The 144179-nt window shown below is 38.9% G+C and overlaps 7 protein-coding genes across 16 annotated transcripts; 4 read left to right on the forward strand and 3 right to left on the reverse strand.

The window, feature by feature from the left end:
- Window positions 1–11857: 11857 nt before the first annotated feature.
- Window positions 11858–17817, reverse strand: dynlt2b (dynein light chain Tctex-type 2B). Of its 2 annotated transcripts, XR_007039700.1 has the most exons (6): window positions 17656–17817; window positions 15329–15462; window positions 14791–14860; window positions 13216–13285; window positions 12926–12989; window positions 11858–12838 (listed from the first exon to the last, which is right to left on the reverse strand). XR_007039700.1 is itself a non-coding variant. In XM_047375270.1 (5 exons), exons 1-5 carry the CDS (start codon window positions 17703–17705, stop codon window positions 12791–12793), a joined length of 366 nt encoding a protein of 121 aa, XP_047231226.1. In that variant the 5' UTR covers window positions 17706–17811; the 3' UTR covers window positions 11858–12790. The 2 variants fall into 2 exon arrangements, 1 of the variants encoding a protein (XP_047231226.1); XM_047375270.1 differs by lacking the exon at window positions 13216–13285 and having other exon boundaries at window positions 17656–17811.
- Window positions 17818–19340: 1523 nt separating this feature from the next.
- Window positions 19341–20756, forward strand: si:ch211-276k2.1 (uncharacterized protein LOC565147 homolog). Its single transcript, XM_047375508.1, has 2 exons — window positions 19341–19581; window positions 20237–20756. The coding sequence occupies exons 1-2, from the start codon at window positions 19430–19432 to the stop codon at window positions 20565–20567; spliced, it is 483 nt and encodes a 160-aa protein (XP_047231464.1). The 5' UTR covers window positions 19341–19429; the 3' UTR covers window positions 20568–20756.
- Window positions 20757–28167: 7411 nt separating this feature from the next.
- On the forward strand, window positions 28168–59033 carry LOC124873912. Its single transcript, XM_047374963.1, has 35 exons — window positions 28168–28229; window positions 28579–28748; window positions 29705–29868; window positions 29974–30241; window positions 30454–30639; window positions 31541–31710; window positions 34770–34884; window positions 34974–35054; window positions 35148–35202; window positions 35413–35566; window positions 35695–35739; window positions 35858–35964; window positions 36281–36450; window positions 37593–37756; window positions 37874–38084; window positions 38321–38506; window positions 38616–38800; window positions 40019–40082; window positions 41999–42162; window positions 42318–42362; window positions 42573–42679; window positions 44436–44605; window positions 44750–44913; window positions 45627–45837; window positions 47072–47281; window positions 47385–47664; window positions 49379–49407; window positions 51684–51847; window positions 51931–51975; window positions 52059–52168; window positions 54015–54184; window positions 54376–54536; window positions 55094–55304; window positions 55444–55734; window positions 58422–59033. Exons 1-35 carry the CDS (start codon window positions 28168–28170, stop codon window positions 58631–58633), a joined length of 5301 nt encoding a protein of 1766 aa, XP_047230919.1. The 3' UTR covers window positions 58634–59033.
- On the forward strand, window positions 58795–62581 carry LOC124873913 (5-hydroxytryptamine receptor 3A-like). Its single transcript, XM_047374964.1, has 5 exons — window positions 58795–58798; window positions 61155–61315; window positions 61611–61655; window positions 61973–62079; window positions 62285–62581. Exons 1-5 carry the CDS (start codon window positions 58795–58797, stop codon window positions 62472–62474), a joined length of 507 nt encoding a protein of 168 aa, XP_047230920.1. The 3' UTR covers window positions 62475–62581.
- Window positions 62510–66157, forward strand: LOC124873239 (5-hydroxytryptamine receptor 3A-like). The gene is made up of 4 exons (XM_047373736.1): window positions 62510–62790; window positions 63432–63642; window positions 64237–64446; window positions 65510–66157. Exons 1-4 carry the CDS (start codon window positions 62614–62616, stop codon window positions 65839–65841), a joined length of 930 nt encoding a protein of 309 aa, XP_047229692.1. The 5' UTR covers window positions 62510–62613; the 3' UTR covers window positions 65842–66157.
- A 3073-nt stretch (window positions 66158–69230) lies between these two features.
- Window positions 69231–95710, reverse strand: rubcn (rubicon autophagy regulator). 7 transcript variants are annotated; one of them, XM_047374557.1, is made up of 23 exons: window positions 95431–95710; window positions 93398–93551; window positions 92911–92994; window positions 91755–91914; window positions 91524–91630; window positions 91131–91380; window positions 88429–88851; window positions 87747–87794; window positions 85791–85886; window positions 85174–85289; window positions 84833–85040; window positions 84608–84715; window positions 83751–83825; window positions 80116–80160; window positions 79975–80035; window positions 79437–79569; window positions 79159–79304; window positions 78599–78663; window positions 77278–77516; window positions 75755–75816; window positions 75506–75659; window positions 75245–75338; window positions 69231–71341 (listed from the first exon to the last, which is right to left on the reverse strand). In XM_047374557.1, the coding sequence occupies exons 1-23, from the start codon at window positions 95469–95471 to the stop codon at window positions 71205–71207; spliced, it is 3006 nt and encodes a 1001-aa protein (XP_047230513.1). In that variant the 5' UTR covers window positions 95472–95710; the 3' UTR covers window positions 69231–71204. The 7 variants fall into 7 exon arrangements, with proteins under 7 accessions (XP_047230513.1, XP_047230514.1, XP_047230516.1 ...); XM_047374558.1 differs by having other exon boundaries at window positions 84842–85040; window positions 95431–95709; XM_047374560.1 differs by lacking the exon at window positions 87747–87794.
- An 11053-nt stretch (window positions 95711–106763) lies between these two features.
- tsc22d2 (TSC22 domain family 2) lies at window positions 106764–142380 on the reverse strand. Of its 3 annotated transcripts, XM_047375125.1 has the most exons (3): window positions 140123–142369; window positions 109290–109341; window positions 106764–108956 (listed from the first exon to the last, which is right to left on the reverse strand). In XM_047375125.1, the coding sequence occupies exons 1-3, from the start codon at window positions 141574–141576 to the stop codon at window positions 108678–108680; spliced, it is 1785 nt and encodes a 594-aa protein (XP_047231081.1). In that variant the 5' UTR covers window positions 141577–142369; the 3' UTR covers window positions 106764–108677. The 3 variants fall into 3 exon arrangements, with proteins under 3 accessions (XP_047231081.1, XP_047231083.1, XP_047231082.1); XM_047375127.1 differs by lacking the exons at window positions 106764–108956; window positions 109290–109341 and adding an exon at window positions 114434–114711 and having other exon boundaries at window positions 140123–142377; XM_047375126.1 differs by lacking the exons at window positions 106764–108956; window positions 109290–109341 and adding an exon at window positions 125576–125687 and having other exon boundaries at window positions 140123–142380.
- Window positions 142381–144179: the final 1799 nt, after the last annotated feature.

Here is a 144179-nt window from a genome sequence, read left to right on the forward strand (position 1 = left end):
CCCATACCACACCATGTATCATTTTCCTTCCACGTCCCAATTAGTCACTCCTTTGCAATGTTGTTTGACATAAAAAAAAAAACAATAAAATAGAGTTAGGCATGCATTTTCAATGTGGTAAAATGTGGAAAACTTTAAGAGGGGCTGAAAACGTGTAAGGCACTGGAAACATTTAGTGCTGATATCCAGTGATTTCATATTTATACTGTAGATTTAGGCACCAGCAAAATCCTCGAACACATAATAAAACTCCTATTGCAGCGCACTTATTGTTCTTCTCATAAATACAGGGAATTGCACCTGCCAACCCCTAAAAGGTAAAAAAAATAGTGGAACATGGAGGAAGTTTTCATGGAATGAAAACCCAACTTTGTCATCCTCATTCCCAGGGTCAAGTAATTAGATGAATCACATTGGCACTTGACTAAGATTTTCGCTTTTTGTGAGTGCTTAAAAAAACTCAATTTATACCTTTTAGATTAGTGAGACTTCTTTCTCCATTAAAATCTCATACTTTGAATATAAAAACCATGTGTAAAAGAGCAATAAATAAGAAACAGACCACATCCATCTTTGGGATAAAAATAAATGTTCTGTTCATCTATCCACCCTTTTACTTGACAGGACTGATGTCTGTGTTCCTTGTTCCACCTAGCAACTGTTCGAGGGAATTTAATCTTGATGAAGAAACTGAGCACTATACATTGAAAAATTACTTATTTTGTGAGTCAATTATGGCTTGGTAAAGATGTGTAAAAATCTTTAAAATGAGTAAATCTTTTATTGCTGCAGCCAATTTTTGCACTTAAAATTGTGAAAACATTTACTTTGAAAGGAAGTGTATTTATTCATTGGTAAAATTAAATCCTACATATGCAAATAATTGTTTGTAACTTAACCTTTTTCTTTTTTTCATTACACTTTAATTTTTTAAGATGATTAAAGCTTTCAAGAAATGTTTTATTTCCTCCCATGACTTCTTTTTGCTTGGGGTATAAATATCATGTGACACAAAGATCAATTTAAGATCATTAAAATGGGAAAGACAAGAGAACGCAGCTACAAAAATCTAGCTGTTCACCTAAACCTGCCCATTTCTACAGTCAGAGCAATATTTAAACACTTTAAAATAACAGGAGATGTGACAAAAAATAGCTGAGCAATTGCTTAAGTCTATTGATAAGTTATATTTGTGCGTAGAAATTGGCATTTATGAGTTTTCAGACAAAACCACAGCAACAGAGCCCCTTAAGCAGGAATTCAAACTTAGAAAATTGGAGGTCTCAGAACAGCCTCATCTGATATCTAAGAGATCTCAAATCCATATAAAATAAAGTGAAACAGCTTGTGTCTCATAAAATCAGTGCAATAGTACTTAGTATGTGTTCTTGTTCCTTCAATGTTTGAATACATAAATCTGAGCGAAATACATTGCCATGGATCTTCTTCCAGGGTAGTCCTATGCAAGACCATGTGATTCCTTTTTGGTGAAGCTGACTGAAAACACTCACTTGTAATTATTTGTAAAAATGAAAAACATTTTATGAACAACTGTGTTGTCAAAAGAAAAAGGATCAGTTGTGTGCTGCTGAAACTGTTTAATGAGACTGCTTAAATAAATGTGATTAGGCCACATAATCTCTGGCTCTGCATTATCACGTTTGCATTATTACAAACTTCATCCAAAGATTAATTAAAATAAAATCAACAGAAAATAGGGTTTCAATTTACAACGTTGTAAAACAGTGTACGCAAAATGCCAAAATTATTTAAACTTCTTATTACCTGTGTCTGGACAGTTTTTTTTCCCACTCTAATCACTCTGTTGAGACGATCCAAAGGCGTGCATGTTAGGTTAATTAGTGATTCACAACTGATTGCAGACATCAGGGAGATTGCATATGGTTGTTTTTCTCTCTGAGCCAGCCCTGTAATGAACTGACAAGCTGTCCAAGTCAAACTTTCCCCTTCAATCAACAGTGAGATTCATCATATCCCAGTGATGCCGGAAAGGAAAAAGGGTGAATTCGTGCTGGATTGTTCTTTTTTCTTCCCTGGATTTCTTCATCAGTGGACATCTTTTTAGGGTACCTCAGATAAAGTATTTTTTAATCTGTACATGTTAAAGGTATGTGTATTGGCCACCATAAAGTTATTAAAGGAGACTTACAAGATTGGACTTAGCTACATTCATCATATAATGAGAGCACGCCCTTATATTTCTAGGATTTTGAATGCAGGAATGATCTGGTCTTAACTGGGCTTTTAAAGGTTTAAATGTTTACTGAATAACAACACAAAACACAGATTCCACAATGCCACCATTTATTAATTGTGACTATTTATAAAGGGTCAGTCAAAATTGAAAAAACTGTGAAAAACTCAGAAATTCAAGGGGGTGTCCTATCATTTTTTTTTGTGAACGTGTGTCATCGTCGACATTTTATCATTTTATATAGGATTCACAGAGTTACCAGCAGTTAGCACGGTTGCCTTGATAGTTTCCATTATAGCTTATATCTCAGCTTGCCCCTTTCTGCATGGAGTTTGCATGTTTCCCTTGTCTAAGTGTGGGTTTTCTCCAGGTACTCCCACAGTCTAAAAACATGAGGTCATCATAGTTAAACTGATTAATTTAAATTGCATTGAGATGTTAGTTGATGTGAGCGTGTCTATGTTTGTCCCTGTCTTACTTGTGCATTTGGCAAACAGCCTGGGCAGGTTGTATCCAGCTTCTTTCCCATTTGCTAGAAAAGCCTCTGACCCTGAGGAGAGTAAGCAGGATAAAAAACATTAATGGATTTATAAAACTTTCATTTAAATTTAACCAAATGTAGGGCATTATGTGTGCTTAGTTATGATTTGTTAACTATGAAAATATGGCAAAAATATTATTGTTTTGAGCATCAATTAGAGGTGTTAGTGTGAATTTTCCGTAGAGAGGTTGTGTGAGGTAAAGCTCCCTGTAGTAGAAAGATGTCATATTGCTATGAGTTTTTAGAACAGAGAAGAAATTCAATCAGGCTAACAGTTAGTATGGTAAACTCCTGTTTTAGCAGAGTTTAGAAAATGAAAACAACTCAAACCCACAAGTTGAGGTGCTGGCTGTATCAATTCACCTGATCAGCTGACTTTAAACTCCCTGGGATAATATCCGAACAGCTGCAAGACTTGAAAAAGCATAGGAGTGTACCATCTTGCCATCAGAGAAACATTAGCCAGGCACAACAATTCAGATTTTACTCACACTGAGGAGTTAGAGCTGATGAGGTGGATTGATACTCTGCCTTATAGCAAATTTTGAAATCCGAAAAAAGAAAAACAATTTAAGAATAGCTTCTTTTCTCATGTACGCTGGGTGAGAATTAGGGACAATCACATGTAATTGTACAGGGGTTCTAAAATTACATGTGACGACAGATGTATTTGGTTTTGTATTGAGTAAAGCAAAATAAAATCAATGTAAGGTGAGAAGGAGCAAAGCCTCTAACACTAGCTCATCATTTAGAAGACTATAGAAACAACTGTTAAAGCATGAACTTTAGCTACAAGTGATTTCAGCTGCACAATAAACCATCACGTTTTAGATAGTTGTCACAATTACTCTTGAGGATCCCATTCCAGCATTATGTGACCTGACAATTTGTGATAATATGAGTGACCATGTTTCACAAGTGCTAATAATACATGAAATGTGACGCTGAGCATTAATTAATTGTCTTTCTCAGAGGATCCAGGAAGGCTTAGTGTCACATACTGTTATAGCTGATGCAAAGGGCAGCTTTCACCAACAAACAGCTGTCAATATCGGATGATAACAAATGCATAGAACAAAGGGAACACCACATTCAATGAAAATACAGACTGCAACCAATCATTTTCTGTAATTACACTGACAACTATTTTTTAATGGCCAGCTTGGCAATTATGGAATCACTTTAGAGACTGTAAATCATACAGTTCGATAATTGTAGTTAATTTATAAATATAATTACAGATTATATTATAATGACAGCTGAACTGATTACATCACATAAGCAAGAAAGTAACCCCTGTGCAGATATTTATATCTATAATCTTCGTTAAATATGATTTTGACACTGTATGGAAAAAGATTCAAAATGATTGGTTGTGCTGAACAGTATTTGAAGTGCATAGATTTAAAGACACTTGTTCATGACTTTTTATTTGACCCAATCAAGTTGTTTTATTTAATAACTAAAATTGCTCTTGAATTTGTTGTTCATAATAGAATCCAATTTTTATCTACTGTACTTCTGATTCAGTCTCAAAGAATCATTATTATAGAAAGTCACTGACTTTATTTCACACGGTTAGAACATATTTTTACCGTCTCCTCAGTGTCTTTGCTATGAAATCCGAAATTCTAAATTTGAGAAATGTATGTTTAAAAAACAGTCTGAAAAATAAAGTTTTGGCTGCTTTTTCTTAGCAATATAGTTCAAGCTTACACATTATACTGAATATTGGTTCATACAGAGCCTGGCAAAATAATCATTCCCCTTAAACTTTTTCACTTTTTTTCATGATACAACCAGAAACGTATTGATACAAAGTATTGCATAAATATGAAGTAGAGAGAAAATGATAATAGCGATGAATAGTGTGGAACGCATGTATTCAGCCCCCCTATGTCAATCCTTTGTGAAACATACATTTACACCAGCAGGCCTTTGAGGAACGTCTCAACTAGATTTGCACATCTAGAGCGTGAAATTGTTGCCCCTTCTTTATAAGAATACCTCGAGCTGAGTCAGACTGAATGAAATAATCTGTCAACATCCATTTTCAAGTGTTGCCAAGGATTCTCAGTTGGATTTAGATCTGGACTTTGACTGGGCCATTCTACCACATGAATATGATTTTTTCTAAACATATTAGTGTAGCTGTGGATACTGTTTTCCCCCACACAAAGCATTTTGCATGAATGGCAAAAAGTTTATTTTTGGTTTAATTTGACCAGAGCATCTTGTTTGTTCCCTCTGTGGTTTAGGTGAAAATGACACAGAACATCCAGTGGCTTTCTTACAGCAATAGGTTTCTGTGTGCCAGTCCTGCAGAAAGTCAGGATTTAGATTTAAACTAATAGGTTTCCCCATTATTACATTATTATTATTTTTTTATTTCCCTACACATAGGGACAGGTGCCATGTTGGCCCCTGTTTAATGTTTTCCTCTGCAGCCTTGCCTTTATAAATTGTGAAGGATGTTTTTTTCATTGTCCTGAAAAAGAATAAAACCGTTAATGTCCCTAAATGCCTATTAAAGTAATATAATTCTGAAGAAATAGATGCAGCCTAAAAATCTCAACATAATCTTCTGCATTAATACAGCCTTTATAGAAGTAACTGCACAGGCTTTTGAGTCATACACTAAATTGTGATTTTTGTCAAATTCAAACAACATCCATTTTTATCAGAGTTGATCTGGAATACTGATGTGTCTAACCTTGATACAAATGTTGTCTGTGTCAAGTCTATCCTAGATGTTTACATTTCATCTTTGTTTTCTTTTTGTTTTGCTTTTTTTACACTGAAAATATTTAACTTGTATTTTGATGTTTTTTTTACATCAGACTTTTAACTCACAGCTAACAAAAAATCAATAATTGCAATTTGTATTGTAAAAATTACAAAAATTGTTTTAGATTATATTTTATTTTTAATTTAACACACAATAAAAGTACAGGTCTCAAACATTAGGTCTCTAAGTCGATTTGAATAGTATCAAAAGAATAGCTTTAAGATCTTTTTTCTTCTCTGCTGTTATACTGCTCAGCAGTTTATGTTGGCATACTAATAAACGCGTGTAACTCATCTAAACATGGGGAGAATAAGCAGACTTTGAGGAAGTCACATTTTTACAATAAGTTTTGTTGCTTATGTGACCCTGGTAAGAATAGTGTGTGTATATTGGGATCAGTGCACAAACACAATATGAAAAAAAAACCAAATAAGGACGTTTGTGGTTTGCATGGAAACTTGAAAACACTTCTCCTGTTTTTTCTTGTTCCTCTTAACTCCCACCTTCATGCTCTCATTCTCCAAGTCAATGCAGTCTACTGCTACTAAAGATGGAGATCTTTTTGATTTACAAATATAGAAAAATGTATTATTTCTCAAAAAGCATGCAACTGATGTTTTATAAAAATGTTATTCAAGTAGTAATACATAAAGAATCTCCTGAGGATCTCATGCAACTGCGTAATTCACAGCGACTGATTTCATGTTCTAGAATAATATTTACTGCTAATAAAATATGTTCAAAAATGTATGTTAAATTCAAATACAACACAGGAGAGTGCGCCCACAGGGATTGGCTTACTAGAAAAATATGCTAAATTACTTTCCTCATTTGTTGCAGGAACGTATCTCGTAGAAATATAGGATTCCACGGTGGGATTTTGGAGTGGACCGAAGCGCAGACAAGAGCTTGGAAGCAGCATTTCAAAAAGCAGTCTCTCAGCTTTAATCAAAAAAAGTCAAAACGTAACAAAAACACTGCAGGTACTGAACAGGGTCAAGATCCAAACACTTACATTACAGACACTGCAGGAACATGGAGACTCAAGGCAGGGACGAGGATAAAGGGTTGAGTTGTAACGTAAGGAACCCACAAAAACATAATGAAACAAACCAACTAATATGCGGAGAGAAAACAAAGGCAGGTAATCAAAGGAACTAAGGACAGGTGAGGCAAGGAGGCAGGAAGGCAGAGGGAACAGGTGAACCTAATACAAGTAATTAACAAGACACCGAGCAGACCTAAAACAAAACTATAAACAAAGATAAAAATAAAGCATAAGAATCAGGGATAAACATGAACTGAAGGAAACTGAGAAACTGAAGGGAACATAAGAAACACCAAATCTAAGAATGAACAAGGAACCCATAAAGCAAACTAGATTACAGAGTAATGAAACCTAACACCACACAGACTGAACTGACAGGAAGGGAAGCAGAGAACACAAGGACTAGGATGTAAACAAACAAAATGTAAACAATAAGTAAACACAACCTAACCAGAGGGGCTGGAGAAATATGATAATTAGTAAACAAAACAAAACACAAAGTCCAAAATGTCACATCCTGACAAAAGCATTTGACAGATTAAACATTTCTGTCAGGTGCGGTGTAGCGGAGGACCCCGGAATGCAGACAGACAGGCAGCATGATGGTAAGTGAATAAACTGATTTAATAAATGAAACTTACTTCAGAGGGTGGTGGCAAATACAGGCATGGAAAGGGTTGGCATGAACAACAAGAACTGGCAGAAAACAAAGTGACATGATCCACGAGGAATGAACAGAACAGGGGTGTATTAATGGAGCAAGAACAAGGTGAAAAGAGGAGACTGATTTGCTTAGTGCAGGTGAACCGAATAAAGTTAATTAACAGACAGGATAAAACACAACGTGACTGGAGCAAAACAGAAATTCAAGGATACAAACTAAAAGAAGCATAACTAGAAAAACATGAAACTAAAGCATAACCAGATCCAAAAGCCTAACTTGACAAAACATGAACTAGAAGACAAAAACTAAAGCATGACCAGGAAAATAATAAACAGAAGCATGATTCAAAACCTTAACTGTGTGAAACATATGAGGAAAATCCTGCAACCAAAAACCAAACAACCCCAAATCATAACAGTTTCACTTGATTTTCTCTTGTAGACTCGCTCACCTCCCTTTACATTATTTTCTTCATATGGGTCTCCACCATTGACCCTGTATTTATTACCCCTGAGTTCACTGAGCTTTATTGATGGTTGTTGAGGCTTTTTAGATTTGGTAGAAATGATTTTAGGTTCGTTTCCATCGCTTTTTTCCATGATTGCACCACAGAAATGTATGCCTGTGTCATATGTGGACACCCAGGGTGTAATAATGCAATTAGTTCTAAAATTATAAGACAGTCACCAGTAATACAATACTAAAACAATTGTCTGCAAAGGAATGTTTTGTCTAAATGTTTTCCTTATCTAATATTTTTATTAATAGTTTGTAATATTCAACTGAACCCTTAAAAAACCCATTCACAAATCAGCTGTGCTTTTAAAACCAGAAGTAGACCTGCAACTCTCTGTTTGGTTGGTGTGTAGGCCTATAGGTAATCAGCATATAGGTAATTTGCCTAATTGACTCAGGTAGTTTCATCATCTTCATCACTTCTTCTGTCTCGTAACATTTCAGTCTCAAAAGCTGCTAGATTTCCTGCAGAGGGGCCACTTTTCTGAAGTCGGACATGGAAGCTCATGCATAATTACCAAAATAAAAATGTCTGAAAGGTACTTTATATCTAATTCAAGACACGTCTGTTTCCTAAACAAATTTATAAAAGAATGTTGGCAAAATCCTCCACTGCTGGGCTCATTGAGGTCCACTGTGAGTAAAAGTCAATAGTCACAGATAGGCTACTGTAGTTCATATGAAAGCTTTCTGTCTGGACAAAATACAGAACTTTAATATTCCAAAATATCTTAATGAAGATTATAAATACAGAACCAGTCCAAGGTTGTTTGGAGGCCATAAGCTTATTTCAATTGGAGGCCAGTTAAACCCACCAGCCATGATGGCAACATTTAACCTCCCTTTTTACATTGTCCTTGTTTGACATTTTGCTGTGTGCTTTTTGTTTGCTTTCTTGCTTTCCTGTTTGGCCGACTGGCTGATTGGCTGGTTTGACACAGCACGTTTTACAATGAACAGGAGACCCAGCAATTACATCAGTCATTCCACATTATTTATTATAAATATGAACCCCTAAAATCAGTGGCAATTATTCTAAGACTGCAAGGGAAGCTCAGCTTCCCCTAAAATGTCAAAAAATAAGTGATCAAATATGTACTGTTGTCGGTACATGTCATTGACTAAATATGCGCTACAACGCGCTCAACTTTTGTTCAGAATTAGCTTCTTATCACTGGTAACGACGCGGCTTTCCTCTCACTCATTCCCGCAGCTTAATAGTGCTTTAAACAGTGAGTTCAATAGTGAAGCAAAAATGCTGGGCTTTATCCCGCCCATCGGACGCTCAGCGTCTCTGGGGGTTTATGGGGCAGTGGGCTGGCCTCGGCTGGCCCGGACGCTCAGCTTCTGCATGATGATTGGATGATCTGTCTGAGGCTGAATCCTTTTTTGATTGACAGCTAAATGAGCAAATCAGCGAATCAGCGATCTTTAAATTGAGCTTCCCCTCCTTGTAAGACCAGCATCCGCCACTGCCTAAAATGTACATTCAGGTTTTTTTTTTCAATATTTATATTCTATAGTAACTGCAGACATAGCAACTGAACATGCTTTTATATTAAGGGCAGATTCAGGAAGAATGAACCAAAATTATTCAAAATCCTGGCAGATTTAGGTTTAAATTAACTTTTTATTTACCAATAATTTTTTTCTGCAAGAACTGAGAAAGGCATCTTTTAAAATATAATAGAACAAAGTTAAAGGATTGTCAATTTTGAAAGGAATAAACTGTTTTCATTTACTTTTCAATAAAAACTCTACTCTAAACATAGATCTGCCAGGGGTATGAATAAATTTGGGCTTAATAGTATATGTGCACAATACAAGATTTTTATTCTATCTTCGGGCCCCCAGGTCTGCAAGTGACTATAAGCAGTCACCAAGTTTGCAAGTACCTCATGCCTGCTCTGTATGAAACATGTAATCCAGGTGTGGTTTGTGATTTTATACCCTAAACTGACTAAAGAGGCTCCAACCAAATGAAGCAAAATGTGGCACAATAATGCCAGATCCGTAAAGTAATTCATAAACAAATAAACAATCTTGACATAAAAACTAAATGTGGTTCTGATGAAGAACAGCACAGGACATATTAACAAAAACTGAGCCAAAATGCAGATGTAGAGTTTGAAACGTTCTTAAAGGTCTCATAGAACTTATTACTAGGAAATAGTAGGGAATTTTGCTAAATAACTGCATCTCAATGAGTGACCATCAGTAGGTAGGATAACCTCTTTGAAAACTAAAGCCTGGAGGTGTGTGCTAAAGCGATACCAGTGCCATCTGCAATATCTCAGGAAAGCAAGGCATATGCTCCTCAATCTAGGAAGATTTATAAAGTCATCCCGAAACATTTTGAAATCCATCTTTCTGCAATAAGAAGGATTATTCACAAGCAGAAAACCTTTAGGACATACATTTTTAGAGTGAAAGCAGAAGATATAGCTCAACCTAGAGGTCAGACCATATAATGCAGCGAATAAATTGCCAATAACCTCAGAGTGTGCAGGTCTCAGTTCGTGCTTTTAAATGCTGTTCAGGGCAGTACAGTTAAAGGGAAACTGAAAAGGTGTGCTTTGAAAAATTTTCAAAACTAAACAAGGCAAGGCGAAAGGCAAAAACGTACACACATCCATTCTAACTAATGATTATGGTGAGAGTATTTTGTCATTTCCACATAAAGCAGACCTTCAGTGGGTTGTAATCGCAATCTGGGCTGTAGATGTTAGACTTGCACCAGCCACTAAATCCGAGAGCAACTATCTGTAGTGTATCAGGTTAATGTGAGCACATCAAAAGGTAAAAAGTTTCGTGTAATAAGACATTTTTAAGTATCGAGTCATTTCTTATGACCCAAAACCTCTTTATTGTACTCGTACTCGTCGTCTTCCGCTTTATCCGGGACTGGGTCGCGGGGGCAGCAGACTCAGCAGAGACGCTCAGACGTCCCTCTCCCCAGACACCTCCTCCAGCTCCTCCGGGGGGAGCCCAAGGCGTTCCTAGGCCAGCCGAGAGACATAGTCCCTCCAGCTTGTCCTGGGCCGTCCCCTGGGCCTCCTCCCAGTGGGACGTGCCTGGAACACCTCCCGAGGAAGGCGTCCAGGAGGCATCCGGCATAGATGCCAGAGCCACCTCAACTGGCTCCTCTCGATGTGGAGGAGTAGCGGCTCTACTCCGAGCCCCTCCCGGATGGCCGAGCTCCTCACCCTATCTCTAAGGGAGTGCCCGGCCACCCTACGGAGGAAGGTCATTTCAGCCGCTTGTATCCGGGATCTCGTTCTTTCAGTCATGACCCAAAGTTCATGGCCATAGGTGAGGGTAGGAACGTAGACCGACCGGTAAATCGAGAGCTTCACTTTTCGGCTCAGCTCTCTCTTCACCACAATGGACCGTCACAGTGCCCCCATTACTGTGGCAGTCGCACCGATCCGTCTGTCGATCTCCCGCTCCATTCTTCCCTCACTCGTGAACAAGACCCCGAGATACTTAAACTCCTCCACTTGAGGCAGGAACTCCCCTCCAAACTGAAGAGGACAAGCCACCCTTTTCCGGTCAAGAACCATGGCCTCGGACTTGGAGGAGCTGATCCTCATCCCAGCTGTTTCACACTCGGCTGCGAACCGTCCCAGTGCATGCTTTAGGTCTTGGCTAGAGGGGGCCAGCAGGGCCACGTCATCCGCAAAAAGAAGAGACGAAATCCTCTGGTGCCCAAACCAGAACCCCTCCGGCCCTGGCTGTTCCTAGAGATCCTGTCCATAAAAGTTATGAACAGGACCGGTGACAAAGGGCAGCCCTGCTGGAGTCAAATATGCACCGGGAACAGGTCCGACTTAGTGCCGGCAATGCGGACCAAACTCCTGCTCCGCTTGTACAGGGACCGGATGGCCCCTAATAAAGGGCCCCCGATTCCATACTCCTGGAGCAGCGCCCACAGGGCATCACGAGGGACACAGTCGAATGCCTTCTCCAGGTCCACAAAACACATGTGGACCGGTTGGGCAAACTCCCATGAACCCTCATTGTGTCATGCATGACAGCAGCTCCAAAAAAGGTTAAGTTATCACTTTTCATGAATTGTTCAAGAGTTCATGGTGTTTTAATTCTTTATTAAATATTACACAAGTACAATTTTTTTATTCGGTTTTTAACACAAAAACACTATTTACAAGGCACTTATAATTATGGCAATTCAACATTTATAGTATTTATTTTCCAAGTAAAGGGGCTTCTAAAACCATTTTGCAACCATGTTAACAGCTACAGTCAGTCTACAAGAAGAGACAACGCAGTCGTTGTCGAACACAAATACATTTTTACAAAACACTAGCGTATACCTGAGAAGAAGTATTATACTTTGTAGTATGTGGAATAAAGTATTTGGTAATAAACCTAGACATGTTTTGTGTACCTGTTCTATAATTACAGAAGGTGATGTATGTTAACTATTTCTGTCATGATGCTAACAGCATCTAAAACATACTGACCTGTGCTGTAATTCTGCTCCAATTCAACAACTCAGTTGAACGCATATTCTCACTGTAATTCAATGCATTATGTTACTTTAAACTGCTTTTCTACACCTGAAAATAATTTGTAGACAAACACGGCTGCAGAGCACACTCCGTTACACAGCAGCTCCAGAGGATAAACAATAATGTGTTGCTAAAGATATTTCACTTATTGAATTATCTTTTTAAATAAGGTTAATTTGAAAAGGTTCCTTCATCCAGTAAACACAAAGGTCTCACCCTGACACCGACCTTTCAACACCTGTGAGTGTCGACTGGTTCAGAGGCCAGACTGGAACATTTTTAGCTATAAGGTACAACACAGAATTAGTTGTACAAACATTAATATCTAACCTGTCAAGTCAGGAAGTTACAGTGACATCATTCATTATATAATCACTACATCAGCAAAAGTCCTATATTTCCACCCTCCAGAAGCTGAAATGCTGACGGTGTTTATCTAATATCTCTTCATGTAAAAGAATCGGCTGTCGTCCATGCTTCAGGTCTTCAGTAGTAATAGCTTCCGAAAACTGCCACCACACAGAACAAGCTGTCCTATGGAGTGAAAACACAGTGATTAAAAAAAAAAAGAAACATTGTTAAAGAAAACTGCTTCCTGTGTTTTTAAATCTGACCGCTTACATTCATGAAAACATCTTCTGCATAGTTGTCTGTGTCAGCATCCCACAAACACCTGGAAGACATCCTAAAAATGGGTCATGGATGTGAATTTAATACTAAAAAATAACTTTTACATCTTATAACAAACTATTTTCCTGATAGTTATATTTTATATCAATCCATAATGGTATCTGAAAAGAAACATATCAACATGACATAAATATGGAGAGAAAATGTGAGTTTATTCAAACACAGCTGTAATATCTGATGCTAAAACTTTAGAAAGACTTCAGTAAATACTTCTAATGTACCTTGCTTTGACAAAGAAGCCCCTTGAACCTTTACACGCTGAGTGACATTACAGCCTCCATAAAGTAGAGCCTGACATAGAAATGGAAGGCAAGTGATTTGTGATTTTAACGGTCTTTTTAACTAATAAAATCTGAAAAGTGTGGCATGCATTTATATTCAGCCCGCTTGAGTTTTTACTTTGTAGAATCACCTTTTGCTGCAATCACAGCTCTTAGTTTTTTTAACTATCTCTCCCACCAGCTTAGTGCAGCTAGAGTCTGAAATTTTTGCCCATTTCACTTTGCAAAGCAGCTCAAGCTCAGTAAGATTGGATGAGAGGTTATGAAACCAATAATTTCAAACCTGCCACAGATTCTTAATTGGATTTAGGTCTGAGCTTTGGCTAGGCCATAACTCATAAATATATCTTGATCTTAATCATTTTAATGCAGCTCTAACTGTATGTTTATGACAGTTTTTCTCCTGAAAGTTGAACCTATGGACCTGTCCTTGTACTTAACTCGGGCCATTTTCTCATCCCTCTCCCTGCTAAAGAGAAGGATCCCCACAGCACAATATCACCACCGAGTCTTAGAGCGACAATGGTGTGTTCAGGGTGGGTGCGGTTTTAAGAGTCCCACACACATAATGTTTTACATGTAGACCAAAAGGGTTTATTTTTCCTCATCTGACTAGAGAACCTTCTTCTACAAATTTGGTGTCTACCTTACAAGACTAGTACCAAACTGTAAATTTGACTTCCGAATTTCCTTTTAAAATATCTTTCTTCTTGCCACCCTTTCATACAGGCCAGATTTGTGAAGTCCACGTCTAATATTCATCCTGTTGAAAGATTCTTCAACCTGAGCTGTGGATCTCTGCCGCTCTACTAGACTTACCAAGGGCCCTTTGGCTGCTTCTCTGATTAATGGTCTTCTTGCTGCAGTCACTTTAGATGGACAGCCATCCCTTCGTAGGTTTGTCAAATCTTGGGATATTGTTTTTCAGATTATATGCAAATACTAGTACATGTAGTTTTCGCTCACACCAGCAGGTTTCATTGTTTCATTCAGTATTGACAGCTTAAAGTTTCGTTTCTGTATCTCCATCAGATAAATAATCTTAATTCAGATAAACACTGTCTTTGTTATATGCTTTTAGGTTTCGTTTTCCTTGGTGCCACAGCCCTTCAACAACTGTTTATTTGTATAAAAAATGAAAATCATGTGACAATTTCTTTCCACCTCAGTTATTTGCAATGTAGGCAAGTACACTGGATTTTGTGGTTGCAATAAGACCTAATGTGAAAAATCTGTCAGCAAGACTAGCTATTAAAAATATGGAAATAATATGACATTACTATTAATGCAGGTGCAGGAGATTGTGCAAATGTTTCTCTAAACGAATCTTTCTCTGAAATAAAATGACATTTTGGAAAAGAAACCAGAAACAAACACATTCTGTAATATTTGCTCAGCATTGTGCTTCCTTCTTAATCTTCTGATTTTAAGATTCAAGGAGTTTCTAAAGTTACAGCATGATTTCTACCAGACAGCTCAGGCTGTTTTTGCTTATGAATACCAGATATAACTTACTTGACTCCTTGTCCTCGTTGTTCTCCAATGAGCACCTGCACAACAAGCTTGTATCTGTCAAATCCTGCATCTGAACACAAAGCAAAACAAAGTGCCTGTTAGTGGTTTATCTGTTCCTTAAATGTAATCAAAATAAGAGAATAGGACAGCCTGTAATATAGTTGATTCATATGCTGTACAAAGATAACGTCACCATGTTACATGATTTCTTTTATTTTAAATGACATACGTTTTGCTGCTGACTAAAGCCATAGCCACAAAAAGGAAGCCAATCTAAAGCTTTGTCATGTTGACTTTCATTTTATTTAGATTTGTCTTTATGCCGATGGTTTATTTGGTTTACATTTTATTTAGCTAATTTTGTTTGTTGTGTGTTTAGACACTGCAGAGTCTGCAGAAATGTTACATCTTGTTGAAACTCTAAAAATTCCAATGAAACTCATCTTGCTGTTTGTGTGAGAAGACAATAATCACTGGTTAGGACATTTTCACAGCATGTTTAGGGTAAAGCCCAAAGGAGGACACATGCAGCACTAACTCTTCACTTTGTCCTTAACGCTCTCTGCCAGTGAACGGGTCAGCTCTGGGACATTCTCCGGGTCGTACTGCACTCCAGACAGACGCTCCCTCACAATTTCTCGGATGCAATCCTTTACGACAGTTGGTTTGAACCTGAAAGATTTCACAATGAATAGAAATACAAGATAATGAACTTTAGTCTTAGCAGAGGTCACAAATTAGTATACATTTTCATCTGTTATCCACACTGTGACTAATCTATTTGCCCCAAATAACTTACATACTTTCAATGAACTTTTAATCTAATGTTATTGTGTAGACTGAGTTTGACTTATTTTTAGTTGATCACCTTCATGTAACTGCCTTTAAAACAGTAAAACTGAACATGCACACAATGTTTATTTTCATTAATCCCAAAACACATTCAACTAAAATCTGCTGAAAGAGAAGACTCATTGCCTCCGTTTAGAAAAAAAACATAATAATTTATGGGAATAACTGCTACATAACATATAAATACTCTTTTTGTTATATAAAGTGACCCTGACCACGTTTTCAAGGGCAGATGTTGATAAGCCCTTGGCCCCTGAACATCCAGATGTGGCTTTTTTATTTGGGATGTGTTACTGTCAGCACAAACAACATACAGGGGTTGGACAATGAAATTGAAACACCTGGTTTTAGTCCTGCACAGTGGTCAGAGGGATTTTAAGCCATTCTTCTTGCAGGATAGTGGCCAGGTCACTACGTGATACTGGTGGAGGAAAACATTTCCTGACTCGCTCCTCCAAAACACCCTAAAGTGGCTCAATAATATTTAGATCTGGTGACTGTGCAGGCCATGAGAGATGTTCAACTTCACTTTCATGTTCATCAAACCAATCTTTCACCAGTCTTGCTGTGTGTATTGGTGCATTGTCATCCTGATACACGGCACCGCCTTCAGGATACAATGTTTGAACCATTGGATGCACATGGTCCTCAAGAATGGTTCGGTAGTCCTTGGCAGTGACCCGCCCATCTAGCACAAGTATTGGGCCAAGGGAATGCCATGATATGGCAGCCCAAACCATCACTGATCCACCCCCATGCTTCACTCTGGGCATGCAACAGTCTGGGTGGTACGCTTCTTTGGGGCTTCTCCACACCGTAACTCTCCTGGATGTGGGGAAAACAGTAAAGGTGGACTCATCAGAGAACAATACATGTTTCACATTGTCCACAGCCCAAGATTTGCGCTCCTTGCACCATTGAAACCGATGTTTGGCATTGGCATGAGTGACCAAAGGTTTGGATATAGCAGCCCGGCCGTGTATATTGACCCTGTGGAGCTCCCGACGGACAGTTCTGGTGGAAACAGGAGAGTTGAGGTGCACATTTAATTCTGCCGTGATTTGGGCAGCTGTGGTTTTGTTTTTTGGATACAATCTGGGTTAGCACCTGAACATCCTTTCAGACAGCTTCCTCTTGTGTTCACAGTTAATCCTGTTGGATGTGGTTCGTCCTTCTTGGTGGTATGCTGACATTACCCTGGATACCGTGGCTCTTGATACATCACAAAGACTTGCTGTCTTGGTCACAGATGCGCCAGCAAGACGTGCACCAACAATTTGTCCTCTTTTGAACTCTGGTATGTCACCCAAAATGTTGTGTGTGTTTCAATATTTTGAGCAAAACTTTGCTCTTACCCTGCTAATTGAACCTTCACACTCTGCTCTTACTGGTGCAATGTGCAATCAATGAAGACTGGCTACCAGGCTGGTCCAATTTAGCCATGAAACCTCCCACACTAAAATGACAAGTGTTTCAGTTTCATTGTCCAACCCCTGTACAACTCTCAATCACGGTGATCGAAAACAAACTCTATTCTGCATACAGATGACTGAATAACAAGTGAAGACAACAGCCTCAAAACCTTGCGAGATGCTTTTCAGATTCAAAGGAAAATTAGGAAGCAGTATTTCTCCACAATGTTTCTGTTGATACCCCTTCATGACTGTCAGTTATGTTTTGATAAGCTGCTAAATTAAGAGTGTGTAAATATAAATGTACCATAAATAACAGCATCTATATCCCAGTAAATACAGCTAAATAGAATAAAAATGAACCTAACTTAAACACATTACAGGCACTCTTTATTCTTTATTACCAAATGTGCGCACTGTAATTTTAAAACGTAACGACACTTTTTGCGATGCGTTCACGCCAAGACCTTTCTTAAAGTTGAACAAGATTATAGTAAAGTCCATAATGGTTTACTAGTTCCACGAGCTTGCGTTAGCCAAAACCTCGTTAGCAACGCTTACTAATTACAAAAGAAAAATATAACTACTTCAGGAAACTCACTTGTGCTGATGGTTAGGTCGTATAAGATACGCATCGGACCCCTCCACCATGTTTGACTGAAAAATAGGCTCACACGTTTTAAAAAAAACTGGTTAACTTGTTCACAAGCTAACCTACAGGATTGTGTCTGTTACTATAGCGACAATTGACGCGCATTTCCGGTTTCAAAACAAGAGCGAAGTCACACGCTTTTATTTCAACCCCTGCTCGCTTATAGGTCTTATGACTAGGACCCAACGCTTTTGGACTCCACTTATGGGACCAGTATGCATGTATTTTACACCATGCCTTACAAATTAGAAAACACACAGTTTTTGCTCTCTTATCAAACATTAAACTTGAAAATTACGTCTTAATAGACACTATTGGATTAATGAATACAGTTAACAAGTTGCATGGCTCTGTCAGAAAAGTTAAGCATCATTTATCTATTGTTATGGTGGCTATCAAAAGCAATGATGGTCTTTGAAATGTTGTACCTTTCATCACATTACACAACACAGACAGTATTGTATTAATATTATATATGAGATGCCAACATAAAGTAGCATATAACTGTGAAGTGGGAAGAAAAACAATACATCGTTTTCAGAAAAACAAGTTTCAGGAATAAAAATATGGAAATTGTGGCATGCTTATGGATTCAACTGGAGTCAATATTTAAAACATATTTTAATGATATTACAGCTGTGAGTTTGATTTAGTATACCTCCACCAGCTCTGCACATAAATAGACTGAAAATATTGCCACTGCTTTCCTGACTAATGCTCCCCATGCCAGGCTTGTCGGTTTAGGTGGATGGCCATGTTATGTACGTTTGCGGCTGTCCCATACTCGTTCATTGTCATATAGTGGACTGAACAGTGCTCTTTGAGATGTTCAGTGCTCGGGAAATTGTTTCGTAACCTAACCCAGCTTCAAATTTCTCCACAACTTAACCTGACCTGTGTGCTGTGTTCTTTGGTTTTCATTTATGGTTATTGTTTACTAATGTTCTCCAACAAACCTCTGAGGCCTTCATATACACAAGTTGACTCTGTGTGTTTATTAGGCTACTTGTGAAAGCCACTGGTTATATTGGATATTGTTTATGGGTGTGAGGGTAAAGGGTGCAGTATGTAAATGCATGCCAAACCTTTCAGTTTTGTTTGAACAAAAAAAAAAAAAAAAGAAAAAGCTTGTGTACAATTTTGTGTATTTCATTCACTATTAGTTTTGTAACGATAGGATCATAGCATTTATGACTTTGTAAAAAATATTGCATTTAAAAAGGAATAGTATATGTTAAAGTATACATATTTAAATCATTCTGGGTTAGGTTACACACTTTGGATTTGATAATAAAACATTATTTTTTCCAGGCATCCATGTACATAAAATACATTTGAAAGCAAACATTTGTGGAATGACCTATGAATTAATGTTTGGAAAAGTTGTTTAAAATGGAGAATTGTGCACTACTTGCCTACAGTATATTCCAATGCAAATACTTCATGTAGTTATAACTCACACCAGCAGGTTTCAGTGTTTCTCTCAGTAGAATCAGATTTCGGTTTCATTTCTGTATCTCCATTAGATAAATATTCTCATTCTGAATAAACTGTAACTGAAACTTAGGGCAGATTGTTGTACACTTGTAGGTTTCGCTTTCCTGAGTGCCACAGCCCTTCCTCTGGGTGATGATGAGTCACAGTCACAAGCTGTTTGTCAACTGTACAGATCAGCTGTTCCAGCTCTGACTCCTCAACAAACAACCTCATCTGCTTCTAAAAGATGGATCAACAAGAATGGACACGGATCTTTAAGAATGAAATTGCAGTGCTCCAAAGCAAAGGACACACTTGGACTTTGGAGTTTGATGAGACTATTCTGCCCAATAGTCCAGAGCCGGGTTGGAAGATGTACATCAGGAAAACAAGTGCAAGGTCAGTACTGGACTACAGTGAATTTCCATGAACTTGTAGAATTTACATCTCTAAATATCCATCTGCTGGATGCAAGTTGAAAGTGTTTTGCATTAAATCTATGCCAAGGTGGTGACCATTTTATTTGGCCAGATTTGTTTTTTATCAGTATAACAAATTCTTGTCATTAGAAAGTTCCTGCTTGTTGGTAGAAATGTGCTTATATTCCCCATTACCCCCTGTGTCAAAGTCATTCTACTATTTTCACTCAGAAATATAACCTGTGGGTCCAGTAAAAGCAGATATTGGATACTAAGAAGTCAAAAAGAGTTTTACCATAACACAGCCACACTCTTTGAACTGTATATAATTTTGATATACTTCCTGTAAATCAACAAAGCACATTAAGAGTTGTAGCTTTCTGTTAAATGTGACACAGCTGACGGAAATATTCCAAACAATTTTTGCTTTCAAAATCATAACAAATGGCTTTGTTTCAGTAGCAGTTGTGAGCTTAACAAATTAGTTAACTCACCTTTGTGTTCTGATATAGGTAGTAAATAAATTAGTATTTATTCAATATCCATATATACATATACACTTAAATATAGTTTGATTCTGCACTATAATATATAACATATGTAACATTTATATTGAAGTGTCTTATTTTTATTAGATTCCGCTGTACCTCATGTAGAAGAAGTTGGCCTTCAAACCGGGTCATGGTGATCTTCCACATGCACCTAATGGATGGGCAGGGCACTGTCAAGGTGAGGCCCTTACGTCAAGAGTGCAACAGATGTCACAATGCGCCTATGGTGAAGCCACACGTTGAGTCCAACAACATTCAAATCCTCATGGAGAACCTGGTGGAGAAAATAAGAATAAAGTGCTACCATGAAAACCTCGGACAAAAGAAAAGACAATACAACGCCTTCGATGTCAAGAATCCCCATGAGCCTAATCATTGTGAGGGATGCAAGCTAGGAATCTGTACAAAGGAATGAGCTAATCATAATAATAAAGTTATTAAAGTTATCTAAATTGATATAATCTCTCTCTCTCTCTCTCTGTCTGTCTCTCTCTCTATATATATATATATATATATGATTTATATGTGTGTGTAATTACCTGTTAATATGCACTTATGTAAAACTTCATGAAGTTATAAATTAAAATTCTTGTGTTGAACTGGATGTAAAATGTTGGAGTATATTTTTGCTTCTAAATTCAGACAAAACAGAAGTTGTTGTCTTTGGACCGGAGTCTTTAAAAAAGAAACTGCTTAATCAGTCACTTAACCTGGATGGCATTAAATTGACCTCTGATAATAAAGTAAAAAACCTTGGTGTTATTTTTGACCAGGACATGTCATTTAAATCCCATATTAAACAGGTTTCTAGGATTTCCTTCTTTCATCTCCGGAACATTGCCAAAATTAGAAATATCCTATCCAGGAGCAACGCTGAAAAACTAGTCCATGCATTTGTTACTTCAAGGCTGGACTATTGTAATTTGTTACTATCAGGATGTCCACAAAATGCAGTTAAAAGCCTTCAGCTGATTCAAAATGCTGCAGCAAGAGTTCTGATGAAAATTAAAAAGAGAGATCATATTTCTCCTATTTTAGCTTCCCTTCATTGGCTCCCTGTTAAATCCAGAATAGAATTTAAAATTCTCCTCCTCACATATAAAGCCCTTAATGATCTAGCTCCACCATACATCAGAGATCTGATTGTTCCATATGTTCCTAACAGAGCACTTCGTTCTCAGACTGCAGGTTTACTGGTGGTTCCTAGAGTCTCTAGAAGTAGAATGGGAGGCAGATCCTTTAGTTATCAGGCTCCTCTCCTGTGGAACCAGCTCCCAGCTTTAGTCCGTGAAGCAGACACCCTGTCTACTTTTAAGGCTAGGCTTAAAACTTTCCTTTTTGATAAAGCTTATAGTTAGAGTGGCTTAGTTTATCCTGAGCTATCTTCCTTATTTTTTACCTCCGTCTTCTTCCCTCCCTGTTGGTTGGAGTAAGGGGGAGTCAGGTTTAGCCTAAACCGGCTCAGTTATGGTTGAGGTGCAAAAACACCCTCCATTTCTGCTACCTGTATGACCCCTTCTCTTTTCCAATGGTTATAATCAGTCTGACAGAGAGAGGTATCCCAATCATTGTGGTTTTTAGTATAACAATGACCATCAGTGGGACCCTTTGTGAGGTGCCTTGAGACGACATTGTTGTAAATAAGCGCCGTTTAACTAAATAATCTGAACTGAAACTATCTCTGTAGTTATGCTGCTATAGGCTTAGGCTGCTGGAGGACATAACGACCACTTTCACCCTCTTTGCTACATTCTCACACTACTCTCCAATTTTGCATTGTTTGCTGTTATTTCAGCTTCTAACCTTGTTCTCTCTATTCTCTTCCTAGAAGCTACACCTGGCCTGGCTCTGTGTCTGCCTGTGACACCTTTCTGGAGAGGGGAATCGTCCGAGCTTCTGCTGGCAACAACTTAATGCTCACCCTTTACTGATGATCCACATAGCCCTGTCTTTTAGTATTTAACCCTTTCTCTCTCCTAGACATGGCAATTGACTGAGCTTTTGCTGTAACTAATTATATGTGCTCTCTTTCAGACTCTAACCTTGAAAACTGGCTCAGAGTTTATCTGTTCTTTCTTTCTAGGTGAAACGACTAAAGGAGCTACATCCATTAACATTTACTTTTCCTTCCCATAGAAAGTACTTCTGGATCAGTGCTTCTGTCTTCTTTTTGTGTCTCTGCTCTGTTCTCTCAAACCCCCAGTCTGTCGTGGCAGATGGCCGCTCACACTGAGCCTGGTTCTGCTGGAGGTTTCTTCCTGTTAAAAGGGAGTTTTTTTTAATTCAGATAAACACTGTCTTTGTTATATGCTTTTAGGTTTCGTTTTCCTTGGTGCCACAGCCCTTCAACAACTGTTTATTTGTATAAAAAATGAAAATCATGTGACAATTTCTTTCCACCTCAGTTATTTGCAATGTAGGCAAGTACACTGGATTTTGTGGTTGCAATAAGACCTAATGTGAAAAATCTGTCAGCAAGACTAGCTATTAAAAATATGGAAATAATATGACATTACTATTAATGCAGGTGCAGGAGATTGTGCAAATGTTTCTCTAAACGAATCTTTCTCTGAAATAAAATGACATTTTGGAAAAGAAACCAGAAACAAACACATTCTGTCATATTTGCTCAGCATTGTGCTTCCTTCTTAACCTTCTGATTTTAAGATTCAAGGAGTTTCTAAAGTTACAGCATGATTTCTACCAGACAGCTCAGGCTATTGTTGCTTATGAATACCAGATATAACTTACTTGACTCCTTGTCCTCGTTGTTCTCCAATGAGCACCTGCACAACAAGCTTGTATCTGTCAAATCCTGCATCTGAACACAAAGCAAAACAAAGTGCCTGTTAGTGGTTTATCTGTTCCTTAAATGTAATCAAAATAAGAGAATAGGACAGCCTGTAATATAGTTGATTCATATGCTGTACAAAAATAACGTCACCATGTTACATGATTTTTTTTCTTTTAAATGACATACGTTTTGCTGCTGACTAAAGCCATAGCCACAAAAAGGAAGCCAATCTAAAGCTTTGTCATGTTGACTTTCATTTTATTTAGATTTGTCTTTATGCCAATGGTTTATTTGGTTTACATTTTATTTAGCTAATTTTGTTTGTTGTGTGTTTAGACACTGCAGAGTCTGCAGAAATGTTACATCTTGTTGAAACTCTAAAAATTCCAATGAAACTCATCTTGCTGTTTGTGTGAGAAGACAATAATCACTGGTTAGGACATTTTCACAGCATGTTTAGGGTAAAGCCCAAAGGAGGACACATGCAGCACTAACTCTTCACTTTGTCCTTAACGCTCTCTGCCAGTGAACGGGTCAGCTCTGGGACATTCTCCAGACAGACGCTCCCTCACAATTTCTCGGATGCAATCCTTTACGACAGTTGGTTTGAACCTGAAAGATTTCACAATGAATAGAAATACTCTCTGTCCATCATCTTCACCAAGACCCTCATCTACGTTGCTCATTAAACCTATAAAATGTTGGTCTGTAGTTAGTATTTCATGCTTCCATCATGATCCCAAATTTTAAGACTAAAACTGCCTCAAACGCTGTAGATAGATGTGTTTACATGTTTACACAAATTAAATATCTCACCTAAACCCCTCCCCTTCTAGATAGGCCTCCTGAGCAACAGGCCTGGGCTAGTGTTTCCAGTCACAGACATATCCACAACTGTTAAACTTTAACCAAAATAAATGAAGCAAAAACATTTCCCTTAGTTATTCACATTCCATAGTTCTTGTTAAACTTTTTTAAATATAATTTGCTTATAAAGAAGCAAAGGACTCCCCACACTGGACTGGACTGAAACATTTCCTGGTGTACACCCGTCTTTCTTTTTATACGCCTTCATGCTGGCCATTAGCATTCAGTGCAAACATATGACCTTGAGTTCACTTGTTTTCCATGACATCAAAACTTTCTTGAGGGGGGCATCGTCCAAGCTTCTGCTGGCAACAACTTAATGCTCACCCTCTACCAATGATCCACATGGCCTGGCCCTTTCTTTCAGTGTTTAACCCTTTCTCTCTCCTAGACATAGCTACTGACTGAGCTTTTGCTGTAACTAATTATATGTGCTCTCTTTCAGACTCTAACCTTGAAAACTGGCTCAGAGTTTATCTGTTCTTTCTTTCTAAATGAAATGACTAAAGGAGCTTGTGAGGTAGTGTTGTCAAGGAACAGCAAGGTGAAAAAGAAAACAGCATCAGCCACCGGTTTCAGATTCTTCTATTGACTTTTCTTTGTTACTTTTGACTCCGACAACCCCCCTCAAGCTTCCAAGAACTCACTGTTTTTATAGCCAGTTGGCAACACACCTGCACTTGAGTGGACCAAGCCACAATTAAACAGGAAAAAAATAAAATAAAAATCTAAACAGAGAAACAGAAAATAAAATTACTAATCTAATTTACAAACTCATCTACATAATGAAAGGATCTGCAAAATATACCATGTATTAGAAGTTAACTCAAAAGTTACTTTAAAGAAAAACAAACAAAGCAATGCTCTGCAGAAAAATCTCTAATTGGTAGAGCCCAGCAAGGTAATCAGTGATATCATCCAGCCATTCAATCTGGAAACACTATGACAAACAATGGTAAATAAAAAGGAAAACAAATACCATGAATATACTTTTAAACAAATTAAACAAATTCAACCAATAGTCCAGAAGTAATAGCTTTAACCCAAACAAATAAATAGATGGAAACTGCAACATAATGCTAACACAAACAAACCTGGGATAGTAAGTGAAGCACAGTTGCAAACTAATGTTTAAATTTAAGCTTTATGACCAGCTACCGAAAGTAAATAAATTAGAAATAAGAATAAGGGAAAAGTGGTAAACACAAACTGAACAACTTTGTCACAGAGCTACATCCATTAACATTTACTTTTCCTTCCCATAGAAAGTACTCCTGGATCAGTGCTTCTGTGTTCTTTTTGTGTTTCTGCTCTGTTCTCTCAAACCCCAGTCGGTCGTGTCAGATGGCCGCTCATACTGAGCCTGGTGCTGCTGGAGGTTTTGTTGAGGTAAAATAATGCTATCACTGATATTCTTGCGGCCTCAACCTCTCCAAGTCTGGATGTCGTGAGAAAGAACAGATGGAAATTAAGATTAACGCAAGTTTAATTTGGAAGATCATAAGTCCAATTATTTCTAATGCAAAATGAATATACAAAATAACACAAAGAAAGAAAATTACATGAAGAAAGAAAATTTCACAAGGGCCCTTACGGAGAGAGATCGCAGATTTCAGCAAAGCATGGCTGTCTTTACCCAGATGTCTCTGTCATTACAAGTTCCAGTACATCTTTATACTGTTGACTTCAAAGCTTACTGACTGTGCCTTCCCTTTTTCCATCAGGTGTTGTAAATCAGCCAAGCTTCCTTGTGGCATCTATACCATGGCCAAAAGTTGACATTTATTGCTTTATTGTCCCTACAGCCAGCTTTTACGGCTTGCAGCTGTTGAGAACTTCCTAACCTCTATCTTCACCCTTGTGCCACCCTGACCCCTGCTGTGATCTTGCTCTCTCCTCAAGGCTCACTCATGTTAAATCTCAGTTTAATGTTCTCACATGCAAACTAAACTAATAGCATGAAAGTACATGATTTTAATTCTCAACAGTTTCTTTCTGTTAAAAGGGAGTTTTTCCTCTCCACTGTCGCTACATGCATGCTCAGTATGAGGGATTGCTGCAAAGTCAACACCAGTGACTTTCCACTGTCTCTACATGCTCATCCAGGAGGAGTGAATGCTGCAAGTCACTGACTGGATGCCATCTGCTGAGTTTCCTTAGATAGAAAAACTTTTTATCCAATTTAAATAAATAACTAACTGACTGCACTGTTCAATTGTTAGGATTAATTGGAATGTATGTACCTGACTGTTGTGAAGTGCCTTGAGACAACATGTGTTGTGAATTGGCACTATATAAATAAACTGAACTGAATTGAATTAATTGTGCCTAAGCTGCAACTTTCAAATTTTTACTTAAAAATATAAATTTTCAACTTTCAAGTGGGGCTGCACGGTGGTGCAGTTGTTAGCACTGTTGCCTTGCAGCAAGAAGGTCCTGGGTTTGATTCCTGGCCTGGGGTCTTTCTGCATGGAGTTTGCATGTTCTCCCCGTGCATGCGTGGGTTCTCACCAGGTACTCCGGCTTCCTCCCACAGTCCAAAGACATGCCTGTTAGGTTAATTGGTCACTCTAAATTGCCCTTAGGTGTATGAATGAGTGTGTGCTTGGTTGTTTGTGTGTTGCACACCAGCTTCCCTGCGACCCACTATGGAATAAGCGGTAGAAAATGACTGACTGAACTTTCAAGTGGAAGGCCCTTGGTTGGCTGTAAGGTAGAGTAGCAGTTAACTTTTTCCCAGTGGTTATCCATTCTAGTCTTCTGGACCTCATGACCCACATAGAGCCCCTGACACTTGCAATGGAAAACACCACTCCAAAGTATCCTGTTTAGGCTTCTAACTGAAGAACAAAAATAAGGCATTACAGTTAAATGGTGCAGAAAGGCTGCAGGTTTGTCCAGAAACCAAGCACTTCTCACATCCTATCTGCTGTTTATTTGCCTATAACCAGCAGGTGTGTCTGACAGCGCTGTGGTCAGTCTTTACTACATGCGAGTTGAAAACCGAGGTGCATCACATTAACTGTGGTTTATGTCTGTGTTGCATGAAAAAACAACTGTGACAAAATGAGCTGCTCTTCCTTGAGTTTGGTTTTTTCCTACATTATTTATGTAGATGACTATCTCTTATTCCAGTTTTATATGAAGTATCTTTTGTTTTTTTCCTATTCTAAGCTAGGGAAGATATGAAGAAGCTTCATCCACCTGACAGCTGCTAAAATTCAACTCTTCCACTCTGAACATCATGGCATCAAAGGAAACTACACTAAAGGTAAAGCATATTCTCCTGCTGCACAGTCTTCATAACACTGTCAGTCAGCAAATATCTTCTTTTTAACATCAATTTACACTCAAATAATAACTAACCAACTCTTTTTAGTGGGTTTTTCCATCAGCCACTGTGGTATTTCTCATTCTTATGCCAGGTGAGCTTTTAAATGACAAATGTTGTTTTTAATTTGTGAAAACAGTTTAGTTTTAGAGACAATCAACAATCAGAAGACAATGCATATTGCTATTACTATAATTTATTTACTGAATACTACAGTTTTGCAGTGAAGGTTATTTTAGATGTATTCGTATTTTGTAAAATTAGAAGATATATGTATTTAAATGCTCTGTTTTTGTAAATTTTAATGACTTTAACACACAGCCTACAATTAATCCTCACTGTTGCCTATGAATTGTCCTGATCAGCTTTGTGCAGCGCATTTAGGGTGAACTGCTCCAAACCAGATCAACCGAGCCTGCTGGCAGCTCTGGGCCCTGTCTTTAACATGAGGGCCATACGGCCCGTACTGAACCAAAGGACTTGCACTAACATCACCGTGTACTTCACCCTGTATGGGATCTTAGGAGTGGTATGTTCAGTGTCACAGCTTCTGAAACTGAATTATTTCTAATAAAAAATAAAGAACTGAAGGGTTAGTTTTGAATAAACTTTCAACATTTTTTTAAGATTTTGGTTTAAACAGAACAAATTTTATTGAGTAATATTACATATTTACTCAGTTGGTTACTAAATGTAAGAGAGGTCTTTTCTCAGTGTCAATATTTAAAACTGTACATTTCAAAAGCTCAGCTTCGACAATTTAATGTTTTACATTCATTCTCATTGTCTTCCAGGATGAAAAGTCTCAACTTCTCATCACTTACCTTTGGATGCACTATGTAAGCAGAACAATTATCCAGCTCACTATTCATAGTGGTAGATTTTACTTCCTATTTCATTTTACATGTGACAGAGATTGCTTCAAATGGTTGAACCACTCTATATAATATTACTGCCACTCATTTCACCTTGTTTCAGCGGTGGTTGAGTGAGTTTACCAGGTGGGACCCGGTTCAGTGCGGCATGGATAAGATTTCCCTTCCCAAAGAGAAGTTGTGGCTTCCAGATATTGTCATCAATGAGTTGTGAGTTGCATCTTAACAAGTGATGCATCTAAAACCATGAACTAAGATAATCTCGCATATTATTGAAAGACGTTGTTTTGAAAAAGAGTACGACTTTCCAAACTCATTTGTAAGATTGTACTTGTTTTACTCACCCTGTACTAATGAGAACGTACATTAATATATTTAGGCAACACTTGCAAAACCTCCTAGAATGCTTGACTAATCCTTTTCATTAAATCTAAGTTGTTTTCAGTCATATTTACTTGCAGTAGAGCTTAAACCCTTCAGAATTTCTGTATGCTTTTATAAAGATCGCAATTATAACTCAGGTTTCAGTTCCACACCTCTGCATGCTCTGCTCTTTTAGCATGGAGGAAAACAAAGCACCGTCTGTTCCATTCATTTACCTGTACAGCAACGGTACTGTGCATGATGCTCTTCCTCTCAGAGTTGTGAGTTCCTGTAACCTCAACATCTACACCTTCCCCTTCGACATACAGAACTGCTCCATGACTTTCAACTCTTACATCTACTATGGTGAGCTGCTGAAACAAAGTTATATATCTTTATTAAAGATACAAAATGGGATAGACATTATCTTTATCATAACAACATAACATGGCAACAAAAACAGTCTTGGTGGTAGAGGCATTAATATCATTTACAAAACCTTAATGTGTTACATTGTGGTTGTTAGCAATAAAGTAACAACAAGCTATTGCTACATGAGAATAGTTCTAGAGATGGTTTCTCTAGGTATAATGTATCGTTCATATACAATGCCTTGCAAAAGTACTGATCCATCTTAAACTTTTCCAAATTTTGTCACATTACAGTCACAGACTTCAGTCTATTTTATTAAGGAGATAGACCAACAAAATTAATACACAATTATGAAGTGGAATAAAAGGGACAGTTTTTTATTCTGCTACCCTAAATAAAACATGGCCGTCCATGGTCGTTGTGGAAGAGAGTCAAGCAGTAAACATTATTAAAAGAAAGAGGTAAACTTACACTGTACTCTAAACACACCATCACTATGTTGAAACATGGTGATGGCAGCATCATGCTATGGAGATGCTTTTCATCAGCAGGGACAGTGAAGCAGGTCAAAGTTGATGGGAAGATGGTTGGAGCTAAAAGCAGGTCAGTCCTGGAAGAAAACCTGTTAAATAAATGCACAACACACTCATAATATTATGTGTAAAATAATTTAAAAAGCATGTTTTATTTTCCTTCCATTTAGTGTTGGTCTGTCACATAAAATCCTAATCAGTAATATTGAGTTTTGTGGTTGTAGTGTGATAAAAAATTTAAAACAAGGAATTTAACTTAAATAATTGATCTAAGACTTTTTTTTCATTTATACTGTCCTGTTTCATTCTGTCTAATTTAACATGATCAAATTCATTTAATTTTAAACTATCTTGTTTTTCAATATGTTCATTTGTGGGCTTTCACTGAGTTCAGTTGTCTGATATCTCTCTCCCCAGCTATGGAGATAAAGATTATTCTTGGGCGAGACCCAGAAATAATAACTGCATCCTCTAAGATGGTGATGACCACCATGGGTGAATGGGAGCTGCTAGATATCACCGCCCAGAAACTATCTAATAAAGATGAGACAGGTCTTTACACTGACATGCTTGCATTTTATGTAAGTTGACAGTATATTTAATAAAAAAAATGTTTTTGCATTTAAATCTTTAAGTTGTGCGAAAATATCCATCCAATTTGAACCCTGAGTATGTTCTCTCTACAGATCCGAGTGCGGCGCCGCGCCACCATGTACGTGGTGACCCTGCTGCTTCCCAGCTGCTTCCTCATTACGTTGGACCTCTTCAGCTTCCTGCTTCCTCCACAGAGCACAGACAGATCCTCCTTCAAGATGACCCTCATTCTCGGCTACTCGGTGTTCCTGCTCATCATGAACGACCTGCTGCCTATCACCGGAAACACCATACCTCTAATAAGTCAGTATGGGCTTCAGAGAATTGTTGTGCTGTGCATCAGAGATATCCCCAAGGCTGGTGTCCTTTAACTTGTAAACATGCCTCTGCTTCAACAATTCAAATGTAATCTGATCAACTTTATTCATGCAATGGACCAGAGATACATCTGAAAATTGCAGGATACCAATCAATGACACTCCTACATTAACATATAAAGACGATCTGATAAAAACTCAAATTTTAACATTGCCATTTTTAATATCCTGGATGATCTATTCTGTTTTTCCTAGATGTGTTCTTCTCTCTTTGCCTGGTTCTGATGGTGACCAGTCTGTTGGAAACCATCTTCATCACCAATTTACTGAGCAACTCATCTGACTTCTCTCCCATCCCTCAATGGATGCGGATGCTATTTCTGAATTGTCTCGGTTGTCTTGTTTGCATCCCACAAAGGAGTAAGAGGCCAAAGAGTTCAGGTACAGTACATAGGCTGCAATGGCTAAGAGAAGGCAAGATTATTTTTACAGCACCATTCTTAAAAAGTGTTATTCGAACTGCAAAGTGGAAGAACAAAGAAACAGAGATAAAAACATCTGTTACATGAAAAAGACATAAAACCATGAGAAATAATCACATAAAACAAAACATTGTTAACATGGTAAAATATAACCAAATAAAAAGATGCAATCTTTGGCCTTTATGGGTGAACTCCAGTACACAGTAATGTTTTCAGTCCCAGTTTAAAGAGCCAACACTTTCTGCACCACTCAGGTTTTCAGGACAGAGCTGAGGAGCACAGAAGCTAAATGCTGCCTCCCCTTGTTTAGTCATCTTCCCGGGAACAGAGTGAAAAGGTTTCGGGTGGCCTGAGAAATCTACATGGTTCGTACCTAACCAGCAACTCTGAAGTTCATTTAGGCCCAAAACCATTCGTTTGCTTTACAGGGTATCAACAAGATGATTAACTCTATCCTCAGACAAACAGGAAGCCACTGCAGTGATTGAAAAACTGGTGTAATTTGATCCATGTTCCTGGTGTTGGGGAAAACTCTGGCAGCAGTATTTCAGATGAGCTGTGCATGCCTGATTGTGTTTCTTATTATTAACGGAAACATGTATAGATAAATTTTAAATAATCTAACCTTCTGCAGTTTTTTGCTTACTCTGTGGTCATTAGCACCATGGAATCTAGTTTAATCTTGCATGTTAAAGTCCAGAAATAACAATTTCTGTCTTTTCTGGATAGAGTGATTTGAAAGAGGAGAATCTTTATAGCAGTAAAATGAATATCAATAAGCTAGAGAAAACATTAATGTAAAGAAGAAAATAATCTTGACTGATTCAATAAAGCTCAGTTTTGTGTTTTCTTATACACAGAGCCAGAAACAACAAATAAATATGATGTAAAGCCTCCCAAAATGGGAGGTCCAGCAGAGGAGGACAAGGCCCTGCAGGAGCTTAAGAGTCTGAGCAACATCCTGCACACCATCCGCTTTGAGGTGGAGCAGCAGCAGAAAGGGAACCAGAGCTCAGAGGAGTGGATCCAGGTGGGTTTCATCATTGACCGGCTGCTGTTTGGCATCTACATCGTCTTCATATCAGTCAGCTTCATCACCATCATCGTTGTCTGGGTCAACTCCTCCAATCAGTAAACTGCTGCATGTTAGACCGGCACACATTTAATGTTTGTTTAAGAAACCCTTGGAATAAACACATTTATAATAGCAATGACTTGTACAAAATACATATAGTTGTAGTAAAGTAACTATTATTTAAACTTTTGTGTGATGTAATGCACTTTTAACTGCTCACAATGTTCTCCATAGAACAAAGTACTTGGAAAACTTGAACATATGTTTCTCTGTTTTCATGTGATTTGTTTTACTTAATGATATATTGATTTGTAGTAAATTTAGCAATTTAGCAATGGGTGGGTTGAATGTGACATATTCTGAAGTTATAGAAGGAAATGTAAAACTGAACAGCAACAATTATGATTTTAAGAAAAGCTTATAGCTTTTAATTTATTACAAAGAATGTTGGAGATTAGGAAAGATATCTTTTTCTGTTGCAGTCTAACATTAAACCCAGATGTTATCTGAAATATTACGTTCAGTCACAGATGAGATTTAGAAATTAATAGGCCTTTTTTGAAGGATGTGGTAAAACATTCAAACCCTGCACGTTTTTGACTGTTTTGCTAGCTAATATATCACTGAAGGCTGATTTAAGATGTAAAATTTAGTGGGCATGTGTTAACTTTCAGCTTGTTTATGTCTTCCTGAAACCTCCATATATACTGTATCTATTATATAAATATCTATGGAAAAATATTTATCTTGAAGTTAGAACCCAGAACTGAACGATCTAGGCTTTTTTAATTATAACCATAATAGAGCTTGTTAAGCTCTGTCACATAAAGCCCGTGTGGTTGCAACATGACGAATGGTGAAAAAGTACAAGGGGTAGAAATACATTTACAAGGCACTATACAATGGAGTTGAATGTGGCTCTATTAATACATGGTAATGATCTGCAGGTGTTTGAGTCATAGACATTAATCATTTTATTTTACGATGTACCGTGTGTGGGAGTTAAATCAGAGCCAAAATAGTGTAAAATTAAACATTGTTTGACAAGCACACCAGCAGGATTAGTAGGCTTTGGAGTAATACATCATAAGGAAACTTAAACCTATGACTTCCCTGAGTTTTTTATGCCTGAAATTTTTCATCTGCTCTAACCTCTTTGGTTTATTACACAGAAAAACATCTTACTCAGAACTTCCTGTGCACAGCTGGTAAAGACATGCTCCAAAATACTTTTAGCTGTAGTTACTGTCAAAGACGCTCTCACAAAATAAATACTTACAAATGCACATCACACTTTCAGATTTTCATTTGAAACAAATTTATTTCAGTCTCTCCATCATGCACTACTTTGTGTTGGTTTATAACATAAAATCCCGATAACATACGGTAAAGTTTGTGGTTGGAATCTCAAGCCAAGGCACAGTAAAAACTGACCCGCCTCCTCTGAATTTATTGTTCCCATTGTCTCTATCTGTCACATCTCTAAAACAAGAGATCATCAAACATACTTTCATATCAGACAAAGATAACCTGAATAAATACAAAATGCAGTTTTCCAATAATTTTATTTATTAAGGGAAAAAAAATGCCCAAACTAACCTGACCCTGTGTGAAAAAGTAAATGTACCCTTGGTAACAAATTACCTTTGATTAATCACATTTTTCAAAAGTTGAGTTCAATTCCTAATTACAACTAGACCCATAGAATCAAGAAACCACTTAAGAAGAACCTGGGTGACGATATGAAGTAGGCTAAAAGATCTGCAAACGCAACACATCATATCTTGAGCTAAACAAATGAAAGAACTGATAAGAAACAAATTCATTGGCATCTGTTTTTCTAGACAAGGTTACAAAGACTTTGGGACTCAACTGAACTACAGAGAGAGAGTCATTATACACACATGGACCAAACATGGAACTGTAATGAACCTACCCAGGAGGCCAGCCAAGCAAGATTACTCCAAGAGACCATGGGCGAATCATAATAGGTGAAAACCACTGCTGACAAAAAAAAGGACAACAAGAGGTCTGTTTCACATATGCCAAAAAAAAAAAAACTCTTGATTATTGTTGTGACTTTGGGAAAATATTGAATGTAGACTGATGAGACAAAAGTGAAATTCTTTGGGAGGTGAGAGAAACATCTGGCGTAAAACTCACACACCATTTCAGAAAAAAAACCTTAAACCAACAGTCAACATGTCAAATGGTGGGTGTACTGTGATGGTTTAGGCAGCTTTGGTGCATCAGCACCTGGATGGCTTACAACATTTGATCAACCCATAAAGTTTGTGCTTTACCAGAAAAACCCTGAAGGAAGGAGAACGTGCAGCTGTCATTTTTTGACCTAAAGCTTATGTGCACATGGGTTATGCAGCAGAAACATTATCCAAATGCCACCAGCAGGTCCATCACTGAATGCCTCAAAAAGAGAAGTATTAACTTTTTCCAGTGGCCTAGTCAAAGTCCAGGCACAATCTTTCAAGAGGCTGCATGTGCACTCAAACTCTCCACCTTGGCAGAATTAAATAACTCTACACGGAAAGGTCAGCCAAAATTCCTGTGATTTAAAAGGTAGTTTTCACAAATTCTTGATGGCAGTTGTTTCTGCCAGGGGGTCAAAACTAGTTATTAGGTTTGGGGTAGAATTGCTTTTTCACACAGGGCCAGGTTGTTGTTATTTGACCACTGCTTTTGTATTTGATCAGGTTATCTTTGTCACATATTACAGGTTATAAGATGGACCTCCCCTTCACTCTTAAGAACATAAATATTGCATTTTGTATAACATTTAAATACGTTTTCTGGCGGCAAATTCTGGGAGAAACCAGATAGCACCTGTTTCTCGTATGGCGTCCACCATTTATTTGCCTGTAACCATCAGGTGTGACTTTGACAGCGTTGTGGTCAGTCTTCACCACATGCAAGTCACACACTGAGGTACATCCCATCAACTGTGGTTTCTGTGAAAACATCTACAAAGAAAGCAGCTGCCCTGCTTTGTATTTCAGGTGTCCCACATCATTTGCAGAGGGACGTTTCCAAATCACGCTTACGTCACAGTGGTGTTGTGTATATCTGGGCAATCAGAGGCTAAATGTAGCCCTTCGAGAGTTAGTAAACAAGGTGAGTTGCAAGTATACTTTACTGTCTGGTAATAGTTGTTCAGGTTTTAAGTTTTGATACAAAGTTGTTTTTTTTTTCTGTTAGAGCAGAAGGAATGAAAAGTCTGACCACTGCTAAAATTGAACAGATTTACTGCCAGTATCATGACATCCAAAGAAACTGCGCCAAAGGTAAAGTATCATTTTCCGTTACACAATTTGTATGTCATTAAATGTAAGGTCTATACAGAAAAAAATAGATATGTTTACTTTTATTGTTTTTAGTGGCTCCTTCCATCAGTCATGCCCACTGTGGTAATTATCATTACCCTTCTGCCAGGTGAGCTTTTCTACTGACACTGAGTATTTGTAAAGCTCAGCATCAATGACAAATATTTAGTTGAAACTTGAAGACCATACTTTCCATTCAGTTGCATAAAATATGAAATACTAATTCAATCATTGCATGAAATTAAGAAGTACCTCTAATGAAAGTTGTTGAATGAAGGAGCCCCACTATTACGTGAAAATTCTCATCAGTTTTCTGCAGCACAGCTGAGGTGAACTGCTCCCAGCCAGACCAGCCAAGTCTTCTGGCAGCTCTGTCTCCGGCCTTCGACCTAAGGGCCATACGGCCCGTAGAAGATCAACAGACCTACACCAACATCAGCGTGTACTTCACTCTTTATGGGATCTTAGGAGTGGTATGTTGAGCTTCAATCCATTTAAAAATCAAATAGCATTGTTTTGATCAAACAAATACAGAGTCTAAAGCTTAATTTAAACATTTTTAAGAAAGAAAACATTTTTGAAAGTTGTCTTCAAATTCTAGGATGAAAAGTCCCAGCTCCTCGTCACTTACATTTGGCTCTACTATGTAAGTTGTGCAAACATTCATTACCATTTTTTGTCAGCGTTGTTGCTGTTCCTGATTTTTATCTGACTGTGATTACTTTCTATGCAGTCTGAATGCTAACTGAGATTTTTTGTTGCAGTGGTGGAGGAACGAGTTTATCAGCTGGGATCCAGAGCAGTGTGGCATCCACAGTATTTCTCTCCCCAAAGAGAAGTTTTGGGTTCCAGATATTGTAATCAATGAGTTGTGAGTTGTTAGCAATACATTTTAAATGAACTATAAAACTATAAAAATTTGTTAAAGGCAAAGGGAGACAATAAAAGTTAATATTTATATTTTAGTATATTCTTTACTCCAGTGGTTCCTGACCTTTAAGCCACATAAATTAAAGCTGAAGCTGTTATTGCAGTTTACAAGCTTTCATACTTTTCTCAGCTGCAATCTTTGAAAAACCTGTATGCGAACTTCTGTTCTCACTTGGCAGTATTTTCTACCAAATAAGCACAGACGCATTATTATGTATTTTCTTAAAAGTGCAACCCTCTAATTCCTGCTTTTTCAGTATGGAGGAAAACAAAGCACCATCAGTCCCATATGTGTACCTGTTTAATGATGGTACGGTGAAGGATGCGTTCCCCGTCAGAGTCGTGAGCTCCTGTAACCTCAATATCTACACCTTCCCCTTCGACATACAGAACTGCTCCCTGACTTTCAACTCCTACATCTACTATGGTGAGTCACTCCACTAAAGTCTCATTTACTTTCTTTAAAAAGAAATGTAATCTTTCTTGTTCTGTCTGGAGGTTCACATGCAACACTGTCAAAGCATGGGACAAGGCACCACGCCTTGTGTCTGTCTGCCCAGGGCTGCTGCGGCCTTCCCGAGGCATGTCTTCCTGCCTTTTGCTGCTCCTGGCTGCTCAGTGTTGCCAGCAGTCTACTATTATCACCATTTTGGCAACTTTACACCTCCTGGTGACAAATTCATGCACATACATCCACTCAACCAAAGCACGCTTACTACACACACCCATACACCCTTGCACAAAAAATCCAAATGGCTGAAGGTCATGCAAATATGGCGTGTCTACTTTGATGCTAGATGAAGTCTTGATTTATTAAAGTCAGTCATGCATATCCTCTTTGTAACACCAAACTGCCCTGACACATCTAGGCAACCAACTTCTCTGTATGGCATGCCAGAAATGCTAAGACGGGACATGTGAAAAAAAACAACATGAAGTGATCCAAAGAGATCACCAGATGTTTTGTGCTGAAAGAGGACACATAAAAACAAAAACCATTGTAAAATAAGGTGTTTGCTTTGTTGTTGTTTTTTAAACTCTTTTAACTTTTAAACTTTTGCTGACTTGATTGTCTGACTGCAGACTCCCTGCTTCTGCTATCAGTTCCAGCTGTGGCAGGAACTGGGTTACATCCATTAAGCTCACCCTTCTTTTCTGCATCTTTATTTATTTTCCTTTACTTTTACTTTTTTGGCATTTGCTGTTTAAAGCATTAGACAGTGATTCAGTAGCAGAAGCCGCCATCTATACATGGATGTGCATATCCAGTTTTAAGGAAGTGACTCAAAATGATCTTTTCGTGTCAGAGGGGTCCATTTGAAAATTACTTAACCCCTTTCAAAACTGAAAGAAGGGTCAATTTCCCTTTTTTAACTTTTTTAACTTTCAAGATCTTTTTAGGTTTTCCAACACTACAAAATAATTAGATATGGACCATAACTACGAATAAAGAAAATTTGTTAAAAATTTGTTTGGCATTTTTTTCAGCTATTTTCTAATATTTTTTAATTCTGAAAGAGAGGACTATGTCTATGAAGGGATTAGCTGTGTTTTCTTTTCTGTCTCCAGCTTTTGAGATCAGGATTTTCCTCGGGCGAGACACAGAAATAACCACGGAGCTCTCTAAGAAGCTGATGACCACCATGGGTGAATGGGAGCTGCTGGATATCACCGCCAAGAAAAGAGTGAATAATGATGAGTCGGGTCTTTACATTGACATGCTTGCATTTTATGTAAGCTTGTAGTTTTTATTTTTTTTTAAGCTTCATTGGACTCTTACATGTATTTGAATCTTGAGGTTGTTCAGAAATAACAGTCCAGTTTGAATCCTGAGTGTGCTTTCTTTTCAGATCCGAGTGCGGCGCCGCTCCACCATGTACGTGGTAAATCTCCTGCTTCCCAGCTGCTTCCTCATTACGCTGGATCTCTTCAGCTTCCTCCTGCCTCCTAAGAGTACAGACAGATCCGCCTTCAAGATGACCCTCATTCTCGGCTACTCTGTGTTCCTGCTCATGATGAATGACCTGCTCCCTGTCACTGGAAACACCATACCTCTAATAAGTCAGTATGGACTTCGGAGAATGTTGATAGTTGTGCTCAGCTTGTCATTAAAGTGTAGTATTACTGGAGAGTGACAATGATCTGCTTCTTCACAGATTGTAGGGTTTTATTTTTTACTTTTTTTAGAATGATTTATTTTTACATTTACATGTTCTTTAATTTTTTAAAAGAACGAAGTCTCAAATTCTGACACTGCAAATTTGCAATACCTGGATCCTCTGGTCTCTTTCTACCAGATGTGTTCTTCTCTCTCTGCCTGGCTCTGATGGTCGCCAGTCTGCTGGAGACCATCCTCATCACCAACCTGTTCAGCAACTCGTCTGACTTCTCTCCTGTCCCTCGATGGATTCGGGTGCTCATTTTGAATTTCCTCGGCTGTCTCGTTTGCATGCCGCGAAAGACTGAGAAACCAAACGATTCAGGTATGCAGGCCATACATGACACCTTAAAAAGTAAAAATCAAAGAAAGGAATTGAATTAAATAAATGCAATAAATAATAAATACATGTAATCAATGTTTTCTGAAAATAGAACAGAGGAAGAACGCTGTGGTGACAGGATTTGAATCTGATGAGGGTTCTCCAGGAACGGGACAATCAGCTGAGGAGGACAAGGCCCTCCATGAGCTGAGGAGCCTGAGCCACATCCTGCAGGCCATCCGCTCTGAGGTGGAGCAGCAGCAGAAAGGGAACCAGAGCTCAGAGGAGTGGATCCAGGTGGGTTTCATCATTGACCGCCTGCTGTTTGGCCTCTACATCGTCTTCATATCAGTCAGCTTCCTCACCATCATTATTGTCTGGGTTAACTCCTACTATAACTAGACTGCTACATGTTAGACAGGCTTACATTTATTTAATAAGTGTTTGCAGAATATTTACCACAATATTGTAATTTTTTCAGACAGTTTAAAACACTGATTTATTTTAGAAACTATGTTTATACAATACATAAAAAATGTTACGCTATTGTTTAGAAAAAAATAATGTTCACATTGATTTATTGGGCTTTAAACACTTTTATTGAATTAATTACTTTTTTTTAAATTTATTATTTTTAATTACATATTTTTTGTGTAAAGCTGTGCAATTAAATGGAGGAAAGGTTGTCTGCAAAATAAAAAAATACTTGAAAAAAACAGCTTTTCATTGAAATTTATTTTTCAACACTTTATTGTTCCTTTTATTACCAGAAGCTTTTAATTTGAAATGTACAAAAGATTGAATTACACAAAATTTAGCAACACATTTACAGTAATGTTGAATGAAGCTTCATTACTTTATTTGAAGGATACAGTTAGCAATGTTTCTCCAAAGCAAAATCAAACTTAATTTCAACACAATCATGATTTTAATTAAAGAAATTGCAACAAAGTTCAAGAAAAAGTGCAAAAAAATGTTTTGCTGCTATTTCAGGTTAGCCATAAACCTGGGTATTATAGATAAAACTGAGTTGTGGAAAGATATGATTTAGAATCAAAGCAATGAGATAAAAAAAAAACATTAAAAAGAAAACATATGGTGAAAAGTATTTAAACATCCGATGCCATCAAACTTGATTCTTTTATTTTCTACATTTTTAGCCTACAGGAACCCTCCAGGCTTTGAATTAATGGCTCAACCAGACCAAATATTTTATCTTTGCATTCAAATGTGATATTATGTAAGATCAGAAAATTATTTTCTCAACAGCTTTAAGCACCAGTCATATTTTCACTCTTAAAGTGCCTAATTACTGAAATTATATTGGGATAAAACATCTCATAAAACTGGAGAATCAAAGAGATTTCAGAAAAGTACACATAATGTTTCCCTTTTTTAAAAACCTTTTTTAAACTGAACCTCCTAAAACCATGCCCAGATTTTACAGGACAGCCCTCCCTATTTACATATTACTCAGTCTAACAACTACTGCTGACCCAGTCTTAATGTTTTTAGTGCTGCCAACTGAAAGTCAAGCCTTCTAAGCCGCTATTCATCCTCATCTCTCTGCTGACGCTGGGTGAGTATAGGACCCATTTCATATAAATACTTCTGCAACTTTTGACCTTGTTGAGTTTATTCTCTTACAGTTCTGTTTATAAACTGGAAACTTCATTTGTGGTAAAAAAATAAAAATAAGTACACCCAATTTCAGTTTTATCAGGGCATAGTAAAATTGACCTGCTCTTCAATGTGTTCTGAATTATTTCGACCTTGAGTTTGAAAAACCGATTCTACACTGTACACCTATATATTAAATGCTAACACAAAGCCAAAATTTTAACAGTGAGTGGAAAAACTAAGTACACCCTGTAATGCAATGGCTTCTGTTTGCCGTAACAACTTGAAGATGTCATGATGGTTGAGTAAACAATTAAGGAGACAAGATTAATATTTAACAGATTTATTGATGAGTGATGACAAGGAACGTCTGGATGACCTGTTAGGTGGGTATGGAAAAAGAGATTTGATATTTCAAATGTGTGGAGGAATCTTACTGTTGTAGTGGAAGATGGATTTCCAGGAGGAGGTGAGTTTAACCACAGATGCTGAGAGTGACAGGAGAGGTTGTTAGGCTGTAGATGAATCTATCGTTGATTGTTTTCCAGATGGTAGAATGTGGTGTCAGAGGGTGGACAGGCAAGGGAACTTGAGGTAGGTAATTGTGAGGAGCAGTTCGCACTTTCCTTAGGTCTGCAGATTCCAGGAATAGGAAGGTGACTCACCATTGGATTAGCAGAGAGAGGACCTTCAACCAACCACGAATATGGACTCAAAGAATCAGGAGGGAAAAACTCAGACTTGAATCTTCAAGGATTTTCTGGAGGGAGAGAAGCACCATTCAGGTGTGTTTAGATCCAAAACAGAATAATAAAGGTTATTCTGCTGGTCTGATTACCACTCTGGGAGAGCTAAAACTCTGATGCCTCCTTCAAGGTTCCTGCTGTTTTTAAACTCTTCGTTGATTAGCCTTGATGTGCTTCAGCTGCGGAGCTGCACCTTCCCTGTCACAGCTCTGCAGAGACGAGGAGAGAGAACACAACACTAGCCTGCACACAACTCTGTGGCAAAACAGAAAAATGAATTTATCAGTCTCTCGCATAATTTTGGAGGAGTTTGTGGCCCACTCATCCTTCATTCAGTATTATTTGATTGACTGTGTCACCCAATTGGAGCCAAACTTTAACTGCATGGTCCATAGGTTCTATGACTGCAAAACAAGCCCAAACCTTTAACAATCCACCACCATGCATGACAGTTGGTATGCTTTGTGTGGACTTATATGTTTTTAGTTTTTGCCAGTGTGTTGTGCATTATGTTCAAATATCCCCAATTTGTTCTCATCTGGCCATAAGGCATTGTCCCAGAGGTCTGTTGGTTCATTCAGCTGCAACTTTACAAACCTAAGTCATCCTGAAGATATTTTTTCTGGTAATCCCTCATATCCCCTTATATCACAGTCTTGACTCTGTTATGTGCTAATGTACATCTGAGGTTGGATTTAAATAACTGTAAAAACTCTACTATGCCCTGATATATAAAACTCTAGAAGTGCAACGGGGTGTACTTTAGTTTTACCATGACATTTACATTGAGGGATGAAAACATTTTCAGACTGACTATGATTACTGTGCAGCTTGTTATAAAAGCAGGCTTAGTTGACTGAACAATTGTTTACCTGGGGGACCAAATCAGTTATGTCTTTACAGACAGTTAAAGACGGTAAAATTGGATCTAATACCTGCAGGTATTTATTTACCATCACTACAGAGTATTGGACACTGATTCAGATGCTATCTCTCAACAGGACAATTAGGATTTCAGTGATGTTGATCTCGACAGTTAGGAAAGAGCTTCCCTGTACTACTTGCCAGAGCAGGAGATGTGGGTTCATAATAAATTAAGATATTTTGTCTTATTCTCTGTCCTCTGCAGCCCCATTCAGCTCCGCCATTGTGAACTGCTCTCAACCAAGTCCAGCTTCACTGCTGAGATCCCTTAAGCCAGTGTTTGAACTGAACTCTATTCGACCTGTAATAAATATGTCCGTCCCAACCCAAGTTAGAATTTCCTTCACCCTCTTTGGCATTTTAGGAGTGGTATGAAACATATTTTTCTGTATGTATATAACTTTTTTAATCATCTAACAGTTTGCTATTTTTGCAAAAATAATTTTGTCAATTTTGTTGTGTTTTTAAAGTTTTTATTACCACGTTTCTTACAGACCATATGACATGTTGGCTATTCTTTTTAGGATGAGAAGGCCCAAGTCCTGACAACTTTCATATGGGAATCTTTAGTAAGTGATTTCCCTAAAATCCCTGTCATAATATCGTTATGTATCAATATTAAACCTTTATTTATACAGATAACCTCACTGACGCACGAGTGCTTCAAATTTGGGACACTTAGAGAAAGAAATCTTTACAATTTAATCACAATAAATCTATCAAAGTGCAGCATGAATATGAAGCATATGAAGCCTGTCATTATGTAATTATGTTTGCAGGCATGGAAGAATGATTTTACATTGTGGAACCCAGAGGAGTGCGGTGTTGAATGGATGGCAGTTGCACGAGACCTGCTCTGGGTGCCAGATATTGTCATCAACGAGTTGTAAGTTTTTCTTGGGAAGTACATAAGTGATTAGATCAAATTTTCTTGCTCATATCTTGGTCAGAAAATGTTTCTTTGGGCGCTTTTGGGTCCTATTTAGCTTCTCCACATTTTATAGCTATAAACAAAATGACTAAATATGTTTCTAACCGACAAACACCAGCAGATCATTATTAGATATTTGTATTGCTAAATCACAGCCCAATTTGTCTACATTTTACAGTGACTAACAAACGTTGTTATACCCACTGACTTTTTCACATTTTGTCACAGTACAACCACTGACCTTATCACATTTTATTTGCATTTTGTGTGAACAACCAGCCGAAAGTTGTAGATAATTATGAAGTGAAAGAAAACTTATGCTTGGCTTTCACTTTTTTTTTTAGAAATAAAATTCTAAATATTTTCTATGCATTTTTTCAGCTCCGACTCACTACTTCGTAAAACCATCTTTTTATGCAATTTCAGCTGCATGTTTGTTGTTTGAGATATGACTCTGCCAGCTTTGTACAGCTACACTGAATTTTTTGTGTTATTGTAGATCTGGTTCATCTAAACCACTTTATTTTAGTTCTGGTTGTATGCTTAGGGTTGCTGTCCCGCTGGAATTTCAACTTTCCCCAAAATCTTAAGTCTTTTGCAGCTTCTAACAGATTTCCTTCTTATGCTGCATTTACAGTATATTGTCAAATGTATTGGGTCGCCCCACCAGATCAATAACTTCTGGTGTTACAATTGGCTGCAGGTCTATAAAGTTTCGTGTAGAGAAACTGCACTGGCCTGGACAGAGTCCTGTCTTCAACGTCTTGAACATCTTTGGAATTAATTAGAACAGAGGATGCAATTCTGGTTTTTTCATCTAACAATGAACAATCTCCTAAACCTTGGGCAAGATGTTTACAAAATAGTTAAAGTTGCTATTGCTGGCAACTGTGGGCCCATCAACAAACTGGACCTTATAGTTGTAGTATAGGATGTCATCAAAGTGCTTGTATATATACAAGTAGACAGACAAATGCTTTTGGCAATATAGTGTAGCTCCAGCCATCTGTTTGAGTGCATCACTAACAGATATCCTCACAACAGGCTCTCATACTTGAGCTGTCAAACTCTTCAGCTCCTGTAGAGTCACCCTCAGCCTAGGCTGGTTCTCTGATTCTTGCCATATTGCCATATTGTTTCATTTTGTAGTGCTCTGTGAGATGTTCAAAGCTTGGGATATTGTTTTATTACCTGACTCTGCTGTAAACAACTTTCTCTAACCTGTCTGCTGTGTTCCTTGGTCTTCTTGATGCTGTTTGTTCATTAACGTTCTTTAATAAACCTCTGAGGCCTTAACAGCACAACTGGATTTAAACCTTGATTAAATTAAACACAGATGTATCTGCTTACATGGGAATTAGAGACAGATGATTGCAATGGATTTTATTTAGGGTGTCATAGTAAAAGGCCGTGAACACAAATGCACGCCACAATATTCAGATTTGTATGTGTTACAGAAATTGAAAACCATGTGTAATAGTTCTTTCACATCACAGTCATGCCCTTCTCTGGTGTATTGCATAATATCCCAATAAAATACACATAAGTGTGTGGCTTTAAAATGAAAAAATAAGGAAAACTATCATAGGGCATAAATACTTAAAAATGCTCTTCTTGGAGAGTTAAATTAAAAATAAAATTTTACATCCAATTTAACCATGTGAGAATTAAATGTATATTTACAGGATCGTCTGTGTCTAATATTTTGCAGCATGGAGAAGAACACAGCTCCAGACGTCCCATACACCTACCTTCGTTATGATGGTTTTGTATATGATGCAAAGCCAGTCAGAGTCGTGAGCTCCTGTAGTCTCAACATTTACTTGTTTCCATTTGATGTTCAAAACTGCACTTACACCTTCAATTCCTATTTACATAGTAGTAAGTAAAAACTCTAAATTTTTTACTTTAAATGTTTTACTCTAAATATAAACCATAATGTAGAGTTTTTCTTCATTTAAGAAAGTATCTTACATCTGCTTAGCATCTTCATCTGGTCCAAAAATGACTTTATTATCTTTGCAGGCAGTGCTATACAACTTGAACTTCTAGGAACATCAGAGGAAATACTTCAGTTATCCAAAGATGAAATGGCAACAATGGGTGAATGGCAGCTACTTGACATCACATCTAGGAAAGTAGTAATACCAACTATAGAGGGGTCCAGTTACGACGAGCTCCGCTTCTTTGTAAGAAACAAACTAAATCATTTGAAGTTTGATGTTATTTAATTATAAACTGAGTAGGAAATCCAGGCACATCTACAGGATACACATAAACAGTTGTGTAATACAATGGAATTACTACTTTACTGTATGGGCCGTGCAAAAGCTTTTTTTCTAAATAGTAGAATTAATGTTCATTTGAATGGAAAGATTAAAAACATGCAACACTTATTCAGCTATAATATGTGATTCAAAGTGTTACAAATAGATTGCAACAATATCAGGATTTTGTTTTTTTAGGATTTTGGTTTCCAAATGTTCCGTAACTAAACAAAATTTGTGATTGGAAAAGTTTGATTACTAGGATCATGATTAGAAGGCAGGAGGGCTAGTTTACAATCTCTGGTTTTATCAAACAAGCAGCTGGGAGAAAAAAAATTGTCATAACTGTTGCATGTTACAGGGGGGCAGGAATGTTTGGTAACCAAATATATCACAGAAGTGATTATTTTACTTTACTTTAGAGCAAAAACAAGGATTTGTGACCAAGTAAATCAGTTCAAGACAAAAAAAAACCTAATAAAGTAATAATCTTCTTTTGCATTTAAGTTGCAGTTACACTATAAAGAAAAATTAGATAAAACATTTTTCGTCTCACCAACACATTCTGTGTGTGCTTTTTCTATTTACCTGCTAGTCAGATTTACTGCCTGCTTACCGTCGATCTTCTGCTGCAGATTTCTGTCCGACGCCACTCTACCATGTATGTCGTGAACCTCCTGATTCCCAGCTGCTTCCTTATCACTGTGGATCTCTTCAGCTTCATATTGCCCATCCAAAACGTTGACCGGTCCTCGTTCAAAATGACCCTCGTCCTGGGCTACACTGTCTTCCTGCTCAGCACTAATGACTTGCTTCCCATCACTGGAAACACCATACCTCTCATCAGTCAGTTCTTAGAAGCTCTGCTGATATTCCTTATTTCAAGTGATAAATGTATCTAGTAGTTAATGTCAAACCAAGATGGTGTGGAATGAAAATTTGCATCTTAATGATAACGATCATTGTTGAGAATTTCACACTTTTGTTTGACAAAATTGCTTTTAAGATGATCTGACAATATGAACGTTGCTTGGAGAAAGTGTTTTAAAAACCTGCCAGCTGCAGACATTACAGAACACAATAGTAATGCTATCAAATATTTTGCCCAATATGTTTGGAAACTAGAAAAGTCATCTTTAAATTGAGGGAAATCTTCTCTTCTAAAATGGCAATGCTTTCATGATCCAAGCACAGAGTCAACAAATTTGTACTTGAGATTCTATGTCTTATTTTAAGGAGAGATCTGTCAAATCCATCAGGTTTTTTTAGATTCTAAATATTTTTACAGTGTAAAAATAAAAAGCCTTGCAGTCCTAAAACTGCTGAGTAACACCCCGTCAGGAAGATATGCTGCTTAGGTAGATACACACCAGCATTGTCCTTTTACACATTACATACTTCAGGACATACAGTTGGATCACCAGCTAAACAACTTTGAAATGCCATGTAAATTACACATATGTACCACTGTTGCACACTTAAAGCAATTCCTACTCAAATGTTGCAGAAGTTTCCCGATAATATTAAATCCAATGCTAAACCACGCAGATGGTCTTTTTGCCTCAATGAAGATTCAATAACTTCAGCATCATGAATATTTGAAGTGGCTCCAGCAGATGGCAGCCTGACCTAATTTCTTATAAATTCAGCTAATATTAATTTGATTATATTGGGAGCACAGAAAGAGAGTTAATCTTTCATCCCAAGATGACAAAGTTGAACACTTTGAATTTTTCACTTTGATTTAAATACATGTGTACTGTCCAAAACGGGGGAACATGTTCCATGTTTCATGTTGTAAAAAATCTCCTCATGTTTTGAAGTCCAGGTAACATAAATGATCGAATATGCCAACAGAAATGACAAGATAAGAAACAGTGTGACCGCGCTTATGTAAAAATAAGGCAGCGTTTTCCACAGTTTTTATTTTAAATTACTAGACAAAACTGAAGGGAGACTGGATATCTAAAAAGGTTTAATTGCTCATTAGGAATATTTTCACTCTAGTCAAATTTTAATGTGTTTGTTTCTATAAAAACAACTCTGCAAAGTTATAGTTTTTTTCTCATTATTGTTTCAGATTTTTTCCTGTCTCTTTGCCTGACTATGATGGTGACCAGTCTGCTGGAGACATTCTTCATCACCAATCTTCTGCAGGGCTCCGCTCACTATAATCCACCTCCTCGTTGGATCAGGATGTTTGTTCTTCACATCTTGGGTCGACTTGTGTTGCTTCCACCAAAGCCTGAACATCAAGAAGACCTGGTGATCAAGAATCCTGATGTACAAGGTTGGCTTCAGATCCAAAATTTGAAATCCAAAAAATTTAGTCACTAACATGATGTATGTTGCTCATTTCGAAATAAAACCCTCATTCGCTTCCTCTGGGACAGAAATGGTGGATGGCTCTCCACTATCCAAAGAGAATGAAACAACAGAGAGAAAGGGAACTCTAAAGGAGGATGAGACCTTGCAGGTTCTAAAGAACCTGGGCAGGGATCTCCGGGCCATCCACCATCATGTTGTTCTACACCTGAAGACAAGCCCCAGCTCAGAGGAGTGGATCCGGATTGGCCTCATCATCGACCGCCTGCTGTTCATCCTTTACATTCTCTTTATACTAGTCAGCTTCATTTCTATCATTTTTATCTGGGTCACTTCATATTACTCAGTGTAACTTTCAGCTTGTTTCAAACCACTTTTATCAATATTTAAAATATTCTGTTAGATCCCATTGTTTTCTTTAATACATTGGATGTCATTTGCTTTGGAATATAATTACCTTATTTAAAGTAAAATAAAACTCATTGGCTTGCACCACCCATCTGCTTGGTTCAGCTTTTACTTACCCCGTAAATACTTACTATCCCTTTGGTCAAATTTTTTAGCTATGTTATATTTTCAAGGTATGCTTTGTCACTGCAGCAGGTTAGGTGTGTGAAACTGAAATTAATTATATATAAAATGAAAAGGACTAAGCTTCATTTTGTGGTTTACTTTCATGTTCTAAAATGTCATCCATCTATTTTTTATACCCGCCTCTTCCATGCAGGGTAGAGGCGGACCTGGTGCCTATCGCCAGCGGTCTACGGCCGAGAGACGGGGTACACCCTGGACAAGTCGACAGTCCATCATAGGGCATCACAGAGACACACAGCCATACACACACCCTTCAAACCTAAGGGCAATTTAAAAATACCAATTAAGCTAATATTCATGTTTTTGGATTGTGGGAGGAAGCCGGAGTACCTGAAGGTGACCCATGTATGCATGGGGAGAACATAGTAACTCCATGCAGAAAGACCCCTGGCCTGGAGCCAAACTCAGGACCTTCTTGCTGCAAGGCAAGTGTGCCCTGCAGCGAGAAACCCTCTAAAATGTCATCATCCTGAAATTTGTCAATTCTCTCGGACATGATTAAAGGGATGTCTTGTAAACTAAAATCCCCCTTTAAAATTATTAACATCCAACTTGCAACTCAGAGTAAAATGTATAGTGTACAATGTATAATGTATAAAGTAAAGTGTATAAGAAAGTATATGTAAGAGATAAAAGACAAGGCAAGTTTATTTGTAAAGCACAATTCGGCATTGAGATAATTCAGTGTTTTAAAAGATGAAAACATAAGAAAGAAAGCCCATAGTACATTGCAGTGGCATAATAAAGAAAAGTACAGAAAAGTTGGTCTACAGAGAGAAATTAATAATGTTTTAGTTAATTGAATAAATGGAATAACCAAAGGTATATCTAAACAAATGGGATTTTAACCTTCATTCAAAAGAATTCAAGGGTTCAGTATTTTTGCAGTTTTTGCGGTTTTCTTATGCTCCAGATTAGTGGAGCATAAGATCCAATTGCTGCTTCTCCAGAGGGTTGTGGTTCTGAGAATGCTGAGTAGACTTGAATCACCAGACCTTAGCGGTCTGGAAAGTTGCAAATCTTTAATGTATTTTGGTGCTAAACCATTCAGTGACTTATAAACTAACAAAAGTATTTTAAAGTTTATTGTCTGAGGTACAAGGAGCCAGTGTAAGGACTTTAGAAGTGGGGTGATGTGCTCCACTTTCTTAGTTTTAGTAAGGGAGCGTTTTGGATCAGCTGCAGCTGTCTGATTGACTTTTTAGGCAGGTGTGCAAAGAGGAGGATGGCAACAAAAACCCAAAAACACCCACAAATCACACACTGAGGTGGACCATCACCTTCTGGTATGACACCCTGAACATACAGCCAGAGCCACAATGAAATGGTTTGTATTGAAGAATCTTAATGAGTTAGAACGACCCAGTCAGAGTCCAATCCTAAATTCCAATTGAGACTCAGTTCACAGATGCAATCCATCCAGTTTGAAAGTTTGTGCTATTTTTCAAGAAATTTTGCCACTCTGCAGGTTCGACGGTGGTACAGACATAGTCCAATGTAACTGTTCTAGCAGCGAAACATGGATTTACAAAGTACCAACACAAAGGGATTAAAATTAAAAGTTTTTTAAAGAGTTTTATTTGGAAAAAAAGGTCTACCATTTACCTTCCACTTCACAAATATTTATTACTTTGTTGGGGGTCTATTAACTGAAATCAAAGTAAAACATCCAGGAGTTTGTAGTTTTAAGATGAAAAAACATGGAAAGTTAAAGAGTTACAATATGAGCTCCTCTGCAAAACATTGTCTGGAGTATTTTATGCTCATTAAAGACAACTTTTTGTGTTGGTGGATCATCAAACATTTTCTTTAGAACCACCCCATGAAAAGACAGTATGTGGGGCTCCAGATTGAACAAAGGTTTTAGAAGAAGATATGTCAACTGTATTGTTTTCAGATAGAAAGACAACAGCATTATGATGAAAATATTTTAAAAGAGACCTGTCCAGGGTGTACCCCACCTCTTACCGGTAGACTGCTGGAGCACCAGCTAACCCCGTGACCCAGTACGGAAGAAGCGAGTTTAGAAAATGGGTGGATGAATGGATATTTTATAGATCATCAACGTCAATAAAAAAAACTAAAGCCAGTTATTTATTCTGAACATTCAACCCTGAATATCTCATTTTAAGAATCTATTTAAAGAAGGTTTTTGTAATTAGAAATCTAATGTTTGCACATGATAACTACAAAATGCAAACACCATCAAGCAAATTATTTATTGTGTGCTGGCTTATCTATAAATAATCCCACTGGTTTAAATGAGAGAATAATAATATGGTTTAAGGGGCTCCACTCGGCTTAGTGGTGGAGCAGGGGCACCATAGACGTAGGCTACAGTATAATGCTTGACACAGTTGTCCTGGGTTCTGTTCCCACTGCATGTATTTCCCTTTTCTCTCTGTCCTTCTGCCTCATGGAGAGTTAAGAAGCTAAATCTGATGTTCATGTGCATTTACTGAAATTATGCCTTAGTTTTGTCTCATAGTGCATTCTATTGTTATTTGTTAATCCCTGTTAAAGTTGTACAAAATATTACTGTAAAATGGTAAAAGTGTTTCTCTACAAACAAACTCTGCTTCTAAAGGGGGAAGTTACATCCTTCTGAGATCGTATTTGATGTGTAAAACACTAAAGCTTGTTCCTTCTGACTTTCTTCTGACTTTCTGAGTATTTGCTGATCATGACAACAGTCAGTTTTGTAAAAATAAATAGTGACTAACTTGTTTTTAAAGCCTGCATTAAGTCACAGATGAGCACACAATCTATTCAGAGCTGGAACAGGATGTAACACCCTGCAGGTGGAGGTGCTGAAAAATAAAATGGATGAATGCTAATTGGAAGTGTGAAATAACAACTTATTTTACTCCTAATTATGTTTTAGCTGGGGGTTTTTTTCATATTTATTGCTAAGAATTAATAACATTTAGATGCATCAAAAGCCTCTGCCAGTATCTGTGTACAATAAAATTAAAAACATTTTGACAAAAATCTCAAAAAATAAAATAAAATACAAGCACCGGTTATATGTGTATAATACACATAAGAACAGTGAATACAGAGTTTTAGATCTGATTACTTGTACAAGACTTACAAATTAATTTTGGGCGAATAATGTGCCGTGGCTTTGATTTAACGTTCGGCATGTAGATATGGTTGTTATTGTGAGTAAGTCCCACGAGATTTATTGTGATGTTCCTCTAAGTAACAAAAACAGGAGTCTGGATGTGTGTGCACAGCTTTTTCAGAGCACATTATTAAACCTGTGGTTGTGCAGAATATCTCATCCAGCAGATTCTTGCAGCATGATTTGGTTCCAGCAGATGCTCAGCTTCATCTCAAGGTTGCTCTTACTGGCAGGTAATTAAAATCTCTTCCACTCTTTTTTGTCTGCAGTCCAAGTTTTTCTAACAAGTGTTATTGAACTAATCTGAAAACAGACCATGGTGTTTGTCAAATCTTTTTTGTTGTCAGTTCAACATATGCTGTTAAATTTCAAATCTGGACATTTTCTGATGATTCAAGAAAAAATAATGTCTTAAGAACATGTTAAAGTTGTGAACATACATCTGTGTGAATTTCCATTCAGGTCATAGTGTTAATCAGTCTCCTTATTACATATTTTGGGTTGAATGGTACATGTTAAAGCTTGAGTGGTTTTCAAAAACCCTGCCTCATTTTACTGCTTTTCATTTTTGCCCTAAAAATAGCATGCAGTTTTTATAAATGAGATTATAGACACGTTATATTAAGTTTTGTGTCTTTCTGCACAGTGTTCCCATGCCATGGTAAACTGGTTTGTAAAGAAGGCCAAAGTGGTCCGACTTACGAGTCCATGCAGGCCGTGTTTGACCTGCAACCTTTCAGGCCTGCTGTAAACCTCAGCAACCCCACCATTGCCAACATCTCCTTCACCCTGTACGCTGTCCTCGGAGTGGTAAGTTTCTGTTCCTAAATAAATGTAAGGTGCTGAGATTACTCTAACTCATAATTTAATGGGAGCTATCTCGTTATTTTCAGAATGAGAAAGCTCAGATACTTACTACATTTCTGTGGCTCAGACTGGTGAGTTTTATAGTGCACAGATAATTAAGTTTACAACTGATTACGAAGTTAACCAGTGTTTTATTTCTGTTTAATGGCTACAGTTCTGGCACAATGAGTACTTGGTTTGGGAGCCTGAGGAGTGTGATGGTGTCACCAGGATTTCTCTCCCTGTAAAGGAACTGTGGTCTCCAGACATCATTGTTTATGAGTTGTAAGTTGCCTATTTTTTAGTGATTTATGAATTAGAAGCCATTTTTAAATATATATAGATCTTTAATATTCAGATGGTAACTGAATGGGTTAGTGTCTTGCCTGAATAAGCACCCTGGAGCTCCATTCTAATTTATCCATCCATCCGTCTCTGCTTTGGTGGGTATCCCTCCCTCTAGATCTCTCGAGGACTGGCGACCCAGGGGGGAAACACAATGTGTCCTTTCAGGTTCTGACTGCTGCAGTGATCTGGTGCCTGTTCAACGTGTTGGGGGCACTGGAGGGGCTCCCCTGCATTATGCCACGCAGTCTTGCTGCCGGAGGGATTGGTTCCCAGGGATGGCAGCGTGGCTGGGTGGGGGCGCTCTGTGCCTCTTTGGCCTGGGGGCTGTTGCTCCAGTGCTTTACTGACGACCTTCTTCTGTGGCGGGTGTATGGCTGCCCTGGGGTGATGTTTAATGTTTGGCTTCCTGGGACTGCTGCTTCCAGAGCTGGGTCTACCTGCACTTTGCTGCTTTTAGGCTCTCAGGATTGCAGGCTCTCTACCTTTCTCGTCACACTTAGAAATTTACACTTTGCACTCAATACAAACACACTTATTTCTTCCACATGTCACATTCACACACACACATGCAGACACCCATGCACCAACACATGATTACTCAAAATGGTTAAAGGTCATACAAACACAGGTTACTATAACATCAATGTGGCTTGCCTCCATTGATGCTTCATTGAGTCTGGAATTACTAAAGTTAATCAAGCAATTAGAATTCTGTCTTGAGATATCCTTTTTTGAGAGCAAAACTGCCTGGCACATGTAGGAACCCATCTGCTCCATATGGTATGCCTGAAATACTAAGACAGTCCACCTTAAAAAAAAAAGCATGCTGCCTTTAGTGTCTGTCAGTTGATAATAAACTATGCTGTATAAAGCTTGCTTATGACTGTGTAACGTAGAGTTCTGTTGCTGGGTCTGCAGCATCGGCACATGTTGCCTCTTTCTCTACTTTCTCTTTTCATGTTCAGTTTAATTCAGTGCTTATATATCACCAACAGATGTCACATCAAGGCACAAGGCACAAAAAGTCCAGGTCATATCCAATTATATGCAATCCTTTTGTTTCACATTCAGTTCAGATAATTTTAATTTATAATAATACAAGGAATCATATGGTCACATTCAGATTAAACTTCACTTAACAAAAATTCTAATCTAATTATAATATTTTACAATTAAACTCAGTTGGTCATCAAGTGCCAGTTATCTATCCTTGGAAGCCCAGTCGCTTGATTTTGCAGCAATCCCTCATCCTAAAAAAGAAAGTCACAACAGTGGAGAGGAAAGACCCCATTTTAACAGGAAGAACCCTCCAACAGAACCAGCCTCTATATAAAGCATCCATCTGTCCTCACCAACTGGTAGTTGAATATTTAATACTCAAAATCACCTTCAGAGTGTGGATTTAACCGTCTCATTACTGAAATTACTGCAGAATGTGCAAGAAAATGTATTATATTAGCATGTTACAGATGCACCTACATTGTTTTAAGGAACCTGCGTCTCCTGGGATTTGTTTTCTCTGTGGGAACCAGAAGTGAAGCTGATGTTGAGGGCTCTGTATTTGTCTTGCAAGCAGGGTAACTCCCTCTTTTGCTCAGACTCTGAAGGATTGAAGCAGTTCATAGTAAAGAGATCCAAATCAGACAAATAAACCACAGACAAACAGGGAACATGCAATAAACATACATTGTTTTCTGTGAAAATGTGTCTGCTAATCCTACATGTAAATCTACCTAATTTCTGCCTGTTTTTAACTACAATTCTTCCTCCCCTGCCCTCCTAGTGTGGACGATGACGTCTCCCAGGCATGTCCCTACGTCTACGTCAACCACACGGGCCACATCCGCTGGGACAGGATGCTGCGGCTCGTCTCAGCCTGCAACCTGGAGATCTTCAGATTTCCTTTTGATGTGCAGAACTGCACATTTACATTTGGCTCTTACATGCATACAGGTAAGAAAACGTTTCTGCTATTTTAGTTTTCACAAAACAACTAACCTGTCTGCTGGCTCAGATAAGGGAGCTCAGTGTTGACCAGACAATAAAACAACAAGCAGAACATTTATTTAAACAAAGCCTAAAGTTTTTTTTATGTCTAATTATTGCTGTACGTGCCGACTCAGCTTATTATTTCTTGTTCACAGTACGTGATGTGAGAGTCAGTCCAGCCCTGACTTTTAGCGAGATGTCAGAAAACTCAAAGCAATACCTGGAAGCCAGTGGAGAGTGGGAGCTGGTGGATATATTGGGGGAGACGTCCATTCTTCAGTTTGGGGTTGACGAGTGGGACATCATCAAATTTTGGGTTTGAGAAATACATTTTTACTGAGTTCACAAGCCTTAAATATGCAAAGGCAAAGACTGGGCCAACAATTTAGGGTTGAGAATTTAAAGTTTGGATTTATTATATATATAAACCTTGTGAACACTGAAAAATAGGGATAAGTAATACATGGCGCATTTCTCTGAATTTTATCTCCTAAAAATCTAATTTTCCTTCTATCACATGCAGTTTCAGTGAAATCCACTTACGTTTGTGGTTGAAAGATGATAAAATGTAAAGCAATTTAAAGGGGTATTAATTGGTTACTAGTGTAGCTAAACTTTGAGGACAGGAGCAAATACCAAGCTGCACTAAATTGTTTTTCATTTGCAATCTGCTCTAATTAGGGCATTATAGAGAAATATTTCCCCAACAGTAATGTTTAGGAGACTTACTAGCAAGCGTAGGGCAGACCTTTGCAACACAAAAGTCATGAACTTACCTCAGGAGTCAGCAGAAACCAAAAGCAGATCTGAAGGAATGTGATTAAGTACACCCAGAAACATATTTAATCTGAATGTTTTTCTCTTGTTCATTAGGTGGTCATTAGGCGGCGTCCAGTGCTCTACGTGGTCAACCTCCTGATCCCGAGCTCCTTCCTCATGCTCATCGACATCCTGTCCTTCTACCTGCCCCCCCACAGCGTGGACCGAGCCTCCTTCAAAATGACCCTGATCCTGGGTTACACCGTTTTCCTGCTCATCATGAATGACCTGCTGCCCAGCACAGCTAATGGAACTCCTATCATAGGTGAGACATTGCGCTGATAAGGGCATGCTGTCATGAAACGAGGTCTGCGTTGCTAAAAAGGTTTATTATTATACTGTTATAACATTTCCAGTCCAGTAAAATATATCATATTAAAATGTTACATGTTAATCTCCATCAGGTATATATTTCTCCGTGTGTCTGGCTCTCATGGTCATCAGTCTTCTGGAGACGGTCATCATTACCAATGTACTCCATCACAGCTCCATGAAATATCAGGAGGTTCCAAATTGGGTTAGGATTGTTGTCCTTAAACACACCGCCAACCTGATCTGCTACCGCTGGCCCGAAGATGTTCGTCCCACTCATAAAACACAGGAAGATAAACCTGAGAGTCCAAACAGCAACACAGAAGCGTGGGTCATCCAGCCAGTCAACCAAGCAGCCGACGGGCACCCAACCCAAAATGGAGGTAATCTGTCAGAGAATTAAAATGTACATCTGATTTTGTTTTGCAAACTGTAGCTGCTTCTTGGCCTGAACGTAGAGTACATGAATTAATACAAATTGTTATTGGAAATCAAGTAAATATTAACATTAAGTGTTTATCTCAAGACTACTTGCAGATATGTATCTGCTAAGCATAACATATGAATAGTGAAGATTGCAAAGAACAGGCACCAGGCATGCATGCATGGATGGATGGATGGATGGATGGATGGATGGATGGATGGATGGATGGATGGATGGATGGATGGATGGATGCATGGATGGATGGATGCATGGATGGATGGATGGATGGATGGATGGATGGATGGATGGATGGATGGATGGATGGATGGATGGATGGATGGATGGATGGATGGATGGATGGGTGTAATTGTTTAGAATTATTACCTTTCACCAAACAAGAAAATAAAAATGGTTAACTTGTATTAATGAGGGTGTACGTCCAACAGATGTTATTGTCAATCAACAGAAGTTAAATTCAGATCAAGACTTACGCTGTTGAATCTACATTAGCAACTGTGCATGACATAAATATACAGCACATATGTAGAAAACATTCCCAATAAAAAGATGACGGCATTTATGAAGTAGCACGGCGTTCATATGCCACTATGATGTTAACAATTTAGATTAAAGATTTCTTTTTTGAAACTGAACTTATATGTATAACCACAATCTAATCAGCCATCTTGTGTCAGATATTTTAAGGATTACAGTGACAAGTCATCTGTCTCTTCTGTCTGCTAATGCACTGTTTCCATTCCTTATACAGCATCATCAGGACACCTAATAAAAGTCATATATTTCAACATATGGCTCTTTAAGGTCATTTTAACAGTGCAGAGAATTTCAAATAATGTAACAAAAAAATGCGATTTTCTGGCAATGAATAAATTAGGACATCCCCACATTTATTCCCAGCTAAAATCCCTTAAAGGCGCAACACATCAGGTGCACATGATTTGAACGTCACTACTGAGCCCGTTGAGGGAGGTTTGCCCTGTTTAAGCCTCAGACATTTAGTTTGGTGTGCTTATACAGTGCCTTGCGAAAGTATTCGGCCTCCTTGAACTTTTCAACCTCTTGCCACATTTCAGGCTTCAAACATAAAGATATAAAATTCTATTTTTTGTGAAGAATCAACAACAAGTGGGACACAATCGTGAAGTGGAATGAAATTTATTGGATGTGTCAAACTTTTTTAACAAATAAAAAACTGAAAAGTGGGGCGTGCAATATTATTCGGCCTCCTTGCTTTAATACTTTGTAGCGCCACCCTTTGCTGCAATTACAGCTGTAAGTCACTTGGGGTATATCTCTATCAGTTTTGCACATCGAGAGACTGAAATTCTTGCCCGTTCTTCTTTGCAAAACAGCTCGAGCTCAGTGAGCTCCAATTTCCTTCCACTTCATGATTGTGTCCAACTTGTTGTTGATTCTTCACAAAAAATTTGAATTTTATAGCTTTATGTTTGAAGCCTTAAATGTGGCAAGAGGTTGAAAAGTTCAAGGGGGTCAAATATTTTCGCAAGGCACTGTAACTTTTGAAGAGAGAGTGGACACCCTGGTAAGATCCAAAGTGCTCTCTTGGGTCTTCATTAAGAAGATTGTAGCAGCTTAAGATTCCAGTAAGAGATTTACAATATACTGAAGGAGGTCTCCAAAAACTCTTTGGATCTTACAGCAGGCTCTTGCTACTGCCGATATGAGACCTGCCTCCATACAAAAAGGAAATCTTAATCTCTAAGAAAAACATGAGGACTGATGTTTGCCACAGAGAACGTACACAAATATCAGGGGTTCTGGAAAAATTTTCTTTGGTCAGTTGGGTCTAAAACTGAATTTTTTCATCACCAGAACCAGACGACATGTTTGGCATGAACCCAATATCGCCTTCCAGGAAAAAAAAGCATGGCATGAACTGTGAAGCATGGGTTGGAACTGTCATGGTTTAAAGATGCTTTCGTGTAGCAGGACCTGACCATGATTGAATCCACCATGAAAATTGACATGTATCAAATGTTGCTTGAGGAAAATGTGGGACCATCTGTAAAAAAAAATTTAACCTGAGGCAAAACTGGACCCTGTAACATGACAGCGATCCAGAACATACCAGTGAACCCACCAAGAACTGGCTGAGAATAAAGAGATATAAAGTCCTGTGCTGAGTCAAAGCCCAGGACTTGATCTCATTGGGATTATGTGGGGTGATTTGTAACAGGTGGTACAGGCCTGAACCCCTTAAACATCTCACAGCTGAAAGGAAGGAGTGGGGCAAACTGTCCTTACACTGATTGCAGGGACTGGTAGATGGTCAAAGAAGTATGTCACGGAACTATTTCAGTCAAAGGGTGTAAGACTAGCTGTTAAAGGGTAGGGTGTCCTAACTTTTTATTCAATTAGAAAATACACTTTTGTTGGTATATTTTGTTGAATGAGTAAAGAAAAAGTAAATTTTTGGTGTTTACCTTTTTACTATATTTTCATAGATAAACAAATAAATAAAAAGGATTTGGCAATGATAGGACATGAGAATATTTATTTTGTAAGAAGTAAATTTTTCCATGACTGTAACATGCAAAACTGTTGCTCTTCTGTGCAAAAATAATGATATAATGCTACTCTTAATCTCCTCTCTTCCATGTACAGTTTCTCTCCCTGAGCTGCAGCTGATCTGTCAGTACTTGAGGGATCTCCGTGCTCATCTTCTGTCTGTGCAGAAGGAGAACGAGCTGCTGGACCAATGGTGTCACGTGGGATACGTCCTCGACTTCCTGCTCTTCCGCATCTATCTGCTTCTGATCAGCTGTTACGCCATGGTCATCATCACTATGTGGTGCATCTGGATCAGCCAGTCTTAACTGGGCTTAGTTTATATGTGAAAAATAATTGACATCTGGTTTAAGCTCTTTTTCTGTCCACTTTGCTTGCAAAAGAACAGCCAAAATTTTTCTTTATTAAAGGTCTTTTGGTTTCGTAAGAATATATCCAGTACATTAATACCTGGCAATTTAAAGTCATAATGAGTAAGATACAGCAATTACTGAAAATAATTTTTGGAATAACAGAAAATTATTACCATGAAACTGGTTTGGTGCCCCTGTTATCAACTGTTAAGTTTTTTGTCAGAAAATCGTATCTGCAGGAAACCTGTTGCCCCCTTTTTCTCTTTATTTATGAGTACCCATGTTTCTATATATACAGGGGTTGGACAATGAAACTGAAACACCTGGTTTTAGACCACAATAATTTATTAGTATGGTGTAGGGCCTCCTTTTGCAGCCAATACAGCGTCAATTTGTCTTGGGAATGACATATACAAGTCCTGCACAGTGGTCAGAGGGATTTTAAGCCATTCTTCTTGCAGGATAGTGGCCAGGTCACTACGTGATACTGGTGGAGGAAAACGTTTCCTGACTCGCTCCTCCAAAACACCCCAAAGTGGCTCAATAATATTTAGATCTGGTGACTGTGCAGGCCATGGGAGATGTTCAACTTCACTTTCATGTTCAACAAACCAATCTTTCACCAGTCTTGCTGTGTGTATTGGTGCGTTGTCATCCTGATACGCGGCACCGCCTTCAGGATACAATGTTTGAACCATTGGATGCACATGGTCCTCAAGAATGGTTCGGTAGTCCTTGGCAGTGACCCGCCCATCTAGCACAAGTATTGGGTCAAGGGAATGCCATGATATGGCAGCCCAAACCATCACCGATCCACCCCCATGCTTCACTCTGGGCATGCAACAGTCTGGGTGGTGCACTTCTTTGGGGCTTCTCCACACCGTAACTCTCCCGGATGTGGGGAAAACAGTAAAGGTGGACTCATCAGAGAACAATACATGTTTCACATTGTCCACAGCCCAAGATTTGCGCTCCTTGCACCATTGAAACCGACGTTTGGCATTGGCATGAGTGACCAAAGGTTTGGCTATAGCAGCCCGGCCGTGTATATTGACCCTGTGGAGCTCCCGACGGACAGTTCTGGTGGAAACAGGAGAGTTGAGGTGCACATTTAATTCTGCCGTGATTTGGGCAGCCGTGGTTTTATGTTTTTTGGATACAATCTGGGTTAGCACCTGAACATCCTTTCAGACAGCTTCCTCTTGCGTCCACAGTTAATCCTGTTGGATGTGGTTCGTCCTTCTTGGTGGTATGCTGACATTACCCTGGATACCGTGGCTCTTGATATATCACAAAGACTTGCTGTCTTGGTCACAGATGCGCCAGCAAGACGTGCACCAACAATTTGTCCTCTTTTAAACTCTAGTATGTCACCCATAATGTTGTGTGCATTTCAATATTTTGAGCAAAACTGTGCTCTTACCCTGCTAATTGAACCTTCACACTCTGCTCTTATTGGTGCAATGTTCAATCAATGAAGACTGGATACCAGGCTGGTCCAATTTAGCCATGAAACCTCCCACACTAAAATGACAGATGTTTCAGTTTCATTGTCCAACCCCTGTATATCAACATATGGGCATAATGACCACAGTTTGACTACATGTGTCATAAATATGTGTCAACATCCTTGATGTTGATTGACATTATTCAAGTAAAAAGGATAATAAGATCAAATAATCACTCAGAACGTCATGGATCCTGCTTTTTGCATGTGTGCCCTGCAGTTTTTACCTAATGTGATTCTTGAAGTATATATTTTTATTGTGTCTTTGTATTGTTTTGTTTTTTATTGTGTATATATTAAATGGAAGCAGTGTGCAGCTTGAGTTAGCTTGTGGTTGGTTCATATCACGTTAAGGATTTAGGAACCAGTTTTAAATCCAAACACTATCTTTATGTAAACACTACCATAAGATCTCTCCACACAACTACAGAAGCTTTAAAGTCTCATATTGAAAGTCAATATTAGCTGCTGGAGGAGGTAACGGGTACGGATGAAATCAGGTGATAAGAGCAGAGGCACCTCCAGTCGATTAGTTAGGCTTCAGACGTACGTCCATTACAATTTAAGGAACTGGAAGTAAAAACTATGAAGATTTCACATATCAAACCCCTTGCACTAATCCTCTTCTTTTTCAGTCTGTGTCATGGTAAGACAAAATCTTTTTCTAACACATTTTGTGTTATTTTTATATTTTTATTTACGTCTTGTCTTATTAAGTGTATGCTAATAATAATGTAAGTAAAATTTCATTTTATTTTTCATCCAGAAAAAAAACAATAAATGATACTTTAATGAATAAACTCTTCACTAATTTTGTTTTTTTATAGCATTGACAGCTTCAGGCTTTCCTCACACCATTTGTTTGTCTGTTTCCTTAGTCTGTAATCAGAAGATGACCTGATACTGTGCTTGTCTGTGTCTTTGTTTGTTGTTAAACCCTGTTTTGCTTTTTATGTCTCTGTTTCGAAGGCTGTGTAGCAGTTTTGAACTGCACCAGTCCAACCCCTAACTCCCTGTTTACAGAGCTAGAGAAACATTTATTCTCTAAGAACCTGATACCCCCTGTCGCAAACTTTTCCCAAACACTCAACGTAACAATCAGCTTCACTGTGGTTGGGATTTTAGGAGTGGTAAGTCTAAACAGTTCATTCATTAAAAAGATTTTTTGGCAAAATATGTAAATGGGTGAGCATGTGGTGACAGAGGACAGCTAATTAGGTTGAGTTGCTAATGTTCATGCATGTGGGAACATTGACAAAATATGACTTCCTTTAAAAGAAAAACATCTCCAGCAGAACCAGAATATATGATTTATTTTGGAGTCGGTGGTTAAATTACCTTTGTGCATACATTTAATGGTGCTTAACAGCAGCCATATTGTAATTCAGAATTTTCCTAAAGTAATAACAAATATTTTATTTGCAGGATGCAAAAGCCCAAACACTAACAACTTTTTTATGGCAAGTCCTGGTAAGAAAATAATGAAGTAATCAAATTAATGATTAGAATTTATTTTTTGGTGCATGTGTAGCATGATGCAATGATAAAAGCCAATCTATGTTAGATAAGATGCATTAAAGTTGGACCAAATGACAAAATCCTGCATTATTTTTGGAAAGATAATATAGAGACATTTTTAGAATGTCTGCATTGTCTCTCTATAAAAAGGTTTTGTTAACTTGAATAAAAATTAAAAATGTCACCATTTATTTTTATTTGTAAGAATAAGTAAGATCTTTCAATTATTATTCATCTACTGAGCAGGAGGTTTGTTTGTTTGTACCTAGCAGTGGGATATAGCGGGACTCAGCTGGGATGAGGAGCAATGTGGGACTGAAAGAGTCTCTGTGCCTCGGGAAAAGCTTTGGGTTCCAGATATCCACATCTCAGAGTTGTAAGTCTAAACCATTTTTATTCTTTAGAGGGTTTTGTATTGAAAATGTAACTCTTATACATTTAATAACTATCATTTTATAACTTTATTTCACTAATTTTGTATTGTAAAGAAAAATATGAATCAAAATGTTTTTAAAACAAGAAACACCTTGATAGTATCCTTAACAAAACAAGTTATTGTGTCTTTCTGTTCTTTATTTCAGCATGGATGAAGACAAATCTCCTTATATGCCATATGTTTACCTACACAACACAGGTCGTGTTTATGATGATAAACCAGTTAGAGTGGTCAGCTCCTGCAAGTTAGAAATCTATAATTTTCCCTTTGATATCCAAACTTGTTCACTGACATTTGGGTCATATTTACACTTTGGTGAGACAACATTTCTATGAAAAAATCATGTGTTTCTTTATTATACAATATTTAGATCTTAAAACAAGTTTATAATTTTTTACTGATGAAACATTATATGTTTAAATTATATGTGGACTTTGAATAAATGCTGATATGATTGACTAGCAAACTGTGAAAATGATTGTTTCTCAAGCTTCGGAAATACGGATGTTTCCTGGGAAGACAGAAGAACAGATTCTCAATGAGACCAAAGGCGTGCTGGAGACGAACGGGGAGTGGGACCTCTTCAACATAACCGTGGTCCCTTCCAGGCTAGTGTTGGATTCAGGAAACTACTCTGAGATCAAATTTCAAGTCAGTTTGATTTTTCATCTTCATATTTTTGAATATATGTTCATTCTTCTGCGAAAATATGTGCATATTAAAAATGTAGTCCCAGTAGGTTCAGTATCAACATCAATCTTCCTGTAATATGACTGTTTATTTAAAACAAGAACAACTATATCTATATTCCTAAAATTGATTCTGTTGGATTATTTCATTTAGTTTTGGGTTTTTTATTTTTTTCTTTGAGAAAAAAGTATCTTATTTACTATAGTATAGTACTACTATAGTATAGTGTGGTATGGTATGGTGCGGCACAGCGCAGCACAGCACAGTATAGTGCTGTGGCTCAGTAGGAAGAGTAGTTGTCTTGCAATCAGAAGGTTGTGGGTTTGATTCCAGCTTTCTCCTGCCATATGTTGATGTGCCCCTGAGCAATGCACTTAACCTCAAGTTGCCTACTGATCTGTGTATTGGTCTATGAATGTGAGTGTGATTGGGTGAATGTGGCTCTAGTGTAAAGTGCTTTGAGTGGTCTGTATGACTGGAAAGGTGCTATATAAGTTCAGTCCATTTACCATTTATAGTATAGCACGGTTGGGTATGGTACAGTATAGTACACTGTACAAGCTTCACTGAGTTTCAGTTTTCTTACTGTGTGTCATCAACAGCTGATCCTACGCCGCAGACCAACTCTTTATGTGGTGAACCTCCTGGTCCCCAGCTGCTTCCTTGTCACTGTGGATCTTTTCAGTTTCCTGCTGCCTCCTCAGGGTGTAGATAGATCCTCCTTCAAGATGACCCTGATTCTCGGCTACACCGTCTTCCTGCTTATCATGAACGACTTGCTGCCGGTCACAGGAGACACGACACCCCTGATCAGTAAGTCACACCTTAGAGTTGGTGTGTCTTCAATTCTGCATACAGTACAGCTAAATTGTCACTTTAAAAGGTGAATTCCAGCTACAGCTGCAAGGACATCCATAAATATTGGACAACAGCAGACACAAAAGTACAGGCAACATGTAAGCAAGGGTATAAGAAAACCAAACTGAGGAGGTGAAAATGACTGGCTTGTTGTCTCACAATTTATCCATGTTTCTACTGAAGGACATGCCACTTCAACAGCAATGTTAGCACAGGCATCACATGTTCATTAAATTTAAATGCTGGAAGTATCGATCTAAGTAGAACGTAGTCAGTGACTTTGTTTATTTTGGGCTATGCACTGTGTGTGAAAAACACAACCCCAACTGTACACAAGGAGATGAGTAGCAGGTTTATCAGGTTTTAATCTAAACATTGTTTCCTGATCAGGATTCTGACTTAGATGGAAATGAATACCAACATACAAAGAGAAGTATCATGTATCCTCCAGTAAAATCTGATATTTAACCCACAATCTCCTTCTTGAGGATTAACAAAGTCTGATTTAATAACTTAGTCTAGTTTCAATTGCTCTGATGTTTCCTACAGATGTGTTCTTCTCCATCAGCCTGGCTCTGATGGTGGCCAGTCTTCTGGAGACCGTGTTCATAACAAACATCCAGTTCAGCTCCAGCCAGTACAGTGCTGTGCCTCACTGGCTCAGGGTACTGGTGTTACGTTATCTCGCTGTTGTCGTATGTATGCCTCCAAAGGAGAAGAGTGACAGAGTTACTGTCTACCTCAACCCAACAAACAAAGGTAAAGAAGAAATGTGGCAAACCTTATATTGGGTGGTTAGAGGAAGTTTAGAATTTGAACGAATCATTTAAGGATTTTTTATTGTCATACCAGCTCACATTGACATGTTAGAGTACGAAATTCAGACTCAGGTCTCAGTTAAGAAGCCTAACGTTTAAAAGGAAAGCTAAGTATAACATACAAAGCTAAATCTTACAATAAATAAAAATCTGTAAAATATATGCAGCCAAGAGCAAAAAATAAATATACACAGTTAAATAGTGAAGTTGCAAAATTACTTTTGCAAAGTACTAAATATACACACAAGGTAGTCCTTAAGGTTGTCTCTAAAGTGAGTGATAGATTAAATGCAAGTTACATGAAAATGCTCTGAAAAGATTTTTTCAAAATTTTTCAAAACTGATTTCTTGTTGTCCGTCTCTTTCAAGCACGTGAAGATTGAACTTCACAATTAGCCAGAAATGTACCACAAAGTTAAACTACTTAAGCACTTTTTATCTCTGATATTGATTTAATGTTTTCAATATGGATAGGATGTAAAAACAAAAATTCAAGTACCGTTGATGAAATTTCATCATTTTAATTTTCATTTAAACAAGAATATTAGAATACTAGAACAAATACTAGAAAACTAGAACAACAATCTAGTGATATACTAAATCAAATGCAGAGTGTTTTATGTTAAATTGTTTATTTTTTCACTTCTGAAATGAAAAATACTATTTTTGAGATGATTATTTTCAAAGGTGAGGAAAGTCAGTAAGTGGGAAAAAAGAAAATCTTGTTTTTGTTGTCGTTGGTTGGATTGTTTCTGTCACAGCTATGGAAAGTCAGCTGTAAATCAGTTCTTATCGACTGACTGTAGGGCCTTTTGTGGCAGAAATATGTATTACAAAATTCAAAATTGAATTTAGAACGGCATAAAGACTTTAATTCAAAAAGACAAAGAATGTGTTTGTGTTTCAGGGCAAACAATTTACTAATAAAGGAAAAATAATATGACAGGTATCATATTTTAACCACAAAGCTGTCAAAAATCAGAAATCTTCTGATATTTCTCCAGGTATTTCCCCAGATTCAACAATAAATAAGAGCTCCATAAGCATCACAGAAAATCAGGGTATCTCAACGGACCCTCAACCAGTGAAGGCCCCCACCCGCCCTGCTGCCCCTCCAGAACCGGCTCTTGAGGAACTGAGGAAGCTGAGCAGAGATCTCACAGCCATTCGTCTTCAGGTGGACAAACACTTCCAGGGGTCCAAAACTGCTGAGGAATGGCAAATGATTGGAATAGTAATCGACCGTCTGCTGTTCGGCTTGTACATCCTCTTCATTCTTGCGAGCTTTGTCACCATCACTGGTATCTGGATCCTGAATAATATGTATGCTGCATAATTTAGGTTTGAGGGATAAAAACACAAGAATTTTACAGTTTTGTTTTTTTAATTGATTGGGTTCATTTCTATAAAACCAAATCAAAACAGACGGAGGTTAACTTACAACTCCAATTCCAATGAAGTTGGGATTTTGTGCAAAACGTTAAAAAAAATCAGAACACAATGATTTGCAAATTCTGTCCAAATTATATGCCATTGAATACACTACAAAGACGAGATTTGTTTTTTAAAGATATGTTTTTCAGCACTAGTGGCCTTTATTTTGTATTTTTCCTTTGACAGTAGGCAGACAGGAAAGAGGGGTAGAGAGAGGGGGAGACATTTGGCAAATGTTGCCAGGTCTGAGACTTGAACCCGGGACAGCCGCTTCGAGGACTATACCTCTGCACATGGTCGCGCGCTTTCGCCCCGCCAGATATTTAATGTTCATAATGATAAACTATATTGTTTTTTGCAAATATTCACTGATTTTGAATGTAATGCTTGCAACACATTCCAAAAAAGGCTGGGACAGGAGCAACAAAACTAGGGAAAGTTGAGGAATGCTCAAAACAGACCTGTTTGGAGATTCAGCAGGTAAACAGGTTGAATGGAAACAGCTGAGTATCATTACTGGGTATAAAAGGAGCGGCCTTGGAAAGCTCAGTCGTTTACAAGCAAGGATGGATGAGGTTTACAACTTTGTGAACAACTACGTGAGCAAAGATTCCAATAGTTTAAGAACAACGCTCTTCAAAGTACAATTGCAAGGATTTTTAAGGGATTTCATCTTCGACAGTCCATAATATCATCAAAAGATTCAGAGAATCTGGAGAAATCTCTGCACGTCGCAGCGAGGCTAAAAACCAACATTGAATGCCCGTGACCTTTGACCCCTCAGGAGCACTGCATTAAAAACCGACATTAAGTAACGGATATAAGCACGGGGGCTTAGGAACACTTTAAAAAACCATTATAGGGTAACAGTTCGTTCCTACATGTACAAGTTAAAACTCTACCATGTAAAGCAAAAGCCATATATCAACAACACCCAGAAACGCGTCTCTGGGCCCGAGCTCATCTAAGATGGACTGACGCAAATGGAAAGGTGTGCTGCACTTCATTGAGTCAACAGTTCAAGATGCTTTTGGAAACATGGACGTCCTCCGGGCCAAAGAGGAAAAGGACTATCTGGATTGTTATCAGCATAATGTTCAAAAGCCAGAATTTGTGATGGTAGAGAGGTGTGTTAGTGCCCATGGGATGGGTAACTTGCACATCTGTGAGGGCGCTGTTAATGTTGAAAGGTACATATAGGTTATGGAGCAACATATGCTGCCATCCAAGCAACGTCATTTTGAGGGACGTCCCTGCTGATTTCAGCAAAACAACGCCAAGCCACATTCTGCACGTGTTACAACAGCGTGGCTTCATAGTAAAAGAGTGTCGGTACTACCTGGCCTCCCTGCAGTCCAGACCTGTCTCCCACTGAAAATGTGTGATGCATTATGAAGCACAACAGACGACAGCAGAAACCCTGGACTATTAAGCAGCTGAAGTTCTACATCAAGCAGGAATGGGAAAGAACTCCACCTACAAAGCTTCAACAATTAGTCCTCAGTTCCCAAACACTTATTGAGTTTTGGTAAAAGGAAAGGTGATGTAACCCAGTGGTAAACATGCTCCTTTTGGAACGTGTTGCAAGCATCAAATTTTAAATGTTTGAATATTTGCAAAAAGAAACAATTATCAGTTTGAACATGAAATATCAAGTCTTTGTAGTGCATCCAAATGCACATATGTTGAACAGGATTTGCAAATCACTGTATTCTGTTTTATGTACATTTTACACAACATCCCAACTTTATTGGAATTGTGGTTGTAATTTAAATTCAGTTCCTTTTCATAGTTATGAAACAATTTATATAATTTCATGTAAAATAATAAAATGTCTCTTTTATGCTTGTTCTTTTCCTGTTTTTTCTACAAATAAAGGTAGATTTAAATGTCTATTGGTAATTCTGTGCAATAACAAAAATATTCTTAATATTATCATAAAAATATTATTAGAAAAATGTGTTTTTTCTTTTTTCTTTTAATAAAGTAATGAACTGATAAAGTTACTTGTGAGCTCATGAAAACATGAGACCGAAATAGTCTCTCATCTTCTGGGAGGTAGGAATTATAAGGAATTTTACAACTGCTGTAGCAGATATAATTTATTTTGTCTAACTACTGGCTAACGACATAATTAAGGCATACTAAAGAAAAAAAAATTTACATATGTGGACAAGAAAATTCATGGATCCAAATCATGGATCTTCCAAAAGATTGTATGCCTGCAAAAAGCAACATTTGACACTGGTTAATCTCTGGTAGGTTGACATTTTACCAAAAATCTGAGAAGCAGGAGGTGAAAATGCTCTCATTAGACAAGGTAAATGCATGGTAGTAGTGAAGAAAGCAGAGAACCTGCACAGATTTGTAATATGAAAATATTAGAAGAGGCTGCAGTGCTTTAATGTTCAGTTGTGAATCAGCGTTTTAAAGCTGAGAGGGCTAACACATTTGAAGCATTTAAGAAAACAACTGGCTTCAGAGAAGTATTAAAGACTTTCCATGTGAACCTTTTTAAGCTCCTCTGTGCAGTCCGGTTTGTTGATACATCTGTTCAGACTGGCTAGACAAAAAGACCAAACAGTTAATGAAAAGTGAAGCCATAAAATTTCTTGGATGAAGGTTCACTGCAGGACAGGTTAGACTGGGTATACGCCATTGCAAAGCATTTCTTTTCATCATGTAGAGCACCTTGCCTGTCTTGTTGCCGAAATGTGCTTTAAAAATAAACTTGCCTTGCCTACATAGACCACCATTCTAGACAAGACCTCAGTCTCTTTGTCCTTGTGTAATTCTCCTGCCAACCTCTGCTTCTGTTCAGGCTTTGTTGTGAAGGTCCTGGTCCCACCTTGTCACAGTGTTTAGTGATGCAGTCAGTAACTGTCTCCATGCATCCCCTGCTTGTTCTGCCTAGTGGCCACCCTCTTATCTGTCACCTTCATCTCTCTTGCTTATGTTTTTGGTAGTCTTAAATTAATGAATTGTTAAATAGGCTTTTTCTTTATAATTCTGATGGCTTTGCAATGATTCTCTTCTGTTAATACACAAAACAGGCTACCTTAACCTAAAGCTTATTTTAATGTTAAAATGATCGGTTTTATTTCCTCTCACCAAGCCTAGTATTCTGGTATTTTACACAGGTTTTCTATACAAAAAGGTTCAAATAAAAATATCAGTTTAAGCTTCAAAAGCAGGAGGTACCCAACCATTATAAAAAAAACAAAAAACAAACATAATTTAAACAAAAAATAATTGAAAGCCTTTTAAACCTTACACTCAGTGACACCAGCGTTTAACAGTCTTGCCTGTCATTTATTGTGAACATAATTACAGACTCAAAGCAAGGATTTTGAACAACAATAATTAACATTTTTAATAATAAACGTTTTAAATCTGTAGTGCACTTTAAACCTCCTTACTCTTGCATAATAAAGGTAGGTCCAGGACAAATCTGATCAGAGGAGCTGGGCAGTTACTTTGCTCAAAAGCTTTAAACTGAAAGTTTCTTTTACAAAACAGGAGAAAATTCAAGTGCATAAATATTGAATGGGTTCATTTTCCGAGCTTAGCTATAAAGAACAGTAACTATAAGTAAATCAAAGATGCGTGGAATTAAAATGAGACTGAAAAGGTGACTAAATGGAGGTACAAATTACCCAATTTGGACTTTGTTTTTGCCGTTGTTTTGTTTTTATGACAATAGGACTAGATGGATTAGCGATTGTGTTTTAAACCTTCAGAAATGTGTCACAACATAACATTCTGCTGATTTACACTGGTCAACAAGATACATCTGAAAATCTAATACTAAATTTAAGTCCCAAAACACAAGTCTGCAATGCATTTTTTCACCTAATCTCTTATTTCTTTCGACAACACGTGGAGTTACCTGAAAAGCGTTGCATAACCCCCAATCAACATGAATGTGATGACATTTTCAAATCTGCTCTGTAATGCAATAAGCAAATTAGCTGCGACATTTAAACAAACGCTAAAGTATGAACGGTTTGACTTAAATTATAAATTAGGCAGAAACTGCTCAATTGACATCATTAGAGTCAGAAACATTTCAAGCTTATGGTTCAAGTTCTTAAACATTAGAGGCATAACATTCAAACCTGACTGCACCATCTTACCAAAACACACAGGATCAGTGCAATGAACCAAACACACGGTCATCTGAAAAGCTGCAACAATAGAAACCAACAAGCACAGCAGGTAGATACGCAACCCAGCACTCATACAAAGTCCAGTTTAGTCGCCACCCACAATAAGCAGCACGACAACTGATCATTCGCAGTTTTACAGATAATATTTGCAACACTGACTCTGAATCCTGCAAATTCAGCTTTTGCTGTGAGACTCCACTGCATGTTCATTGGTCACAAAAGCGAGTCTTAAACAGCATAAAATATGAAACTTGTGGATCAAAAATAGAAAGCACAAGGTAAATATTTCCTGAATATTCAAATTAAAACAAAACCACACCTGATAGGATGATTTAGACAATTATTGGTCAAGTGCTAAAAATTCTGTATTTTTAAATTTCCAGTGTCCTTCTTAAAAGTGCAATTATCCTAATATTTCAGATGTCACAAAAAAACAACAAAATCACATAAGCTAATAAAATAAGCATCTTATCAGTACGTGAAAAGAGAGAGAAGCCTCAGGCTAAATTAAAAGTCTCTGCAAATATAAATGATTTTGTTGGCAGATTGGTTAGATTTCACAACAAACATCGCAACATACAAGTGCTGAGGTTTAAAGGTGGTCTTTGCTCATGTTGCACATAAAACTGAAAAATTATCAGCATCACGTAACCGTGCAAGGCAGCAGGTCTGAACTCTCATACAGAGCTGGTCTATTTGTACGGGAATGATTCAGCACTGCTGTGGAAAGCTGGTAAACAAATATAAAAAGCTTAAAACTTAAGCTTATGATCAAAAATGATTAAACTCAGTAGTTAGAATGCATTATTAGCTTGTTAGGTTTAAGAAACTAAATGTTCAAATTAACGTGTCAATTAATGTGTTAATACAGAGAAGTCTAGAGTTTCATTCCACACTGTGGAGATTAATTAAGTTTTGCATAATAGTACAACATACTTTTCAAGCATTAATTAAATAAAGTGCATTTCTTGAAGGGGCTTATAGAAAATATTAATCTCAAAACTTGTTGTGGCGATCGGAGAGGAATGAGATAGATGAGAAGAAGGTCCGTGACTACAATCATTGTTGATTTGTGCTCCTCTTCTATCCCGAGGTTCTATGTACCTCCTCCCTCGTCCTCTTGCTCCTCCATGTTTTTGCGTGCCATCCTCTCCCGGCGCTCTGCCAGCCGCAGACACCGGGGGCAATCTTTACCAGTTCGGAAGCAGCTCTGATGGTAACAGGCGTGGCACTCTGAAAGGCGAGGAGGGAAAAAGAAATAAGAGGGTCATTTTACAGTTACAAAGACATAGTGCCTGCGAGTGAAAACAGAGACGCAAACGGGTTTGACCAGTTTGCAGACCACAAGGTAAGTTGCTCAAACAGAGCAGCCAATCAGAAGCAGAGCTAAGGAAGGATAGGGAGTATAAAAGGCAAAGAGGTAAAAGGCATCGAGGCAGATGGGAGAAAGCGGGTCATATTCTTAGAGCGCTAACATGAAACCTGCACAGACTCGTCCTCATATTCATCAACACAGCAGCATCAGTTTTAACCTGTGCAACATTTAATTTAATATGGCCTCATATGATCATGTGAAAAAATGATTGATGTCTAAAAAAAAAAAGGATGGACTCATGAGATAAAACTCAAGGTGAATTTAAAACATGTTTATTTCAAGTCCAAATGAAGATTAAAAAAATAAATAAAAATGCACAACTTTACAAGGCATAAATAATAATCTCTCAGTTCAACAACAATCATATAAGCAGACTGACAGCAATTCTAAAACTGTGCAACAAGTTTAAACTGGCTGAAATAGAAAAAAAACATCTACATTTACAAGACAATCAACCAGAGAACAAAGCGAGTGATCAGACTGCAAATCCTCCACCGGCTCAGGTAGAAACCAACTCTGACTGGCTTCCAAACTGAAATTCATAATAATAAGAACTGTAAACATGCACGACTTCTGCAACATCATTTAGCAGCATCATTTTCTAACGAAGGCAGCAGCTCAAAGCCGAAGAAAGAAAAATACAACAGCAACACCTTCTAGAGGCAAAACTAAGGTATTCACCACCATCTGGTACAATATCTACCCACCACCAGCTGGGCAACTGGAAGAGCCAAAACCAACACCAGCACAGTAATACCAGAAACTCAGAAAACAGCCAATGAGGAAAAGTGAAAGACTCCCATACCACAAGCAGCCTGTAAGAGTGAGGATGAGAAAAAGAAGTGAGAATTGTCTGATATATTTCAGAATATTTTTGAAATGAACATCATGCCAAAGCTACAGCTATACCTACTTTCCCATAATATATCAAATTACAGTTTTATACACCATTTCTCTAGGACGGATTAACAAATAAAAAGTAACACATTAATTGAAAAGTTGCAAACAATTGAGGCTAGGGATGTCCAGATTCAATGCCTCATTGGCTGTTAAGATTATTCAGTCAATTTAACAAATCTCAGGCTGGCACACTGACAAATGTGTTAAGTCTGTCTAAACGTGGGAAAATTAAATGGATTTTGTTCTATATCAAGCACTGTCATGTCTATAAAGTCTGTGTGAATCTCCCACTGCCCTCCGGTACTTAATAGTGCATATATAGTGGGATTAAGGCAGAGGAATTAAGAAAGTGGAACTGCTTCACCATGAAGACGCTCTCATACTTTTTTATCTATTCAAGTCATATGTAAAATAAATTTGAATTTCCCAGGTATCCAACTATGGCAAGCTGTCAGTTTCTGTTTTATTTTTAGGCAGACAGCATGCCGAGGTGAGTGAACGTCATCAGTGCAGACAGCACACTGCAGCACGAGATTAAGTAGTGCTATTGTTAGTCGTACGGTGCGATATTTGAGTCATAGCTGAAACAGTGGCAGACGTGTAATATATATGGCATGAGAGGTGCAGCAGAATCTTTCGACATGTCTGCATCTGAGCCATGTTGTCATAGATTTTCTCAATCGATTACACTACAGCATCAGCGTTGCTTTCCTTTGCCACTGTCTCTATTTACACTACAGACATAAAAGGCATATAGGAATAGTGTAAAGGCGTATAGCTGGAGATTTAACAAAAATTACTTTCATAGTGAAAGTGAGGCTGTATTGGCTGCTGCAGGGCTTCGATTGTCTAATGTGTCATTAGCATTTAGCTCTAAAAGCAGTTAAATTTAACCTTATAAAGCAGGAGAAAAAAAAAATTTCTGTAAGTCTAGCCCACACACATTAGCCTAATTATCAACAAGACGTATAAAAACCGACAGTCTGAACAGTTGAAACTGTTTTGCATGAAAACCTCCCAACCAGGAGCAATGATATGAAATGTTGCAAGATGATTGACACAATAGCTGTGTCAAGTCAGATAAATGGTTAGAGGCACAGGATAAAGATGTTCCATGTTTTTGGTGGTAGGTTATTCTAGTACATTTTGTAACTTGGTTAACCGCGCGTTAGGGTTAGGATTAGGGTTTATCCAAGGGTAGAGCACACCGAGTCGGTCCTGCAGAAATTCTGTCGCCGTTAAGAAAAACATGGAGCGATGACCAGAACATTATCGGTGAGGGAGTTAAGTGCTACTTATTCACAGTAATGCAGACCGAGCAGTACTGATAAAATGTAGTGTGGTATTTCACTGCACTTTAACACTACTGAGTGATAAGCATACACACGGCATGATGGGAATCAGTATTTGCGTTATTGACTCAGATCCACTTTGGGAACAAAACGTTATCGGGACATCCCTAGGTGTGAAGCTAATTTTAAACTCATTTTCACATATGAGCATACAGCAGAATGTGGCTTTGCTATGAACAGGCAAATAATAGTGCAATATTCTCCTCAGTGTTACAATTATCTATGGAAATAATATACAGTCAAAATCTCAGGTCTGTAATTTACTTATCAAATAAAGTTAAACAAGAGGAGACAAAATAAAACATGAGTAAAATGCACAATAAATGTAAAATCTTAGATAAAAATAATAAAAAGTCTCAAAACTCCATATTTATTATGGAGTTTTGCATCCAATTTCAAATCTTCATCTGCCTTTTGTATTTTAACCTGGCAGCTATAAAGTAAAATAGTCTTTTCTAATTTCAATAATTATTCTTTCCTACTCTGTGCAGATTCAGAAATATTCCTCAGCTTTACTTTGAATCTACTCTTGTCCTTCAGCTACCTCAGAACGATTATCTCTATCATCAGTCTCTCTGTTTTCTGTCGTCCCTTCATCCTGTCCTCCGCTCTCCCTCCTCTTCCTGCCTTTAGTTAATCTCCTGGCTTTGCGGGTTGTTCGATTTCTCCACTTAGTCTCTGCTCTATCTGCTGCATCCCCATCCTTCACCACCTCAGTATTAATTTTCCCATAACTTTCACCGCTCTCTCCTTCCTTCACTTCTTTGCTTTTGGAGAGGACACTTGTTAGCTGATGTAGTCTCGGTAGTTTTAAGACAGTTTTAACTGCATTGGTGTCTGTCTGAGGTTTCTCTTCCTCTTTTGTTTTTAGAAGAGATCTTTTTATATGCTCTTCATTTCCTTCTTCCTCTTTCGAATCTACTTTTCGTTCATCCTCACGGCCTTTTTTTGAGAAACTCTTCACTCGCCTTGTTGACGCTGACATCATCCTGTGCCCTTTCCCTTCTTGTCCTGCTTCATCCAAACTCTCAAAGCTGCTGCCTGTTTCTTTATCGCTTCTGTCTCGCTTTGAGATGGTTTGTTTTAATCTCTCTATTTGTAAAACCTTCAACAAACTCACTTTTTCGCTCTTTGCATGTCCCTCTTCACTTCTCTTGCAATCAATCTCTTCCTTCTTGTCCCTTTCAGCTCTCCCTGCCATCTCCTGTTGTTCCTCATTTCCTGTAATCCAGGGAACTACATGAGCAGTCTTCCCAGTACTAAAGGGCTGAATCATTCCCGCTCTATCAGAGGAATACCTGGCCTCCTCCCCCTGTTCATTTCCTCCATTCTCCTGCTTCCCAGTCTTCACCTGCTGATCTACCCCCAACTGCAAGTCCTCCTCCCCACCCTCCCCTTCTTTCCTGTCTCTAGAGAGGGCCCTCGCCAGTCTACGGGGGTTTAGGATCTTCCAGTCTCTCCAGTTTAGTTGAAAGGAAATGCGGGAGGACTGGGCTCTTGGGGGCTCACCTTCGCAGCGCTGGCACTTGCTCAGCTGGAACGGGAAGATGATGTCTTTGTCGTTGCTGCAGAACTCACACACAAAGCCCTTCGCCTGACACAGCTTGGGGAAAGAGAGAAAAACAAAAGAGAATACTGTTAGAAATCATTATATTCACAAATTAAAAAGTTCCTGACTACAAGCCATTGCTTTTTACCATGTTATTAATGCAATATCATGAATAAATGCACTAATAAAAAGGGAAAAGAAGGTCATTGTTGCCATCTTACCACACAACTGGCTACATGCATGGTACCAAGCTTAAGCAGCTCTTTCAGCCGAGGAACCAGCTCTCCGTTGCGAACAGCAGTGAGATCGTTGAGTGAGAAGAGATGAAGGTCCTCGGTCAGGTGACCTGGCAGGATGTCGAACTGATCAAGCACCCTAAAGGAAGATACAGGAGCAAACCAGTATTATTCTCCAGTACATGAGCTTATTCCATCCCAGAGGCTTTGGTAATTGTAAACTGAGTAGCTTACTCTTTGGCAAAGCGACACATCTTGAAGAGATTTTTCATGTGAAAAAGCTGCATCCTTAAAACCTGAAGGAAAAAAAGAAGTTATTCAAGTATAGAACAGAGAAAAGTCATTCCTGCATAAAGACATGGAAGAAACGGATGATTTATCAGCTGGTGACCAGAGTCAGAATCAGCTCTGATTAGAGATTACTCTAGAGAAACTCTGACTGGTACATCAATAGCTCACACTTTACTTCCTGGCACATGGAGACTACTTTTCTAGTTCAAGGTACAATAATGTTTTGGATTCAAAAGCATCAAGCAGCAAATAATTATTAGCTGCGCTGAACAATCTTCAGCGTTTAGAGGAATAAAAAAAACTCACACAATCGACTGACTCTGTACTCAGGCTTTTCTATGTCATCTCCTGGTTAGTGCAGTAACAGAAAGGTCAATGTGGTGGACCGAGAAAGCATCAGATATGGCTGGGAATAAACAGTTTTGTACCACTACTTAACCAACAAATAAGACAATATATTGCAAACAATAAGCTGAAAATCTTGCAGTAATTGTTCAAGTGAAGCATGATGCACCTCTCAGGTTTTTGCTAGATTTGTACCAATTTCTTAAAAGATATAAACTTCTAATCGGCTGCAGATAGTTTTTCTGTTGCGGGCCTTGCTGTTATTTTGTTCTTCACTTGTGCGTTTCCAAATTTTATTTAAACATAGAATAAATTCTCTGGACTGGATAAGGGAAAAAAAAAAAAAAGGTAACAAATGAAACATTTGAAAGATTCTATGAAAGTCTATCCAAGCATCATTCTTGAATCAGTTTATCTCTGAAAGAAAATCCCTAAATCAGATAGTTATGTGGTCTAGTCAGCTGATCAGTGAGCTTCAGCTGTATCCCACATCACCATTTAGGTCCAGTAAAGTTTATTTATGGATCCCTGAATACTAATGTTTTAAATTAGGCTTTTACTGTTTAAAATTACTGTTTTATATTTAACTCTCTTAATTTTATATTACTAACATGTTCAATGAATATATTTGGGCACTTCTTTTTAATCACACGGTCATTACGTACAACTGAGGAGCTGAGTATGTTGTCTTGCTGCAAGACACATTTACTTGAGGGCTAAAATAACCTAAACCTGAAGTATAACTACATTAATGGCGGTTAAAAAAAAACATCCTTTAAGAAGAATTTGGTTTTTCTGTATGAAAGATTAAGATTCTGTTTCCAACATAATTTTTTTTAACTCACACTGCAGTCCTGTAATACTTTGTGCTACTGAAGCAGCACTAAAGCATTAAAAGACTATTTTAGCATCATGTCCCCTGCAACTGATAAAGGCTCCATTTATTCAAACTTTTTACTCAAACGGCACCAAGCTTGTTATTTACAGTTTGGAGGGACGTAATGATCCTCCCCCTCCAGGGTGTTTGTGAAGTGAAGAAATGTCTCCTTTAACTGAATGTGAATCTTTGTTAATAACATCATTGGAAAATGTTACCATTTCCATCCTGCCTCTCAACTCACCCTGACAGACTCCAGGGATTTGATCTTCTTGTACAAGCTGCTGTTGATGTCACTTGGGTTGAACAGAGGATCTCCAGCGATCTTGCTCAGAAGGTCGCGGGCAAAGTTGCTGACGTAGTACTTGCCGAAATCCCACTTCCTCAGCACTCGGCCGGGAACGACGGCCTGGGCATTCTCGTGGCAGCACTGGCAAAAGTAACGGCCGAGGTATTCGCAGTAACGCAGCCGCTTGATGTAGTCTGAGGTGAGGGTGGACAGCAGAAACACAAGGGGCAGAGAAACCAGGAGGAATGAGAACGCATTCAAACAAAAAGATCCCAATGGTTACTTTTCTTTCACGTTTTGTGTTATTTGACAAATTAAGACAAAGAAACTTTGAAAAAAAGGTCCCACGTCTGCAAACTTTAAACAAAAACTTTGATCTAAAATAAGAACAGAAAACAGAGATGCACTGAGAAATAGGATGGTTACTGGAATCAGATGATTTTCAGTAGGATTGGCTCTAACCGGTAACCGGCTGGTCAGTCACTCAAAAATCCAGTATGTTTCCAATCATTAAAGTCAGATCAAACTGACAACACTTTTTTTAAGAGAAGAATTTGCTTTTTTAAACATCAGTAAGTTGTTATGAGTAGAAGTCAGATGAATTATGCAGACAGAGGAACTATTTAAAAGAAAACAATTTTCTACAAAATGTGGGGAGGGGTGTGCAGTTTATTCAGGCTGAGAGAGAGAGAGACGTTCAGCTGATAATATGTGACCGGGCTCTGTTATGACTTGGACAAAATGATAGGCTAATGCCGGGTTCGCTTAGATGGTGTTTATTGTGCTCATCTTCAAGTGAAAAAAAAAGGGTGGAGCAGCTTTGCAGCATATTTACAATGGACATCCAGGCAGGTTAAAAACAGACAAAAACAGCAGTACCTCCATAGCAGCTCAAAAGTCCATCGTCTCCAGTGTCTAAACTCAGACTGACTCCCTGTGGATAAGATTCCTCTTTTATAACCATAGCCTCCGCCCACAAGAAGACAATAACAACAAAACAAAAAAAACAAACCCTAAACAAATACTTCTGATGGGTATGACCTCAAAGGTAAGTTCTGTTGGGTGAGCATCTGTATGTGTGTGTGTGTCCTTGCATGTCAGCACTGTAGCACTACGTCCAAGCTTGTGACGATTCCTCCGTCACATAACAGTAAAACTCTGTTTTACATACTGATTTATGCTTCTTATTAAAGTCATTGACTGTTCAAAGCAGGAACGTCACTGTTTTACTAGATTTTCAGTTAAGCATTAGCATTACTGTGACTACAGGTGATACCTGGGTCAATTCTGGTGCCGCAGCCTGCACAGCGGAAGTTCTGCTTGGCAACGATGACCTTCCTCCTGAAAGGAAACAAACACGGCAAACAAAATTGACATTTAGAAGCACAAATAACCAACAACTATTAATGTTATTGTGAAATTATGTAAACAGGCAAAAAGACATTCAAAAGCCACGTTCAAGTTATTTTTGCTAAACATATTTTTTAGAGAAAATTTCACATCTGAAGTGACAATGAAAACTGGTTTACCTTATAGTATATTTTTAAATATGTGCTTATTGGTCTTATGTTAAAAAGGTTCATTTCAACTATTTTAAATTAACGTTTGTCCCCCTATGCCTGTTGGGGTCCCAGATAGCTCTGATGAAATTAAGCCCTACATGTTGCTATTAAGTTCCACCTTAAACGATTTAATGTGACGTTTTTCTCTTCAACCATGTGGTAACCCTAACCTTTCAATACACAAACAATGGGACGAAAAAGGAGGTAACAACTCAGTTATGATTAAAAAGACATAGAGAGATGGCAAAGTGTGGAAGAACTTCTATTCACTGACTTCGGGGCAGGATGGATGTTGAAGATGATCTGTGGTCTCGGCGGCGCCCACTCAAGGTTGCCTCGAACTCTAATCCTCAACTTGTAGATATCTGCGTGCTCACCATCGTCAGGAGAGATGGGCAGAGAGTTGGGAATAGGCAGCAGCTGGCAGACGAGATCAAAGTTTTGATATGCTTTGCGAGCATGTTCGCATAATACTGTACCACCATGACATTTCACAATTTATGAATAAATATTGTACGGGGATAGACATGGTTTAGTTCAGAGATGTTACACCTTCTGTGGAGCATCGTGTTCTGGGACCAGCCAATCGAGCTCTGAAGCTGCAGGAAGCTGCATGCCCTCAAACTGCCTGAGCAAACCCATGGCTACTGACTCAGCCGAGTTAGACTGGAGGAAGGAGGGAGAGCTGAAGAACAACAGGAAAATAAAACATTTTAAAAACAAGAGAGACAGTGTCACACACAAAATCATCTGTTCCCTGCTGATGAACAGAAGCAGAACAAATCCCCAGTCTGGTTAATGGTGCAGATAGAATGCAAATCAATAAAAAAAAAAGTTCCTGAAAAATGTCTCGGGTGGAGAGATTAGAGGTTTTTTTGGTTTGTTTTGTTTTCTTATGTCAAAGTGTACTTTGACATAAGAAAACAAACAACAAAAAAATATATCACTTCACAGTTAATAAAAAGGAATAAAAAGATAAAATACCACATTTAAAAAAAAAAAAAAAAAAAAACTTATTATAAAATGACCCATGAGTTTTCACTGTAAATACAGTTTTAAAATTTAGTAAATACACACAAATGTAACTTACATGGATTCTGAGCTCATGAAAGATCTGCCACTGGAGCTTACGCTGCGCTTTATATCTGCATCTAGAAAACAGCGAGAATAGAGAGGCTGGATCACATGCTAGCAGAGCACTACAGGTGGTGGAGACACCTTGGTTGCCCACCTGCCAACTGCTGTGACCTCACATTTTGGCACCTCTGGTAGAGATCTGTAAAAAGCCTTACAATAAATTAATCTTCTATAGCAGGGTAATAATCTAATAGTTAACAAACGTATGAATGCTTTTACAAAATGATTAGTGCCACAATTAGTGAAATATTTAATTCCTATTAAATTAATGAATCTAAAGCATTCATATTTTAAACCTTGCCACAGTTCAGAGTATAAACAAAATATTGACTTCCTGTTGCACTGGGGGACAAATATAAAGTGACACAGAGGGCCATTTCTTTTATCCACTCTTTAAGACAGGAAAGACAAGTGAACATGTCACTCAACTAACAAATGTGCCGGTTTTAATTAGGCAGGTGATAAATGAAACTAAATAAGGACCTCAGCTGATCTTGTTATAGGAGGTTAAATCCTGTCACAGAGTCTCCATATCAACCATTTATTCTAAGACTCTTGTACAGATCTCTACCAGAAAGGCTAGTCATTTTGGAGGGAGTTGTATCTCAAACTATTCAAAGTATTTCTGTGATTTAAAAAGTGTAAGCAGCTCTAAAGTAATTGTACAGCAAGAAAAAAAGCACAAGCAGAGGCTAGAGGTCTATTTCTCTTTGCTCTACCCTTGAATTAAATTTAAAAAGTTACTACTTGCTACAGCAAAGCATTCAGTGCTACTAGAAAATTAGATTAAAAAGCATTTTAACATCCTACAAGGGACTTCTTGTTCAAAATATGGAATCTGATGTAAAAACATGTGGCTGCTTACTGAATCTAAGCACATTTTATTTACAAATCAGCGAGGAGCATGCAGCAGAAGCTTATGTTATCTAGAATTTTCACAAACAGGAAAAGAAAAGAAAAGGACAGGAAACGTTTGGAGACAGGAGACCGTCTGCAGGGATTTATTTTTTTTTTTTTATATATATCAGTTTTTATCGCGGGATCAACATTTTGTTGTCACATAGAACAGGTTGCGCTCCGAGCCTTTCACAGTTATATTAAATTTTCTGAGCAGAGAGTCAGTTATCTAGCGACTAAAAAAGCTTTTTAGGTGCATAAGAAGCTTTGCGGATGAAAGGATCAGCATCATCATACAAAGAGAGTCTGATTTGGCTGAATATGAGAGGAGGGCTCAGTTTGCACTGATTGTTCAGGCAGATTGGTGACTGGAATTTGATTTTAATATGTGGCACAAAGAGAAGTGCGGTACAATCAGAGTTAGAAAAGTTAAGATACTTTTTAGACGCAATCTGTATCATTTAGGTTAGGGATTAAGATTTTTTCAGTCTTTAACAGAATGCTATAAGTTAAATGCAGCAGAAAATAATTGTATTTTTAATTTCCTTATTAGAAGCAACACCTTGTAAGTTGCTCCCTGTTTTAGTGGAAAAAAAAACTAGTTAGGGAAACACGGCACCTACCAGGAAAATTTTTACTTTTAGTGAAAAACAAAACGTGCAAGAACATTTACATTAGATATAAAAATACGATACATCTCATTAATATAAAACATAAGAAATAATGAAGTGGATGGATTATGATAATGGATGAAGCTACAGTTACAACAAGATGCCACTCTGTTTACTCGTCTCCCCCTCATAGGGCTCCTTAAACCGAACAGGTGCAGGCACGTCGGTCTCCCTGCACCACCAAAGCCTTGAAGCAGCCGATTAACAAGCCCCGACACAAACAGCCAAGCACACAGTTCAACAAAGATGAGGAGGCAGCTGGCTCGTCTCCAAACTACGGAGATAGGACTGGGTTTTTAATTTAATTGGACACAGCGTAATTCATTTAGAAAATAAGACTTTCTTCCCTGTTATGCAGCAACTAATCTCATGTTCAAACTCATTAGTCAACGACAAAATAAAATTAACAGCTGCTTCTAGAGAAAAAAAATGTCTTCCCTTGTAATGTTGAAGGTCTGAACATTACAGATCAAATTTGTCTATTTATGACCTAATTATAACTCATAATTTCAAGCCTAATGATCCACCCTTTATTTCCAGTGATGCAGATCATTCTTTCTGCAGAAGAAACAAGGTATGGTCATTCTACATTAAATCTATAGAAGAAATACAATATTTTTTTTCCCTATACTTTTAATAGTACCTCCACTGATTAAGTTGTACAAAACTAAAACTAAATAAACACGCCTAGCAGGACAGAAACCTTAAATATTTTTTTTAATGAAAACATTTTTAGAAAAGAGCTTTTTTATGATGAATTTATAGTGCTTTTGAAAAGAATTCATACTGCTTAAACCTTATCACATTTTTTCATGTTACAACCACAAACTTTCATGTATTTTTTGAAGAAAAAAAATGTAGCGCAGTTGAAAAACAATTATAGTTTTTTGTTACAACAAATAAAAACGTCAAACGCAGGGGTTTTCACAGTAACTTAGGTGTGAAATTAACACAGCAAACATGGGAGGGAAAGAGGCGCAGGACTCCGCTGACGAGCCTGAACAAGCGTTGTAGGCATTTGTAGATGGCACGGATGTTGCTGCAATATTCTCAGAAAACACAGGGGGCAGTATGCTGGATAACCAGTAGAAATCTAGTAGAGAGAAAAGAAGCGCTTCACATAACACCAGTAATGGGTGTGCGCACTATGGAAAACATTTCTTATCAAAGTGGTTTTGTTTCTTGCAAAGTTTCAGATTCATAAGAGTAAAACAATGAAGAGGAAAAAGCTTTTTGACCTTTTTGTAAAAGGATCAAAAACTGTACCTAGAATTTAAGACTTAAGTTTTTTTTTAGAGCTTTTTTATTGTTGTTAATCTAACTTTGTAACTCGCATTTCTCTTGCCTTTTTTCTTTGTTTTTCTTTTCCGTTACTCCGTTCCTTCTACTCATGAAGTGATTTATTTGTGCATGAAATGTTTGCACTTTCAACGTCATTCATTCTGAATGGAGAACAAGTGTGGTCCGCGCCAGGTTACAAAAATACAGAGGTGCACGACCAGGCGCTGCGACAGCGCGTGGGGCCCTTGCACAGGGGTGGCGTGATTGCGTCACTCTTTGCGCGCGCGCCCCAGTTCAAAGCGTCAAGTATAAACCTAGCTCAAGAGTCTGCTAATTATTTGTCAATGGGGTAAAGCTTCACCTTCCACAAGGACAGCGAACCCTAAACATACAGTCATAGCTGCACTGTAATGGTTGACGTCAAAGCATATTCATGTGTTAGGACTAGAATCCAATTAAGAATCTGTGGCAACATTTGGGTCCACAGACATGCATTCAAATCTGACTGAGGTTGAGTTTAGATGTGCAAACCTATTAAAGACATCCCCCAGCAGATTTACAGCTGATATTGCATCAAAAGGTTCTTGCCCAAACTATTGACTGTGGGGCGCTAAACACTTCTTAGATTCATGCATCACTTTCGTTACAATTCATAATTATGGTCTCTTGCTTTGTCGTCCTGTCACATAAAATCCCATTACATGCAAAGTACATAGAAATTTGTGGTTTCAACATGAAACATTCACTGTAAATTCTATACTTGCTAATGAAGCTGCAAAGACTAAAGATGTTTTTTTCCAGTTTGGAGCAGAGCCACCGGCTTCCTCCTTGTAAAAAGATGAATGAAGCTGCCTCGCCCGCGGGTCCAGCCAGCAAGTACCTGAGAAGAGGGAGGCGAGTGACAAGGAGAGGCCGCTCTGAGACACCGCCAGCAGGGACTGACCCTCACAGCCATCTGGGAGACAGAAACTAACACTCAGCACTACCATCACCTGCAACCAGTTAGACATTTCAAAACTGGACACGGAGGTGTGTTAGTGTTCCATCCAAACACAAACTGCAATGAGGAGGGAGTTGTGAAGGTCAATAATTAATAAATAACAGTATTAAACAATGCAATCAGACACACACCCTGTTTAAGAAACGGATAAGGAACACACCCAAGAAAATCATAATGAATCTATCAACATAATACATGTTCAGATGCAGAGTTTCTGTTAACAGCAGCTTTTTACAGTCACACTTTATACAGCCAGTGCGACAATTTAAACTCCTAACATGCTTGTCACATGTTACCAGTAATATTTTACATTTAGTCAGCAGGCTGGCATTCTGTGACCTTTGCACTGTGACCTACAGGTTTACAGCTGATGATAAAAGCTGGTTGGTGAGCAGCCAATGATGTTATGAGATTATGAATCATGAGGAAAAAAGAAGATAAAATGTATTCACATAGAGAAATTATGACATATGAAAAAATATTTCCTTTTTGGAAAGAGGTTATAATTTTGGAGATTTGATAGAATCAAATTCAGCTTTATTCGTCAAGTTTGCTCAACACGAGGTAATTTGACTTTGGCTCCACCTTGCTCTCAATAGCAGCCAGAAGTGAAGCATTATTTAAATTACCATGATTGTACTGCTTGATGAAACTGATAAAACTTCTTGTTTTGGGGAATAATACTTATAAAGCTTTAAATTAACTTGTAGTTTTTCGATCCAGTTCCCTCTCTGTACCTTGCAGTTCACATTCCTCCACCTCGTCCGCCGAGCCGGAGTCAGACAGGCCCTGGTAGGAGTCCTGAGAGCTTCTTCTGGAGCCGCCACTGTCAGTGGAGTGGAAATCTGAGCACGAGGAAATAGTTCAAAGCAATTATGCCAAAGATACAAATCATCAGCAATGTGACTTATTTCTAAGGCTTATTATATGTAAAAAGAGACAGCTCAGTGTTTAATTCTAACTTGGCGTACGGTGTTGGGAGGTTGTGCAAGGTGGCAGACGGCTGCGGCGGATTTGTTGCCTCCTCAGACGGATCTTCTGCTTCAGCTGTTGAATCTCAGAGTCACTGTCTCCCTCCTCCTCGCCCTCCTCCTCCTGACGCAGTATGTTGTACTTCATCAGCTCAATGGCGGCGATGAGGGACTCCGAGATGCTGAAATGAGCGTTCTCCTGCGAAACACGGAAATAACCAAATATATTAAATCACCCAAACTAAACCGTTTCAACTCTTCATGTTCCTCTGTAACCTGTGGAACATTTATTAAACTGTTAAACCATGATCCGTGATGAATCAAGCCTCTACCTTTTCTAAGTCAGCACAACTGCCAAAGTCCTGCTCTGACAGGTAGCTGATGAGGCTCTGCCCCTTCGACGGTTTCCTGAACATCCCATCTGGCACAGTGCTGTACTGGGGCCCATCTGAAGGAAACAAAGCATGCACAACTTCATGTTAAAATGCAAAACGGACAGACAGGAGAAAGGATTTTTATCCTTTCAATGAAACTAAAGCTAAAACTGCAGTCAGCAAATCATTTTATTTTCTTACAAACAATAAACCTCCATGTGGTTGGAAGGTGAATGCTCATTCAGCATCTCAAAATCACATTTCCACTGACACATTTCAGCTGACACATTAATAGAGAAAAAATGTGTTCCTTCAACAAATGTCCTGAAAAACCTCCTGTTACAGTTTCTGCGCTCACTGCGGTGCGTTACAGATCTGCACAACAGATTTCTACCCTATGTATTTATGATCATGTTTTTTGTATTGTAATAAGAAAAACTCTACTTCTTTCAGAACCAATAAATAAACCTGACAAGACACGGGGGTTGAAACCTGAAGACGTGTGAATCAGTACGTGGAAGAGGACGGGCGGTTAAATCTCAGCAGTGTTTCAAACAGAATGTGAGAAGACTCACGGGACTCCATGTGAAGAGAACTGGAGTTGCTGGTATCGCTGCACCGAGGTGAGAAGGGACTGTAGTCCTTCATGCAGGAGTCTTCGCTTGCTGATTCTGATGAACAAAAACAAAAACTGAGCTGAATTCTACATCCCTAATGGAAACATGCCTCAAAAAGTAATGAAACACAATGAAATATTTAATGTGATCTTCTTAATTGTTGTTTACACACAAACATGTATGGTTACATTACCTGTATGAAAAAGCAGGTAAAATGAGCATTAAGCAGGTTTACGTTTTTCTCAGCAAATATATTTCTAATCCTTCTATTGGCATAAAATTCACATCAAATGTTTCTAATAAAGGAATCCAACTTAAATTAATCCATAATGAAGTGGAATCGTACAGGGAATAAGCATTGAATATACACATACACACACACACACACACACAACAATGTGCAAAAAGGGATAGAAAGCCAAGAACCGAGCAGAAATCTGTCAGTATTTAGAAAGTATTCTTGCTATGCAAATCAGCATCAGATGGTTTAATATTAACCGATGATCTATAAAAAAAGAGTTTCTCATTACCATATCTTGCACAGTGGTTTAATTGGTAAGAGCAGGGAGACCTTTATAAAAAGTCCTGCTGCTGCAAAACATCCTAACAGCAATGGCTGCAGCTGCATCTCTAGACTTCTGAATGTTCCAGGATGTTACGTTGGAGCCACAATAATCAAGAAGTGGAGAGAATATCAATTTACCATAAACCAGCCTCAGTCAGCTGATATTTGACAGAGAAATCAAAAAACTAAATCAGACGAGATTTGGAGCATTCGCAGGGAGAGCTCAGTCAGAACTGGAAAAAGGAGGTAGAGATTCTCCAAGGAAAACCATCAATAATGCACTCAAACACATCAGTCTCTATGCTCACTCACTGCCAAAGAAAAAGCATGCTGAAGCTCATTTGTAGTTTGTAGCTGAAGATTTAGATAAGCCGATGCAGTACTGGGAGAATAGAGTCTGGTCAGATGAGACCATGTTTGGAGGAAGAGCGGTTCACCCCAAAAAAAACCCCATGACAAAAGATAAGCTTGCAGGTGGGAACATCATGGTGTGGGGCTGTCTCAAGGGATGTGGTACAGGCAGGCCTCACGTCACTGAAGGAAGGATAAATGGAGAAAAGTACTGGGACGAAACGAGTGTGGATTTCCAAGCAAGACAGTAGTCCCAAACACACAGCATAGGAAACTCTGAATAGGTTTCACAGAAACAAAGAATGGTCCAGTCAATCATTCAATCTGAATCCAACTGAAAAATCTATGGAAAGAACTGAAGATCAGCGTGGACAGAGGAGACCTCAAGGAATCGTCAAGCTATGAAGACAGTTTGTGTGGAAGAACGGGTCAAAAATCACACCTGAGCAGATTTCTTGGGCTGTTGCCAACATCTGGTGGAAATTTTATGTCACTGCCCACATTAGAAATATTTAAACTGAGAAAAACATTGACTTGTTCAAGACTTGTTTTAACCGCTGTAGATGTTATGATTCCATAAAGACAGCAAATGAGTAAACTCTGGAGTAATGAGCTCTAAACAAAATTTATTTTGGATTACTTTTGAAAAATTCCTGACCATAAAAGCTCTTTTGTCTCACCTTGCTGAACATGAAAACATGTCAAATTTAAACTTCATTGTCCTGCAATGTTTTCAATGAGATGCCGGGACAAGAAATAGAAACAAAATATGTGCATGAACAAAAACGAAACCATTGGAGTAATCAGTTGTTTCATTTGATCTAATTTATCGAAACAAAAACAGCTCCGGAGCAATAAACCGTGAACTGAGCACAAGACTGGAAATGAGAAGGTCAAAGTTCATAAACATGCACTAAAAAGTAAAAGAAAATAAAAATAACAAAGGGAGGATGAAACGGGGTCAAGTGATGGAAGTACAGTTAAACTGCACTGCCAACCTGCAACTGGATCCTCTATTATTATGGTGATTTTTCTCTGGCCCCCTCCTTTGCATAAAGAGTAAAAAGAGAGAATAGAGAGAAAGAGGAAAAGGACAGTTTAACTGGAGCTGAAAAGGAAAAACTGAGCAATAAAGAGAAAGTCATTCAGCTTTAAACAGATTTCAGGCAGGAAGTCACAAAAGGCAGGGTTCCTACACATTTTACATGTCATCGAGGATGAAAGATGAATGAACAGAAAGATGGACAAGCATGGATGGACAAAGACAGAAGGACAAACACACAGATGGACCAATAGATAGACAGATGGAAAGGAGAGACAGCAAGATGGGCAGATAGATATGAAATGATAAAGGGAGTAATGAATATCCAAATATTTTAACAAACTTATTCATCCACATCTGAAAAATGGTTAAATCCTATTCCAGACGTCCCCAGACTGTGTAGGAACCCCACAAAGGACAGTCACAGTGCATCTTACACAGATAATAAATCAGCCTGTGTGCATTTTTACTGCAAGCTAACTAAGTAAAACAGGAGTGCTCCTCGTCATCTTCTGCTGTTGAGAGCTGCGGTTTACATTACATGATGTTCTCAAAGACATTACCTGTAAAATGTCTCACAATAAATATATTGAGCACATTGTTGGAGGACACATGCATCAAATGTCCAACTCACTCACCAATCCTGAGTTTTTCACTGATCCCAGTGTCTGAAAATGAGCGTGTGTGTCCTTTGGCCCCCCTGCCTGGGCCCTTCTGGCCCTCCGAGAAAGAGGAGCGCCTCGGAGGGGTTGGGCCCAGGGAACTCTGCTGCGTGCACTGTTCTTTTGTCTGGTCCGGCTCGTTGCTGTGGGTGGAGGTTCTGGAATCGCGACGACTGCGTTGCCCCAGATTACCGATAGCCAGATACTCTGGACCATCATCAGAGTCGCCGTCGCAGGAGTCCCCGGCCTCAGGCTGAACGGAGGAGGTTGGGGACTCTGTTAGAGAGATGTGAGGGATGGAAATTGATCCGGGAGCGGGTGTCACGCCTTGCTCACCCTCCCCTGGCCTGGACATGGACATCCAACGAGTTTCCACGCTGCTGGCTGAGGAGGTAGTGTCTGCAACACAGCATGTCAGTGAGTAAATGGGTCAGAATTTACTCCGACTTAATGCAAAACAGACCAGGAAGGCAGAACATATTACAGCAACGTTGTTCTGTTGAATCGTTCTGAGCCATCAACCCTTTGCCTGTCAAAGAACATCCTGGATTTGAAGCCTTCTGGTATTCTTACATCTAATTTAGAGGCTGTCCCTCTGAAGGATACACACAGAGACCGTTTACAGTTGCTAATGCTAACAGTACAAGTTGCTAATATGAAATGTTGAAGACAGCACAAAAAGGCCAACTTAATAATAATGTCCTTGTTTTAAATGTTTGTAAAACCCTGATTTAGAGCAACTCAGCTCTTTAATGCCATTATCTTTAAGATAAATCAGAACCAGCAGTTCAAAGCTTTACAAAAACAGACATCAGAAATCAGCCTGGAAAAAAAATAACTTTGCTTGGAGCACCTTTAAACTTAGCTTGAACTAACACAGAGACCAGAAAACAAAAGAGCACATGACCGTTTTACATCACAGCTAAGCGAGCTCGGAGCCCTGCTGATCAGCAACAGCAGCAATAATTAGGATAATTACATTCCTGCTACGAAGAGTTCATCTGTTGTTTTAAATCCCACAAAAGCAAAGAAACGATTCCACAACTGGGAATTTCATTTTAAATATCATGTAACAATGCAACAACACTATAAAGTTGTATAAGAGATTTATTTAGCATGCCTGACATATTTTTGTAATAAATGATTTTTTTTTTTTTTATATATATACTTTTGACTTTTTTCCTCAGAGTGATCTTCAAACTCTTCTTCACATGACAACGCAGTGGCATGAATTCTATTCATCATTTTCACTTTCAGTAAACTAGACACTATAGTGTCTATTTAATGAATCCTGCAATGTATGATGCATGCACGCTTCTTCTAGGCTAGAAACAACTATTTAGATGCAATCTCTGTATAACGTCATTTTAAACAAAACAAAAAACGAAGGAGTTAGTTTGACCAAAACTACCGAGGCTAATTTTAAATCTGAAGCCACAAGCAAACACGGCCTGCTTTCACGAAACAAACCATTGTTTTCTTTTCTTTCTCGTCTCGATTACCAAATGAGGAGGTATTTTTATTGCATGGCAGCAAGCCATCTTAATTTACAATAAAAATATGTTTATAAGCTTTAAAACTTGTCTGATGTTTGAATAAATGTGTAAACCAAGAGTGGTTTGACAGCATGAAAGAAAAACATTATGTTGTTAGAGTCTAGTTGACTGATGATGCCCAACAACAGATTTTTGGGGCCAAAAATCAGTCACTTTTGTCTGTTTTGCATTAAATTCTGACCCATCCACTCACTGACATTTTAAACCCACTGACTATGATGGACAGTGGCCATGTGGCAACCAAGAATATATACAACTGTGTCATCAGCATATGTGTGGGTAAGAGATGCTGTAATACTTCATAATCTGAGCGAGGGGGAGCATATAGATGGTGAATAAAAAGTGGCCAGAGAATGGAGCCTTAAGGAACTCCACATATGATCATGGTTTGCTCATTTATAAATCGTCAAATGACGCAAAGCGTTCTAAAAGATAAGATCTGAATCCATTTTTATTAAAAATTTAAATAAAAACAAATTTGAAAACAATTTAAGATTTTGTGTCCAAATATTTTTGCTGATCTTAAGAAAACTGTTCTATAATAACCTTCTGGGGAAAAGTGCTCTTAACGTATAAAAGAAACGTAACATGAAACTAATTTGATACAGAAGATAAATGTTAAAACTCCTGCTTGAGAAAACATCGTAACATTGTTTGTTTAGCTGTGCTCAGGATGCTAAGGCGGTTCTGTCTACACATTCGCCAACAGCTGGTCTCGTCCGCAGACAGTCAGCCCTTTGTCTGTTTAGTCCAGTCAGTCGGTTCACACACAAACTGCTGTGGACTCGTAGCAACATCGTCGACGTCATGCTTGCCAAGTAATCTGCTGAAAACTTGTGTGAGAAAAAGGCCATCTAGCATCAATCAAGAACAAAAACGTTGATGATTTAAGCGAACGTGGTGCCAGAGTTGGTGAAATCCGGCTGGACCAATAATCTTTGACTGTTTTTTGTCAATACATGGGAAAGACAAAGATCTTAACCTACAAAAACCAACACTAGATTTTTACCTCAATTGTTACAAAGAAAAAATAAATAAATAAATAAAAGGACAGAGGTGTTATTAAACCATTTAGGGCAACTTATAATCATTTCAATATATTTACAAACACATAAAACCTACATTTGGTATTGATGCTTTCTTCACTCGTGTTGTTGCCCTTATGAGATCTAGCTCCGGTAGTGTCTGCTGGCTTGTTGTTGGCAGCAACCGCTTCTCGCAGTGAGCAGTTTGAGGTGGTTAGTCTGCGGTTCATAGAGTCTCTTCCAGGAGCCGTGTCCGCATTCCTCCAGGTGCCCCCCGCCCCTGGCAGCACACACAGGCTCTGGCTCTTCAATAGACTCAGGCACGGAGATCCCCTCAGAGGGGACAGCTGGAGGAAGGAAATAAGGAGAGTTTTTTCATACTCCCAGTAATATAGACTCAACAATACTCGACTAAAGGATGATACTGTACTGTTTTTTTTTTTCCACACAGAAACAGTTTGAAATGCATTTGAAAGCTTGAGTAACCCACCCCAACCGTGTCTACTTGGGCCAGCAGTTTGGGATTATTCTGCTCCACAGCTTCCAGACACTGAAACATGGCGGTCACATGAGGCTCACTCAGCAGGAAGGCATCATCTGAAGGGCACCCACATGAGGAAGAGAGGAAAAGCATGTGACTTAAAAACACAGGTGAACAGGAACTACTGGAAAACACAGAAGTAAACCGTGTTTGGTTTCCACTGCCTATCCGTACACCCACCGTTGTAATATTTCCGTGTGTTTCCCTGATGCCTGAGCAGAGGTTTGAGCTGAGCTGAGAGCTCGTGAACCTGTAAGCTGTGAAGCAACCAACGCTCGGCCTTGTAGCTCTCCCCAGCGCTGTGCATCCCGCAGCTCAAAACCGGCTCCAGGTGACTGAACTGAGGACGGACAGACAACGAAACAGTGGCCAAAAATATTTAAAGAGAAGGACAAGACCCTGATATAGTGGAAAACCTAACTGGAGATGCACTGCTGGTGAGTGGCATCGGTCAGCTTTTTTAGCTTGACCAGTATCCGACCAGTCGACTCAAAGAGACTAAGGCTTGAGCAAATACCAGGAAGGCAGAACATATTACAGCAACGTTGTTCTGTTGCATCGTTCTGAGCCATCAACCCTTTGCCTGTCAAAGAACATCCTGGATTTGAAGCCTTCTGGTATTCTTACATCTAATTTAGAGGCTGTCCCTCTGAAGGATACACACAGAGACCGTTTACAGTTGCTAATGCTAACAGTACAAGTTGCTAATATGAAATGTTGAAGACAGCACAAAAAGGCCAACTTAATAATAATGTCCTTGTTTTAAATGTTTGTAAAACCCTGATTTAGAGCAACTCAAGATCAGCCTAAAAACAAACTATGCTTGGAGCACCTCTAAACTTAGCTCGAACTAACACAGAGGCCAGAAAACAAAAGAGCACATGACCGTTTTACATCACAGCTAAGCGAGCTCGGAGCGTGGTCTTCTTCAGAGGGGCTTGAATTCAATTTATGATCATTTTCACTTTCAGTAAACTAGACACTATAGTGTCTATTTAATGAACCCCGCAATGCATGACGCATGCACGCTTCTTCTAGGCTAGAAACAACTATTTGGAGGATGCATTCTTTGAAAACTTGTCTGTTTAAATAAATGCAGAAACATTAAACAAATTTGGCAAGTTTCAGCAAAATTACCATCCTTGAAGCTTGGCTCTCTCAAGAGAATCCCCGACTCAGCAGAAAACCAACATGGAAATGAGTGAAAGGGTCCCCATGTCCAGTAGTAAGAAAGCAACCTCTTTTTTCTGATTTTACATTTACTGTAAATTTCCCAAAGGTTTCAACCCACTACAATCAAAGTCCCTTTTTTTTCCCCTCTCCCAGAAGTCCATACCTGTTCAACATGCATGGCGAGGTGGGGGCTGATGTAGCGAACACACCAAATAAAAGGCCAGTAGTCTCGCTGCTTGTAGTACACCTGCAGTGGTAAACCCGTTTATTTATATATTTTTTTTAAAACAGTTTTCATTATAGCAAAAAGCAATTATGAATGGTGGGTGCTGCTAACATTTCAGCATTGTAATTTTTTTAAAGTTTAAAGGTCATCCTTAAATCCTAATAAGGCACTTCGGTGAATTAATGAGAGCAAATGCTTTATGTAATATACGTTTAAATTCAGTAAAATGCAAAAAAAAAAAAAACAAGTTAAACAATTAGAATCAATGATTCCCTTGAAACAAGAATGTGTTGTTGTTTTTTTCAGGTCAAAGTTTACCAAGAGCTGCAGCTTGTGCCAAATGTCAAGACATCCATCAATGACAGATTGAATACATTAATCAAGAAAAAAGAAAACTGATGGAAACATAGTTGCATTTCCTAACCTGCTCGTTCTTCAGTCTGTGGCCGAGGATGTTGTTCATGTCTTTGTGCAGCCTCTGCAAGCCTCCGTACCGCGACCAGACGTTGGGGTTGTTGGTGGACAGGAGGCCCTCCACGGTGGTCTTCAGGCTGGACAGCAGCTTCCATTGCTCCCTCCTGGAAGCACAAGGGGATCCAGGATGGAGAGATAGAAAGACAGAGCGTGAGGAGGTTAAGGAAGGAAGGAAGTAAAGAAGTGCTGGTGACAGCAACATCATTTCCATCGAAGCAAAATACATTCCTCGCCACTAAGAAGAAAAAAAACAACAAAAAAAAAGGCCACCTCAGCAATTTAATGAATAATTACAGTCTTATAAATAGATGTTGTCCTCTTTCCTTCATATGCCAAAACGCTTCCTAGAAATATCTTAAGTCATCAAAATGTTACACTTATAAACAGTTCTACTCCTAAAATAAGGAATATAGGCAGTTATATCCTATTTTGTACGAACCTTGATTACAGATTATCTGTGAACTTCAGTGTTGTTTCTAAAGGACATTCCTGCATTGGTTCATATGGAAATGCCAGCGTGAGATATTACCCAGGCTATAAACTCAGCGTATCACAGCATGCAGGTTTAAATCTGGTAGATTTTTTTTTTTTTTTACCCTCTCAGGTCTAAAGCCAAAATGAAAAAAAAAGCCAGATACATGACTGCAAGCAGAGAGAAAGAAAAACAAATCTGTAGATAGTATCTGGAGGGGACGTTCTGTCACTAGCTTTGTGCTTTTGTAACATCAGGTGAAAGAGGAAAAACATGTCACAACGTGTTGATCTAAAATAGATGATAAATTTGGACATTCACTTTTTCTTTAAGACGAGGACTGACTGCCCCGATAGAGCAGAGGGTCACATTTATGAGCCCAAATCATTTTGGTGTGAAACAGCTTGTAGTGGTCAGCCACTAATCAAACCACATTGTATAATTGGCTTAAAGTTAGATAACATTCCTCACATATTGCAGAGCAAGCTCCAGTTAGGCAACAACAGAGCACTGAATGTGTCTACAGGCTTGGACAAACTCCACAAGAGCTGAGGAATATGATCTTTTACTAGACGTGGGAAGAAAAACAAAGTTCTAGCTGTCCAGCACATTTCATACTTCACAAGAGATGCGGTGCTGAACTCCTGGAAAGTCCTTATATGCACCTTCTACTGCACCTCACAGGAAAAACGGTTCTGCGCAGATGATGAGTCAAGAACAAGCTGCAAGATCTCCTAAGGAGAAAACACTGTTCTTGTGAAGTATGTAGAGGCCTTAAGTGCTGACCTCATGTGTCACAAACCAGGAAGTAGTTCACATTATAAATAAGCTGCAGCTTTCTTTTATTTGGATAGTGTGTCAAATGTAGCAGTTTGCCAAACATCGAGAGAGATTTACTTACACTTTTAGTTGAGACTTCTGCATCTTTCGTCTTTAATTTATCAGCTACGTTAAAAACTAAAGAGAAAAGATGATCTGCTGAGAAATAAAATTAAATAAATAGTTTCCTACAGATTACCGTTTGCTGGACTCGCTTTAGTAAACTTTGAAAAAAAAATAGAGAGCAGAAACAAAAAAAACAACCTAATAATTCGTCTTTCTAAAGGCAAAACCTTTTTGACAGTTAGCGTTAGCTGCTAGCAGACCTTGTCCAGGATTAGCGTTCATCTAAGGGCGCATAGTTAATAATTAGCACTATTAAAGCTAATGAGTAACTAGCAGTTATTGCCAACAGATAACGGGTGGTATTCAAATAACACCTGATTACAGCTTCACTGTTAATGACCTGATAGAAATCTTCAGTTAGCCTAACCTAGCATGACAGCTACAGCTCACACCGACTAAGGACGTTTCGCCAAAAAAACATTTCTTCCCAACTTTATCTAAACGTTAAATAAAAGCCGCTTGTCAATGAATGTATTTTTTTAATTGTCTTGCTTATTTAGCAACACCCAAACCCAACCCCCGGCGGCTACCTGGGGATAATGAGCCCAGCCCAAGCTGTCACTTGCCTTCGCTCCTCCGCCTCTCCCTCCGCCGTAACCTCCATCATGTCCTCCAGGCGGAGCCGACTGCCCACCAAAGCTGCCAGCTTCTCCGCTAGCTCCTGTGATATTATACAAAAAAAAAAAAAAAAATCTTTATCACAACGGCAATGGTTGCTGTAGTGATTCACCTCAACTCCGAGTCTGCCGCCGCCATGTCTGCGGTGCCTGCTATACCAGAGCCTACAATCAAAACACTGCAGGCCGCATATCAGCTCTCAATAGCGGATACTGCATCAGTTAGTGGGCGGTGAAAACGGCCGCCGCCCTGCCTACTTTTGTACTAAAGAAGCGACACATAAAATTATATTGTAGCAATTTAGTTTCTTCTAGTGTTTTGGGTGAATAGAAGTTAATACGCTTGATTAGTCAATAAGAAGTATTAAACTGTTTAACCAGTTTCTAGTGAGCTATGGAGCTTTCTAAATGACTTCTAAATGAACCCTGGTAAATACTGCCGCCTGGTGTTAGACAATAGTAATGCACCCACAAATAAAATAGATTGAATACTAATAGTTATGAGTACTATTAATATCTATGAAGTGATACCACATAGCTACTTGCACACGTATTTTTCATGCTTCTTACAAAACATCTGGATTCATCACAGCAAAAAAGGCTGCCTTGAAAAATATTTTTTGATGCAGCAGAGATGTTTTGTGCTAACTTCATTATTGGTACCATTTGTTTTGGACCACATTTTTGATCATCGAAATGGAACAAACAAAAATGTAACAGCATCTCTTTACAATAGCTCCATTGAGCAAACGTATGGATTTTTGTTTACCATGCTCACCCACATATAAACCAGTCCTACTTGTCCTCTTCTTTGAGTAAAACATGTCAGCTGCAGAAGAGAAATTCGGTTCTGCAACTATTATCTGTTCCTTTACTCATATTGTACAGGTTAAATATTGTTCCAGAAACCACTATCTGATTATATGACAGAAGATAGAAAACTCTGTAAAAAACAAAAACATTGTTTTCCTTTTTCTCCCCATTGTTTGTTTTTACCCAGAGTTCCCTACATTAACCTCAGCTAGGCCATAAAGGAAACTTTCATATTATGCCCACGTGATGGCGCCATTGTACTGAACTGGGCCTAAGTGTAAGAGAATTTATCAGAATCAGAATCAGAATCAGAAAAGCTTTATTGCCAAGTACGTTTTTGGACATACAAGGAATTTGTTTTGGCGTAGTCGGTGCAATACAGTACAAATTAAACAGTATAAACATATCTACAATATAATATAAATATATGTGCACAGTTTTAAGTGAGTGAGAGTAAATATAGAGCAGTATAAGATGCAAGAGCAGTACAACAGTGCAGGTGATCATTGTGCAAGTAAAGCAGTGCAAGTAAAGCAGGAGTCCAAGCTGAGCGTTAATGTAACGCATAGAGTTACAGGTTACAGGTGTCCTGTCAGCAAAAAAAGGGGGGGTGTGGGGGAAAGGGAGAGTGTCAGGGTGGTTTCCGGGCTTTGTTAACCAGGCTGGTGGCAGATGGGAAAAAACTGTTCTTGTGGCGTGAGGTTTTGGTCCGGATGGACCGCAGCCTCCTGCCAGAGGGGAGAGTCTCAAAGAGTCTGTGACCGGGGTGGGAGGGATCAGCCAGAATCTTCCCTGCCCGCTTCAGGGTCCTGGAGGTGTACAGTTCCTGGAGCGACAGTAGACTGCAGCCAATCACCTTCTCAGCAGACCGAATGACACGCTGCAGCCTGCCCTTATCCTTGGCTGTAGCAGCGGCGTACCAGATGGTGATGGAGGAGGTGAGGATGGACTCAATGATGGCTGTGTAGAAGTGCACCATCATAGTCTTTGGCAGGTTGAATTTCTTCAGCTGCCGCAGGAAGAACATCCTCTGCTGGGCTTTCTTGATGAGGGAGCTGATGTTTGGCTCCCACTTGAGATCCTGGGAGATGATGGTTCCCAGGAAGCGGAAAGATTCCACAGTGTCAATTGTGGAGTCACAGAGGGTGATGGGGGCAGGTGGGGCTGGGTTCTGCCTGAAGTTCACAACCATCTCCACTGTCTTTAGAGCGTTGAGCTCAAGGTTGTTCTGGCTGCACCAGTCCAACAGATGGTCCACCTCCCATCTGTACACGGACTCATCACCATCAGAGATGAGTCCGATCAGGGTGGTGTCGTCCGCAAACTTCAGAAGCTTGACAGACTGGTGACTGGAGGTGCAGCTGTTGGTGTACAGGGAGAAGAGCAGAGGAGAGAGAACACAGCCTTGGGGGGAACCGGTGCTGATGGTCAGGGAGTCAGAGACGTGCTTCCCCAGCCTCACGCGCTGCTTCCTGTCAGACAGGAAGTCAGTTATCCACCTGCAGGTGGAGTCGGGCACACTCAGCTGGGAGAGCTTCTCCTGTAGCAGAACTGGGACGATGGTGTTGAAGGCAGAGCTGAAATCCACAAACAGGATCCTGGCGTAGGTTCCTGTGGAGTCCAGGTGCCGGAGGATGAAGTGAAGGGCTAGGTTGACTGCATCATCTACAGACCTGTTGGCTCTGTAGGCAAACTGCAGGGGGTCCAGGAGGGGGTCGGTGATGTCTTTTAGGTGTGAGAGCACAAGGCGCTCAAAGGACTTCATCACCACAGAGGTCAGGGCGACGGGTCTGAAGTCATTAAGCCCTGTGGTCCTTGGCTTCTTGGGAACAGGGACGATGGTGGAGGACTTGAAGCAGGCTGGCACATGACATGTCTCCAGTGAGGTGTTAAAAATGTCTGTGAAGACTGGAGACAGCTGATCAGCGCAGTGCTTCAGGCTGGCTGGTGAGACAGAATCCGGACCAGCAGCTTTCCGGGGGTTCTGTCTCCTGAAGAGTTTGTTGACGTCCCTCTCCTGGATGGAAAGAGCCGTCCTCGGCGTGGGTAGGGGGCTGGTGGGGGGGAACTTCAGGGTGGGGGTTGGAGGTGCCAAGGCCCCTCTTGAGGTTGGGGAGGTGGGGGTGGTGGATTGTGGCTGCAGCTATTGGGGGGCGTCGTGGGGGATGGTTGCAGGACTGTCCCTTTGTCTTTCAAAGCGGCAGTAGAACTCGTTCAGGTCGTTGGCGAGGCGTCGGTCGTTGATGGAGTGGGGGGCTTTCGGCTTGTAGTTGGTGATTTGCTTGAGCCCTTTCCAGACAGACGCAGAGTCGTTGGCTGAGAACTGGTTTTGGAGCTTCTCAGAGTACAGTCGTTTGGCCTCTTTCACTGCCTTGCCAAACTTGTACTTTGCCTCTCTGTATATGTCTTTGTCCCCACTCCTGAAGGCCTCTTCCTTATCCAGTCTTAACCTTCTGAGTTTAGCTGTGAACCAGGGTTTGTCGTTGTTGTAACTCACCCTGGTGCATGATGGTACACAGCTGTCCTCACAGAAGCTGATGTAGGAAGTCACAGCCTCTATGTACTCGTCCAGACTGTTGGTCATAGTAAAAAGAAAGCATCATCTTTTTCAACTTTTTTAGCTTATTGATACATAATAAAAAAGACCAGGTTCTAAAATGATTTTAATTTATCCTCAAGTATACAAAACAACACAGCAGGTTCTACATTTTCATTGTTTTAAATTAAGGCAAAATAAAAATTGCTGTGTGTGGACAAACTAAGTACACCCCAGTACCTCTCATAGGATTTAGGGGGGAAATTAGCAGCCTGATGCAGCTAATTAAAATACTTAAATCATGAAGTGTTACCACCGCTTATAAAAGCAGGAGTTCTACGTAGTTTGCTGCAATGAGGCATAAAGGTGTGTTAACACAATGTCAAGAAGGAAAGTTATCAACAATGACCTTACAGTACAAATAGTTGCTGCCCTTAAGGCTGGTAAGGGTTATAAAGCAGCAGATGAAGTTATTGAGGATATAATAGTTGGTAAACATTGTTTTTTTCAGTGCAATTAGAAGAAGACTGAATAAGATCAGTTTTCTTGGGAGGGCCGCTAGGAGAAAATTGTCTTCCCTCCAAAGATAATATAGCAGCACAACATAGGTCGGCAAAGTTACAGGACTGTTCTGAAGGTTCTGAAGGAACCACAAAATATTCTGAACAATATTTCGTAGACAGTTTGGACCAATGTAGAGATGTTTGACCAGAATGGACTGTAACAATGTTTGGTGAAAACCAAACACAGAACATCAGCACAAACTTATCATACCAACTGTAATGCACAGTGAGTAATGAGTGATGAGTGATGCGTAATGATGATTGGGGTTTTTGTGCAGACGACCCGGAACAAAGCTTTACTGAAGCCAGGTCATGAAAGAAATGAAGCAATGTTGAAAAGAAGAGCTGCCCCAAATTCCTACACAACAATGTGATAGAGACCAAAAGAACTGATTACTTCATGCCTTAGTGATACAAGCTTTTGAATCATAGGTTGCTTTTCTATTTTTCACAAGTAAATAATTGCAAAATCTATTGTGTGTTTTTGTACACTTTAGGTCAGAATAAATAATTTTATAACCTTGTAAATATTGTTTAAATTGTACGCCTTACCAAGCAAGGTCACAAACATGAAAGAAAGAAATCCCACAATTAAAGGACTTTTTTTTTACAGGGTTTTTATTCAGAGAGACTGCAGATGACTGAGTGACTGTTCTTGCAAAAACACACATGTATTCAAGTATTTACAACACATGACAGCACCACAAATGACAAATTTCTGGATTGAATAAGATATACTTTGTCTTCGATGACATTACATGAAACCAGAGATTCTCACGTATTTTACAATTACTCTTGCAATCGCTCAGGATCTATGTTACTTATGTTGGCTAATACTTATGTTACAAGACATCTTTCTAGACTGCAAAACAATGGTCTGTACCATTCATTTGTATTTTGATCTGGACTATATAAAGACACATTGTCCTTATTTCTGTCACCTATGAAAAATGAGGTTCAGGAGTCAGAACATGCTGAAAAAGAGCTGTAGGGTGGTGAAAGATTGATCTTCATTCCAAACTTCATTCATGAGGTTGAATTTATTGAAGCACTTTGCTCACAGTAACGTTAAAGACACTCCCCCTATTCTTGCACAAGGCTAATGGGGCCTAAGTGACTCATAGCTGTGAAGTGCCACTGCATGAACACACTTGATCTGTGGAAAGTATTTGATAGGAAGGTCTGCCACTGTGACGCAAGGCCTGGCTGAACCACTTTATGACAGCGTGCCGTTTAAAGCCTGATAACTTTGCTCTTGAAGTTTGCTCTTTCACATTTCCCTCCAGTTGGGATCGGGCCTGCTCAGGTGGAAGGTCAACACAACCAGGTCTATATAACCCTATTGAGGCTGAGCATACTGTAGGATTAAAATACAGACTCAATTCATTTAAAGCGCATGGGTCCTGAAGAACTGCACAATTCAGTTTGCCCTTCTTCGTATTCTTGTTGCCCCATGCAGATGGCTATCTTAGGATTTAACTGTAAATAAGTGTCTGTCTGAAGGCAATCTTTGGCATCTGTGATTTAGGAATGTCCCAGAAAAACAAATTTGGATTTATTTCAATCAAATGTCATTCACAGAACAAAATGTCGCCATTTCCTGGGGCTTTCTTTCATCTTGTTATGTAACAAAAACAAAACTAATTAATCATATCCCAAAAATGTGTGCAATGAACTCATTGAAGATAAATGCCTTCTGGACCCTTTCGAAGCAAAATAGCAATAAACCGTATAAAATAAACATAACAACATTAATTGAAACTAGAAACACTCAGCAGAAACACTAGAGCAAAAAAAGCCCCAAGGATCATTCCTCCATTTATTGGACCTAAAAGCTAGCTGATCAGATTAACTGTAACTTTGTAAGACAGAGAGAGCAAACTGGATTCGCATGACAGCACCTGCAAACACAGGAGCCTGAGATCCAGAGAACATCTGAGAGCAAATAGGGTCTATGTCCTGCATCTGAATGTTTCAGACACAGTTTCTGCTCTTAATCTACAGCTATTTACAGTTTTACAGCTTTGTATAAGTATAACCAGTTGCATGTAGAGAAACAATTTAAAGGTTGACATTTAGGGGGGAACTTTAAATCCTTTTCATTGGTTAATTACAGATTTTTACCTAATATTCCAGAATATGGCCACTTCAGCACTGTTCCTATCAACAAATATAGCCAAGCAATGTATGTTTGAATGAAGGTGTTTTTTGCAAAATTGCAAATTAAAAAGTTGCCTTTATACAATTTTATGAGGAACTGTACATTTTTTTGCCAACTTATTGTTATGGGACAAATTTTTCCACCCTCCTGACAATAATGGGTTTTTGTTCACAACAGCAGACTGTGTGATACGTGCTAACAGGAGGGAATAATTAAGCTCATCTTTATTATTGGATCTGCTTGCACACAAACATAAGCATGCAGATAATTAGGTGCAGAATATTCTGAACAACAGTACAAACACGCTCTCATTTGAGTGAATGGAAACAGAGGAATTTCTGTTTATTGAAAAGCAAGTTTAATACACAGCCCAGTCTCAGTGCTTAGAAGTATCTGAAAGCAACAGAAACGTGACAGTGAATGACAAATCACCACCATCACACATACAGTTCAAAGTTATCCTATAAAACACATCCTATAGTTGCTGTGTCTTGTAAAAGTATTTTTTACAGTACAAATCTGAAAGGAAATTGGATTCTCAATTGAAATTAGATCTGGACTTTGATTAGGCCATTCTAACATATGAGTATGCTTAAATCTAAACCACCATATTCCAACTGTGGGTAAATGTTTAGAGTAGTTGGCCTGTTGGAAGACGAACCTCTTTTGCAGCATTTAAAGAGTTTCTTCCAGCATTTTCCTGCATGTATCATCCATCAACTCTGACCAGCTTGAAAAAAAGCACCACTATAGCATGATGCTGCCACCACCATGTTAGCTTTCCTCCACAAACAGCATTTTGCACATAGACCAAAAAGTTTAACTTTAGTCTCATCTGGCCAGACTACATTCTTCCACATTTGCTGTGGCCCCCTGAATGGCTTCCTACAAAATACAAACAGGACAGTAGTTGTCAACAGATTCCCCCACCTGAGCTGTGGATCTCTACAGCTCCTCTAAAGTTTCCAGGACCCACCTGGCTGAGTCTCTTATTAAGGCTGTCATTGCCCGACGTGTCAGTTTAGGTTGTTTCGATTTTCAAATGAAGGTTTGATCAGCAGACTGTGAAATTTCCAAAGCTTGAGATATTGTTTTACAACCTAACTCTGCATTGAACCTCTTCACAACTGTATCCCTGAGCCACCTGCTGTGTTCTTTGGTCTTCATGCTGCTGTTTATTCTTTAATTTTCTCTAGCAAACCTCAGAGGCCTTCACAGAATAGGTGGATTTAGAGAGTTAATTACACACGGTGGAATCTACTCCAAAAAAAAGGAGACCATTAACGCAACAGTTTGGACAGGATTTTATTTAGGGGTATCAGAAGAAAAGAAGGCTGAATACATATGCATTCCCCACTTTTCAGATTTTCTTTACAAAGATTTTTTTAAAACCATCAATTATTATCCTTGATAGTTAAGCACTTGCTTTGTGTTGATCTATCACATAAAATCTTAATAAAAAACATTGAAGCTTGAGGTTATAATGTGACAAAATCTGAAAATGTTCAAGCGTATAAATAATTTTACATGTCCCAGAACTGAGATAATCTGCTTGAGGAGTTAACATTAGTTGTGATTTAGCCAACATTGCCTACAAAATAAGCGCCTAGCTAGACTGTATTTACATGCAGATTTATGAGTGAGCTGACATGAAGCTGGTATGTGGCCAAGGACGGTGTCTTCTGGATTTTTCCACACACCTCTGCCTGCTCAGGTGTTATCTAACCTCCTCTTTTGCAGTATAAAACAAAGTGATATCACTCATCTCTAAGGAAAACAGGTAACTACTTCCTCAAGAGAAAAACAAATTCTTTCCAACTAACAATCAGATCAGATTCCCAGGAACATTATCAAAGGCAGGTTTTTAGGAATTTAAAAATAACTTCACTTCCTTGATAGTGGGGATATAATTAGGCCAAAGTTAGCTACAGACCATAACAATTTTATTTTTTGTATTTTGTGTTTTATTTTTGTGACCAGTCAGTGATGGAGACAAAAACAAGAGCATGTTTGATTTTTGAAATGTAATTGTTTTAATGTAGGGCATTTGAGTACATTGCATTCACATGATGCTAACTCATAACGAAAAGACAAAAATGTTTTGAATTAAAATCTCTGGGCAATCACTGCACTGAAAATAGAAACAAGCAGGTATGTGGCAGGAGCAGGTGAAGAAAAGTCCCTGTTAACAGGAAGAGGATAGCTGGAGATGAAGGGACAGAAACAGTGAACATAAAAAGAAAACACTGCCTTTGTTTGAGGTTTAGGTTTAGAGATTACATCAAATTTAGCTCTGGTAAGAGATTTTAATGTTTTATGGGTTTTTATACAGTGGCGAGGACAAGTATTTGATTCACTGCCGATTTTGCAGGTTTTCCCACTTGTAGAAGTCTTTAATTTTTATGAGTGACGGAATCTAAAACAAAAATCCAGAAAATCACATTTTGTGATTTTGAACTAATAAATTAGCATTTTATTGCATGCCAAAAGTATTTGATACATCAGAAAAACAAAACTTAGTATTGGGTACAGAAACCTTTGTTTGCAAATACAGATATCCGACGTTTCCTGTAGTTCCTGACGAGGCTTGCACACACTGCAGCGGGGATCTTGGACCACTCCTCCATCCAGACCTTTTCCAGATCTTCCCCAGAGCTTTGGGCTGTTGCTGGGCAATACAGACTTTCAGCTGCCTCCAAAGGTTTTTATTGGTTTCAGGTTTGGAGACCGGCTAGGTCACTCCAGGACCTTGAGATGCTTCTCACGGAGCCACTCCTTAGTTGCCCTGGCTGTGTAGTTCGGGTCGTTACCACACTGGAAGACCCAGCCATGACCCGTCGTCATTGCCCTTACTGAGGGAAGGAAGTCGTTGGCTAAGATCTCCCAATACATGACTCCATCCATCCTCCCCTCAATATGGTGCAGTGGTCCTGTCCCCTTTGCAGAAAAGCATCCCCAAAGAATGATGTTTCCACCTCCATGTTTCATGGTAGGGATGGTGCTCTTGGAGTTGTACTCATCCTTCTTCCTCCAAACAGGCGAGTGGAGTTTAGACTCATCAGACCTCATGACCTTCTCCCTTTCCCCTTCTGGATCATCCATATGGTCATTGACAAACGTCAGACGGGCCTGGACATGCGCTGCAGGATTTTAATAGATGGCAGCATAGTCCTCCTGAGAACCGAGAAAAAAGGGTTATTTCAATTTCGTTTTGTGGAGAGGTTGGAGTTTGCTTGATTGAGTGTGTGGACAGGTGTCTTTCATACAGATAACGAGATCAAGCAGGTGCAGTTCATACAGGTAATGAGTGGAGAACAGGAGGGCTTCTTAAAGAAGAACTAACAGGCCTGTTAGAGCCGGGATTCTTACTGGCTGTTAGGTGATCAAATACTTATCCAAATTAATTCCTTAAAAATCACAAAATGTGATTTTCTGGATTTTTCTTTTAGGTTCCATCACTCACATTTGAAGAGTATGATAAAAATTAAAGACTTCTACATGCTTTGCAAGTGGGAAAACCCGCAAAATCGGCAGTGTATCAAATACTTGTTCTCCCCACTGTCTTGTTTCATGTGTTTACTGAGATAACTTGATCACTTTTATGGTCTTTTGTATTTTTATCATTTTTCTACTATTTTATGTTCAGCATTTTAGTCAGAAGTCATTTCTATAGAGCTTTAAAAATAAGCTTGAACTTGATTATTGTTTTATTAAAATTGAAAGTATTAAATTTTGGATGAAAGGTAGAAAAATGTATCTTGCCTCCCAAATCATAAACTAAAACCTATTACACCAGAGAGTAGTTCAGGCTAAAGTGTCTGTCTGCTAATCTTTTGTAGGAAATCCAGAACAAGTAAGCCTGCTTTCTGGGTGCAAAGTGCTCTGTGGTGAAAATGTGAAACTAATGGAAACTGAAAAACCAAATCCTGTACAAGATTCATCACAATAACACAGCTGGCTAAGGAGTTGGCAAATGGTGACATTGTTTTTACAATATTTCACAAATAAAATTCTCAAAAGTGAGGCTTGAGTTTGAATGCATTTGTAGAACAACGTTTTAAGTTTTACCACAAATTTCCAGTTGGCTTCAGGTCTAGACTTTACTTGGACACATGCTAGCACATGAATTTGCTGTGATATAAACCATGTAATTTTGGTTTCACCAGACCAGAGGACATTTTTCTACATGGCAATTAGTAAAATTTAAATGGGGTTTTTTATTTCGTATTTTTATAAACACTTCCATAAAGGCCAGTTTCGTGGAGTACACGTGCAAATTTCTGCAGCTCCTCCAGAGTTACTACAGGCCTGTTGGCTGCTTTCCTGATTAAGCCTGTTAGTATAGGCGGCCATGTCTAAGTTTGCAGTTGTGTCATACTTTGATTTTCATATGAGATTGAAAAGCACTCTGTGAGATGTTTATAACCTTGGATTTTGCTTTCTAACCTAATCCTGTTTCGAGGTTTTTCCACAACTTTATATTTCACTTGTCTGTTGTGTTCCTTGGTCTTTGTGATGAGGTTTCTTCACTAATGTTCTCTAACAGACCTGTGAGGCCTTCACAGAACCTCTGTACAAATGCAGGTCAAACTTTTCAGGATTTTACTAGTAAAAAATATTTTTAAACCCATCTCTGATTTTCTCCTCCCACTTCACAATTAATAAACTAGTTTGTCTTGGTCAGTCATATGACATGAAATAGACTTCAGTGCTGTGGTTGTAATGCGTAAAGTTGCATGAGGTGTGATTACTTTTAACGGGAGTGTACTGCATATGCTACAGTTGTGTTTCTAGGATGTTAACAGTCAAGTAACTTTAGAAAAAAAAAATTAAACCTTTTTTCGAACTGGAACACATTTGGCAATGTGGGAAAAGAGATATATACCTGAATGTTTATTGTGACAGTATCATTCGATGAATTGACTTAATAAATAAAAATATATATATATATACTAACAGTGTCATTCAATGCATAAAGTACAACATAAATCCCTTCATGTGTTTAAACAAGTGTTTGGCCAATAACCCATAACTTCACCTGCAGGGCTCATGCTTGTGGTCATGTGTGTTTGACCTGCAGTTGATTTTTCTGTTTGCACACCCTGCTGTTTACAGTCGTGACACGTCTGATGTAAAAGATCATGACAAGAAACTCCGGTATGTAAAAAAAAAAAAAAAAAACGTGAATGAAAACACCCTTAGCACCATATGATAAAAACAAGTCATTTATTTCTGAATGAAAACTAGAATAGTCTTTAACAGCACATTGCAAGGGAATTTGTTTTGACATTTTCTCCAAGGCTCAATGATCACTTTCATACAGTACATTTGGCATGTACACAGCCTCTCCTTCAAATGAACAAAAAAAAAGTAAGGGGGGGGGGGGGGGGGGGGGGGGGATTCAAAACAAAACTATGTCTGATTGTACAAACATCAAGCAGTTTGGTTTGGTTCGGTTCTAGGCCACAAAGAAATGGACAGAACGGCCCGTCAACTGCAGGCATCGGCCCGGGAGGCACAGAGACGCAAAACGAACAGAACATCCCGTAATAAGTGTGAGATGTTTAAACAGGTTCTGCGGTTCTTGCTCCTGTCTTTCTAAGCAGTGTTGCAAATCTCCAACGCAACAACAGCTTTCTTCTGCATATCAGATTTAACAATACGAGAACAATAAAGATGGTTCCTCCCTCATCCTCAAGTAAAATACGTCTCCAACCTTTTGTTTTACCACCATAACCCTTTTGCTTCAACCACTTATTTACTCCACCCCGCCTGCTCACAGTTCCATTCATCACAAATCATCTTACGATCATTCACATACTTGACAGAAAATATGAGAGCTGGATTTAAACCAAACGTGGAGGTCAGAAGGTGGTCTGATTACAGATCACGTAGAAGATGCAAAACAGCAACAAAACATACAGGGAAGGAGAGTTAGAAAAAAATAACGTGCATTTAATAAGAATGAAAATAATGACTTAACACAGTTTGAGTCTTTGGTTATAAAGTAGGTTGAACAATTTTCACAGTTTCATCTCTCCCCTCAAAAAAAAAAAAAACCCCAAAATTAATTTCTGTTTTTGCTTTGACCAAAAAAAAAAAAAAAGCCTAGAAAAAGTAAATTAATAGTTTTCTTTATTGAAACATCCCATCACATATGCTATATCTTAACAGATATTGTACAAACCCTCCACGCTCTTTAATACTTTGCAAAATATACATTCAACCTGGATTTCACCTCATAAAAGCTCACCTTTAGTGTTACCACCATTTCATGAGAACAATTTCAAGCAAGGAACTTATTGCCTACTTATTCATGTTGGAAAAACAAGTAACTATTATATCTGACAGGTGTTAAAATACCAAAAACAAAAAAACTGAAGAAAGGTGTTTTGATTCTGTAACTTCATGACATTGTTCATTTTACATTATAAAAATAGCAGCCCTGAAATAAATAAATGAAAAAAAAAATTTGCTAAAACTGAACTACTGATGAGTATTTATTACGATTCATGGCAAAGTACGGTTGCTCCAAGAAAACAAGCATTCAATGCAGCATATGTATATATTTTCAAATTTTTTTTTAAAATGAGCGTAGGCTCTCGTCTCGCTCTAGTCGAGCAGAGACAACCGATCCTGTCCTCCTCCGCTCAACGAGGACTTTTTCTTTCTCCGCTCATTCCGACCGGCGCCATGTCTGCAGTCTGGCCTCCTCTTCCTCTGGAGTGATGTGGGGATGTGGACACTTGGAGGACAGTTTGGGTCGGATGTTTTCTCGCAGGACCCCTGTCGCCAACACGGTCTTCCAGCACAACTTAAGCTCACTGAGCTCGTGAAGCCCCCCGCCACAGTCTCCTGCACAAGGACAACATTCGGTTTTACAGCTCGCATGCAGCCAATCACAGGGCACGATAAGACAAGTGTTGGTAAATGTCTTAGTGTGAAGGCCCTGCGTTGGCTACGATGCATTCTAACCCACTGAGCAGAGCCATGCCTTTTGCTTTCAGGGCTAAGAGGACAGTTTGATGTTTTCTCCCCAACGAGGACATTCTGCTCCTGTCCGTGGGAGGTATGTCTTTAAACATGTGTTTAAAGGGGGGAAGGGGGGAAAGGAGGGGGGAGTTCACGCCGAAGTGATGTTTGGCTGATAGGAGACGCCCTGGCTCCCCTCGTGGTGGACCAGAGAGTGGGCGCTGTTTTTGATGAACGGGGGCTGGTGCAGCTGCAGCGGCGGCGAAAGGCAGCTGGACAGCTGGCTGAGCTGCTGCGTGTTAGCCAGAGACTTCAGCACGGCGTTCTCACGCTCCAGCACAGAGTTTCTCTCGTACAGCTCCTTGATCTGCTCCTTCAGCACCTCCACCTCTTCACGGACAGCGTACATCAGGTGGCTCTTCACCAAGTCCTGAGAAAAAACAACAACAAAAGAAGAAAATTAGCAACACCAAATATAGAGGAACAACAGATTCCAGATCTCTTTGAGATAAAGCGGTGATGTCTAATCTTTTTTCTTTTAGAAACAGGTGTCTCCTACATGCGATGACTTATCCTTTTTTTTTTTTTTATCAATGCCAACTAATGAAAAAGTTCAAACTGAAGCCAAAGGGTCAGTTTTATGATAAAACATGTTAACAGTGGAAAAGCTATTGCGAAAATTTAAATAATTGTTGAGACAATCAGGAAACGTGTGCTGTCTGACCTTGTTTGTGTGTTGAAATTCAAAAAAAACTTTTTTTACCATGGCCTGCTCAATCTTGTTATCGATGGCCACCACACTGGCACCAGACACACTGTGGAGAGAAAGAGCGAGAGATAAGATATCTATTCAGCATTTATCATGCGCCTGAGACTCATATCAGACATCTCATATTAAGAGATGACATTAAAAGATTTCATAACCTATTTTCAGAGCCACAGATATAAACCTAGAGGCTTTCGCCAGTTAGAAGTAAAATACACAACAGGCAAAACAGAAGATTTTTTCAATGTTCAACAAGTTTCTGAGCAGCTGAGATCCAATATTTGCAATATAAACATGACACAGTTTTGACAATGCTTTCAAATACTTTAGTGTCACCAGATAATCTAGTGACAAAAACCCAACAGACAGAGGTTGAAGGATACCATCTTAAATCTTCTCAAAAACCAAGATATTCAGTCCAGACATCCCTGATTAAGACAAAATCTCCCAAATGGTTCATGCACCTTTGACCTCTGACCAAATTGAGTCAGATAACCATCTAAATAGCTATATGTTTTAGATTATTGGGGGAAGAAGGAATGCATGAGCCAACAATGAGGCTGTCAGAACTAACATGATACAGAGAGCAAATTTACAGGCAATAAAAAAACAAATCTAAAACGAGTGTTTGGCAGCAGTAAGCTCGTATGAATTACAAAGCAGATATCTTGTAGCAATGTGGTTGCACACATGCCTTAATCCATAATCAACTGTACCTTCAACATGTGGAGGATCAGTTAAACCTTTTGTTTTCCATTCCCTGTTAACAGGCATTATGGCATTAGCAGAATGTCTTTCGGTCACTTTATCAAACCGAAGAGAGCTGATTGTAAATAGGTGATCTGATGGAAATCTGAGCCTATATAGGGAAGAAATTCAGTAATGGTGTCCTTCCAGGTTTAAATGTGAAGGCTCTAATGAAAAAAAACACGAGTTAAATGTAAAACATTAAACACTTCTTAAAATGCGAGAATAGGTAGTTCCTACATGGAATCAAGCCAGACTTACATTTTATACATATATAAATACAACTAAATGAAAGCGCATGTTATCCCATTATTTGCCATTCCAACCTTAACCAGTTAGATTGTAGCCTAGAAAGATCACATCTCCTATAGGATCCATCATCTATTTACGTCCTGCGTGCAGGAGAGCACGTAGAGGTCCGCAGGGAGCCCGCTGACCTGACTGCAAACACAGTCAACTGACTCCACATTTAGAGCCAGACACATGGAGTACGTGTCCCGGCTAGACACAACCTGGCAGCTGTTTAAACGCATAAATCGCCTACAGCAAACGGAGTTCAGGATGTTTAACGGGAGTTCTAATAAAAAAAAAAAAAAAAAAAAAAAAAAAAAAAAAAAAAGCTGTGCCGCATGGAGGTAAAAACGCCATTGTTTACCTGGCACATCTGACTTTGTAGGGCACCAATCTGCCTGAATGCGGAGGAGTTCCCGGTGAGCAGGGCAGGCTGTAGCTCATCGTGCAGCGCATGTTTCTGCTTCTTCAGACAGCTTTCTCAACGCACCGAGATTCAAAAGCACGACAGAGTCTGGCTTAAAGGCGAGCGGAGAGTTTCTTAAAACCCCGCTGGATCACATGGTGAATGGAGGGAGGCGGAGTCCAGCCGGTCGCTCCTCCTTCCTCCCGCCTCTCTTCACTGTTCTCCACCAGTGGAGACTCTTGCTCAAGAAACGGATCGACTGCCGCTGTGTGCCAAAAGCCTCGAAGTCATTCAAAAGGCTCGGTGTTCATTATATGTGGAGAAAAACGAGTGCTCTGCATGTAGAGTCAGCGTTAATCAAGCTCAGCCTGTTTTTTCTGTAACTATTACATCTGTCCCTAAAACCTTGAGTCCTTTTCAGCTTCAGTCATGGTTTTTCCTTCTGTACTTCTGGGTCAGGAAGAAAGGCGACTGGATGCCATATAACTTTTAAATGTGGGTTCAAAAGGTGATGGTTCCTACACTCGTTTAATCCAGACTCAAGATTCCAAGTTCTCTTTCCTGTTCAGCCACTTTTAAAAGGATTCATACATAAAGTACAGACCAAAGGTTTGGACACACCTTCTCATTCAAAGAGTTTTCTTTATTTTCATGACTATCAATATTGTAGCTTCACACTGAAGGCATCAAAACTATGAATTAACACATGTGGAATTATATACTGAACAAAAAAGTGTGAAACAACTGAAAATATGTCTTATATTCTAGGTTCTTCAAAGTAGCTACTTTTTGCTTTGATTTCTGCTCCACACACTCTTGGCATTCTGTTGATGAGCTTCAAGAGGTAGTCACCTGAAATGGTTTTCACTTCACAGGTGTGCCCTGTCAGGTTTAATAAGTGGGATTTCAAGTCTTATAAATGGCGTTGGGACCATCAGTTGTGTTGTGCAGGAGGTGGATACAGTACACAGCTGATAGTCCTACTGAATAGACAGTTAGAATTTGTATTATGGCAAGAAAAAAGCAGCTAAGTAAAGAAAAACAAGTGGCCATCATTACTTTAAGAAATTAAGGTCAGTCAGTCCGAACAATTGGGAAAACTTTGAAAGTGTCCCCAAGTGCAGTCGCAAAACCATCAACGCTACAAAGAAATTGGCTCACATGAGGACCGCCCCGGAAAGGAAGACCAAGAGTCACCTCTGCTGCGGACGATAAGTTCATCCCAGTCACCAGCCTCAGAAATCGCAGGTTAACAGCAGCTCAGATTAGAGAACAGGTCAATGCCACACAGAGTTCTAGCAGCAGACACATCTCTAGAACAACTGTTAAGAGGAGACTGTGTGAATCAGGCCTTTATGGTAAAATAGCTGCTAGGAAACCACTGCTGAGGACAGGCAACAAGCAGAAGAGATTTGTTTGGGCTAAAGAACACAAGGAATGGACATTAAACCAGTGGAAATCTGTGCTTTGGTCTGATGAGTCCAAGTATGAGATCTTTGGTTCCAACCACCGTGTCTTTGTGCGGCGCAGAAGAGGTGAACGGATGGACTCTACATGCCTGGTTCCCACCGTGAAGCATGGAGGAGGAGGTGTGATGGTGTGGGGGTGCTTTGCTGGTGACACTGTTGGGATTTATTCAAAATTGAATGCATACTGAACCAGCATGGCTACCACAGCATCTTGCAGCGGCATGCTATTCCATCCGATTTGCGTTTAGTTGGACCATCATTTATTTTTCAACAGGACAATGACCCCAAACACACCTCCAGGCTGTGTAAGGGCTATTTGACCAAGAAGGAGAGTGATGGGGTGCTGCGCCAGATGACCTGGCCTCCACAGTCACCAGACCTGAACCCAATCAAGATGGTTTGAGGTGAGCTGGACCGCAGAGTGAAGGCAAAAGGACCAACAAGTGCTGAGCATCTCTGGGAACTCCTTCAAGACTGTTGGAAAACCATTTCAGGTGACTACCTCTTGAAGCTCATCAACAGAATGCCAAGAGTGTGCAGAGCAGTAATCAAAGCAAAAGGTGGCTACTTTGAAGAACCTAGAATATAAGACATATTTTCAGTTGTTTCACACTTTTTTGTTCAGTATATAATTCCACATTTGTTAATTCATAGTTTTGATGCCTTCAGTGTGAAGCTACAATATTCATAGTCATGAAAATAAAGACAACTTTTTGAATGAGAAGGTGTGTCCAAACTTATGGTCTGTACTGTAAGTTCACTGAATTTATGGAATATGTTTCAACAGCATCTAGGATTTAAATATAAAACCTGCAAAATCAGGCTCAAGAACGATGGATGGACAGAAAAATGGATGGATGGAGGTTTCTAACAGGGGGATAGGGAAGAAAGCCTGGAAAAACAAATATCTTTCCATACTCCTATTTACCTTTCATAATTTTACTATATTGTATATAGACTGAAGGAACGTGGCGTTATTCTGTGCCCACTGCGTAAATTAACGCACTTCACAACTAATTAGGAGAATCTTTGCTTCCCTCGTCTTTCCTATATTCCAGTAAATTAAACCATCCCCTAAGGAAGGTTTAACTTCACCTTTAAACACGGTGAGGTAGAGGAGTATTTTTCACAACAACTGTGATGTTAAAGATTTGTGATATTAGGGATAAACTCACAAAGCAGAGGACATTCCTCCCTTTGAAGTGGGCACATACACATCTGGGACAGAGAATGAGGGGAATGTCCACGAGCTCTGGCTGGAATGTGTTTTCATCAATAACAAAACACAAGAGGCATGCAGGTTGAATCAGATTAGCCTGTTAAGAAACTTGAAAGATGTGTCCAGAAGGAGTTACGTGAAATGTTAGGACAAGGAGGAGGAGGAGGGGAAAAAAGGGCCGTTGCTATTTGGTGTCCAAGAAAAACACAGTAAATTGTACATTTTATTCGATGAGGAAGACATGTGGGGGTTTATGTAAGGACCGCTTGCTGAGCTACCCTCCACATGGACCTTTCCTACAGACTGCAGCAGCGTACATATCCACCTCCCCCCCAGGAAAGTCACCAGGACAAGGCGGCACATTCCAGCTTAGGACGCCTACAAACCAGAACATCTGCGATTGAGCAGCCATCATGCTGGGACAACACACAGCTAACAGACTAAACTCTCTTATATTTATAACATCTGCTTTTTTGTCCTCACCTTCCCCAACGTTCTGTGGGGGCTACATTTCATGATAAACATGTAAAGTGTACCCCTTCCAACACACACACACACCCCATCCCCACAGCATTAAGTTTACATGATTGGTTTATAGTTTCAGAAACCCAATGTGTTCTTCATTAAAACCACAGATGAATTGGCACACTCCCCCCCCCCGATCCCTAAAGCCCACAAACAGGCACGGTGGGGGAGGCAGCTGAATAAATCAGAACTGGGGCTTACTTCTCTCCCCCCTTTCTTCGTATTTCAAAACAATAACTGGAGGATGGGGGCTGACAACGCACTGTCGTTCTCCTACAGATGCAAACACTGCTCTAGTTCGGCTCAAACTGACCCAAAACACGCAGTAACTATTCCACCAGATGGGGGCAGTAGATCTTCCAATCAGCAGCCACATAAAAAGTGAAAAGCAGTGATGACTTCTCTGAAGTTCCCATTTAATGAAAATACTCTATAAGCTATTTGGCTAGCCAATTTAACATGTGGTTGCATTGATGCCATCAGTGTGTTCCTTTACATGGAAAAATTAACAAACAATTAATACTTTTGTTCTTTTTATTTATTGTTTGCTTCTCTTTTCCAAAAAGTCCAGAATCAAAGGGTTCAATCTGAGCTCAATAAACGATAGCTGCAGCGATAAACCAAAACTACTCGCTTAAAGCAGTTTATTCGCAGCATCAGGGAACTTCTCAGTTTAAGTAGCGGAAAAGTACACAAGAGGGTGACCCAGCAGTTGACCCGAGGCGGCCCGTCAACACTGCGTTCAACTAATGATTGCCCCATCTGAAAACAAAGAGAGCGGGGTTTAAGAAGCCTGGAAATCCTTCATGTGTTCACATCTACCTTCATCAGTTACATCAAGTCAACAGAGCAACAGCTGCTCAATTCTACGAACTTGTTTTTGTAAAGTTGCAGCTTCTTGACAGTAGAAACTTGTTTTTATTTACATTTTAAAAATGTTTTTTTTCATTAAAAAATGTTTATTTTTCTAACCTGACAAATACCTCCTTGCTTTTAAATAGCATCTGTTCAAATGAGACACTTTTGCACAATAAAGTCCAGAATAATTTGCCTTAAGTTACCAAGGTAACGGCTATTTTATCCAATCAGAAACAAAACATTAATTTTAATTATCACACTTGTAAAGTCTGTAGTCAGCAGACAATTCCCTCTTTTTTACCCCACCCTCCCAAAAAACTAACGGTCCGGTACATTTTTGGTTTTTATATTATGTATTATTTTGATGCATAATTATAATTTTTTTATATTTTAATCTCCAATACTGAATCTACAAACATAAAAAACAAGAAAAAACATTTCCTGCCATAACTGCATGGATGCTGGAAGTTTGTTCACCTTCTTCAACATGGCATCAGTGCCTACGTGTGCTGTGCACATAAAGAGCGGCTCAGAAACACACAACAAAGACTAAACGACCTAAGGCCCACAGCAGCAAAGTTATGTTTCCTACTGCTAAATCATAGTCATAGGTAGGTGTGTCTGCTGTCACCGTGCTTCCTAAGAAAAAGGCCTTAGGCTACATCCCTGCCAGCAGCTTAATCACCAAACTGACTTTAAAGCAGATGTGCATGCAGCTTGTGTCCTGATGCGACACACTGGAAGCTAACCAGCTTGTTCTGCAGTAAGACACAGACAACCCCAGTAAGAACCACAGAGCTGGATGGAGGCGAGTACGAGAAGCAGTGGGGTTCCTCAGGGGGTTTTCATAGCAGCCAGGATAGGATCTGAATTCTTGAGACAGAAGAACACATTTTATCCATTTCTGTTAATCGGTTTATGGAAAGTTTATTTAGCCCAATTAGGGGCTAAAATAACTGTCGGTAGGGGGAGTCTTATGATGGCTTCTGAGCCACCTCCACTGCTCCTGGAGAAACCATGAATGAATCACAGTAGCATGGCCATTGAACTCCTAAAGAACAGTGGGGGTCCAAGGCAGGGGTTCTCCAGCCTGAAATAGTAATTGTTGAGATGTTATCAACAAAAATTAAGTATTTTACATACACTGCTGTGAAAGAGTCTTTACCTCCTTTAGATTTCTTGTTTTTGCCAATTTTAATGTTTCAGATCAAACAAATGTTAATATCAGGCATATTATTGGGTAGATTCCAAGCCATTCATAGGTGGACTTGCCAGGGTGCTATGGATCGCTGGCCTTGCCCCATAACCCAAGCATGCTTGAGTTTAAGTTTGCATTATATCCTGGTTGTGTTCAAACATATTTGCACCTTTGAAGAGTGCTGCAAATTAGATTTGTACATCAATATATTGCTAACTGAGAAAGTGTCATTATTAATCAATAAAATCCTGCAACAAAAAAAAAAAAACAAGAAGAGGGGAAATCTGTAAGAGTGTAAGTACCTTTTCACAGCACAGTACAGTATGTGCTATATCCAATTCGGCCCTTTTTTAAGTCCTAGTGATATGCGCCAACTTTTCGGCTCATTCTGGTTTAAAACCCACTGGAATGCATTAACTGTAATAGAGTTACACTTGAGGCTTTAAAGGGAAAGTCCTGGCACCTCACTGTAAACAACCCTCTGTATTCAGTGAAGCATTTATCACAAGATCAATGGTTTATCATCTCTGGTGTCTACGGTTTGGGTCACAATACTATCACTAGGAGATTTGCTGGACAAAACAATGGGCCGACTGCAGATCTCATCTGTTTATCCAACATGGACTGCATTAATTACCTGTAAATAAGCATTGGTTTTACTGTGTTTTTGCCATTGAAGGGAAGACGACTGATCACAACGATCAGAAAATGAAACTGTAGCAGAGAGTGTTGAAACTGATTCAAGCTGCAACAATCAGCCAGAAATCCAGTAAGTTCACCAACAAAAACACAAAATTAAAGAGATCACACCAGTTTTATGGACTATTAAGTGGCAGCCTATTTGGCCCAGACCCATTATTCCTGACTGTAGTAAAAACCACAACAACACAGCTGTTTCTAGACATTTTTAAAACAAATCTTACTTGCTTTACACCCATTTTGTCTAGCTTGTGCTGGGAAGGTTAGAGAGAAAGTGCCAACAGTCAAAGAAAACATGACATATAGTTGTTACGTTTTGCATTTTGATGGGTTTTCAATATCGCCTCCTGCTGGTGCAAAGAAAGTATTCAAACAATTTGGTTGGAACATTTTGTGAGTGGAGTTTTTTTTTTTCCAGAGGGAAAAAAGTTTGTAAATGTTTGCAACAAAAATTTAATTAAAGGTTGAGTGCTTCATTTACTAGCTTCATTAGCTTAAAGCTGAAATGATAATATACACAGCCTGGTCACTCTCCAGCTGTTCAACAGTGTCCAGAAAACTTATCCGATATCTCTATGGTCTTAGAAACCTTTAGTATTTTACAGGGTTGAGATATCAAGAGTGGAAAATCCAAACTGGGCATAAATGTCCCAGAGAAATGCAGTTCAAAAGTCAGTTCAATATTCACAGATGAAGCTGAGAATGAAAACTCCATACAGTACCATCACTGAGACATGAGGTCTGTTGAGCAAGTGGAACTATCTCTGATGTTTAAAATCGTCATATATCAATTCCCGTCTGTTAAGGCTGATATGAGAACCTTGCACCATGTCAAGCTGAGCCATACGCATCAAAGCTTTGCAGTCAGATTTCGCTGGAGGGGGTCTTCCACACAACGGCAGAGTAATCCGCTCAAAACTGTACTCTTATTGAACAGAGAGATCGCGCAAGTAAAAATGGGTTAGGTCCTCTGAGGATCGCTCTCAGGGCCTGTTAGCAATTACAGTGTGTTCCTGACTGCAGGCAGGCTTTCCATTTGTGTGCAGCGGGAGTATCTCCAACTGACAACGTTTAAACAAATGCAGAAGAAGCCATGAAATAAACGGTTCATAAAATATACACACAGATTAAAGGTGGACTTTTGAAAAGCTGCAAATTAGCTTATAAAAAGGAGTCAACTACCAGTTCTGGCTTGTCAGCATATAAAATGTGAAACTTCAGCTTTCTCTCCCCTAACTTTGCTCCTCAACCAAAAGGTAAATGTTTCTGTGACGTAAATAGTGGCCACATGCGTAGTCTGCATCAAATAAGGCTTTAGGACTCGACCGACAGCTACTGATTAAGCTCGCTCAAAGAAAATATAAATCTGCCTTATCTTTTTCATCCACGGTCATAAAGTTGATGATTGTAGAAAGAAAGCAATAAAAATCGCCCCCTATACAATAAATCCACCCAGCGGGCTAATGCTTCCCTGGAGTGTTTGCTAATGCAGACTATATCTAATAAAATTAGATCCAGTCAAAATCTGAACTGTTAGCAGAGGTATAAGTTAAACTGCGTTGGATCAAATAGCCATGAACAAGGTTACAGGAAATACCACGGTCCAATCACACCTTACCGGGCCTTTAACTTATGGAAACAATGGGGTTGTGAAACAGTTGAGGGGAACATTTATTATTATCAAAAGAAAAACAAACTAAAAAGCAAAACTCAGGAGCTTAAACCTGAAATAAACATGTTCATAAAAAAAACTGACTGACATCAGCCAATACCAATATTAATGCAGATAAATCGTGCATCCCTCATGACGATTTGCTGCATTTATGTTTCGGACATGATTGAACTCAATGTTTGGGTACTGTTAAAGCAGTAGGGAGGCCGTACTTAAACTGTACGTGGTTACAGATTTATACCAAAAAGACTGATTATTTTTTAATACATTTCAATGATACTTCCTCGCTGCAATAAATATCACAAAATATCTCATCCAATCCAATCTCATTGCTGTCTTAGAAGACTGGAGGGTGGGTGAAAGCCTTAACTTTGTGTAGTGCTGAATACGAATGCATGCCAAAAGTTTACACTTTTATTAGTCATAACCGGTGAAATTTGTCTCCTTTCCCTTTTACTGTGGTGTTAAAGTTATTAACTGCATTGTGTCCGTCTATTACATAGAATCCCAAAAAGAAACATGGAAATATGTGTTTGTAACCTCCCGAAAAGTTCAAACTAAATAGAAACCTTTGCAAAGCACCATGCACGCTGCTTCAAATCTCCGTCTCTAATATTATGTGGCAAGGAATCTAACTGTTGCGTGTTTCTGAGACTATTTACATCACTTTGACCCTTGTTCTTTGAAGCAACTCAACATTTTCACCAGGGTGCAGCTGCAGGACATATATATTTGTGTCACAGTGAAGACAAATAAGCATGTATGCTTTGATGCACACACGGCTGGAGAAACTTGAAATAATTATCTTTGATGAGAAAGCATTCAACCGAACTCAGGTTTTACATTTTTCACAAATCAATCACTGTAAGAATGCCAATCCATGCCTTCAGTCTGTTTATGAGCAATGCCCCATTCACTTCCAACAAGTCCAACCTTGCAGGAGAGCTGGCTCAGGACAAAGGAAGTTGGAATGAGGCGTCTCCCTCAGGTTCACCTGTGGTTAGCTGAAAATTTTTGAATAAAGCTGCTCTGTTATAGAGCCCGAAGTCAAACAAGAACTGGAAGAGGAACAGTCTTTTTTCCAGCTTAGACAACACACACACAATCTCAACTGCTACTGTTTCTCCTACGTAAACATCAATATCTCCGATGGACTGTTCCGACGGATAAGGCTCCTATATAATCATAGCAAACTAAAGACTAAGACCTTGTTGAATATCTACATTTTTTAAATCACAATAGTAAACAAAAGCTTCCTGTGTCAGCATAAACTAGACTGGACCACTGAAGCAAAACACACTTTGAATAAAAGTTTTAAATAAGCCAAAATAACTTGTTTAGAGACTTAAAATTAAATGAATGATTTAAAGCTTTCCTTTGACAGTAAAAACCTCTTTTTGCTGGTGAAGGGAGAAACTCAAATCAGGTTGTTGTGTTCGGTTTTTCAAAAATGAGCCTGAATCACATACACAGAAGCTTCCAGATACTAGCGTTCAGAGAGGCAAGCGAACCACAAATAGTTGCATATTAGTTTACAAAATCAACAATTTGAATAAAAAACATTAACTTTTCCAAAATATTTTCTTTGCCAGTCTGAACTGGCAGCACATATGGGAACACAACTAGGAATAGTAAAATCCAATCTGCCTTTGCCTATAAAATTAACCCACTATGCAAGCGTCTTCGAGCTTTAGTAGGGCTGCAACAAACGATTATTTTGCTTATCGATCAATCTGTCAACAATTTTTCCGATTAACCGATTCTTTTTAATATAATTTGAAACCAAAAATATGGAACAGTAAAGACAAAAGAAGGGAGAAACATAAGAGGGAACTTGAGACGTACGTTGAAGACATACAGGAATTTAAATATGAGAGCAGAGGAAGATACTGAAAAACGAACAGGTCAAAGAAGATAGTGACATGAGATTTTTAAGCTTCTTTATAAACATTACCTGCATCAAAAACAAGTATTTTTGCTTAAGATTGAACCAACAACTGAAGGTTTGCCTAAATGTAGCCATGTGCCGGTCACCAAGCATCAAGGCAAACTAAGGTTTCAAAACTACTGAAATTAAACATCATCTCATTCATACAGAAGGTTCTTTTCAAGAAGTGGAATAACACAGTGCTGCCTCTCCCCCACCCTCTTGCTGCACACTGCCAGCCAGCTGGCTAACAGAAGTGTACTACATTTTTCCCTTCCTTAAAAAGAAAAATGTTTCAGGAAGCAATAATCATGTTGCAGAAACTAAAGGAGCCCTTTTATTAAGGTAACGCTGCTTTAAAACTACAGTTGACAAACTACGAACAGCATGTCTGTTAAACAGCTACTGGTTGGCTACCTGAGTATACAGCCTGACTATTTAACCAGTTTGTTACATTTCCAGTGTTAAGACCTGTGCATATCCCAAAGGAGCAGAGAAGCTTGTGATCTCACTCTCTCTCTCTCATTCTGGTATAAGAGCAAATTTGTCTGTTCTTAAAGTGCAAGTACAGGCCTCAACTCTATAAAGAGCAGAACGGCAAAAAGGTATCATATTCTGCTCAATAATCACTTAAAACTGCATTTTTGCTTAAGAGTACATAAAAAAAAAATCAAAAGAACAATAAATAAATACGTACCATTATTATACAAACTACAAGACTGAATCTCATCAATACGTGAGAACAAGTCTTCGTTTGCCTCACCGGTGTCCGGTCTTATCTAAGGGGGCGACACCGGAAAACGACGCAGCTGAGCACACATTGTTGCAGCGCCACATGTTTTTGGTATCTGACGGCGCTGACATGTTTGTCATGATGCAACGTTTACTTCTGACTGAATTTCTAGAAAGTTTACACAGTACGTGACACTGAACGTCAGATGCTGACGAACAAATATTTCCACATCACCCTTCTAGTGTGACTACATTTTCTCCAGTCATTTCACCATCTAGAGGCTGCAACAGTACTGCTACGTTGTACTGTCATTACCAGGAAGTGATGATCCGATCCCTTGTATTTGATTGTGATATTCCAATTAGGGAATTTTCAGATTGCTCACATAAGCTCGTAGAAAAGAAAAGATCCTCTACTGTGTCCAACACCTACTCTAACTCCTATATTAAATTTTCTTTAGTCAATGTTTTTTAAATCTTTTGTGTTCAAATTGTTAATTCCCTTGTTGCAAAGTCAAAAATGTATTTATTAATTGAAACCAACCCTCAGAAAAACAAACAAAAAAAGAAAATGCCCGAAAGGGTAAATATAAAGACTTTCGTAATGGAGAACATGTCCATGTTGGTGTCAGGTTTAAAATCATCTCAGCTACTCTGCTGGATGGGGATGTCTCATCAGACAATCAAGGAGCAGGGGTGGTCTATAAGATTGTCAAGTTTAAAGCGTGTACAAAACCCAGAGGCCCAAAAAACAAAACAAAAAAACTAAAGCAAGCGGCGAGAGGAATCCACTTCTAAAATGCATAACGTGGGGTTAACCATCCACTACTGTAGCGATGAGTGTTGGGCCAGATTCATGGACAAGCCTCCATATCTGAGCCTTTGACAGATTTATCTCTGCCATGCCTCACAAACAGCAACTCAGGACCTTTGAGATTCCTGGAGCTCTGCTGAGCTATTTAGACAATGCAGGTTTAAAGACCTCACGAAAGACATACTTCAAGAAGGGAGCTGTGACCTCAGCTCTTTGAGCAAGCCAAACTACAGGGTTTGGAGAGATATATACAAACTATTTATGTGGCAGGAGAGTAATGGCTCACAGACAACCAATGGGAGATGGAGGGAAAAGCAATCTAAAAATCAAGGTAGGAGAGTTTGGGAAACCTGGAATTTCAATGAGTCATTTATCCTAAAACCACCTCAGGAGCAGAAACAAGTAAAGTCAATGTTCTGCAGTACCCAACTCTGGGAAATTTACATTAAAACTCTTTTTACAAGCAAGAAAACCAGCTAAACGTTTGAGACTAACTTTGAAGAAAAGTGGATTGGGTGAAAATAAATAAAACAAAAAACAAAAAGCCATCAGTTTTATGCCAAATGCTAAATTTAGCCATCACTGCTTTGTTTCACTACATTGTTGTAAATGTTGTAATCTGCTTGTATCAGCATGACCAGAAAAATAAAAAACACAGATTTTCTTTCTTCCCACCGAAGATCAAATAGAAGCTTTTCTCAAAGTGACACTTGAAAACCCAGCAGTTGACTCATCAATGATGTAAAGCCTATCTTGACTTTTACTTCAACATTACCTTTGTATAGTATACAAGGAAAAACCTTCAAATAGAAGTAAATGCAGATTTAATTACAAATCCAACTGATCCGCATGTTTTCATGTTGATCTTGGATTTTAAAACGAGGCTCCAAAAACACATCGGTTAATGTTAAAAACCCCGAAACGTGCCAACAAAAACTCTGCGTAATTCAAGCCCAAGCAACATTTAGACGCCATTTCACCACAGAATTCCTCGGAAAGCAAAGCTTCAAACAATCAAAGTTTCTCTTCATGTTTCTATCTGTACAAAAAGCTGAAAAGATTATTCCTAAACGAAACAAAAAACATTTAAGCTATTGAGCTTTACAGAAAAAACCGTCAACAGATTGTGCTGGAAGTCAGTCTCAGTTTAAGGTTGTTATTTAATAAGAACGTAACAAGATCTGGTGCCAGATGATCCACAATATTAAAAACGCCACAATATCTCTCATCAAAGAGACAAATCCATCTACTGGATAGACATCCATCTTGTGGAAAGCTTGTGATTTTGTTAAAAGTGGGTCTAAGCTATTATTTGGTGCCTCGCAGACAAAGGTGAGTGCTTTCAGCTCAACACTGTTTTCCATCTTCAGGGTTTTTACAAATTGTTCCTTTTTTAAATGCCATCCCCTTAAAGGCTCAGTTTCTTAGATTATATAAATATCATTCAAATCACAGCTACAGTTTTGATCAGTGATAAAATCAAATCATGACATAAAAAACTGGAATACTGGAATTGCTTTGTTTGGCATCTAAACAGAACCTGGTTCCAAAACCTTTGGTCCAGTTTAAAATCATGATGGCCCTTTTTCTGATTGTGGAGTGTTTGGTTATCCTTTAGTAACCCAAAAAGCAAAATAATCAGTGAGGAAAATTGCAGATAAGTCATCATCTTAATAGAAATCAATGCCAAATTTATATGTAGACTTTTTTTTTGTAAAATTTAAAAAAATCCAAAATAGTTATAAATTCTTCTTTGAAGCTTCGTAACAAAAACGCTCCTTTTTCTGGCTTTCCCTTGTTTTTGTGTGAAAATGCAGCATTTTCAGCACCGTTTTAACATTAGGATCAGCTTAGAATTAGGCAAGGGCACAAGCCGCTATGTATCATCTAGACAAACCTGGACTGACTTATTCTACACCATGAACCTAGTATGGAGTATCGTCCTGTGAGATGAATGAATCATTATGCCTTTACTTCTAAATATATAAATAGCTTAGAGTTTAGTTATTAGTGTTTAACGAGTGTAGATTTAATAGGTTAAAGAGTGAAAAACCACTCTGCCAAAAGAAAAACTCTAAGGAGTCTTGTGTTGTACTTGTTGCCACATCCCACCATGCTGTCATCCCTTATCTATCTCATGATGAGTCCTTAATACCGGATTAACCATCCGATGTTTCTCAGGACAGAAAAACAAATCCTGACTATGTGAAAATCCCCTTTTGATGTAATCAACAGTAAATACTTTTATCTGAAAGGACATTGTTCTCTGAGCAAAGATTAGACTTTAAAATGTCATATATACACTGGAAGTACAATGACATCATTATTTTTGATAAACTCGGACTCAAACCCACAAAGGGTGATACTAAAATCCTGTATGCTGATTACAGTTACATCTTCCTGCCCTTTAAACGTCTAAAAGGCAAACAGAGTCTTAAGACCAAGCAGTGTGACACAAAGGACCAAACGCAATGCAAACAGTGACTTACAGGCTGTTCCTGTGTGTTTTTCTAGCAACCACCTTTTTGATGTTGATCTCCACGCATGTAAAAACATGTGCAGCGATCTGCATTTCTTTCACTGAATGCTTTCCCCTATTTTTAACCGCAGAAGTTAAATTTGCTGAGTTTTTTTGGCTATGAAGCGATCCGAGTCTGAGCGCCGACTAAAATAGACTTTGGGAAGAGATGTGACCCAGCAAAGTGCTCGATTCTCATAGAGAGGCGATTAGGAGAGGCTGTGGGAGAGGGAGGAAGAGGCTCAGTGGCAAACATGGACTTGACTCTTTGCATGGGGCAAAGCCTGCAGCCATATCCAACTCAGGCAAAGCCCCAGCTGTGCAGCTAACCAACGCTGACAGCACACACCCCACACACTCTCATATCCAAGGCCTCAGCATTCAGGAAATAAAGAGCAGCTTGTTGGAGCAATCTGTGACTAAACTTACAAAACCTCAGTAAATAAGAGCAAAACTCAGGCTTTGGCTATGGCACCTCCACAAAGGCTGACAACCATGTAAAGTCAGAAAAAGGTACGTGAAAATATGTCACACTGATATGAGCATTCTCGGAAGGAGAGGGTGTTAATTTCTGCTTGACTTACACATAATTGTTACCATGAGCACCGATGAGTGAGTATATTCCCATTCAGGGATGGCTCAGTCAGCTGTGGGGCAAACATTCAAGCTGAGCTCCAGAGGAACACCAACTATCTGCCTCATTTCACTTCACAGGGCTCAATCGCGTATACTTACCCGGTTAAATAAAGGGTAGAATTGGTTCCTGAGGCATGACAGCGGCCTAGTGAACTTCGCCACACAGACGGGCAGCTCTGTTATTGTCAAAGCTCGTCAGCTGCTCTCCAACATCACTGGCCTGTCACATGCCAGTGACTCTGCCTGGGGTTAAGTGGGCAGGCCAGGCAAGTAATGAGCAAATACAGTAACTGCCAAGGAAAAGACAAGAAATGCGCTGCTTTACACTTTACAGTTTGAGAAAATGTTCAGATTACTGGCTCTGTTTATTAAGTGAATTGACTTAATCAGATTTTTGCAAATTAAATATACACGTCCATGAAGAATGTTACCGGCTGACGCAAATGTTTATCACAAGGCGTTGATCAAAGGTCTCCAAACTATGGCTTTAACAGCACAAGACTTTGCATATCATATCTAGCAGATTCCTGTGACAAATCACAGTTCACTCCTCTTACATACCAAACACATGCTGCACACTGGGTGTATCATGAGGGCATTACATTTACTGCCCCATGGTGAACTTTCCATGCTCCGAGTCTATGTGAGCTACAGGAGGTCAATGGAAAGGCTCTTTGTAGGGGTCTGTGTGAAAAATTCAAAACAAATATAATAATTCAGAAATGAGAACCAGACAATCATATTCATGAGTTCGGTCTTTAATGTCTGCAAAAGAAAAAACTAAGCAAGAGATAGACCTAGTGCTGGGGAGATAAATGCAGATTTTACCACTGGGCCAAAACGCTGAAAACTATATTTATTTGTACCCACCCACAATTAGGTAGGGGAAAATATGTAAGAGTTAGCCTTATTGTGACATAATGATATATTGTGATCAGAATTGCAATGATAATAATAATATATATGCTATATTTGATTTTAGCCATGGTCATATGAATGGAATTGCAACTTCTATTGTTTTGTTTTCCCTTTCTTGAATAACTGTTTTTCAGATGTAGACACAGTCTTGTTCTTGACAGGTAAAGATAATAAAGTCTGATCAGCACCCAAGCACTCATTGCAAATATATGGTAAGTATTTGTATGAAAATGTACCAAATGGCCTTAAAACTGCCTGAAACAGAGAAGAGCTGAAATGACCAGGACTAATTTAAAGGTTTTTTGCCATCCCTTTGTTAGAGAGGAAAATACGACATTTTGATACAATTTAAGTCCACATTGCTCATCCCTACTGTTTATATGTAGTGACCTTTTCCTAAATTGCTGCACTACAGGTATGATGTCATGGCTTACTGGAATGGTAATGTGTAGGTACGAAATGGGTATACTAATAGGCAAAGAGGCAAATTTAACCAGAGACTTTGCTACAGTTCTGAAGGTTTGAGTCTTATTTAATAAAATATATTTGGGGGTCATTAAATGACAGGTCATAGGTTCCTGAAAAATGGAGGAAGTGGAGCAACTCACTCCTTTTAAACTACCACCCCAAGTTCATTAGCTCCTGTTCACCCAGTGCAACACAATCTGATGGAGAGATACAAGTCACTTCATCTCAGTTGATCTCTGAATTCAGAAGGTTTACAGCAAAGAGCAGAAAAAAGTTAAATGAATAGACAGACAAATAATATAGAAGACCTATAAAAGAAAACACACAGACACACAGTATAACCAATCTACAGCATGCCAACACACACACACACAGGTGTCTGTTGCTCTTCATAACTTATAGAAACAGCATCCCAGGGACTATTTATGATCAAATGTTAGAAGTAAACTCTTTAAATCCTTCCGATTATTCACCACCTAACCAACACAGCAACAAAAAAGAAAAGACAAGCAGTCAATGATCTAATCCGTGTTTCATAAATAGCTTTTTTAATTCTTCAAATTTCCTCCCCCATCTTATAACAATCTGGCACCAATGATCCCAAAACGGACTTCTGGTTTGGACCCAAAGCTACAAGCATGCAACCCAACACACAGACTCGAAAAAGACGAAATAATTTAACTAAATAAAAATCACAGGACATAAGGAGAAATCAAATGACACACAATACATAATGCTATGTTCAGGTCCAGACTATATTAACGCTTATTCTGATTCTGATCAGCTGTTAAGTTTCTTCAACGATTATCTCGAGAGACCCTGAGGTCTAAAACTTGTTTCTGTTACAAATAAAGTTTTTTAGATCAATATAGAGCTAGAGTGTGCGGTATTTTAGATGTTTTTACATTCCCTTTGCCCTTCTGGTTTCCATATTTCATTTAAACGCAGAATGTTCTCAGAGCTCAAATATGCATCATGGACAGATGGAAAAAGGAAAGGAACCTGAAAACTAATGTATTCTTTCCATCCTTATCTAAACCTGATGAATACAACAAAATCCACATTTTCTGAAGACTTTAGGAACCCCTAGAAAATGAATGAAGACCTTAGTGAGCAGCTCAGTGATTAAATGCCAATGTGTTGCCCCTCCTGATCCCAACTGCTGGCTGCTTGGTGGGCTACATTCATTGACAAGCACAGGATGTGGTGGCTGAAATAGTTTCTATTGTTTGGTGGAAAGCTTTTTGGCTGACCTCGCTCCGGGCTAAAGCGAAGGCTGGCAAAGGGACAAAAAGACAACTGCAGAAAAAGTAGAGCTAAATATATAAAACCAACCAAAACACTTGGACTGATTTTTATTTAGGGTTTCCCAAAGCATACTGCAATTTTCCTTTTTTCTATTAAAAAAACTGGCTATTTTAGCAAACATTCACACCTTTCAGCTCTGTTTGTGAACATAACTGCAGATAGGAATGTTGCTGCATTATTTTAACAAGTTAAAACATAGTGGATGACTCAGATGTAAAATAAAGAGGCAGAACAGCGAAAAATATCAGCATAAACCAGTCATCCCACCTCTCTAAAGGGCTGTGCAGGAGGTCAGCTTGTGTTACGTTGATTAACTCCTTCTGATGCCGTTAAGCGACAAGTCCAACATCTATGAGGCTTTCAATTGTATGAAAAAGTCAAAATTCAATTTTCAACGCAATTAGTTTTTTTAGTTTACATGAAAACATACACATCAACCTAAAAGGCCTCACTGTTTTATGCAATGATGACGAGCCAGATCTGGTCCGGCAAAAATAAATGAATAAATAAAAGAGAGAAATGAACAATTTGTTTGACACCGCTGTTTGTCCCCAGCCACGATGACTCACGTCCGCTTCCTTTCAGAAACCTGCTCATTGTAAGGCACCGGAGGATGTGCAAGGACCTGCTGTGGTTCAACGCTGACGAGAGGAGACACTTTGGGCAAACTTGACTCGGCAAACGAAAGAGGAAGACGGGGGGGGCTGATAGAATACAAAAGCGGGCATCAAAGCACAAGAAGGAAACTGAGGTTCTTACAAAACTAGCACAGTTTTCAACTGCCTGCATGGATCCTGGATTCTCTTTAAAGAACATATCTTAGGAGGTTTTGACGGTCTTGATTTTCATTCAACCATTTTCTAGTCTTTATCTTCACTGAATAATAAAATATATTCAAACGTAATAAAATATTTTCCTATTCAAATACTTTTCCAAGAACACCAAGTTTTTCAGCTTCTAGTCTCCTGATAAATGATCACATGCCTCATTGGTTACAACACATTTAAGTGTTCCATCTTGGATTTCAACAAGTAAAATACAGTAGCTTACAGAAGACCTGGGTATCTCTTCATTTCTCTATATTTTGTATCCAGTGAGGCAGATTTTCTTATGATCTGATAAAGTGGTCTTAGGAAAAAAATTAGGCTTTCTGAAGGTTTTACAAAGTTTTCCTCTTGGTTTTGGACTCAGAGAAAGCTGGACAAGAGCAGGATAAAGATCTGTAGATATAGATATCTCCATCCATCCATCCATGGATGGATGTATAGATTGTCTGTATTGATTATACATGTATTATATATGTAACGATTTTGGACAGTATCGTTGATTTGGAGCTATTTGTTACATATGTCTTATTCTCCAGTCTCCAGTTTTTGGAAGTAGGCCAATTGATTTTAAACAAATCCTACTAAGAAGCCAAGTCACTGACTACTTTTAAACTTTGCAAAACAAGTACGTGTTGGCTTGCTGTGTGGAAACAGACAGTGATTGAGCGCCCAACTATCTATGTTTGGTCTGTGTACATAATCACACAGCACAGCAGCAAGGATATCTTTTTGCACCAGTAAAGGACGCCTGCTGGGTGAAAAGAGGCTTCTGAGAAGAAGTTATATGTAAGCAGCTCTTGAAATTAACTTTTCAACTGATACCACAACACACACACAGAGCCAGAAAACATATGAGGTGTCAGAAGCACCAGTGAGCCAGATTGGATGATGGGGCCCATTGAAAGCACAGAGAGAGGATGCATGATGACTCAAGTGCAGCTGCCTGCCATGCTTTCCACAGATCCTAATTACTCACAATGTAGACATACAGAACTTTGGAAGGGCCTAAAGCTCTGAAACCTTGATGTTCAGCCCTATTTGAGCCCAACTTAACACACAGCTCCATGTTTTCTAACAGCATCTGGTTGGCATTTTCAGAGTTAAAGAACATTTACGGTATATGCCACATACTTCCAGTCGACGCCATTTAATTCCTAAGGGCAAAACCCTGATATGTGGTCAGCCTTGAAAATCTTCCTCCGCTAAAAATGGCTGAATCACCTCGGCAACACAAAGTAAAATCTAAAACTTCTTCTTCACAGATCTTTGCTGCCATTTCCCAGAAGACAGCAACAAAGAAATTGACACATGGCTTTTGTGTAGAGTTTTCTGCAATTGTGGCATCCAACTCTTGCAAAGACAGTCTATTAACAGACTCTAAATAACCTTTCTCTTTTTCACTTCCTTAATCGTGTATCAGAATATCTGCTTTACAGTAAAGCAATGAGTAGGGGAGATGATTAAAAAAAAGAAAATCGGAAAAAAGGAAGTGGCCTTTGGAGGACCTTTGTTGACAAAAAAATACTAATTTTGGACAAGACAACTGTCTTTATCCCAGTAAGATCAATGGGATTCTGTCAAACCACCTAAAAAGGGAAGGTTTATGTTTGATTTTTTTCTTCTGCTTTGCACAGCTGAGCCAGCTGACAAGGATATGCTAATAAAGACGCAGATATGCAGGAGGTCTTCAGAAACAAACCTCCAAGATTTCTATCACATCAGCAACACGTTTTACATGTTGCTGAGGCAGAGATCTTATCACAGAATATTACATTTCGGACTATTTTGAAAACTATTTTGAGGAGTCATCAGTTTGAGTTGCACTGACCAAGTCTAAATATATTTTTAAAAATTACTTCAGTCCAAAGTTACTCTGCTCTGATAACACATCAGCACTGAACCAGGTCCCTGACTTTACTTTAGGTTTCAACAGATGAAGAAAATATACATCATTTCACAATAGAGAATTATGCTCAGTAGGATGTTGCTGGTTAAAACATAAATTTAATTCACATCTAAAACAACAGTAAATTCTGATTCGACTAGGGATGCACTGATAGGAACATTTTGGGGCAATATCGATACCCCATATAAATATTGATATGGCCAATAACCAATATTTACCCCCCGGCACAGACACACAAACGGCAACAGGATGGAAATAAACAATAGCTATTAGTATCGGTCCAGTTTTTCTTATGGGACTGATACCAATATGTTAAAAAACGACTGACTTGGGCCAATACCGATGTCAGTGCCGAGGATCTATATCAGTAGTGAAGGCTAAATCATTCAACTCTTTATGAAAACAGCATTTTCTGGGTGCTGTGGCTTCTTTCAGCTAGACCATGCAACTTGCCACAAAGCAAAGATGGTTCAAGAATGGTTTGAAAAGCACAACAATAAGTTTACAGCATTGGCCTGGCCTCCATAGCATTTGTGCTAAGCATCTGCAGGATGTGCTGGACAAACAAATCCAACCCATCGAGGCCCCACTTCAGGACTTACCAGGCTAAGAAGGATCAGCTGCTGATATCTTAGTACCAAATACCTCAACACACCTTCAGGTGTCTTAGGGAGTCCATGCCTTGACAGATCAGAGCTGTTTTGGCAGCAAAATCAGTACCAGTACACAATTAGGTGGGTGGTCATAATGTATTAGCTGATCAGTGGATAGTATTAGTAGGCAGAATTTGAATGCATGACACATTAAATATAATAGCCCACCAAATATTGCATTTAACCTGTCATTTATGATGCAATCCCCTAATGTGAATCAGTTCATTGTGCAGCTCTGAAGTCATCCTTGTTTTTCTCAACGTGCTGCCAACTTATTGAAACATCAATCAGTAATAATTTACCCTAATGTAAAACAATGTGCAATCTATTCAACAAATTTCTAATACAAAGTCTTTCCATCAAGATTCAGTTATTTTGGGCAGAGCGATTCGAATGTAGGACAAATCAGGTTTCTTTCTAACGCATTTAGTTTTAAGAAATTTTCTAAGTTGCCTTACTTTAATCTGAGAGCCAAATGTTTAAAATATCTTTTGAAAAATTTGTATGGACGTAGCACAACGTTTCAGCTCTGTGCAGCAATCTACTCCATGCAGCAAGCACAGACTGGTAATAGGAGCATGCCAAGAGATTGTCCTTCTGCTTGCAGAGCATCCTCATGAACACTTCATGTACAGCATCTACTTATAAGGAGGGTGTAACCTGCACTGCACTAAGAGCATTTTGGAAAGAGAACAAAGTCCAACATGTTGCACTTGCCATCCACCTCCTTCAGTCTGTAATGCAATCCCTAACTGATTGAATTACAGTTTTCCAGCGTCAACAAAGTTAGCCCTAGCGGGCAGCCAAAGGTGCAGTTGTTTACTCTACAGTAAAACTCTGAGAACATCTGGCTGAGTGTAGAAATACTTATTCAAATAGTTTTCCTTTACGTTTTATTCTCTTTGAAAGTTTAAAAAGAAGGAAAGGCATTGTATCGACTAGACGAGACATTTTGGTAAACCATCGAACAAAGAAAATACTGCCTTTGCCTTTAGCAAACATAAATACAAAGTTGAAAACCAGAAATATGCAATACAAGGGCAGTTCCAGGAGACATAATTAACACCAGCCAAATATGGTGAACTTATAATGCTGCTGATTGCTCAATGCCTAAACCCCACCACAAGTTTAAAGCCAAGTCCAAGTACAAGCGAAGGCTTCTAATGAAAAAGCTAGTTTGTTATTGACAAATAAAAAAAAAAAAGGAAAGACAATATTGTTAATAGAAAACTGACTACAGCACCACCAGCATTGAGAGTGAGGGGAAGAGAGTGTCAATAGATTCGAGGGACACATCGGAGGGAGGCAGGCGGGCATTACGCATAAATATATCTTATAACGCATTAAACAAAACAAAAAAAAACAGAGAGCAAAGTGTACCGGAGTTCCTTGTTTGTATGTACGAACATAGTAATAAAGCTGATTCTGATTATAGGCAGAGAAAACACTTCCACACTTTCTCTGGCATCTGGTATAAATGGGACCTAAACCTGTAGGAACGGTATGACAGAAAATCTTGGTAGCTTGGAAACTTTAGCGCACCTTGATACCGGTAACTGGCCCAAGGCTACAAGGGAAACACTTGCCTCTTACCAAACCTGACTCACCAAGTCATCCAATCCTCCAGAAGGTAGGATGAAGAGAGACAACCACTGAATGTGGGCACATTAACACAATAAGAGTTTTCCTCTAAAATCAAATGGTCATGTTTATGATGTTACAGCCAAAGAAATTCCCAAACAATTACTTCATCAATCAATGAAAGTGTTAATTGAAAACTTGAATTCATAAATTGGTGAACATTGAAATGAGCAAACATCCAAACAAAAAGGACCTAAATGAACTCTCTGGCTCTTCTGCAAACAGCGACCACATCTGCATTTCTTTCAAAAAGATCTGCTTAGATAAGAGTTACACTTTTTAATAATAACTGTTTTATTAGGAAACATAACACAAAGCAAATGAACTATTTCAGATAAATCTATTAATTACATTTTCTAAAGCAAAAACATCTGTGATATGGTAGTAATGTGCAACAACTTAAAAAAAATCTATCACTGAATGATGAATAAATCATCTCTGTAAATCATCATGAATCATCTCTGGCCAAAGCTTAAATATGATATATTGAAAAAAATCATTAAAAAAACCTGTCCCAGGTTTGCTAAACTGGGAGTAGTCATCGCTAAATGCAGGATGTTACAAAGAAAGAAAACTCCTTGCTTCAAACCACAATCTGATACTCAAGGTCGGAAATCCCTACAGACAGTACAGTACAGCACAGTATGTCCTTTTAAACAAATCTGCATTTGCTTCAAGTTTAGGGCAGAGCACTGACAAAAACAAATCACACGATGTCAGAAACTTTAAACCCAGCCCCTGGGCAACAGCATCAAAGTCGTGTCAATCCAACTCCGAAACACGCTTCTCACAGCGCTGTCAGATATTGCGAAATAGGTGCTACAAGTAGGCCAAAATGTTCCTTAACAGAGAGTAGAGCCAGTCATAGCAGCTGGACTGACAGCTGAAATAATACCTGTAACACACAAAGTAGTTAAAGGTTTACAATAAAGACAGCTGCTAAACTTCAACTAATCTTGCAATCAATCAAGTTCCTTTTCCAATTTTTTGTTACCAGCTGCTTTTAAGATTGGTGTCAGAGTTAAAACACCGCGTGTTTTATTGGCAGCAGCTGAATTAGTGTCCACCATTTTAAGAACTGGTCCTGAGGCAGCTAAACAAGAACAAATACAACAGATCACATCCACTTTGATATTTCAGTGACATTTGTGAGAACCCTTCGTAACAGTTTTCACAATCCAGCATCACAGACAGGGATTCTGATAAATCTGAAGAGGTTTGGCAACTGCTGGTTCATACGTTGACCCAAGTTCACTGACTCATTAATGAGAGAGGCAATAATTTCATCTACAGGCTTCTGACTGTACAGCAGCCTTATCAAGCTGATACATGTGCCTTTTTTCCATGAATTACACTATACTACTGCATTTACAAAGCTCTTTTTATTTTTACTCTGCGTCACCGTAGCTCATTCATAATATTCAAATAAAGGCAGAGTGGCCACCTATCAGCACTAATATCTGCCTAGGGGCCACCTTTATACAGGATAAAGAGCCTCAGTGGATTTCCAAGGCCTACAGAGTATATTAAGACTGGATTGTGAAGGCAATCATCATGCAATAATGTGTTTAGAGCTCAAAGAAAAATGTTTTTCTTTAATATTGCTATCCTGGGCCCCCATTATGCTGTATATAATTATTCTACCACATCCCACAACCAAATCACACTGTCATCAGCGTAATAAACCACCAAAACCTCACTGTTCAGGCTTTTGTACATGCTGAAAAACATTTAGGTGGAGGGACTCTCAAGGTCTATCAAAACAGGGAATCTATTGCATTACTAATGCACCCAATACCTCACCAAGCCCCTCCAAAACCTATCCATGTGTGAAGGGGCTCTAACCGACAACATACGACTGCTTCATAAACAGGAATCACAAGTTCAACAGGAAGTCCATGAATATGTCCTGTGGCATCACTACAAGTACAGGGGGTTTGATGCCAGCTTTATGTGCTTTGGTTTAAGTTTGAGCACTATTTGGTTAAATTTAGGTAATAATATGATTGATGCCAATTAAAGAAAAAATATCCCTCGGTTTAAAACGCATAGCTCAGTTACTGTTTAGCAAATACATTTTATTTATTATTCCCAAAAAACTGCCCCAAGTTCTTCAGCATGGATGCATCATCGGCACATTAGCCGTACTTACACGTGAGACGCAGTAATTTAAAAGAAATTTAAGCTGACAGGTGCGTGCAATTGTGCAAGCAATCTACCTGACAAACACAAAAGCATGATTTTCACGGGCTGCTACAACCCGGAACATGTCACACTTAAACTCACTGTAATTATTTTTTCCATCATCGTCGCTGGGGACACTTAGAACTTTAATCAAAGAAAAAGGTCACGAGATAACAATTAGTGAAAGTGCTTCAAGGAAAATAGCAGTACAGAGTTTTTTCAAGATGATCTGCAGAGAATTATGCTGGAAACCTGGTTTTAAAAGATTGACATACCTACAGTAAGATTAAAACTATTTTTATTCAAACAAGGACGTTGAAAATGAGACAGGGACTACAGGAAACTCACCCATTTTCTAGAAACAAAGAAACCATGGAAGGGTGGTGACCAACGACTCATCCAGGAGGTCATAGGAGAACAACATCTAAAGCGCTGCAGGGCTCTCCTCCTTCAGTTAAGGTCAGTATTTATCATAAAACAACCAGTTTATGAAGTGTTCAAAGGCCAAATCCACAGCAGACCAAAAGTTGGAAAGTGTGCACCTTGGTATATCTGGTGGAAAACTATCACATTTCTAAAAAAAAGAACACCGTATTATAAATCATGGTGCCGATGTTGTGATGTTCTTGGGCTGCTTTGCTTCTTTAGTACCTGGACGACTTGCCATAGTCGTTTTTAATGGCAGTAAGAGATGGCAACAACCAGTTATATTTAATAGGCAATGACTTTTTCACAAACATGTTGGTTTTGATAGATTTTTTCCCCCCTAAATAAATCAGAATTTGTTTAGTATCGATGGTCGTTTGATGATATGATTTGATGAAGTGTGGCATAGTAACAATTTGTTAGATGAACAGCTACTTTGCTCCCTTCTTCTCCATTAAATGACTAATAACTAGTCACATGATGTTGCTACTACATTACATTTATTCTGTTGTGTAACTCCGACACCACTATTGGTCCACTTGAGTAAATGTAATGCGCTATGAAGCAATAATTACCATTCCTGACTGAGGTAGTAAACCAAGGGGTGGTCTGTCCAGGGAAAAGGAATTACAGGGAAGGCCGAGTGCTCCGATTAATGGGAACCAATTTGTCCCTGGGGGAGCTTCATCATTCCACTTGGCAAAGATATGGCGTACGGAGCCCAAACCCAAACCATTTCAAGCTGCAGGGAAATCATTGTTATCTCACTGCTCCACCCCCACAGAGTCTTGTTCCACTTTGTGATTAACTCTGATTCAAAACAGAACAATGAAGCTTGGAGCAGATTCCTCAGGGAGACCGTGTTTGTACACAGAACAATGGTCCCGATGCCAAGAGCAGAAAATCTGAAAATCCGTGTCAAGTCATGTACGGGTGTGTAGTATGAAATATGTTTGGTCATCAAAAACATTTACAGGAAAGTTAGGAGTGAACAAGGCGCTTTAATTACACCAGAAAACAGTTCATTTTGTGGTTAGGGCTGCCAACTTGCCTTTGGGTTCCCAAACCTCTCTGGACATTTTGAGGTTTCAGATATGAAACTGTCTGAATTTCCTCTTAAGGAGCTAAAAGAATACTCTCTGCAACAGAGGCAGTAAAATAAAAGACATTTACTACACATATAGGAGGGGTAATTGGATGTTTTTAATGTCTGGGTTTAGACAGCTTATTAAAATCAAGCTCCTCCTCATTTTTTCTCCTAGTACAGTTGGAGATGTAAGCGATGATGAATCTTGGTCCAAGTTTCTTCACTTCCAGGGTAATAAAGAGTAGGGAAGATGGAGTATAATTGTCACCATCGCAAAAATACCTCCATGAAAAAAAGGATTAAATTCCATCAGAAACATTTATTCCCCTACTTTTCTTCACAGTTTAAATAACTACGATTATTTAGACGAAAAATGCAGAACCAAAGGTTTCGTGCTTGGCTTAAAGCTCGAAAGAAGAAAAAAATCGAAGTAGTCGCTATCAACTCAACCTGCATAAAGCCAGAGGCGAGATTCAGAATATTTAAAAATTGACTCTTTGGATTTAGTTTTACAAAAAGCCCAAAAAATTATTGAACGTGACGCAGCTTTAAAGGCATAGTTCAAGATTTTTTCACTGAGGGTCTTTAAAAGGGTTAGAAGCAGTTAATATGTTAGAGACAGTAGATCATTCTCTTTCGTCTTTTTTACTATAAATCCACATTAACTGGACCAGGTGGCTAACACTAGAAGCTAGTCCAAGAGGGGCCTAGAGCAAAACGGACCGCTGCAGTCTTCTTAAAAAAACCTCCACTGTCAAAAACACCATAGCAGCTTAACTGGACGCCATTTGAACCCAATTAATTTTAGTTTTAAACAGAAGCTGATGAATTGCTTTACTTAGGAAATGAAGGTCGGAGGCAGTGAGCCACCAAGGAGCCTTCTGTGTGAATTGTGTACTTCGAACACAACATATTACCCATTTCCAGCCAGAGTACCCATCAAACAGAAAAGTACCATGACGTTAAAGCCAAAACAGCATTCACTGAAACCTCTTCTGCTTTTTACACTGCTTTACTTCTATATCAGCAAGTTACTCTCACCTGAGAATTCCATTATTAGTAAGAGGAACACCATTGGTGGTGCCCAGCTTCACATCTCCATTTATAGAGAAAAAAATCATTGGTTTATGTGTATGAAATAACAGTTGCATATACAGACATCATGTTTAGGAAGTTAAAAATGTTTGAAGACTGTAGAAGTCCCCTTTTGGTTTACCCCCTCTTGACCTAGTTGTTAGCTTCAGCCTCTGAGTGAAATTTTTCTGGATTTATACTAAATGATGTTAAGAGAGTTCTATACTGCAGGAAAGATATTCATTGCTTATAAGCTTTTAAAAGAACCTCAATTCAAAAACCTCACCTTTAATCCTCTATAAAACAAAATCAACCTGCAATCAATCAACATAGGGCATTATGTTTCAGTGATCTAAAAGATTAACGGCATCAAATCGGTTATATATATATATATATATATATATATATATATGCTATGTTTTGTTAGCATGGCCTGAGCAAGTTACACAGGTTGGTCTGGACTTTTATGGCCAACTTATAAAACCGTAAGTGCATAGTTTTAAGTCAAGCTGATTTATGATCTCAGATAAAAACAGGGAGTTCTCAGGAAAGAAGGAAAACTCCTCAAAGCTGGAGTGCAAGTCCACATTGTGTTAGGCTTATGTTTCAAAGCTGACAGCTCTTACCAGGCCTTGAGTCAGAGAGCCAGAGCAGAAGGCAGCCAGCGTCCTGCTGGTTCAGTCTGGCCATGCCACTGCTGCTACGGAGCGGATTAGGTGCCAGCTATTGTTGCAGAAGCTGTGTGCTCGGTCTGGCCATCCTTTTCATCTCATCCGACATGCCCCATCCTGCTGCTAGGATCTCCAAAGTTCTCAACATACACCAATCAATTTCTCTGTCTTGCACGCATTTTTAAATACAAAACCTTACACAGATGAATGACTAAAAAAAAAAAAAAAAAAAAAAACGACATTAAGAGCTATTTCTGTTCAAAAACCTGGACCATTACACACAACAAAGTTTTCCAACCAATTATGATAAACCCAAACTGATGCTGCTTGGATAACGTCTTTATAAATAATAATTTACTTGGTGTTCTAAAGACTATGAAAAAAAATACAATTCAGCCTCCATAAACACAAATTAAATCCCGCAAACTGACCATTCATAACAAGTGCAACACGATGGGCACAGATAGACACCAAGGCCTACACAAGACTGACCGCGCACGTGTCTGAACGCTAGCCCCCATTTTAGGTTATTCTTGGCTCAAGCATCACTTGGGCAGCAGCCATGCTCGCAGCCACAGTGTTGCAACATCTCAGCTCAAGCTCCAAACAGTCCTAAATAGAGTGTGTACATTACCAGAGTGCTATAGGAGAGTGTGTATTTATAAGGTTTAAAGTTAGGAGGTTGGGAAAGTGGCCCACAGCAAATACACTGGCCGTCTTTCCCCAAACAGAGCAGAGAATAGAAGCCCACCTCTATTCGATTGCTCCTTTCTTCAATCTCCCACAGCTGGTCTTGTTTTTTTTTATATACAGGGGCTTTTTTAATACCCAGAAACCACCGAAATGAACTGACAAAGGTGTTTAAAGAGACAAATTACTATCCCATTTAAGCATAAAACCTGCTAAAATTAACCCTCACGCTCTTTCTACGGTTTAAATGCATTTCAATGAGATACCAAAGAAAGTGTCCAGAGTAAAGCTGCTCTACCCCTCCCCCGCTTGTTGCAGTGTACTACCAGTCAGCTGGCTGAAAGTAGGTTGCTGACTGTTGTTTCTATTTACTGACAAGAAAGACAAATTCAGCTGCTTGGAAAGAAATAATTCAGGTCACAAAAGACACACATTCAAGGCCTAAGTTGTTAAAAATTAAAGCAGGCAAACTATGAGCTGCAAGTCCGTCAATCAGCCAATACCCGAGCCAGACCCGAGCTAGACTAATTACGCAGCTGATATCAGCTCGCTAGCCCTCCGCTGTTATTCTGTAGAGCCAAACAGCAAAAAGGTATAATATCCTGCTAATAGAGCATTTACAAACTACTAATATATTTAGTACATTTATATTTAAAACTTAAATCAGTGTATTAAAATCAAAACATGAATAACTACATGTTATAGATACATTTTTATCACTGTAATAATCCAAGTGATACTGTTTCATCAGTAGTAGGAATATTTGCTGCGCTATTAGTTTTAAAAGTTACACATTTTAGTTTTAAATTTTGTGTAATTACCAATTTAATTTCCTTTTGGGATGAATAAAGTATTTTGGAATTGAATTTTGAATTGAATGATCCTGTCGTATTTTTACTCGAACTTATCATACCATGAGAGAATCTCATACTGGCCCATGCTTAATTCAGTATTGTTTAAAATGCCCATTATTGACTAAATATTGCAGTAATAAAGTGTCTAATATGAGCAATGTTGAAGAATGAGGCATTTTCCACAGTATTCCGTGTATCCACACTGCTATAGAGTAAAACAGGAACATTTAGCCGAAGAGCAACCTTCCGGGTACATACATAATACTTTAATCTATTTATAACAAGTTCGAGTGGTATTTATTTTCTCCTGACACACGAGGATAGAGGCATGCTGTATTACTAATTGCCTACAGGGAAAAAACTGATGATTGACATGGAAAATAAACTATCAACTGGCTTTAGAACCTCTTACCCGTCTCCATCCTCATTCATTGTAATCTGGATGCCAAAAAAGCTGTTGACAGAAGGACTGGACAAGCTGAGACCCTCGCCGATGGGAGACTTTACGTAGTCATTCGCTGGCCCCGCACCGACGCTTTGCATAGACAGGGCTTCGCCCACCTGCCTACCGTCCTCTGCCGGGTTAATGACTCCTCCGTATGCTCCCTGAAGCTGGATGAGTTCTGCTGCCTGACTCGACACACCCGTAGGCATGCTGGTTGTACTTGGCACTGTGGCAGGCACGTTCTGGCCAACGCTGTGGATAGAGAGGGCGGTTGCGGAGGGTGCAGGGACGCTGCCCGGTCCACCTGAAGGCTGCTGTTGTGTGCTCCCTGAAATGAGGAGGGGCATGACTGATGCATTGCCCATCTGTTGCATGAAGCCCGGGGTTGACCCCGCATCTCCCCCCAGCCCTTGTGCTCCTGGACTTGAAAGGGTAAACTGAGGTGATGATACCTGACTGGTGGAACCTATGGAAGAGGATGTCATAGTAATGTTCTGGGTGCTTGACCCAAAGTGTTGCTGACTGACAAGAGGAGAATAGACAAACTGCTGTGGATGTGAAGCAGGAGTTATAATGGCACCATGGTGCCCACCATTGAGGCTGTCAGGTAAGAAGGTCTGGGGGTTGACCTGAGCCTGGTTGGTCTGCTGTGATGCTGTGGCTGCATACCCTGTGGGCTGGAAGGCACTTGCTCCACTCTCAATCTGAGGAGACAAACCGTAGCCCTGTTGCAGGGACTCGGAAGCTTGAGAGCGGGTGTGGTGTCCAGTGGAAACAGAGTAGCCACTATCTGTGTGGTTCTCCGGGGCCTGTGCAAGAAAAGCACTGCTACCGACAATAGAATTGCAAGTAGCACCTAACCCACTGTCTCTGTCCACACTTTGATCAAGGGATGGAGAGGACTTTAAGCTGTCCACAGTCCGATGAACTCCTGAATCGGATTCTCTATCATAGAACTCAGTACAAGTCCACCTGCCCCGTCTGAAGGGCTCTCCATTACTATGATCTAGTTTAATTACCCTAAATCGAGAACTAGAACTGCTGCTAGGAACTGTGTGGGTCATATTGGTAATAACAGTGGGAGCAATGGTTACCATATTGGAGCTGGGAACAAAAGGCACAGTCCCCCCTACATTGTGCGGGGTATTACGACCACTGGATGTCGATTTAATTGAGATCCCACCCTTGACGGGACTTGTAATAGGCAGCTGGCCCTCCTGACACTCCCCGACGTTGTTCAAAGTTTCCTCTGATGAGCTCCGGTCGCACACCCCCGCATCGACCCGATCAAATATCTCCGAAGACCTGAGCTCAGTCCCGGGTTCCTCCGGATCGTCCACCCGCTTGCTGCCGTCCACCTCAGCCTGAGTTACACTCGTAATCTCGAAGCAACTCTTCTTCTTTCCTGTTATTTTCGACATTGTTAGCGTTTCTGGCTGCCCAGAGGAAACGAAGTACCGCACCAACGTGTTGCGAAGCAGTTCACTGCTGAGCGATGGGATAAAGACACGTACCGTCACAGCACATTTCCCCAGAGTTCATCCTTCTATCTGCTGTTTAGTAAAAGTGTAAAAACCCCAAGGCCGGACCCCGAAAAATTGGATCGGCCTCCCTTATATCCGGGCAGCGGAGTAGTAAAAAGGCCTTTGTCAAACTTCTGTGTGAGCAATAGCCACCGGTACTTTAGTCTGAGGCGGAACCAGCCTCTCAGCAGTTCAAGTATTTCTCACCAATTAGCCAAGATAGCTGCTGTGGGCTAGTTTTCCCTGCCTCTGTGGAAGCATATGCGCCATCGCGATGTAAACAACCTCAGCCACGGTTTCAAAAATTAACAAACAATCCACCAAGAGACAAAAAGGGAGAGATTCTCAAAGTTTCTCCGGAACGTTTGTCTCTCTTCGTGAGAGCCGCTCCGTCTCTGGCAGGCAGCTGATAGAAAGCAGCTTATTTCCCCCGCAACGGTGCTGAGCTAACGGACAGCTAACTGCTCCTGACTGCCGCTCAACTGCTCCGCAAGATGCCAAGAACCGAGAGGATCACGGGATGGGAGCTCAAGCCCGTCCTCTGTTACCTCCAACAACTTCATTCAGGCATAAACTGCCCCAGAAACACAAAGTGTGGACGCCCACCATTGAGCTGGAGCTCCAAGAAATTGCGAAATTAAGTTTAAATGGCTTAAAAGTTAAAAATGCAATGTCGTCACGTCCGGTGAGCGTCACACCCGGTAGTCAGAAAGGACTTAAAAGAAAATAAAAAGAAAATAACCTTTAATAACAATTTTAAAAATGTATTTTTTTCAGTAAAGTTATGTAGAAATAAATACCAAAACAGAAAACAATGCATGAAAAGAAACGAAATATCTGTATTACTGAAAAACATATTTGTTTTTCAAATAAAATGAAAAAAATCCAAAACAAAAGCAATGCTTCGGTTCATTTCTTTTTATGAAAAGCATCGCTGCTTTGTACCTCGGCTCATTTTACACTGTAAAATGGGTTTTTACCTAGATGTGATCATGTACAACAAAAATCTAAATAGTCTATGATACAGTTATTTATGAGTTAACTACAAAACAAATGATAAATGAACATAATGAAAATGTAGCTGCTATGTATTATTTCATAAATATTTCCACATCAGAAATATACCTAACAATGCATGTACATGATTTCCACACCATTTGCTAATGTGTAAGGCTTGAATATATACACACATATATATATATATATATGTATATATATATATGTATATTCACCCTGTAAGCATGTAGGTAAAGGGTTCTGCTGAGTCTAGTTCAGTGAGTCATTAGGCTTAATGGAATAAATCATATCAGTCTGTAGCATCAGTGGGAATGTTGGTGTGCAGGGTGACAGATTCTGCATGTTAGTCATCACCTGGTTAAAACAAACATCCTAATAAAGCTGATAACGAATTCATATCCAGTCCTTCTCTGGAAACAAAACCGCTTCACCATTGTGGCTTACACTTTTGGTTGTGGGTGTGTCACTAAACCAAACCCGATACGCATTAAACAAGTTTTATGGTATTTACATGTCTTGAAAATTATTTGTTACAACTGCTCACAGTGATTTATGTTCCTGAGAGGTAAACATATTCTTCAGAACTAGCTATTTTAATTTTCCTGCTCATTTAATCAAGTATGAGTTGCTTTGAAGGCTAAATCTGTAATGACTGCCACTTCCTAGGACTGTTTTGGAAGGACATAATATAACTTATAATTTGACCGTAGTTATTCCTTCCAATGGCAGGACACACCCAGTTTAAACGCATGGTTTGAGTTGCTTTTGTTGAAGTCTAAGAGTGTAGAGATTACCACTCTACAGTCTGAAACAATTGACGTTTTGATTGAAGCAAGGAGGAGGGTGGGGCGGGGTTGTGACACATTTCATATCTGGATCTTTTTGTTGCCAATCTCATATATGTGCCGTCAGAGGATTTTACAATGCACACCTCATAATGACAAAGTGACTCACCTTTCATGTGACTATCCCTTCAGCAATTGAAATCTACATAACTCTCCTCAACCACATTCAAATAAATCTGAAGATTTATTATGTTTATTTTGACCTTTTTACCATACGCTATTGTTAACTACATTATTCTCTGCAGTGACTCTTTTGCAGTCACCTGATGAGAGTTTAATTCATCTGCAAAGACAATCAGAGGCTTACGTTTAACTGTTGGACAGCTTGTCACAAGGAAAGCACATGATATAAACACTAAAAATGGGCCAGAATGTTGACCTATTTTGACTGATTCATTGGTATATTTTAAGTATTACATGTATTTAACTTTGACCATATTATGTTGCCTCACTCTCTCAAAAAGTCCTTTACAGAGGAGCCAAAGGTTTAAAAATATTGTGTTTATTTGAAAGTTGAGGAATTATCACTTGAGTAAAATGCAGTTTCATATCATAACTGCATTTACACAAAAACTAACTAAAAGGTATAAAATGATCCAGAAGTTTCAATTTAAGGAAAAGCAGCAACAAGTCTTCTTG

Source organism: Girardinichthys multiradiatus, chromosome 9 (assembly GCF_021462225.1).
Source record: "Girardinichthys multiradiatus isolate DD_20200921_A chromosome 9, DD_fGirMul_XY1, whole genome shotgun sequence".
NCBI lineage: Eukaryota > Metazoa > Chordata > Actinopteri > Cyprinodontiformes > Goodeidae > Girardinichthys > Girardinichthys multiradiatus.

Bases quoted from the DNA above. Each gene is read 5' to 3' on its own strand.
- dynlt2b (XM_047375270.1), bottom strand. From the start codon at position 17,705: ATGGTGGAGGGGTCCGATGCGTATCTTATACGACCTAACCATCAGCAC. The intron at 15,463-17,655 runs GTGAGTTTCCTG...GAAATCTTTCAG, and splicing joins CGACCTAACCATCAGCACAA to GTTCAAACCAACTGTCGTAA. The intron at 12,990-14,790 runs GTAAGTTATATC...ACCCATTTTTAG, and splicing joins CAACGAGGACAAGGAGTCAA to GATGTCTTCCAGGTGTTTGT.
- si:ch211-276k2.1 (XM_047375508.1), top strand. From the start codon at position 19,430: ATGGATCAACAAGAATGGACACGGATCTTTAAGAATGAAATTGCAGTG. The intron at 19,582-20,236 runs GTCAGTACTGGA...TATTTTTATTAG, and splicing joins ATCAGGAAAACAAGTGCAAG to ATTCCGCTGTACCTCATGTA.
- LOC124873912 (XM_047374963.1), top strand. From the start codon at position 28,168: ATGGATAAGATTTCCCTTCCCAAAGAGAAGTTGTGGCTTCCAGATATT. The intron at 42,363-42,572 runs GTAAGTGATTTC...TTATGTTTGCAG, and splicing joins CTTTCATATGGGAATCTTTA to GCATGGAAGAATGATTTTAC. The intron at 55,735-58,421 runs GTAATCTGTCAG...TTCCATGTACAG, and splicing joins GCACCCAACCCAAAATGGAG to TTTCTCTCCCTGAGCTGCAG.
- LOC124873913 (XM_047374964.1), top strand. The intron at 61,316-61,610 runs GTAAGTCTAAAC...TTTTATTTGCAG, and splicing joins TGGTTGGGATTTTAGGAGTG to GATGCAAAAGCCCAAACACT. The intron at 61,656-61,972 runs GTAAGAAAATAA...GTTTGTACCTAG, and splicing joins CTTTTTTATGGCAAGTCCTG to CAGTGGGATATAGCGGGACT.
- LOC124873239 (XM_047373736.1), top strand. From the start codon at position 62,614: ATGATTGTTTCTCAAGCTTCGGAAATACGGATGTTTCCTGGGAAGACA. The intron at 62,791-63,431 runs GTCAGTTTGATT...TGTCATCAACAG, and splicing joins ACTCTGAGATCAAATTTCAA to CTGATCCTACGCCGCAGACC. The intron at 64,447-65,509 runs GTAAAGAAGAAA...ATATTTCTCCAG, and splicing joins CCTCAACCCAACAAACAAAG to GTATTTCCCCAGATTCAACA.
- rubcn (XM_047374557.1), bottom strand. From the start codon at position 95,471: ATGATGGAGGTTACGGCGGAGGGAGAGGCGGAGGAGCGAAG. The intron at 91,631-91,754 runs GTGGGTGTACGG...GGTGCCCTTCAG, and splicing joins CACACGGAAATATTACAACG to ATGATGCCTTCCTGCTGAGT. The intron at 91,381-91,523 runs GTGGGTTACTCA...TCCTTCCTCCAG, and splicing joins CCCAAGTAGACACGGTTGGG to CTGTCCCCTCTGAGGGGATC.
- tsc22d2 (XM_047375125.1), bottom strand. From the start codon at position 141,576: ATGTCGAAAATAACAGGAAAGAAGAAGAGTTGCTTCGAGATTACGAGT. The intron at 109,342-140,122 runs GTAAGAGGTTCT...TTCTCTCCACAG, and splicing joins ATGAATGAGGATGGAGACGG to TGTGTCTGGTGCCAGTGTGG. The intron at 108,957-109,289 runs GTAAAAAAAGTT...GTTTTTTCTCAG, and splicing joins ACAAGATTGAGCAGGCCATG to GACTTGGTGAAGAGCCACCT.